The following is a 144,179-nucleotide window of genomic DNA, read 5'->3' on the forward strand; positions in this document are numbered from 1 at the left end:
GCTTAGGTCGAAATCCCAAGGTCCTGGGATCCAGGCCCTGGTTGGGCTCCCTCTTTATCGGGGAGTCGGCTTCTCCTTCTCCCTCTGTCTCTCCCCCTGCTCATGTTTGCTCTCTCTCTCAAATAAATAAATAAAATCCTTAAAAAAAAATACCACCAGCATTTTTCACAGAGCTGGAACAAACAATCCTAAAATGTGTATGGAACCACAAAAGACCCCAAAAAGCCAAAGCAGTTCTGAAAAAGAAAAGCAAAGCAGGAGGCATCACGATTCCAGACTTCAGGCTATATTACAAAGCTGTAGTCATCAAGACAGTATGGTACCGGCACAAAAACAGACACATAGATCAATGGAACAGAATAGAAAACCCAGAATTGGACCCACAACTCTATGGTCAACTAATCTGACAAAGCAGGAAAAAATATTCAATGGAAAAAAGTCTCTTCAACAAACGGTGTGGAGAAAACTGGACAGTAACACGCAGAAGAATGAAACTGGACTACTTTCTTATACCATACACAAAAATAAATTCAAAATGGATGAAAGAACTACATGTGAGACAGGAAACCATCAAATACTAGAGGTGAACACAGGCAGCAACCTCTTCATCCTCGGCCACAGCAACTTCTTACTAGGCACCTTGCTGGAGGCAAGGGAAACCAAAGCAAAAATGAACTATTGGGACTTCATTAAGATAAAAAGCTTCTGCACGGCAAAGGAAGCAGTCAACAAAACTAAAAGGCAGCCTACAGAATGGGAGAAGATATTTGCAAATGACATATCAGATAAAGGGCTAGTATCCAAAAATCTATAAAGAACTTATCAAGCTCAACACCCAAAAAACAAATAATCCAGTTAAGAAATGGGCAGAAGACATGAATAGACATTTTTCCAAAGAAAACATCCAGATGGCTAACAGACACATGAAAAGATGCTCAACATTGCTCATCATCAAGGAAATGCAAATCAAAACCACAATGAGATACCACCTCACACCTGTCCAGATGACTAAAATGAACAACTCAGGAAACAACAGATATTGGCGAGGATGCAGAGAAAGGGGAACCCTCTTAAACTCTTGGTGGGAATGCAAATTGGTGCAGCCACTCTGGAGAACAGTATGGAGGTTCCTCAAAAAGTTAAAAATAGACCTACCTTACCACCCAGCAATTGCACTACTACGTATTTACACAAAGAATACAAAAATACAGATTCGAAGGGGCATATGCACCCTGATGTTTATAGCAGCCTTGTCAACAATAGCCAAACTATGGAAGGAGCCCAAATGTCCATCAACTGATGAATGGATAAAGAAGACATGGCATACATTTGCAACAACATGGATGGAACTGGAGGGTGTTATGCTGAGTGAAATAAGTCAATCAGAGAAAGACATGTATCATATGACCTCACTGATATGAGGAATTCTTAATCTCAGGAAACAAACTGAGGGTTCCTAGAGTGGGGGGGGGGGGGGGGATGGGGTGGCTGGGTGATAGACCTTGGGGAGGGTCTGTGCTATGGTGAGCTCTGTGAATTGTGCAAGACTGTTGAATCTTAGATCTGTACCTCTGAAACAAATAATGCAATATGTGTTAAGAAAAAAAAAAAAGAAGATAGCAGGAGGGGAAGAATGAAGGGGGGGAAATCGGAGGGGGAGACGAACCATGAGAGACTCTGAGAAACAAACTGAGGGTTCTAGAGGGGAGGGGGGTGGGAGGATGGGTTAGCCTGGTGATGGGTATTAAAGAGGGCATGCTCTGCATGGAGCACTGGGTGTTATGCAGAAACAATGAATCATGGAACACTACATCAAAAACTAATGATGTAATGTATGGTGATTAAAATAACAATAACAAATTAAAAAAAAAGACATGGCATATATATACAATGGAATATTACTCAGCCATCAAAAAGAATCAAATCTTGCATTTGCAATGACGTGGATGGAGCTAGAGTGCATTATGCTAAGTGAAATAAGTCAGAGAAAGACAAATACTGTATGATTTCATACATATGTGGAATTTAAGAAACAAAACAGATGAACATATGGGAAGGGGGGAAAAAGGAGAGGGAAGCAAGCCATAAGAGATTCTTGACGATGGAGAACAAACCAAGGGTTGATGGAGGGAGGTGGGTGGGGGATGGGGTAGATGAGTGATAGGGATTAAGGAGGGCACTTGTGATGAGCACTGGGTTGGGTGTTGTATATAAGTGAGGAATCACTGAATTCTACTCCTGAAACCAGTATTGCACTGTATGTTAACTACCCAGAATTTAAATAAAAATTTTGGGAAAAAAATAGAATAGCTGTCACTTGAAAAGTCTTTTTTTTTTTTTTTTTTTTTAAGATTTTATTTATTTATTTGACAGAGAGAGAGAGTACACAAGCAGGGGGAGCTACAGAGTAAGAGGGAAAAGCAGGTTCCCCGCTGAGCACCGAGCCAGATGCGGCCTGATGCAGCCCGATGCGGGGCTGGATCCCAGGACTCTGGGATCATGACCTGGGCTGAAGGCAGATGCTTAACTAACTGAGCCATCCACACATCCCAAAGAAGTCTTTTCTGATGTCCTAGGTGATGATCTTCCAGGTTCCCCACGCTTACCCTGGTAACGGTGCTTACTACACTGTTGACATTGGCTTTCTCAGTGTTATTCTTCTGAGTAGACTGTGAGCTCTTTTAGTAGGCACTCCAAAAATATTTACTAAGTGAATGAACTCTTTTCACCTCTTAGCTTCTTCTGAAAATAGGAACGTTGTGAAAAGGAAATGAGACTTGTGTAAAGTGGCTGGAACAAAGAAGTGAACAAATTCTGGTTCCCGAACCTGCTTTTACCAACAGTACTTAGTCCATAGTAAGATCAAGTAAGGGCACTGGAGGATGTTCTACAAAGTTCTAAAGGAAAATCATTTTGAATCTAAAACTCTAAAGAGCTAAACTATTACACAGACATAAAATGTAATATTGTGATATAATAAAGAAATATTTATTTGGGCTTCTTCCCCAGTTTCTGGCATAGAATTCCTAAAACCTTTGTTATTTCTTCAGTGATAGGGATGGTGGGAACATCTTTTGTTATAACATTTCATCTTTCTCCCTGGTTCCCAACACAGGAAGCTTCTAAAACCCTTTGAATCTCTGGGGGTAATAAGAGTGTCATTTTGTATGCTAATGAAGACTGGTGGCTGGGGGTCCTAAAGAGCTTCAGGAATAGGGAGGAGCTGGTCGCCAGAGGAACCAACCATGTGACTAGAACTTTCACCCCCATCCCCTGGAGTGGAGAGGGGCTGGAGATTGAGTTGATGACCAGTGGTCAATGATTCAATCAATTATGCCTACATAATGACCCTCCATTAAAAACACTAATGGGTGGGGTGCCTGGGTGGCTCCATCCTTGAGCGTCTGCCTTCAGCTCAGGTCATGATCCCAGGGTCCTGGGATCGAGCCCCGCATCGGGCTCCCTGCTTAGCTCTCCCACTCCCCCTGCTTGTGTTCCCTCTCTCTCTGTCAAATAAATAAATAAAATCTTAACTCCCCCCCAAAAAAAACCACTAATGGGTTGGGGAGTTCAGAGAGCTTCCAGGCTGGTGAACACATCAAGGTGCTGGGAAGGTGATGAGCTGGAGAGGGCATGTACACTCCTTGCCCTTTCCCTCACACCTTACCCTATGCACTTCTTCCATTTGGCTGCTCCTGAGTCGTATCCCTATAATAAGCTGCTAATAGTAAGTAAAGTGTTTTCCTGAGTTCTGCAAGCCATTCCTAAGTTATCAAACCTGAGGAAGGGGTCATGGGAACTCCGATGTATAGCTGGGTAGTCAGAAGTGCAGGAGGCCTGGGACTTGGCGTTCAGCATCTGAAGTGGGGCAGACCCCTTAAGCTGTGGGGTCCGACCCTAACTCTGGCAGTGCCAGAACTAAATTGATTTTGGGACACCTGGGTGGCTCAGTCAGTTAAGCGTCCAACTCTTGGTCTCAGCTCAGGTCTTGATCTCAGGATCGTGAGTTCAAGCCCCAAGCTGGGCTCCATGCTGGGCATAGAGCCTACTTAAAAAAAAAGAACTAAACTAATTTGTAGGACACCCAGCTGGTGTTCAGAGAGTTAGAAAATTGGCTGATTTGGGGAAAAAACCCGCATGTTTGCTATCAGAAATGTTGTAATAAAAAATATTTCATATATATAAAGGAAAATAAGAATATTTTCAGACAAGCAAGTATTCAGAAAGTTCATCACTCATGAATGCTAACTCAAAGAAATACTGGAGGATGCAGTCTATGAAAATAAAAAAAAATAAATGCATGAATCTAAGAGGAAGAGGTGGGACAGAAGCAGCGGTGGTAAACCAAGCAATTAGTAAAGGATATTAAACCAAATACGTGTTGCCTATTTATTTATTTATTTAATTTATTTATTTATGTATTTAAGTAGGCTCCACGCCCAGCACGGAGTCCCATGTGGGGCTTGAACTCACAACCCTGAGATCAAGAGCTGAGCCGAGTTCAAGAATCAGCTGCTTAACCAACTGAGCCACCCAGGTGCCCCATGTTGCCTCTTTAAATATTGTTCAGCGAGTGTGGGTAAAAGATACAGATATTGGTTTAATTCTGTGATGAACAGTAACAGAAATAGAAGGTATGCGACTTCCAAACCAATTCAAGAAACAAGGGGTTGAAATGTAGAGGAGGAGGGGTAACTCTATTGATAGACTTCAAACCAATTCAAGAAACAAGGGGTTGAAATGTAGGGGAGGAGGTTGGCAGGTGGAAAACAGAGATGACAGAAGTCCAATTATAGGGTGATGAAATGCAGTGCACATAAATGGCTTGCACTGATGTATGGAGAGACTCAGATTGGATTAAAAAACAGTTGTAATCGATTTACACGTGACACAGCAGAAACAAAATAAAAATGACACGGTGACACTGAAAATGAAAGGGTAGAAAAAGATCTATCAAATGATTGCTGACAAAATGAAAGCAGGTATTACAATATTAATGCCTGAAAAAAACAATTCGAGGAAGAAAGTATTAAAAGAGAGACACTTGTATTGGAAAAAAAGCTAATCCACATCAAGGTCTAATTACAACTGATCTTTATGTCTCTAACATCATCTTAATATATGTAAGGCAAAAACCTGATAGAAATATAATTAACACATCCATACTTATAAATGGAGTTTTAACACAACTCTCTCAAAATCAAATAGCCAAAAATATCCAATACGAAGAATTTAAGTAATTTAAATAACTATTTGAGTAACAATTAGTAAGATTGATATAACTATAATCAGGATTAACTATTACCAGAATTGATACAGACTTCTATTCCTTAGCTCACCACAATTACAGGATTTGTTTTATACAGAAGTACAGAATGAGGCTCATTCCAAAAATGGTCTTGAGGGCCTTGTAACACTCAGGTATCTGAGGTAAGACTTTGCGGTACTTGTCAGGGATGGTAATCTTCAAGACATCTATTTGAAGGACTGGCAAGAATATACCCTTGAAAGAAGTTGCAGTGTTTATCCATTAAAACATCTAAGGATCTATTTTCTGGGACTAACTTTACCTACTGAGGTAGAGTGCTATTTTATTATGAGAGAAGCTGTCTACATGATCATCTGCATAAATAATCCATTAGGGGCACCTGGCTGGCTAGGTCGGTAGAGCATGCAACTCTTGATCTCAGGGGTGTGAGTTTGAGTCCCACATTGGGCATAGAGATTACTTTTATTTTTATTTATTTATTTTTTCTTTTTCAAAGATTCTTTTTATTTGACAGAGAGAGAGAGACAGCTAGAGAGGGAACACAAGCAGGGGGAGTGGGAAAGGGAGAAGCAGGCTCCCCACTGAGCAGGGAGCCCCATGCAGGGCCCGATCCCAGGACCCCGGGATCATGACCTGAGCCGAAGGCAGACGCTTAACGACTGAGCCACCCAGGCGCCCCTAGAGATTACTTTTAAAAAAGTCAGTAAGAATCCAAGAAAACCAACTAAAAAAAAACTATTAGAACTAGTAAGAAGGTCAGCAGTGTGGACACATAAAAAATTCATAGCCCTTTTATATACATTAATGCCCAATTTAGAAAGGCTCTAGTTCAAAATTACGAGGAAAAACTGAGATATATACAAAGCATATAAGACCTGAGTAATTGGAGATATACCATGTTCTTGGATGGAAGTCAGTATTGCAAAGATGTGGCATGCCCCCACCCCCAACAGATCTATAAATGCAATGCAATCCTAAAATCCCAATAGGACTTAAGTAACTCGACAAGCAATTTATCTGAAAGTGAGGGGCATCTGGGTGGCTCAGTGGGTTGAGCTTCCAACTCTTGATTTTGGCTCAGGTCATGATCTCATGGGTCATGGGACCGAGCCCTGCAGTGGCTCTGTGCTCAACAGGGAGTCTGCTTGAAATTCTTTCCCTCTGCCCCTCACCCCACTCGCACGCACGCACGCTCTCCCTCTCTCTCTAAAATGAATGGATAAATCTTTTTAAAAAAGATAAATTTTATCTGAAACTGAAAATGTGTAAGTTTACCAAAGGAAAATAAAAAAATTTTTTTTAAGATTTTATTTATTTATTTGAGAGAGAGAGAATGAGAGAAAGAGAAAGCACATGGGGGGGAGGGTCAGAGGGAGAAGCAGACTCCCTGCCGAGCAGGGAGCCCGATGCGGGACTCGATCCAGGGACTCCAGGATCATGACCTGAGCCAAAGGCAGTCGCTTAACCAACTGAGCCACCCAGGCGCCCCCCAAAGGAAAAAAATTTAAGATAACTCTAAGGACCTGCCTTAATGGCTAAACAGAATGTAAAGCTAGGATAATCAGTGTTATATTGGACCAGGAAAGTGCAAATTAAAGTAACATACTACTTTTCTCACATTGGATTGGCAGAAATGTAAGATAAAAGGAGTTCATGATTGTGAGGCAGGAATGTCCTCATTCAGTGCTGATAGAAGTAAATTGATAGAGCAAGGTTACTAGATTTGTAGAACCTACCAAAGGAGTGATTAAAAACACACGCAATCTTCAACCCAGCAAGTGCACTGACTGGTAATGTGCCTCAAATAAACAATGACTCGTACAGAAGGAGGAATGTGCAAGGATATTCGGAGAAGTACTGTTTATGACAGAAGAAAATTGGCACTATCCTTGAAGTCTATCAATAGAGTTCAAACAAACCTCCACAATGAACTTCAACAGGTCACTCGAACATTCACACTAGGGATTATTATGCATAAGATAATTAGGTAGATTGATGGGGGCTGACTAGATAAGATCTCCAGATGTATTAAAAGAAATAAGTTGCAGAATACGCACAATGTAAGATTTGTGTTTAAAACAAGCAAACTCTATAATGTCTATTGTAAATGCATGAAAAATGTCTGCAAGGACATACACAGTGGTTTCCTTTGCAAGATACCATAATTGTAGTAGAGATAATCAAGGGGCCCTTTAATCTCAATTCCAATATTTTATTACAATGTAGATGTATTCATGATTTATTCTGGATAAAAAAAAATCAGCTAGCTGACAGACCTAGAGGTAACTTTAATAACTTAGGTACTAAAAGATACCAACAGATGAGGGGTAAAGAAACATGTGAAGTAGAGAAAATGGAATTCAAGACAAATTCTTGTGGGGTGTCACAATTGGGAGATACTGATTACCTGGAAATTGGAGGCTGCTGAAGGGACAGAGGCTCTCTGAAAAGCACACTACTACCCAACAGCCTAATTTTGCCTAGAGGACAAGTTTACCTCAACATAATTCAACCCAGAGTATCTAATGTGTGAAAAGAACTGTTAGGTGTTGGGGATTTGGACTTTGTCCTCACTCCATCCAATTTGATCCTTGCCACAAGGTAAGGCAGATCAGGGTCCCTCTTCTTTAGATGAGGCTTATGTTAAGTACAAGAATGAGCTAGGGCTGCATGACAGGATTGAAGCTTGGCTCTGACTCTGAAATCAGTATTCTCTCCTAATGCCATCCTCCCCACACTGGACAAGTGTGCAGTCCTCTATAATCAGAGTGGACTATTACGTGCCTTTGCATCTTATTTTTTTGTACCTGTGTATTTTAACAACTTCCTGATCTCTTCTACCCCCAGTCCAATCTAGACTATGCTGCCAGATGGATTTTCCTGAGGACTACAACCTAGCTCAAAAATCTTTATTCTCTGGCCCCACCTATTGTATTTCCTCCTCCTTTTGGGTCACTTTCCTGTAGGTCCCCTAGACTGGAATTTCCAATTTCTGCTGTTCCATATTGCAGTACTGACTAGGTGCAGCGTAAACGCAGCTTCCACCCTGAAGCTTTCTCATCCTCTGAGCACAGACTGCACACGAATTGGTTAAGGGCCTTCCAGATCAATGGCAATCTGACAGCAGCACTCTCCCCTCCTCCATGAGCAATTTCAAACCTGCATTCTCTGCAAATCTACATTCCCTCATCCCCCTTTCTCAGCATGTGGCCTTGTTTTCTAACTGGAGAAATTCAGAGATCAGAGATCTCTGATATAAGAAGGCTGGTATGAAGGTTGGGAATGTGGACTGGCTTAGAGACACCAGAACAAGGTGGCAGGTTGGTGTTAGATTCATGAGTGTAACAAGCCATTGAGTGATTTTCTGACAGCCCAACTACAAATTAAGCTTCTAAACCCTTCTTTTTCCTCCTCATGCAAACGTTATCAATCCCTCCTTTTCTCTAGGCTCCATTCTGTCCTCTTTCCTCAAAAACGGAATTCCTTTCCTCCAATTAGTTGCTTTTCCAGAAGCATCCAAACATGCCCATCACTCCTTTACAAAATTAAAACCTCCAAACTCCATGGAACACTTCTTCCCTCACTGCCCTCTATCCCTCACACCTTGACAATAACCAACATACTTTCCGTGGCTTCCATGTCCTCCTCCTGGTTTCCCACCTCTGATCACTCCTTCCCAATCTCTGTCTCTGTCCCTGGGCAATCTTGAGTGACTGCTTACATACCCATGAACCCCAAATCTGTCTTTTAAGAGCTGTCACAACTATCCCGGATACTGCTATGAACCAGTCACTGGGCTGTCCAATCATGATTTACTTCCCTACTCCACAAAAGTACACCGCATAGGAGGCAACCAGGCTTGAAGATACGAACATGCTTAAACCACACAGCATTTCAGCAGCAGAGCCAGGACCTGAACGCAGGTTGTCAGCACCCATTATCTACCAGACTGGGAAGTCTGTGTGGTGCCTTAAAACTCATATTCCCGGAGTAACCTTGCTCCAGCTCTCTTCTTCCACAATGAGCCAAAAGTACAAACCAGAAACTGTTAGCACATTTGGCTTTCTTACTTTCCTTCTAGCCCAAACCATGAAGGCCTACTAAATGGTGGCACTACTGCCTCTTGGTTTGGACCACCGTCAAGGTGAGGAACACTGCCAAACCTGGTACCACCTTTGACCTTCCCAGTACCCTTCCCTTAAGATTCAGTCCCAACAGCATGACCTAAATCTGAGGGATCACCATTTGGAAATGCTCAATGGCTCATTACACTCATATATCTAACACTAACCCGACACCTTGTTCTGGGGTCTCTCTAGCCAGCCCACATTCCCAACCTACATACCAGCCTTCTTGTAGCTTAAAATCCCCATTTACCTAGACAACTCCCCACCCTTCAGGAAAGGCTGGGTAACCCCAAACTGCCTGCATTACCCCTATCTACACCGCATCACTTGCCTATTAGTATCACCAAGCAAAATGAGTTTTGTCCCCATGAATCCCAGTGAGGCTCAGAAACCAGCTTTTGGTTAGAAATAAAAGGAAATAATGACAGAAAAACTTTATCATACCAACGTTATTTTGTTTACTTGTCTTGGTTTCCTACAGTTTATTTTTTTAAAGAAAATTTACTAACCTCTTAAGCATCAAAATCTGCTGGGACTTTATAGGAAATATATTTGTACAAGGGGAAAAACTCACCCAGTGCTATAAACGATCCATTTCCCATGAGCACACTAGTTATGACTTTGTGATGGCTTTATACTGGACAGACCGGGGCTAAAAAAACAATACTCTAACGGTAACATCAACAATCCTATCAATCTGCTCCATAGTCCTGACCCTAGCAATAGACTTTATGCCACAGATCAAGTACACTTGCCAGCGTGTCAAAAAGAACCTTTATTACTTGTTTTTAATAGCCTCGTATGCTCTTTATGCTTTCTTGCCAGATGCCTTTGGAGCAGGTGCTTTCTGAGCTGGAGCTTTCTGACCCTTCTGAGCCTTTGGAGGTGCTGCCTTCTGGCCTGCAGCTTTCGGGGCAGGAACCTTCTGGGCTGGAGCCTTCTTGCCCACAGCGGCCATCTTTTTGGCTGGAACCTTTGCAGCAGCTGCTGCAGCTGCACCCTTAGCAGCAGGTGCTTTTTTAGGAGACGCTTTCATGAGAGCTGCTTTTTGTAGCTTCCTAACTTCAAGCTTGATTATTCTGTTCCTCTGAAAAATTTCAATGTAAGTTATTTATCATGTATGCACACAAAAAACTCTTTTGTTGTTCATCCTATATATAGAGAATACATATGCAAGAAAACAAACCTTATGTCTAAAACCCCTATGAATTCAACTTTGATCTACCAAGCTTGGGCAAGCAGAATTCCAGACAAGTTTAGGGTTAGAATATAAAAATCCTGTATTAATTTAAAAACTTACCATTTTCTTTGCCTTCATGACTTTATAACGATCAAAATCTGTCATCTTGGCTTTCTGTTAAAAATAAATAATCACTCATGCCACCTATCACCCCTCCAAAAAAGAAAAGGTCACAATTCAAATGACCCTAAGCCATTACCCTTTCTCTGGCTTCAATCTTCTTGGCCCATCTTGTGGCTGCCCATTTTGTATTGATATCTGCCTTCTGCCAGGCTTGTCGGACATACTTCTGGCGGGCACTAGGAAAGAGCCAAGATCAGATTAAGAAATCAGCTTTGAAGCCACACAGATCCAAGGACAGCTTTGAGCCCTCTGAAAGCACAATTTATACTCCCTTAAGTTAAAAAGCATAAGCAAAATTATGTCAAAAGCACCTTTCTCATTCATTATACCTCCAGCCCTAGGTGACACCATATGCCACATACCACTTGGCACACTATGTCTTACTTGAATGTTGTTCACTAAACCAGGATGTCTTACAATCCCAAACACATGATTTTATTTATTTTTAAAGTAAGCTCTAGGTCCAACGTGGGGCTTAAACTCACAACCCCAAGATTAAGAGTCACATGGTCTACGGACTAAGTCAGCCAGGAGCCCCTCAAACACACCATTTTAATAAAAAATGCAAATCAGCTCATTTTCTGTATTTAAAAATTACCTCTGATCTTGCATATAACATCACTCTACTGTAGTGGATGTATACAAAGCAATCTCCTTTTCATAAAGAATGAGGTAAAGCTAATCCTCAGGCCTTCTGTACAATAATGCTTAAGGAGATGTGGCCAAACACCACAAAATCTAATTATAACCATTTTGAAGTTTCTTTCAAATATTTCAAGTATCAAAACCCTGCATGCTTAAGAAATAAACCAGCAGGACATGTTACAACACATGTTCCACTGCGGCTGTCTGCGACGGTACCGAGAGTAACCACCACAGTGTTTTAACTTCCATAATCTACATCACATCAAAAAAGAATCACTACTGATTCCCTCAATTCCCTATAAGGAGTCGGGAATAGAACCTCCTTAGTAGCTATCAAAACAAGATGACATACGTCAAATACTTAATAACTGACAAACACTAAAAGCTCAACTAATGACAACCAGTATTGTGAGAGAAAAGAATTAGTATTTTTGTTTTGAAGCTAAAGGTGACTAAAACATGTTTGGGAGACCAGAATTCCTTAGGAAGGTCTTTGTTGTGAAAATCCTGAAAGGGGACAAGAAAAAGGACGGCAAATCTGGATAAAGACAAAGCCAGAGAACTGGCAGGGTGGAAAGATAATCACAGGGCATTTAAAAAGTAAACAATGGCCACCTACTTCTATTCTGAAAATCCCTCTTCTGAATTGCTTACTCTTCAACACTGTATACTACATTCTCAAGAAACAAACAAGATAGCAAAACTTTTTTGAATTAATCTAAGCAAACTTTTACCAGTATATAAGCAAAGCTAAGGGAGGGGTATTGGGTGGTGGATAGTTACCTGTGAGGGAATTTGAGGATGAAGTCAGTGAGCTGCATGCACTTGAAAGGCATAGCCTGTCTCCTTACCTGAGTGCAAGGTCCATCAACCAAAGCCTAGAACAAGTAAGATAAAAAAATCTCAGTGCAGAACATAATAGCAACCCAAGCAGATCGTCTATATATAGGTCTTTTCAGAATCACCAAATCTCTACTACTTAAATGCTTTTAAGAAAGATAAAACTATTAGTAGTGTAGCCTATAACCTAACTCCATGTAACTTACTGGACAAAAATTTTTAAGTCTTTAATCCTTATGTTTCCAACAATCAACGTTATGTTCATTCACAATCTTTGGTCAATCCCTTAGTTTGTGGTCCTCAAATACCAACAGTAGCATACAAGGGCATAGAAGGCTATATGCCTGGCTTTGTTCTAAACTCGCTTTACACAGACGAACTCATTTAAACCTCACCAATGTTTCAACCCATAATTTGTTAAAAGGTATGCCTTAAGTGGCAGAGGTAATACTCAAACTCAGTAATATTGGCCAACTCAAGTCTGTGCTTGAAATCCCCATTTCGCACTGCCTGTCTCCTCAATGGTAAAATAAACCCACCACCCGCAATATTCCTACCTTAGAGGGCCGTTGGGAAAATTACCATCTATACTGCATATCAGACATAACATGTGAAACTGACACTTTTCCTTACACTTACCCTGTTCTGATCAATAACATCTACAATTGCGACCAGCTTCCCAGCATGAGGCCCAAAGGAGACGTAGGCCACCCGGCCAACCTCCACGAAACGCCTGAACACCTAAAATCGAGGGGAAGGGAGAGAATGAGACTTATTAAAAATACTCATTTGTTTATAAGGTTTTGCTGTTCAAAGGCAGTGTAACTAAGTATAGCGAAAAAGAACCTTGGGGGAACACGCCCAAGTGCCATGGGACGACCTGATGGATGGACGAAATACGCAGAGCCGGCAGCGGCAAAAGCCGGGTTCCCGCTGGCCTCCAGGCGTATGGGGCCTCCAAAGCCCCAGTCCGGCTGGGCCCCGGTGGGCCCCGGTACGTCCCGGGCCGCTCCAGCTTTCTAGCTCTGGCGGCCACGGCGCGCACGCGAGGCCCACGGCGTGCCGGGCCTGCACAGCCCTCCACGCGCTCGTCGGCCGCGCGCCCGGGAAGCTCCTAAATTCCGTGGTCCCCCCGCCCAGGGACCCTCACCGCACGCTACCTAAGATCCGATGGGGGTCGTCCCAAGCTTTCGTTTCCCCTACCAGGCGGAAGTGGAGCGGCATGGCCGCCAGACCAGGAGCCCCGAACGGCAATACTCACCATGTTGGTGGCACTCGGCGAGAAGGAAGGCGGCCCGCCGGACCGTGCGCATGTGTAGAAGGCCGCCCCGCCCCTGCGATTAACGAGTCGTCGACGTGAGCACCGATTGGTTGGGGTAGTACGTGCATACGTGCACGCATGCTCACTGGGAAAACATGGCGGGAGCCTGTCGGAGGTTTGCTACCTTTTCACAGCAGCAAGCAGTGAGATTAGCGTTGGTGGTACGTCTTGTCTAGCGGGAGGCAGGTCATCTCTTAGGACTTTAGGGTGAAGAAGAGCACAGAAGCTATGCCTTTCATTATAACTGTGTCCACATTTCATTTTACTTCTTTTAACGTTCTTCCGTTTTTCCTTCTGTTACTCATAAGTATTTCAGATTTTGGTCTAAATGTTGTTACTCATGGCTTAGTACTAGATTTTTTTCTCTAAGTGATCCCAGCAATTCTGTTAACATTTTATTTTAAAGTAGTTAAGACTTAAAAGAAAAGTTGCAAAACTAGTACAAATAATTCCCATAAATGCTTAGATTCCCCAAATATATACATACTTATGTATGTGTGTATGTATGTATTTATTGAGAGAGAGAGAGACGCAGAGGGAATTTATTTATTGAAAGAGAGAGACAGACGCAGAGGGAGAAAGAGAATCCTAAGCAGGCTCCACACCCAATGCAGAGCCCGACGTGGGGCTTGATCTCACAGCCCTGAAGTCATGAACTGAGCAGAAACCAAGGGTCTGATGCTTAAGGACTAAATCACCCAGGCACTTCTCCCCAAATGTTAACATTTTATGTTTGCTTTATTGTTCTGTCATTTTTTTTTTAAGATTTTTATTTATTTATTGAGAGAAAGAGAATGATAGCATGAGAGGGAGGAGGATCAGAGGGAGAAGCAGACTCCCTGCTGAGCAGGGAGCCCTATGCAGGACTCCATCCTGGGACTCCCGGATCAGGACCTGAGCAGAAGGCAGTCGCTTAACCAACTGAGCCACCCAGGTGCCCCTGTTCTATCATTTTTTTTCTGAATCATTTGAAAGGATGTTAGACAAAATGTTCCTTTATCTCTTAACAGCCATTTCCTAAAAAATGAGGACATTATCTTACATAATCACTACAATGATCAAAATCAGGAAAATTATACTAACATAATCTATCATTTATTCTGTAGTTTTATTCACATGTTATCAGTTGTCCCACTTATGTCCTTTAGTGCAAATAAAGGAAAATTTTGTTTCCTGCTTCATGATCTAATGGAGGGTTACAAGTTGGAAGCTGTGATGTCTAGTCTTAATATCTATAATAGTTCCTACATCTTTGTCTTTCATAATACTGACATTTTAAAATACAGGCAAATTGGTTTATAGACTTTTTTTTTTTAAAGATTTTTAAATTTATTTATTTGACAGAGAGAGACAGCGAGAGCAGGAACACAAGCAGGGGCAGTGGGAGAGGGAGAAGCAGGCCTCCCGCTGAGCAGGAAGCCCGATGCGGGGCTTGATCCCAGGACCCTGGGATCACAACCCGAGCTGAAGGCAGACGCTTAACGACTGAGCCACCCAGGTGCCCCTATAGACTGTCTTTCAATATGGCCTTGTAGTTTGCCCCATGATCAGATTCAGATTATGCATTTTTGGTAGAAATGCTGTGCCCTTGATGCAAAACATAAGAATACACGCATAGGATATCTCTTTGCCTAAATATACAGTGTTAACCTTTCATCGCTGGATTAAGGAGATCGTTGTACTGGCAATTCCCAAATGTCTTTCAGTCCTTTCTTCTAAACTCTATGCCAGTATTTTCCAGGACTGTTCTACCAGCCTCCTAAATGACCTGCTTTCTCCACTGCTTCCCTTAATCTATTCTCTGCTCATCAGACATAGGGATCTTAAAAAAAAATAAATCAGATAACATCACTTTATTGTTAAAACACTTCAGTGGTTTTCTACAGTATTTTCAAATAAAATCTAGGGGTGCTCAGGTCATGATCCTGCGGTCGTGGGACAGAGCCCCACATTGGGCTCCCTGCTAGGCAGGGGAGTCTGTTTCTCCCTCTGCCCCTCCTCCCGCTTGTGCTCTCTCTCTCTCAAATAAATAAAATCTTAAAAAAAAAATAAAAAAAATAAAATCTAAACTTCTTACTCTAGCCTATAAAGCCCTGCATCATATGCTCCTATATTCAAACACACCTGTGTCATCCCTCCTTTCCCATCCTTATTGTGCCTCAGCTACACTGGTCTTGAACAGGCTAAGTTCTCTCCTTGTCTGTGAGTTTTTCACATGGTGACTCGTCCTGCCAGGAATGCTCTCACCTCTGTTCATACTCAATGCATGGCAGTGCCAGCCATCTCTTGTATTTTTTCCCAGATATCTCTTCTAAGAGACTTAACCTATCACATAAAAAAATAGGTTAGTCCCCTTCCTCCTGTCTTAGCTCAATTTCTTTATTTCCTCAGAGCTATCATCACAATTGCAATTGTTTGACTTATTTCTCTGTCCACAGATAATAGTTTTGTACCAGTTGGAATAAATTCCATGAGGGCAGGACTTTGGCCATTTTTTTCTTTGTACAGTAGCCTCAATAAATAGGTAGTGAATGAATTAGTATTTAGACCTTGGGATCTTGCTTTATAATTTCCTTTTTTTTTTTTTTAAGATTTTATTTATTTTTTTTGACAGAGACACAGTGAGAGAGGGAACACAAGCAGGGGGAGAGGGAGAGAGACAAGCAGGCTTCCCGCTGAGCAGGGAGCCCGATGTGGGGCTCGATCCCAGGACCCTGGGATCATGACCTGAGCCGAAGGCAGATGCTTAACGACTGAGCCACCCAGGTGCCCTCTTGCTTTATAATTTTCAAAGCAAAAGGCATGAATAAGAAAGTTCATAGCAGCACTTTTTTTCTGCTAATAAGCCCCAAACTGGAAACTACTCAAAAGCCATAAGTAAGAGAATGGATAAAAGTTGTTAGGAATGGAGTCAACAGCAACTATAAGGAACGATACTGATGAATTTACACATAACACCGAAATAAGCCAGATACAAAGAGTATATGCTGTATGATTTAATTTATATAAAATTCAAAACAAGCAATCTATGATTGTTAGAAGTAATGATCATGTTTAACCTTGGTGCAGGCAGCAGTGGCTGGGGAGTAAGAGGCTTCTGAGCTGTTGGTGATGTCTCTTAATCTAGGTGTTGGTTACACCAGTGTGTTCAGCTTGTGGCAATTCAAATCTTTACTCTCAGATTTGCGCGTAATCTGATTTGCAGGTCTAGGGAGGGGCAAGAATCTGCATTTAAAAACAAGCTCCCCAACTGGTTCACTGAAACACACTTGAAGAAATACCTTGGGATCCTCCAGTTACAGAATTATTTTTCTAAATTTCACTATCTGGGGGTGCCTGGGTGGCTCAGTCGTTGAGCGTCTGCCTTCAGTTCAGGTCATGGTCCCAGGGTCCTGGGATTGAGTCCCGCATTGGGCTCCCTGCTTGGTGGGAGGCCTGCTTCTCCGTCTCCCACTCCCCCTGCTTGTGTTCCCTCTCTCACTGTGTCTCTCTCTGTCAAATAAATAAAATCTTAAAAAAATAAAAATAAAAATAAAAATAAATTTCACTATCTGATCATGTCACCCCTGTTTAAAGTTCTCCAAATGTTCATTTTTATCCCCTATTCTACGGGATAAAGTCCAAACTCCCTAGCCTGGCATTCAAGGACCCCCAAAATCTCACCCCAACACCTTCCTAGGTTTTTCCCCCAGCAATTCTGCATCCCTCACTCCTAATCCCGTTGTAGCTATAAGTCTCGCGGCTACTCATGCAGTTGTGTCCCCTCTTCCAAGGATATGATCCCCACTCTCCCTGAAGAATGACACCACGTCCATGAAGAAGCTTCTAAAGACCCCTCCCCAAGCAACTCCCAAGGAGGTTTTCAGATTTCGTCGAAGCTCCATTAGAATGGGAAGGTAAGTCCAACTAAGACTTATGTACCTCGCGAGGTGGCGGGTGTCCAGGAATGAGCAAGAAAATCAACAGCTACAGACCTCAGAAACCAGACGACCAGACCAAGCGCACAGCTCAAGTTGGCTGGGTACGCCCCTTCCAGGACCCCCAACGGGCTCGTCCAATCACCGGGAGGAAGGGCAACTTCAGCACCACGCCAGGACCCAATATGGCGTCATGGACACGCCCAGTAGTTTATCCGGCTCCTCCCTGCGGAGCCACGCTTCCCGCCCTACGCCGTCTCTGCTCGTCCAATCACCGAGAGGAAGGGCTAGCTGAGGGCCGTGCCTGTTAACAAACGTGGCAACCTGCAGGCACTCTTAGGCTTGGATCCTTCGGGGGTCATTCGCGTGGGCTATTTTGGAAGTTATGTCCGGCTGAAGTTGCGCCCCCCTGCGCTTGCTTGTGGCCAGAGATGGATGTGAGGGGCAAAGACGGGCGCCCCGCTTTGGTTTTCTGCCAGGGAGCACCGAACAGAGAGGTAGAGCTGGTCCCAGGTCCCGGCTGGGGGACGCGGAGGACGGCAGCAACACGCCCAGTTCCCCTTAGAGTCCCTGCGGGTGTCAGCGTGTCCAGAGCTGTACTCCTGTAATCAGCTGGATCCCAGAGTACCTGTCAGCTTCAGCTGAGTAGGTGTGTCTCCTTTGTTTCTTTCAGTCACGGGGGATGGAAGCGTCAGTTTAGCAGACAAAATGTTTGTCGAGTTCCCAAAAGAGAAATCTAAGCCTGTTCAAGAAGTGAACCGAAAGCTACCTAGAACCCTGACTTCTTTCTTGTTCCTGTAACCTTTCCGAGATGTGAACACATCCCAGTTATGACCAAACTGGCATGGTAGTCATAAGCCTACCTGGCACGACATATTTAGAGTGAAAAAAAAGTGCATGTTACATCTACTTTCAAAATTTTCATCTTAGGAGCCCCAAAGCCGAGCAAGACAGTGTCTCAGCCCAAGCAACCCAAAGCCATCAGGAATAAACCTGTAGTCCTGCAAAATCAGGTGCGTTGATTCATTGTAATGAGGGAGACTGCACACCAGAGACACCATGGGTCATTTAACCAAACGAAGGAAAAGACTGAGCTACAGAATTGTGGGCAGATGTAAAGTTTAGATGAAATTTAAGTGAAACACTGTTTTGATAGGCTCGATGCAAAGCAGGACTGTGTAAAGGGGTCAACATCAGTCCTAGATAGCAAAATGGACCCATGGTCCTGTGTCTGAGAATTTTGTGTAGAAACCCCTTTTCTGAAGCTTTGCATCTGAGTGGTTAATTGAAACTGTTTCATTCTCGGGGCGCCTGGTGGCTCATTCGGTTAAGCGTCTGCCTTAGGCTCAGGTCATGATCATCTGGCTCACTGCTCAGCGGGGAGTCTGTTTCTCCCTCTCCCTCTGCCCCTCCTCCCCCTCGTGCTCTCTCTCTCAAATAAAATCTTACAAAAAGAAACTGTTTCATTCTGAGAGTCCTTGATTTTAGAGAACAAAGTTTCTACATGAGTAAGAAAGCGGTAGTGCTCAAAGAAGGTTATTATGACACTATACAGGTGTAGTATTGGTTGGCAGACATAATGTTTCTTTTTAACTTTATAATGGTCTTTATTTGTATCTTTTTTTTTCTGCCTGAAGGAAGAGCCATGCAGATTTTACTTTTCTCAGTCAGAGCTAATGTTTAGGTCACAGAAATGCTGATGAGACATATAGAAGGAAAGAACTCTGAAGGTTTTATCAATGGCGAAGTTTTAGATCTTTTATGTTGTAGAGCAGAAGGTAAGGTCACAAACCACAGGTGATGGCATATTCTGTGATGAGAAAGATGCCCATGAGGAAGACATTGGCCTATTAAATCATGGGGACCTTAGTAAGAGCAAATGAAGGGTTTGTTGTTGTTGTTGTTGTTTTAGCAACCCATTAGTTGCCTCACTTCCAGCTACCAGTTCCCAAAGAGGTGATGGACTCTGACATGGGTCAGGACTACTGGGATGTAGCACCCAGCTCTTCAGCAGTACAAGTTTGTCCAGTACTCCAAATGCCTGGATGGGGTATTTTGTGGTCTGTTTTTTTGTGTTTAGCAACCAAAGAGGTAGTGTTGGGTTCTGTGCTTTCAAAAGATTGGTCCAGTGTCAAGAAAATACTTGGGAAATATAGCAGATCTAAGGAACGTGGTAAGGCCACAGCAAATGTGAAGGCTTCTGTTGCCTTTAAGTATAAGGAGTTGACAGAAAAAAATCATCATGCCCTAAAATAAATAATTAAACTCCTTATTCTCCGTGGAAGACAGAATATTCCTTTGCATGGAAAGCTCACTAACACTAAGATTATATATACATTCTCACATTATATTACAGAACTGGACCCACTGTTAAAAGAAAATGTTAGCTATGTACTCTGGAAACAGCTGAACAATTGTAAAATGAGCTGGTCAAGCTAATGGGCCCCTCAATCCAGAACAAGCTCCAGGAACGGGTAAAAGCAGATACATTTTTTGGTGTAATCATAGATAGCACTGGTATCTCTCCCAAAGGAAGTCTCCCCCTCTTTGTGTGCTGTTTTCACCAGAGTGCAGAAGGTAGGGTGGAACTTTGTTAAGATCTGATTGATTTTGTAGAGGCTGTTGACATGACTGAGAATCTCTTCCAGAGAATAGCAGTCTGGGGTTTACCAGAGGAGCTCCTGCGGGGTTTCATTTTTCCATCAATGACCAGCTGGCAAGGATTTCTGACAGCTTTCCCGAGGTCTTGTTCTTGACCTCTAAGATGTGGGAGATGGCTTCAGCTCTTATATGGTCCTATGCAGTGGAGCCAGTTACCAAGCTTCTAGATAGTGTAGGCAAAGTCATGGACTTCCAAAGGCACTCTCAGAACACTTCACCACTTGGCTGGGATTGCTGCAGGCATTCCTGAATGAGGAGGGGGAATGAGGAGGAAGAGGAGTGGGAGAAAAGCATCAGAGAAAAATGCCAGGTGGGGCAGACTCTCAGAGTCTGAGCCTTTTCACAGTGAAGTATACAATCACCATCAAAGTTTTCCAGGAAATAGGCACCTACAGGGGTGCTGAGAGGCCATTTTTATTCTATCAGCAAGTTTGACTTTACGGTGATGACGCTGTGTGTTGAGTACATCTTCATATACTAAATCTTTGCCTCAGGCTGGATTGGCTGAGGCAGGCTGATACTGACCCCATTCACTTGTCTAACGAAGCCAACATTGTCATCCAGAGGTTCCTGAAGATGAGGGGCAGTGTACCCAGGCTTTGTGCCCAGGTACAATGAAGTAAAGCACGAGAATTGAAGAATATCCTCACACTTTCACTTTCCCCCATGATGTGTGGCCAGCAAGTTCCCCATAATGTCTTCATAGCCACAGGCCTCCAAGAGAACCACAGAAAGTCCTTGTTCATTCCCCCTTCTGAACCATGTCGTTTCTGAGGTGCAGGAGCAGCTGTTGAAATGCTTGCTGGGATTCATTGCTCAGTACCTCATCCCACACCATCTGCATCTGCTGGAGAATGATGAGCCTGAGGTGGCACTGTATGAGGCATTCAAGGGAGATAGTCCCTACCTGGACCGGTTGTAGAGCAGAGCTGTAGAGGTGGATGGCTGAATGGATGGATGTTCCTAGGCAGGGGCAGCCATATAATATCCTTGCTGCCATACACTTGAACTTCATTTCCTACCCCAGCATCAGTACATCCACTATGCTGGCCACTATGCGTATTCATGTCCAATCTGCAGCAGGAGAGAATCTGAATCTGATGAGGCACTCTGGAAGGGAGGAAAGGCTTGTCTGGCCTGGCCCTGACATGAATTCCTCAGGACATCTGATAGGCATCAGGTCTTGGGTGAACTTGACCCAGAGTGGCCGGCAGGCTCTTGGGATTGCTGAGCTTATAACTGGTACTTGGAACTTGCCCCAGGGCACAGGTGTCTACTGAACATATTTTTGAGTTTCGCTGCTTGATTTATGTGATTGTTTTAAAAAGGCTTTCCAGTGTAAATGGAGCTTGCTCTTTTACTAGGGGAGGTAAATCTTGTGAACTTTTAATGTGGTCAGGTTGAAGGACAATTGCATAAAAAGCAATCAGGCGTGCTCAATATATTTAAAATTTAATCACCGTGGTTCAGTAAAGAAAATAGAATTACGTGTGGAGTTCTTAAATGCAAGTGGCCTTGTATGTTTTCTTTACCTACTGTTATTAGATTAAAATTTTGCAGAGAAACCCTGGGTAGAAATGCAAGCACACTTTTTCTTTTTTTTAAAGCAACAATATTTAATCATTAGTACAGTCAAGGAATCCTTTTATGGGACCTGAGACAAGGAAGAGGGAGGAAAAAGGGGACCTTAGAGAGAAGGGAAGAGATAGAGAAAGATAGCAAAAAAAGACATGTACATAGTGAGGAGGCCATCTGTGTTCTGGCAGAGAGAAGCAGTGTGGTTTTGCTGGAAGAAACACAGGCTGTTGAATCAGCCCTGGGTTCACATCTCCCCTCTGTCCCTCTCTGGTTGTGTGATGTTGGTTGAGTTACTTAACCTTTTAATGGCCTTTCCTCTCTGAAATTGAGGTTTGAGAGCTCTCTGTATTTCCCTAAACATTGCTGGAAGTGTGCACTGGGGTAGAAGATGTGAAAGATACTTTGTAGATTATAAGTTTGTAGATGTGGTTAACTACCCGGTGCTAAGAGATTTGTTGTGAGACCATCATTCATTGATTCATTTATTTAGCAAACTCATATGCACACATAATGATTACAGCTCTCATTTGTTGCTTACAAGTGCCAAGCCCTGCCCTAAGTAAGGCCCTGTGGTCAATAAGACAGCCTCCGCCCTCAAAGAGCTCTAGTTGTGGAATCGGTCTTCTCTGAGGAGACTGCTCTGTAGCTCAGCACTGCAGCCTGGGATGAATTCACCTGATAGGACTGGGCTCCATAGCCTGGGGCAGCCTCTCCCTCAGAAGCGTTGGATTTGGTTTATTCTCACCTCTGTGCTCATTTGAGCTGGGAACAGGGGAGGGCTTTTCCTCCAGCCTTGAGGGCTGGCAGAGCTCTGGAAGAGTGGGACAGGAGCACCCTCTGTGATGGCTGTGTTGGAACTCACTGATATTCCCTATTCAACTGTAGAATGAGTTTATCTCGGAAAGGTCAGGCTGTCTGCTTGGGGAAAGGGTGGCAGAGATGTAGGAGGTTTGCGGGAGAGCTGGAGGGTTGGTTGGGATCCTACGGTGAGGTTGGTGCTCTTGCACCAGTGGACAGAGTCACTTCCGAAAAAGTAAAGAGACAGAGACACATAGAATGGCCGTTAGCTCCAGGAAAAGTACTTATGATGTCTTAGCTGGCTTGACACTTCAATACTTTGGATTTCTTTGACCTATGGTATCTCCTCATTGAGGGTCCTGGGAGGTGGGGAAATGACTGTGATGGGAGACCATATGCTATTGTCAACAGACACTTTGATGATGTTACCAATATTTCTATGACTCTGAGCAAGTTACGTGCTTTCTGTCAACCTCAGCTTCCTTCGTGATAAAACAAGGATGACAGATGTCAACCTCAAGGGCTGTTAGGACTGAATGGGACCATCTGTATCAGGGCTCTGCAAACTCTTCTTACAGAGGGCCTAATAGTGAATATTTTAGACATTGCTGGCCATACAGTCTCAGCCACAGCTATTCAACTCTGCCGTTGTAGTGCAAAAGCAGCCATAGATACTATGATAGTGTGATGGAGCCCATTTCACACCAGAGTGTATTTTTATCCCTGACCATGGTTCTGAAATGCAGAGAAAGGCAATGAGACTCCCTCTACTGAGAGGTCAAGTTCTAAGATGATTCAGAAGTGAGTTTTAGATAGACAAGAGCAAAGCAACAAAATCAGAGGCCTCTTGGAACACCACTACTTTTTAGGAAGGAAGAGGGCAGGTGGCAAAAGGTATGGGAGGTAAGCAAACAACATACAGACAGACTCTTGGTAAAGATGGCTGATAGAATACAAATATCTAGTTGCATTCCTTCTTTACACTCCACTGTAAAACTGTGATGAGACTCCTTAGACACTGGGCAATCCTTGTTTATCTTCTCATATTTAAGGTAGGGGGTGAAGTGAAAATGGAGGTTGTCAGTAGTTGACTCAAGCTTCACTATAGGATAATTTTACTGGGGAACTCCAAATGCCAACAACACATTTTTTTAAGAGAGTGGGGGAGGGGGGCGCCTGGGTGGCTCAGTTGGTTAAGCGACTGCCTTCGGCTCAGGTCATGATCCTGGAGTCCCTGGATCGAGTCCCTGGATCGAGTCCCGCATCGGGCTCCCTGCTCGGCAGGGAGCCTGCTTCTCCCTCTGACCCCTCCCCCTCATGTGCTCTCTCTCTCTCTCTCATTCTCTCTGTCTCAAATAAATAAATAAAATCTTAAAAAAAAAAAAAAAAAGAGAGTGGGGGAAGGACAGAGGGAGGGAGAGAGAGAGAGAGAGAATCTTAAGCAGGTTTCATGCCCAGTGTGAGCCCGACATGGGGCTCAATCTCAGAACCTTGAGATCATGACCTGAGCTGAAATCAAGAGTCGGACGCTTAACCTTCTGAGCCACCCAGACACCCCACCAACAACACATTTTTCCTTCATGGGCTGCTTGGATTCCCCATAAAAGAAGGCTCTTCAAAGTTCTGCCTGGAGGGCAGGGGTAGCCCAGAGCCCCCAGGGTTAATGGGGGTAGAGGGCTTGAAGTCTAAACACTGAATACACCCCACTTCCCTTAATCCTGCTGTTTGGGGGTATGATGCCTCCACCCTCAACTGATTTGTGCCTTTCAGTTCCTCTGCCTGCACTAGGGAGAGGTAGTCTCTCATCAGCAAAGAGCAGGAGAAGGGATCCAGGGAGCTCCTACTTCTCAAACAGCTTTAAACTAATCTTATTTATTTTATGCCCACCAACCCAACTTCCAGCTGTACCTAATCCACAAATTCCTGAGCTTTTTGAGGATGCTACTATTTAATTGGTTGATTCTTAATTTCCTCATTGATTTAGGTTAGGATTTCTTGGGTCTGCTAAGTCAATTACCCCTGGCTGGTCAGCATTTCAGGTGCAAAATGTTGTTGCTGCCTTCTTTTCTCCTGTTCTCCCCATGCATGTGGATTTGTGCTGGTATGGACAGCCTTCTTCAAAAGCAGTCTGGATCCTAACCTTCTCCCTACTAAACGCTTTTCCTCCGCTGTTTTCACATCTCAGTTAATGGCCACCCTGTACTTCCAGTTGCTGAGGCAAAATTTCAGAATAATTCTTGAATCCTCCTGTCTCTCACTCCACATACACCAGCAATCTTGTGGGCTCTATTTTCAAATATATGCAGGATCTGCATATTCAAATATATGCTTACAGCCTCCAATGCTACCACTCAATCTAAGCTACCAGCACCTCTCATCTGGATGATTCTAATTGCCTACCAATTGGTTTTCCTGTTTTTGCCCTTGTACCCTTCACTTTATTTTTCTCACTGCAGCTAGACAGTAGACCCTTTAAAACAGAAGCCAGCTGTCCTTCCTTTGTCCAGACCCTCCAGTGGTTTCCTCTTGTCCTGTCTACTTCCTGTTAACTCTCTGACTTTATTTCCTACATCTTCTAGTTCCTTCTGCTCCAACCACACTGGCCTCCTCTCTGTATCTTGAACATGTTCCTACCCCAGGGCCTTTGCACATACTGTGTCCTTTGCTTAGAATGCTCTTCCACCAGATATTCAAACAGCTGATTCCTTCACTTTCTTCAAGTGTCATCTCATCAGAAAAGACTTTCCTGACCTATTTACATGAAGTAGCAATCCCCATATCCTGCTTCTCGCACTCTCTATACCCCATACCCCGCTTTATTTTTCTCTGGATTAGTTACAAACCCCTGTGCATTATGTATTTAGTTTCTTAGTATCTGTTTCCCCCACCAGAATGTCAGCTCCATAAAGGCAAGGATTTTGTCTGCTTTGTTCATTGGTATAGCCACAGTGCCTAGAACAGGATCTGACTCAGAGGACACACTCCATTAATATGAATGAATGAATTAAATAATTCTATTAAAAGAAACTGAGTCACAGGGAGCCTAGGAAGTTTAGGTCAAGGTCACTCAGCAATGAACAGCAGAACTGGGATTTGAACCAGGTTTGTGTGGTGCCAGAGCTTGAGTTCCTAATAATTTTGATATTTGGGAAGAATTTTGTTTTAAAGATTTTATTTATTTATTTAATTGACAGAGAGAGAGAGACAGCATGAGGGGGAACACAAGTAGGGGGAGTGGGAGAGGGAGAAGCAGGCTTCCAGTCGAGTAGGGAGTCTGATGCGGGGCTCGATCCCAGGACCCTGGGATCATGACCTGAGCCGAAGGCAGTCTCTGAACCAACTGAGCCACCCAGGTGCCCCTTTGGGAAGAATTTTTAATGAGGTGTGAAGGTGCTGATGATATAACACTGTGAAAGAGGTAAGATATAGTAACTCCAGCATGATCTCAGCTATGTAAGAATGTGTGGAGAAAAGGATCCAGAAAGAAAAATATCAAATATAAAGCAGTGAGTTTCTGAGTGTTTTTAAAAGTATATTTAAAACTTTTTTATTGTAGACAATTGTGAAGTACAGGCAGACAGAAGTACAAAGCAGACAGAATAGTATAACGAACCTCCCCTGTACCTATCACCCCAGCCTCAAGGACTATCAAACCATGTGCCAGCCCTATGCCATTTACTCACAGATGCGATGGTCAATTTTATGTGTGAGCTTGGCTAGACTACAGACCCTAGTTATTCATTAATTTAGGTGTTGCCGTGAAGGTTTGTAGATGTGATTAGAGCCCATCATCTGACGTTTTTAAGTAAAGGAGATTATTCTAGATAATCTTGGTGAACCTGACTAAATCAGTTGGAATACCCTAAGAGCAGAGCCAAGGCTTCCCTGAGCAAGCAGAAATTCCACATGTAGTCTTTGCACATACTGTGTCGGTTGCTTAGAAGGCTCTCCCAGCAGGTGTTTAAATGGCTGACTTCTTCACTTGTGGACGGAAGTGTTAGCTCAAGCCCTTCCTGACAGCCTGCCCTGTGGATTTCAGACTTGCCTTCAGCCCCCACGATCACATGAACCAATTTCTTGCAAAACCAGTACCTTCACATATATCTCCTACTAGTTCTCTTTCTCTGGCTAAACCCTGACTGATACACCAGATATATCATTTCATCTGGAAATAGTTTAGCAAGTATCTAAATGGTAAGGATTCTTGAAAAACAAACAAAAAACAACCCACAATTCCATCATCCCCCCTAAACAAAAATTAAAAGCAGTTCCTTGACATCATCAAATGTTCAGACCTCCAGTTGTCACATTATTTTATAATACTAAAAATATTTTTCAGCTACTGATTTTTTTTCAGCATCTTTAGTGAGGGGGAGAAAAAGAAAACGCGGTGTGGGAAGAAATTTCTCCTTGGCGCCAGCAGAGGGCCTCACGTCTCCTGTGTTTTCAGAGGAAAGACGTTTGTCTGGTTTCTCCTATAACCTCAGTCACTCAGCCCAGCGCTCAGCACATAGTAGTCTTCTGGAAAATGTATGGTGAGTGAATGAATGAATAAATATATGGGTGAAAGAAATACTTTTTAAACCTGTATTCATTGGCTATACTCTGTGCCAGACACTGGCTATGTGCTATATTTTCTCTTTTCTTATAACCATCCCATGAGGTAGGTATTATCCTTATTTTATTTATGAGGAAATCAGGGCTCAAAGAAATTGAAAGGCTTTCTGAAGATCATAGAGGTAGAAAATCTTTGAGTTAACCTAGATCTATGATTTTATTTTTTATTTTATTTTATTATTTATTATTATTATTTTTAAAGATTTTATTAATTTATTTGACAGAGAGAGACACAGCGAGAAAGGGAACACAAGCAGGGGGAGTGGGAGAGGGAGAAGCAGGCTTCCCGCTGAGCAGGGAGCCCGATGAGGGGCTCGATCCTAGGACCCTGGGATCATGACCTGAGCCGAAGGCAGACGCTTAACGACTGAGCCACCCAGGCGCCCCTATTTTTTATTTTATTAAAAAATGTTTTTTAAAGATTTTATTTATTTATTTATTTGAGAGAGTGAGTGAGAGAGCATGAGCAGGATCAGAGGGAGAGGGAGAAGAGGAGTCCCCACTGAGCAGGGAGCCCGACGTGGGGCTCAGTCCTAGGACTCCGGGATCATGCTCTGAACTGAAGGCAGATGCTTAACTGACAGAGCCACCCAGGCGCCCCTATAATTTTATTTTTTAAATGTCATATAAGACATATACAAAGTGTATACATGGTTGGAAAAAGGGGACACCTGCAACTGCTGGCTAGTTATAGAACATTCCTGTCACCCCAGAAGCCTTGTTGTTGTGGACCAAATGTTTGTATCCCCCAATATTCATATATTGAAGCCCTAACCCTCACTGTGATGTTATTTGGAAATGGGTCTTTAGGAGGTAATTAGGGTGAGATGAGGCCATGAGGGTCAGACCCTCGTGATGGGATTGGTGTCCTTAAAAGAGGAGATACCAGAGAGCTCACTGTCTTTCTCCCCACACAAGCACAGAAGAAAGGCCAAGGGGAGCCTCAGTAAGAAGGCGGGCTGTCTACAAGCCAGAAAGAAGCCTCTCACCAGGCACTGAATTGGCTGGCACCTTGGTCTCAGGCTTCCTGGCTTCTAGAACTGTGAGAAAATGAATGTGTGTTGTTGAAGCCAGCTGGTCTATGGTACTTTGTCATGGCAGCCCTATTACACTGAGACACTCATGTATCTGTTTCCAAACACTACCTCCATCTTCCCTCAAATTTAAGAGTAATAATTTCCTTGCTTTCTTTGAGAGTTGACTTTCTGTGTTTAGTTTTACCTGTTTTTGAACTTCATATAAATGGAATTTTATATATATATATATATATATATATATGGCTTTTTGTGTGTGTGTGACTTGCTTTTTATCCTCGGTGTCACCTTGGTAAGATCTACCCATTTGAGCATAGATTTGCAGTTCTTTTGTTTTCATGCTGTATGGTGCTTTCTAGTACAGATATATCACTATATATGCTTCCATTTTATGGGATAGGCATCTTGGCTGCTGGTAAAAACATTCTTAGGCATGTAGCCTCTTGTACATTCTAACATGTCTGTCTAAGGTATATACCTTGGACTGGAATTTTTGAGTCATTTGGTATCCATACCTCCAACTTTATTAGATAATATCAGTTTCCCAGAATGGTTACATTAAATTACATCCCCACCACAGTGCATGAGAGTTCCAGTTGTTCCACACTCACCAACATTTAGTGTTGTCAGAGTTTTTAATTTTGTCAAACAATGGGTGTATTATGTTAACTCATCGTAGTTTTAATATGCATTGCCCCGATCCATGAATGAGGTTGAGCACCTTTTCATATTTATTGGACAGTTAGATTTCTCCTTTTTGTAAAATGGCTTTTCACAGCTTTTGCCCATTTAGGAAAATTAGATCATTTGCCTTTTTTTCTCACTGATTTGTAGGAAATCTCTGTATAATCTGGAAACCAGTCCTTTATCACTTATATATGTTGCAAATACCTCCTTCCACTCTGTGGCTTGTCTTTTCACTCTTATAATCGTGTTTTTTGAGGAACAGACGTTCTTAATTTTAATGTAATAGAATGTATCACATATTTTCTTATTGTTAATGCATTTTGTGTAATGCTTAAGAAACCCTTCCCTTACTCAAGATCTTAAAAATTTTCTCCTCTTTTCTGTTCTAAAATCTTTGTACATTTATCTTTCACACTTAGGTCTTTGACCTGCAAGTAATTTTTGAAAATGGTGTGAGGAAGGGGTCGAATTTCCTTTTTTCTCCATATGGAAATTCGGTTGTCCCACATCTTTTTTGCTGCTCTGACATGACACCTCTGTCATAAATCAAGTGTCTGTATGTGAATGAGTATGGTGGACTACCACATTCTAAAGCCAAACTCCTATCTGCCATGTGATACTGCCTTTTTCTGTGAAGGAAATGTGACAGACATAATGGGCTTTAGATTCAACCAGAGCAGAATCTCAACTCACAGTCTCCACCTCCAAAAATGCTTACTAGCTGGGTGATGTTGGCAAGTTATTATATCTCTGAGCCCATGCCTTTCCTGCATGGTCATTGTAAGGAATAGACACAACTTGTGATACCTACTCACCTTTATCTTTACTCATATTTCAAATGTAAGCGCTTCTTTTGGTTGGAGTCTTGGGGCTTGGGTTCTGTAGTATTAATTTTCTATTGCTGTATAACAAATTGCCATAAACTTAGTGGCCTCAAGCAACACCCACGTATTACGTTCCAGTTGTATAGGTCAGAAGTCTGGGTGGGCTCAACTGGGTTCTCTGCTCAGGGTCTCAAAAGGCTGAAGTCGATGTTCTAAATCTGGTGGAGCTCTTAACTGGAAGTTTATGCAAGTTTATTTCAAGTTTATGCAAGCTTCTGTAAGTTGCTGGCAGAACATAGTTGCTTGCAGTTGTAGGACTGAGGCCCCTGCTTTCTTGCAGGCTGTCAGCCAAGGGTTGCTCTTAGTTCCTAGAGGTTGTTCTTGGGTTCTCTCATGCCTGGCCTCCTCCATCTTCTAGTTAGCAACAGCACGTCAAACCCTGCTCATGCTTTAAATCTCTCTGACTTCTTGAGCAAACACTCTGCCTTTAAAGAGTTCATGTGAGGAGAAAAAGCCTACCTGGATAATCTCTCCCTTTTAAGGTCAACTGATTGGTGATTACATCTGCAAATCCCTTTTGCCATCTAACAACATAATCTCCCAAGTAACAGTAGGGGGCAAGGCGGTGGGGACCATGTTAGACTCCTGCTTACCATAGTCTTACGAGATATGTTACTTGGACTGCAGATTTCATGATGGTCCATTTGGTAAGAATTTTTTGATATATGTTAGAAAACCCAAAATACTTCATCAGCTTATTCCAAGTTCCTGAATCAGCTAGAAACATTGACTATGACTTGCCTTCATGGAATGTTGGCCCTCTTCCCTGCACAGACATATCTGTTTTTTCATGCAAACTCTTGGTGATTTGGATGCTATTTTTGTCTGATATCTCCATACTTTATTGCCCACCCTTCTGTCCTTTATGGAAATAACATCAGTCAACAAATATGTTGAGTATATTACTCAACATAGCATTTATCCAAATCCAAGATCACACCTGACACGGTGTTAGGCCTGTAGTAGGTATTTCTTAGAATTTTGTTGAATGAATGCGTGATGAATGGGATTCAAAAGGGATTTGCCCTTAAGTAGACTACTGTCTATTTTAGAAATAAGCCATATGTACACACAAGATAAATAATATAAGAATTTGCCTAACTAGTATGTATGTCTGTATGTATGTATTCCTAACTAGTTTTTAAAAAGTGGTCCAGTAGATCATTTTGTGTGTGTGTGTGTGTGTGTGTGTGTGTCTGTCTGTCTGTCTATCTGTGTGTAAGGAAAGCTTTGTGGAGGAAGCAGAGCTAAATTAGGCCTTGAAAAATATGCATTGTTTGGCTGTTTGGGAGGATGACCCACAGGTGGGGCAGGGAGAATTGTGTGAGCAAAGGTGCATTTTGGGAAGGGAGCAACCATTCTGGGTGGGAATCAAGATCTGAGTGGCAGGTTGTAGCCTCACAGAAGTTTTGAATGTCAAATAAGATACAGAAATGTTTGACTCGGTTATCTCAAGGAGCCAAAGGTTTATCAAAGTGAAGTACTTCTACTTCTCTGGAATAAAGGTGATATTAATGCATAATTTTCTTAGTTCACTAGGAAAGATTTCCTAAGAAATTTTTCCTCATTTTAAGAACTTCCTCTCATAAATACCACCTTGGGTCCTTAGGAGAAAAAGTACTGTTTGCAAGGTAACAAACACACACATTTCAAGTCAAAACAAAATAAGAGTCCTTTATTCCATATTCAGCTAACCAACAACAATCTGAAATAACGTTGATTTTTAGTTTGTCACCATTGGACTTGCTGGAGTTCTTTCTCTTCCTTTGTAGGAAAGTGGTAAGCAAGGCTATCTGAGGACAGCATCGAGTACACTTGTGGGAACAGTGGGCGAAACACACACCACACTGTCAATGGAGAAACAGCCCTAAGCAAACACCTAGCAAAGGCAAAAAGATCTGTTACATGATAGCCTCACTAGGAGTCAATGTTTTATGAGAAGACCCAACCATGTGAAGGGCAGGTGAGAATGAAGACATACACACAGGCTGCACTCGACCGACCAGTGCCCTGAGTGGGAATCCCACTCTGGAAATGGACTGCAGTTTCCGGGGAGATTTTCTATGTGTCTCTGTCCTTCAGGTTCTGCCCATATGACAGAGCCTGGCCATAGCCACTGTCCTTGGGGTAAAGGAGCTTTCTCCCCCAGATACTCTCTTCTACTAGTCTGAGGGAGCTCAATGTTTATGGGATTGCCAAATCTTAGTTAAGAATCAATGGGCCATAATGCAACATATCTAACTATGTTAAATGCTTCATGGGTGCCTGCCAGCTTCCAAACTTTCCAGGAGGCATATGGTGTTTCTGAGGAAGGAAAAATGCAAACTGAGCCCTGAGGTCAATTCTTCAACATCAAACTGTCATATTCTCAACTTACTGTTCCTCTAGGGCACTTGGAATAAAGAGCCTGACCTTGATGGCCTGTCTCTCCTCAGTTCCCCAATAGGTCAGCGAGTGGGCGGTAGGGTTTTTGGAGGAGCAACGTACCCAGAACAGTTGGGGGACTCCCCAAGAGGTGCTTTGGCGTAAATCAGTCTTGGAGAGGCACATGATCTAGGTATTTGACTTTAGGTGCATTTCCTGATGATGGACATTTTGCTTGCATTGTCTGGTGCTACCCAGGCTGGTTCCGGGCAGGCCTCAGGCTCCAGGAGCTGCTTCACAAGGCTCACTCAGAATCCACTGTGTGGTCGAAGGCATGCTGGGAGCGCCTCTGCTTCCTGGACGAAGCATACAGGCACGCCAGAAACACCAGACACAGCAAGGCCACTGCTGTGAAGAAGGCAAGGATGCCCATAAAGGCAGGTGGGTCCATGGGCAGGTGGATCAGGGGGCTTTCGGCTGGGATCTGGTTGGTCAGGCTGAGCATGTAGCCCAAAGACCAGGCTATGCTGCTGTTCCCCACCTGTATGGTAGAAAGATGGCTTAGTTCTCAGGGCAGGGCTCGAGGTGGGAATTACACACATACACCACTGTCATCCTCATGACACACCCACCAGAAACTGTGGCCTAATGTCAAAGGACTTGCCCAAGTTCAGACACTGCAGAGACTGGGCTAGAATCCAGGTCACTGAGACCCTACCCTCAGCACTGTGGAGAAATCGTCAGAGTCCTCACAACCTCGTCACAGCCAAGTGGGATGATGGCACAGTTAGTAACAGTGGGAGTTTCTCCACTGTCCGGTACAGAAGTGTCTGTGGCTAAACAAAGAGGATAATGAGCAGTTTACTGAACCCAGGACCAGTTTCTAAGCACAGGGGGTCAGTCTAAATAGGAAACAGACTTTGTCGATATCTTATGTTAGTTCCATCAGTTTTTGTTTCCATGTTTTTAGGCTGTTTTATTAGATACAAAAAAGTTTCAAATTTGCAATCTTCAGAAGGAACTCTATATCATTATGTTGTACTCCTTTGTATCTTGAATGATCCTCCTTATTTTAAAGACTATTTGGTCAGATATTAAATAACTATACTGAAATTTTTAGAAATTAGCTATACCGTTTTCTTTTGGGTAGTGTTTGCCTGATAGCTAAATTTTTTTATTTTTTATTTTTTAATTTTAATTTTATTTTATTTTTAGATTTTATTTATTTATTTGACAGAGAGAGACACAGCGAGAGAGGGAACACAAGTGGGGGGAGTGGGAGAGGGAGAAGTAGGGGCTTCCCACTGAACAGGGAGCCCAATGCGGAGCTCGATCCCAGGACCCTGGGATCATGACCTGAGCCAAAGGCAGATGCTTAACGACTGAGCCACCCAGATGCGCCTAAATTTTTTTTTTAATTTTCAAACTTTCCATGTCCTTTTGCTTAACACCTAAGGATTTCTCTTACAAACAATATACGCTTGATTTTTAACAATCTAATCTGACAATATCTGTCTTCTAACTGGTAGGTTTAGTCCATTTATGATTATTGTGATTATTGATATATTTGGACTACTTCTTTCTAATATCTTAGTTTTAAATTTTCAATTAGTGCTATTTTCCTTTTTCTATATTTTTTTCCTTTCTTGCCTTAAAAATGATATATAAATAAAGTCCGCCTTTACAAGATGAGCATTTTAGGCCACTGTTGTGACCCTTTACCCTGCTCCCTTCACACTGGATATTAGCTATATTTGAATGTTGGGTTGTTATGAATGGACTCTTTTCCTTTTCTTTGGTGTAAGTTTTCTTTTTTCTTTTTTTAAATATACAGTTTAAGCCACCACATCATTTATTCTCCCTGCCTATATTTTTATAACATTTCCTGGATTTATTTCTCTTCTTATTTGTTTTTTTTTCCTCCAAAAATATTTTTGACGTCTGTGTGTGGCAAATCTTCTAAATCTTTTTATGCCTTCACGTTTGAATACTAATTTGGCTGTATATAAACTTCTTTACAAATAAAAGAAAGGGATTTGAAGGCTGGAATTCTGTATCCATCCAAACTAGTATCCGAGGGGACATCACTTTCGGTTCTCAGAATGTTTTTTCCTGCTAATTAGATTCATTAGAAGCAAAGTGTAGAGAGTGCATGCCACCAAGAGTCTTTATATGTCTCCAGACAGCCTTATCTTTTTGTAGATGACTCAATTTTGTTTATGTAAAAGTAGACAGTCACAGGCCTAATGCTGGCTATTGATTGGTTTAATCTAATTATTGCTAAAGCTAATATCAAACAGACTGACTCCAGGCTTTATATCAGCTATTCCTGAAATGAGAAAATTCTCCCCGAATCCCGGGAACATAGGCTGGGTGAACATATCAGCAAGGTTGAGTCCTGCCTGGAAACAAGGCCTGGAGGGTGACAGGCCAGTCACCAGTAAATACAGTGACCTCAGGCACATTCCAAGAGAAGTTCTTCTTCGTGCTGCTGTAAATCCCTAATACTCTCTGTTACCCTGACATCTGTGTAAAATGGAGAGCAGTTAGTTACTAGCCTCTTAAGAATCACTGCCCTATTTAAAACTTCTTATCCAGCTGAAAAGTCTGATCCTTAAGATATTTATATATACACTCAACAAACATTTAGTAAACACCTTCTAGGTTCTCGCTCCTGTGCTGAAGATAATGAAACAGGTCCTGCGCTCGCGGAGCTCAGGGTCTGTGAGCTCTTGGCCTCTGATCCCTCACCCATGTGGAAGGGTCTCCAGTGACACCTCCTCTGGATTCTCCACCATCTCTTCTGGAAAGCTCACAAGGGATTGAAGTCTCTTCAGCTTCCCCTCAGCAAACTGAAATCACCCTCTTAACTTCTACATTTCTTCCGCACCTATATACACAAGTCTTTTGAGAGGAAGAGGAGAAAACAACCTGTGCCTTGACTTACTTCTTTTTTAAAATGTATTTGGGGCCAGGTCTCCTCGGTGAATCTGTATCCATTCACGAGCAAGTGGTAGATATAGTGGGCTGAGAAGCAGTAGGAGCGGGCGTATACCTCGTCAAACCTGGGGAGCAGCAGCGGGAGCTGAAGAGGAGGTCCCAAACACATGAGGCAGGCACGTTTGAAAATGCAAGTTTCAGAACACAGTTTAAAGACTCTCAGCCCCTAGAATTTCATAATACCATCACCATAAAATCATCCAATTGTATCAGATCATAATGAAAATACCGCTATGCAGTATGGGGTACACCACATGCTGTTGTAACCATTGTGCCTGTGGTCAGAACATTCATCCACAATGCGGGTATGAGGTAGGTTCCCTTATTACCCCATTTTGTGGATGTGGTGAAAGCAGAACGGCATGAAGTCCCAACTCGGAACAAGCGCACACATGCACACAAATGGAATATACTCAGCTCCGCTCACTGTGTTGTACGGATGCTGCCCCTTTCCCTTTAAATACTGACCTGACTCCAGCTCTCTGAGCAGAAATCCCAGGTGCTTGAGTTGAAGGCTTTCAGGGAAAAGCTCCCCGAAAGATTGAAAGCACTGGCTGTGTAGTAGAATCCTGCAAAAGCCTGGAAGGGGGTCGCACAGAAGGAAGTCAGTTCTCAGAACGTGGTATGTTATGGAGCTTTCAGCGTGGGGAATAAAGAAGTGGGAAAACAGGGCAGCCGAAGAGAAACAGAAAGGGGAGAGCTAAATCTTCAATGGGGGAAAAAGGGAATCTTTTGGTGGTTTTTGCTCTTACCACGAATGCCCCTTTAACTTTTGGCTGATAAACCCCATCAAAGGAACAGGCTTCTTGGTCATGGCAAGCTTTGAAGTCAAACAGGAAAGCCACCTTTTCCCTACACAGCGATGGGTCTCCGCTTCCTTCAAAAGTGATGATGTCATCAGGGTCATAATTTACAGGCCTCAAGTCTGCTGTGCACAGGCTGTCAAATATGTAGCCCCCAGTGAGGGTGGTGACATAATTCCGAGGGTAACAGGGGTTGATGATATTGGCTTTGGTGGGAGAATCCTGTAGGTACAAGAGGGAGGTGTCAGAAACCACTCTTTTGTGGAGGGCCAAAGTGTTTCCTTCTTGCAAATCCTCAGTATTGCACCCTCCCATGCCAAGAGAGAAATGGATGGAAAACATGCCATTTTGTGTCAGTGTGCACTTGAAGGCAACTCCCAGGTTGTCTTGAGAGCTCCAGTGGGGGTGGGTAAACCTGCACCAAGCACGATGCCAGGCTCTCGCTCATATTATCTGACCCACTCCTCAAGATAGTCCTGGCAAGCAGGTTTTATGAAATCCATTTGGATGGGAAAACAAGATATGTTTAGATTAATTGATCATTTTGAATAGAATATCACCTATCCCCCTAACAAAATAATCCAAAAGGTTACAAATAAGTATATTATGAAAATTAAGGTTCCCTCCCAACCACTTCTAGCCACTAGATCCCCTCCCTAGAAGTAACCACTATTGCCAATTTTTGTGATTTCCTGCCAGGGATACTTCTTGTATGCATATGCAAATATCTTTTCTTCTCCTCCCTCTTCCTTTTTCTAAAAACGATAAATCGCAGTACTCTATACACAGTTATGCCCCTTGCTTTTCTTACTTAAAAATATACCTTTCACATCTTTCCCATCGTACATGTAGAATGGCCTCTTCTTTTTAGTAACTGCATAGCACTCCACTGCACAAATAAACTATAGAGGAGATTCCTTAGATAAGGAATATGAATATGAATATTTAGATGGTTTCCAATCATTCTGCATTATAAACAAGGCTGCAACAAATATCCTTGTTACATATAAATCTTTGATCCATTTGTAATTTATTCGGTATAAAGATTGTAATAGGGAACCTGACTTTACTTTTTTCAAATGACTATCCAATATTTTATCTACTGGTGAAAAATATTCTTCTTATCTTATGCTAAATTCCAAAGTGTGTTTGGTTCTATTTATGGACTCCCTTTTCTAAGGAATTAGATTTGAACTCTGTCCAATTTCAAAGCCACTAAAGCATCTCCTGCCGTAAAGTCTTGACTCAGACAATATTTATTCCAACTCTTTCAATTTACTGATGTAGGAAATTGAGATACACAACAAAGTAATGCAATCATTTAACAAAGGCCAGTGACAGGACTCCACACATAAGCGTCCAGAAGACAAGCACTCATCCAATGTAACTCTAATGAGCGTCCTCCAGAAGATCTTAATATGACTGAGTCTGTGGAGTCAGCAAGCAGGCTCCTTTCTGCTTCAATGGTATGAAAAAAATTCACAATTTTCAAAAATTGTGTTTTTGACATTTCAAAAAAATGTCTAATTTGTAACATGTCACACCAGGGTCACCCTATGGCTGAAATATTGGTTTAAAGGGGAAAAAAAAAAAGAAATCAATCAACTGGTTATTTAATTTCCCCCTCCAAATCTGACATACTTTTTAAGTAGTTAAAATGAAATAAATTATTTCTGGCTTGGCCTGGAGAGAAGCAAGATAATATCAATTATTTCTAGCTTGCAACACAGAAGAAGCTCAGGAAAGATTATTTCTTTTTTTTTTTTTTTTAAGATTTTATTTATTTATTTGAGAGAGAGTGAGCTTGTGGGTGAGCATGAAGGGGGGAGGGGCAGAGGGAGAAGCAAACTCCCCGCTGAGCAGAGAGCCAGACGCGGGGCTCCGATCCCAGGAGCCTGGGATCATGACCTGAGCTGAAGGCAGACGCCTAACTGACTGAGCCACCCAGGCGCCCCTAAAGATTATTTCTATGCTCTTTTTGGAGTTTGAATGATTTGTGATGGTGTTCTTTAAATATAACTTGCCAATGGTCCAAGTTGCTCAGGCCCTCAACATTCAACAAATCTCCCCTGAACTTAGTATTTGCACGGCACTGACACTAAAGGGTCAACCATTAGGCTTGAGAGCAAAGAAGTCCACTGGAAAACTGCAGCATAACTTAGTCTTGGAGTAAATCCCATCAAAAGTGGAAAAGTGGAGATAGGAACTATCTTCAATAGTGATGGAAACTATTAAAGGAACACACCAGGAAACTAATTTAAAAGGAAGGCACAGGACCAATAATGAAAAGTATGTTTTATTGAAGGATACAAACCAAGAACTAAATAATTGGAAGGATATTTTATAATTCTATATGGGAATTCATAATATCATCGATTAGCCAATTTTTTACCAAATTAATTTTCAGTCAATGCAACTGCAATCATAATTTCAATGAAAAAAAGTTTTCCTTTCTGTTACTGCTTAAAATGATTTTGAAGTTCAGAATAAATGTCTGAGACTAGAAAAACAAACTACTGCAACTAGAATAATTGGCTCAAGAATGGAAAAATGGATGAATAGAACAGGAAATCCAGAAACAGATCCTCCTTATCCAAGGACTTATTACTGGAATGTCCCAGAATCCCTGAAATTATCAGATTGCAAAAAGTCATCACAACTTTGTTGGTGGGACTTTGGATGGTTTTTAATTTTGTTGGAAGATTGCCTATTTATCTACTTATATAAAAAATATACCTACCCTTCAATTCTATCCTACAGAAGCAAAATCACTATTTCATAAGGTTATATGCACAAGAAGCTTTACTGGATTATTATTGCTGCAGCAAAACAGGACGTAGCCTGGTGTCCGTCAGGATAGGAATGATTGACAAATTGTGAAATACTAGAGGGTAAAGAAAATAAGTTAGATATCGATCTGGAAAGTCTAGAACAACGTATCAAGCTGTGAACAGTGAAGACATTTGGTGAATAGGGTTGGAAAGAGATTTCTTTCATTGTTACTTTAATATGTTTTTTGCATAGTTTGACTTTTTACAATAAAAATGTACTTTCTTTTATAACAAAGTGACCAATACAATTTTTCTTTTTAAATAATGGTACTTGGAATATTATGTGTCTATAAAATAATAATTTCAAAGGATATTGAACAACACAGGAAACTGCTCATGGTATATTGTTAGGTAAAAGAAAAAGCTGGATATAGGGGCGCCTGGGTGGCTCAGTCCTTAAGCATCTGCCTTCAGCTCAGGTCATGATCCCAGGGTCCTGGGATCGAGCCCCACATCAGGCTCCCTGCTCAGTGGGAAGCCTGCTTCTCCCTCTCCCACTCCCCCTGCTTGTGTTCCCTCTCTCGCTGTCTCTCTCTCTCTGTCAAAAATAAATAAATAAAATCTTTAAAAAAAAAAGCTGGATATAGAGCTATATATACCATATGAAGCCAAATTTGTAAATACACATATTCGTGCATGAAAAAAAAAATAACTGGAAGAAAATGCAACAGTATGTTTAAAGTGGTTAATTCTAGGGTTTTTTGTTTTGTTTTATTATTTATATTTTTTGTGTCTGCTTTTCTAAATTTTTTCATTCAACGTGTCTTACTTTAAAAACAAAAGAAAGAACTTTCTTAAATAGAGGGGAAGAAGGACTGTGAATGCATGTCCCTAGCGTCTAACAGGCTGTCAGAGACTCCAGCCCTGGGGCAACTGGAGGCTTGTTCATACAAAAACAGTTTGCAAGGCTTATATTCAGGTATCGTTCTCACCACACTGTGACAGATGAGGAAACCAGACCCAGACTGGTGGAATTTACTCAGTCAGTGTTCATGATGTAGTCATCTTGGTGAACCTTCTAAGTCGGGGCTTGGCAATATGTATTTGGCACATGAAAGTACTGGTCAGGCAGGTCTGGACATGCATTTGTGGGTGATCCTCAGGACACCTGGATCCTTCCCCTCACCTGAGTCAGAAGGCTTTGAGGGCAGAGCCATCCTCTCAGGCATGCAGAGGTTACCAGGCAAGTTGGAGGGCTGCCCCCGTCCCTGTGAGCTGACGGGCCACAGTAGAGCCTGGGGTCTCCCACACTCTGTCCCTAAGCCTGGGCTCACACCTTGAGACCTACGTTCTCAAGCCCAAATGAAACCTCAGACAGGTGGAGTATTTGCTTCTCCACCGTAGATTCTTGGATAGTCATTCTTTAATAAACATTATAAAAATAAAAACCACACACACAAACATTCCTCAGGGCCAGCCAAATTCAAGAGGTTAACTTCTCTGACCTTCACTCACCCTGGAAAAAGGATGATTTCACCTGCTCCCTTTCTCCTGTTTCAAGTTCAGAGGAGACCCTGCCCCCCACCCTTGTCAGGACTAGAGCTGGAGGGAGGGGCTTTAAGCATTGCTAGAAATGAAAGGAGATGGGGAAAAGAGGTGTTTCCAGAACTTCTGTCTTGGGAAGAAGCATCTTGGCTGACGTATGTTAGTGAGCAAGTGGGGAGGAGTGGTGGTTATGGAGACCTTGCTAGGGAGGATTGATAGGGTTCCCTGTGGGAACCTTGGCCACCCACTAGGGCTTGGCCAAGTGGGTGTGATGAGAGTCTGGGGTGGGCACTGGGTCTCTTGAGCCCCAAGGACTGCCTGCAGGATCCCCCACTCTGCCCTTCCCAGGCAGTGCTCAGCCTCTCCCAACAATGCCTGCCACATGCATGCGTACTGAGGCTCCAACCTTTCCTGTGAGGCTCAAAGAGAAGCTCTGGGGAGCAGGCCAGATCTGGAGGGTGAATTCTCACACACACCCCTGCATGACTACTCGGTAAATGCAGGGGTCTGAAGATGTCAGTTTTGCTGATGGCACTTTGGTCAGCCAGACCATGTTTCCCTGTAGGCTAGTGGCTGGGGGAATACTGCTTCCTTCCTTAATTGCCAAAGTAGGTGGGAGGGGTGGGGGTTAACCTATGGTGCTGTGTCCACTATGTTCACAGGCCGACCCAGCCCTTGTCCCCTGTCCCTGGGTCTCACCAGAAGCCAGGATCTGTGGCCTCTGGTTGGCCTCATGCCCCTCTAGGTGGTCAAAGTCCCTTTCCTTCATCTTCATCTTCCCTTCTCAGCTATGCATGGCTGAGATGGATGTCCCCCGAGCACTGGAGTTTGGGGTCTAGGGTCTCATCACGGAGCTTGTGCTTGCTGACACACACCACACTAACACTGAGTTTACCTTAGGGACAGCCTTCCAGCTGATGCCTGAAGTAGCCATCTGTGCCATGGAACAGTTACTGTGTGAATTACTGACCATGGTGATGGAATTCTGTTACTCCCAAATCCCACCATATAAAGGGCATCAAACCTGCCTAATATAGGCCCATCTAAAAGGAGGCTGAGCCCAGGGAAGGCTCAGTCCTGTCCTCTCCCCTGTCAGCAAGTATATTTCTCTTGGTACCACTTTTATTATTTTGTCTGCACTCAGGGGAGTCGCAAAATTCTCAGGCTTATTTAGCTATTGGTTTAAAACAGTTTGTGTCCATAAAGGGATCCCAGGTCTTGAATCATATACAAAACATTTGGTGCCCTGGAATTTCCCTAGACTTCTGACTCAAATTCACTGGAAGTGGTCAATACAACAGAGAGAGAGAGAGCTTGGACCCCCATGAGTAAACTGGAACATGCTCTCATTTCTATCCACATTCTAATTGGAGTGGAAAGGACAGACCCCAGAAGCCAAGGCCCCCTCCCCTCAAGACCCCCAGGGAACACCTGCTGTCCCCCCTACCCCCCCCACCCCGGCTCAGGTACCTGAACGAGTATCGCCAGAAACCTCTTCTCAGCCTCGTTCCGGCCATAGCACTGGAAGCTATGTGTGTAGAGCGTGTACACATAGCCATACAGGGACACTTTCATGATGTTGCTGGTGTTCAGCCCTACCTTCTCTCCAGCCGCAAAGGATATTTGGGTGGAGGCACCACCTAAATCCAGGGCACCTGTGGTCTCCACTCCATTTGGACGCACCCACATATGCCACAGGTTCTTCTGCACAGTGGGAAAAGGAAGCAAGAGAAAAGTCGAGAGGCACCATCTGTTTGCCCAGGGCTCTCCACCAAGACCCATATCTTATTGCTAAGAAGTATGACATGGGGAACATTCGGGGGCCAAATCTCTCCCTTATTTCAAGGGTGGTGAACTCAAATGCTTTCTGAGTCTGGGCAGACAACATAAGTGAGTGAAGCAGATTAGGTGTCGACAATAGGGAATGGTGGGGACTGTGGCAAACTGGGGACTACATGAGCTACACTCTATTCCAGTTAGTTGTTGTCATGTGGAATGTGAGTTCACTGTGACCAGTGCTTCCAATTTTGAGGGGTTGTGGGGGTCAGGACAAGCTATAAATGTGGATTTTTATGTGAAATTTCCAAAATATTAATTGTTGGCAATTAATTAAAATATAAGAATATATTTGAGGGGGAACAACATAGGTGTTGGGCTGGATATGGTTTGTGCCCTCTGTAACATGGTGATTATCTCTTGGAGTTGGCTTTCCTTTGAACAAGGGGCAGGGCATGTGGGGACTGCAGTGTAAGGGACCCGGGGACACAGGATGGGTTGGGAAGCCTGAGGGCTCCAGAAATTTCAGAGGGCTGTGGAGCTTTGGGAAGGGTCATTCTCCAGCTACCCTTCAAAAGACCCATAGGCTTTAGATTTAGGTCCCCCCCACCTCCAATTTCTTATTAGTTAGTAAAGTGATGATATTCCCTCTCCTCTGTGCATGTGGTCCTGCTTATGATACAATGTTTTTGCCCCAGCTATATGTGTCTTTTCTTGGCTATTGTTTCATAGGTGTTTCCTTAATGCATTATATGATAAGGATGACACAGGACAGATGCCCCTGTCAACATACACCTCTGCTTTAAGTGGCCACCCACAGGGGACGGGATAAATAGCAAGATTAAAAACCATGCACTTGTTTTCACACACCTCCAGGAAATTTCCCATTAAATAGTTGGCTGTAATCCATCCATATATCCCTTCCTCTTGCCCAGAAATGATTTGAGCACCCCTAAAATCAAAGGGCTGGGACTTGAAGTAGTTTTGGATCCTTGCAAGGACTTCATTAGCTGCTGTTTCATTTTGTAACCTATGCAAGGCACAGAACACAAAAGGCTGAGTGCCTGGACAAGAGAGTCTTAAAATAATCTCACTCAGGTTAAAAGGTAAACCTCCCCACCCCTCTGCTGGCAGGGACGATTTTCCAGATGTGTGCAAAAATGGCAACCCTTTTTGCAAGTTGAAGCCTCCTAGGCAACCGTGAAGGCAGATGCACTTGTTACCTGTCAAACTGCCAATCAAAAAAATAGCTTCAAGTAAAAATACCCCTCATCCTCTCCTCCCTTACCTATTCCCATCCCATTCTCTAGCAACTAGTTAACCAAAAGATCTTCCTGCTTAATCACCATTGCTCTGTCTCAGATCAGATCAGCACAGGAAAAGGGATTGGTGAAGCCATAGGGGTGGCATAAGTAATCTCCTGGGGGCACCACATAAAGGAGCCCTCATCAGGCCAGAAGGAAGGGGGATCTGAGGAGGAGGGGGGAAAGGAAGAAGGTTGAGTTTTCAACAGTCCCTGCTTTGCTCTTGGGGAGGGCTTTATCATGAGGGGATATGATGGCTATCATGGCCGTCATTGGATTGAATTCCATCAGTGTGCTGACCCACGGAAGAGTGGCAACACAGCATTCTTATATCACCCAATGATATAGCATTATAATATTCATTTGCTGCCATTTTACCTTATGGAAGAAGATTCACTTGGGAGATTATTTTCCCTTTCATCAGTGGGTTAACAAAGCCAGGGGCACCAGCTCATTCTTGGCTCAAGAAGAAAGAGCCATGTTACCAGCTGAAGGTCATGCTAATTCAGCAGCAAATTGTCACTGCTCAGAAAATAATTCAAGAGTTTTCCTAGTTTTATCAGTTCCCATCCCAGAGGATTCTCATTATTGCTTTTTTTTATATTTGACTTTTCTAGCAATTAAAATGTCAGCTAGTTCCTTAGAAGGAATGGATCACCATCAGAAAGTTTTACAAGGAGGAGTTAATATTTAATTTATTCAAATGGGACATTCACTGTGTTCCCAAGTGGTGCACTTCCTATTCCATGATTTTTGTCATGGGCTATAAATCACAGAGTCTATTAATTATTCCTTACCGGGAGGACTGTGAGAAAAAGTAATTGAGAAAAAGTTGGGTGCTTTTTTTCTGTAAGAAAGAAAAGTCAGAAGGAAGGAATTTCTATATCATTTCTATTTCAAGGAAACACAATAATTTTGAAACACACTTCAGATTCCAAGAGGGAGCAAAGAAATCCAATTTTCTCCCACGTTTTACTTGGTCAACCAGGACTTAGGAATAGAAACAAGGAGAGAAAACCCACAAGGAAAAGGCCCAATCCAACTGAGGGTGCTTCCTGATTTCTTTTAATGATCATGTTGAAGTGGCTCTGTTTGTTTGTTCCTGTGTATCTTCTTCATGCCCACACATATAATTTTATGTTACTGGCACCACAGACAAAGTGGCTTTGAAGCAGGATAAATGTCATCTTTGGGGCTAAAACCTTATTTTCAAGTTTGGAGCAACCTCTACCCTGAGTAGATTTAAGTTTGATGTTTTAAAAACTACTTTTCTTTTATTTCAAGGTCAAGGAAATAAAATAATGGAAAAAAAAAAAAGAGAGAGAGAGAAAGGGCTCTCAAAGACAGTGCAACTGGGCTCAAAGTCATGGCTACAAATTTAGAAGGATCTGCTTAATTGAGTGAAATGAGCTGTTTGTTTCTTAATAGCTCCAAAGACTTTGGGGTGAAGTGCAGAAATTCCACTAATTTCCAGCAGATTCCTGTGGCATTGTGTACATGGGTAGAAGCCACATAAATATGAGCTGCACTCAGTGGAACTGGTTGCGCACAGGTGTCAAAAGACCAGGCATCAAAAACAATTTTTACTTTTCTAAAGAATTGGAGGTACACCTCATGAGATTTCATGTTACCTTCCTTTCTTCCAGAGTTCTCAGGAAAATCACCAACGGGGAGGGAATCCATTTTAGAACGATTTCTTTCTGGGTATTAAAATAAAGCTTGAAATTTTTCCAGCTTTTGGAGCCTCGATTTATGGCAGAATATGGGCTTTCTTTCTTTCAGATTTGTTCCCAGAAATAGAGTTACATTCTTGGCAGGGTTCAACACATTCTTGGCTATTTTGATCATATGGGCTCCTTGGGGCCATTCCAGCCCTTACCTCAGCAAGCGCATCCCAGCCGTGGCCCCCAGGTAAATGTGGGTGGATCTATGGAGGTGGGCTGGAATCTGCCCCTTGACTTTTTCCATGCAATCCTCAAAGGCTTTGGGGACATCTTGGGGGTTTTTCCCATAGCTGGAGATCCCAGAGCCTGAAGAGCAAGCAGTCAGCATTTCTTAGCATTCCCAGGAACCAACAAGAGCAGTACAACTTCTGAATAAAAAACAAATCAGCTTTGGAAGTTAATGGGTTTGAGTAGGGGGTTGAAAACAGGTGGATGTGGTCACACTGATGAGTCAACTCCCAAAATATGGAAGGGAGGAATTACAAAAGTGAAAAAAATGAGCCAGGATCTGCTTAAGAAAAAGTCTCATTTTGGAAATTTCAAATATAAATAAAAGTAGGGAGAGTAGTATAATGAACCCCAATGCACCCATCTCCCAGCTTCCACAATGATCAACTCTTACTTCATCTGCTCTCTCTCCCCACAGAGCAAACTGCAGATATGGTATCATTTCATTCTCTAAATACTTCAGTATGTTTCACTAAAAGACAAAAATTCTTCTTCTTCTTTTTTTTTGTTCAGAAATAATCAATCTTATTGGCCTTTTGCTTCTCTAGTCTCCTTTCATACTACTTGCCTTTGGTAAGTTCACTTGTTTTTTGTTTTATTTTTTAAAGATTTTATTTTTAAGGAATCTCTACTCACAATGTGGGGCTTGAACCTACAAGCCTCAGATCAAGAGTCACACACTCCACCAACTGAGCCAGCCAGGTGCTCTGGGAAGTTCATTTCTTGACAGAACTTCTACCAAATAGGTTTAGAGACATAGTGAAAGGTGGAACAGGAAAAATGAAACAAAAATTCAAATCTATGTCCCATGTGTTCAAACACAGAGGGAAAAAAGGAATCTTGCCATGGTTTATCTTCAGGAGACATTTTGGTATAACTATATATAATTTAACAAGATATCATCCTAAACATTAAATATAAAATAATACCCAAAAGTCCACATTTATAAATTTCAAGAAGAAGTAACATACTCAGAGAGACATATAACCCAAACAAACCCATGACAGAGTTCCTCAGTTTGGTCAGAAATCTCCATGAAGCTGAAATGAACCGTCACAGACAGAACTAAAAGTAGAGTTAGGCAAGAATTCTTTTAAATAAGCATAACCACTGCCCTATTATTATGCCCATAAAAATTAAAAATAATCTCTTAATAGAATCAAATTCTAGCCAAGGTGCACATTTCCTCCATATTCATATATTTTCCTCCCCCCCCCATCATTGCCCCTACCTCCTCTTTCTCTCTATCCAGTTTGTTTGAATTAGAGTCCAAATAAATTCCATCCATTGCAGTTGGCTGGTATGTCTCTTAAGTCTCTTTTACCCATAAGTTCTGTCCTCCCTTTCTATTTTTCCCTTGAGATTAAAAAAAAATTTCTTTGCAATTTCATTTGTCTTATAGAGTTTCCTACAGCCTAGAATTTGCTGACTGCATCCCATGATTCATGTAACATGCTGTTGAGCCCCGGCTTTTTCTATAAATTGGTAACTGAATGCAGAGCCTCAGTCAAATTCAGGTTTGGACTTTTTCAGAAGAAATAATTTATAGGGTTTAATGTGCACTTCCAGTGCAAATCACGCATATCTGGCTATTTCTCTTTGTGCTTGAGCAAGCATCAGAGATCATTGCTTAGACCCATTAGCGCAGTAGGATTTATGAAATGGTGATGTTTCATTTCCATCTTTCTTGCTTCAGTTATAACCTAAATGCTTTCATAAGAGGAAAACTTCTCTCTCATTAACTATTTGGTTACCCTACAATACAGTTTGTACAGGGAAAGCAGGATAAGTGCTTGAATTTTTCCCCTTCATCAGCTTAAAAAATAGAGATTGCATGTCTTGTATCCTCCTAATTTATCCAGTGAGGGATTTTATTTGTTTGTTGTGTATCTTTAAGAACATGTGAATTTGAAGATATATTTGATGTGTTTCGATTCATTGCAGTTATTATTCTTATTGATGGTCCCGGGGTTGGCCAGTGGAGTTCTCTTCAACATGACCCCTGAGTCCTTTAGATGTGATCTCAGAACCTTTGAGAGCTTCTTTGCTCTCTGATATTAGATGTGTGATTCTATGCACTTCTTGCCCCCGCTCTGGAATCAGCCACTTCTCCAAGGAGTCCTGGCTTCTTTTTTTTGAGTATGGTATTTAGTGTCTGAAATTTAGAAGCCTTTGCAAGGCTTTTCAGAGGACAGACTTAGGAAAACTTTGTTTCAAGAGAAAATGCACCGTGAATTCTTTTTTTTTTTTTAAAGATTTTATTTATTTATTTGACAGAGAGAGAGACAGCGAGAGAGGGAACACAAGCAGGGGGAGCGGGAGAGGGAGAAGCAGGCTTCCTGCCAAGCAGGGAGCCCGATGTGGGGCTTGATCCCAGGACCCGGGGATCATGACCTGAGCCGAAGGCAGATGCTTAACCGACTGAGCCATGCAGGTGCCCCTGCATTGTGAATTCTTATTGGTACTTCTACTTCAAAACTACAGGTTTTTACTTAAGTTGATCTTGACCTTCTTTTTCCTATGCTAAAAATCCTGCTTCCCAGCAACTCCAACTGAATAGCTCGCTTGCTTTATTTCACAATCCATCCACAAAGGTCTTAGGATGACAATACCAGCACTATCACCAACTGTGTGGTTATTGAAAACAGTTTAAGATTTTTTTTTTTAAAGTTCTTTTTGTCCTAGGGTATATCCCATTAGGCATTATGGACCCTATGTACAGCATCCATGAGTAAAATTTTCTTGAAACACATATATGTACATGCTCATTTGTCTGCACATTGTCTGTGGCTGCTTTTGTGCTAAAGTGACAGAGTTGAATGGTTACAACAGAGACCATATGGCCAACAAGTAACAAATATTTATCACTTAGCTCTTTACAGAAAAAGTTTGTGGGTGCCTGGGTGGCTCAGTTGGTTAAGCGACTGCCTTCAGCTCAGGTCATGATCCTGGAGTTTCGGGATCGAGTCCCGCATCGGGCTCCCTGCTCAGCAGGGAGTCTGTTCTCCCTCTGACCCTCCCCCCTCTCATGCTCTCTCTCTCTCTCATTCTCTCTCCCACATAAGTAAATAAAATCTTAAAAAAAAAAAGAAAAAGAAAAAGTTTGCTGTTCCTGGAGTTAGATGATTTATGGGCATCTCCAGCTTAATCTGTCTAAAGCCAAATTCCTTAATCCCTGCCATGCTCCCAACTGACTCACCCCCAGGGCTCCCCTCTCAAGAAGTGGTACCATCACACACGCAGTTGCTCAGGTCAGAACTGGTGCTCAGGCACCACCAACTTAGACATCTCACATTGAATCTTTCATAAAATCTTGTTGGCTCTACTTTCAAAATGCCTCTCAAATCTGAGCACTCTTTCTCCCCTTCCCCCAGAACCACTCTAGATCAGAGTTTTTCTATCTTGGTACCACTGACATTTGGGGCCGGATAATTCTTTGTTGTGGGGCCATCCTGTGCATTGTACAATGTTTAGCAGCATCCTTGGTCTCTATCACTAGATGCCATCAGAACCACCAACCCCAATGGTGACAATCAAAAATGTCCCCAGACATTGTTAAATGTTCCCGGGGGAGCCAAGTTGCCCCACACTGACAAGCACAGTCTCAGCCAGACCACCACAACATCATAACTTTATGACATCATTACGTGCACTGTTCTAATAGCCCTGGTTTCCCTGCTTCTGATCTCAGCCTCTGACTAGATGTTCTACACCCAGAGTGCTCTGTTAAAAGTGTAAGTCATATCCATGTTAGTTCCTTGACCAGAATCTCCTAATGGCTTCCCAGTATACTCTGAAGAAAATGCATCTGAGTTCAAGTCAAACCTCTCACTGCTCTTAAGGCCCTCTGAGCTGGCCCTGACCACGGCTCTGGCGTCACTACTCACCTTTCTTCCTCTTACTCATTCTGCTCCAGCCACATTGGTCCCTTTGCTTTTCCTAGAAAATGCTAAGAAGCTTCCACCCCCAGGCTCTCCGCTTGCCAGGCTTTCTGCTCAGCATGTTCTTCCCTCAAAAATGTGTATGGCTCACACTCTCCTTTCACTTCTGCCTCTGCTTAACTATCCCCTCCAAACAGAGCATGATCATTCTCTGTCCACCTACCTCACTTGATTTTTCTTCACAGCACTTCTCCCTGACATATTATATACCCTTTTATGATCTATCTCCTTGATTCGAATGTAAGTTCCACAATAGCAGAGACTTTGCATATTTCACTTTAGAATCCCCAGTGTCAAGAACAGTTACTGGCAAACAGTTGATACCCAATACGTATTTATTAAATAAATGAATAAATGAATTGGTCAATGAGATTTTCAAACCAGTGTGCAACTCTATACTAAGGGGATCATGTAGTCCAACCTGATCAGCTAGAGCTGGTCTCTGGAAAGGGACCGGTTAGGAGCCTTGTTGGAATGTCAAAACTTGGGGTATCTGAGCATGTCACCCAAGACCTATTTGCATAAGGTCCTATAAGCTTCCTAAAGGAAAGACAAGATTGGGCTCACAGGCTTATGGGATCCTGGGATTCACAACTCCAAGAAAGGAGGGTTGAAATCGCTATTCCAATCTGGAGAAAGATGGTTGGACAGATGACACAAAACTTACTCGAGGTGGGACAGAAGCAGAAGATATGTACCCAAGCAAAGGATGCTTTCAACACCGTAATGGCCTGGTCCCCAACACAACTTTTTAAGGTATTTCAATGGAGAAGATGGTTACACTTAAGCTCCAGTGGAGTTTAAAGAACTTTAACTGCTGGTTTAAAGGGAACACATGAATGTCCTTTGTGGGAGGAGGCAGCCGCAGCCATGAGCACCACACACCATGAAAGAGATGAGGGTCATGTAGGGGCCCAGTGCCCTCCAGGGAATGGCTTTATAACATGCAGCCCAGAGCTTTGGACACCAGCATGGGGACCAGCAGCTAAGGCAGCACCCACTGAACTCAGGAAAATAGCAGTAACCGAGGACTGATGATACTCACCAAGGCCCCTCCACCCCCACCAAGAAAGAAATTTCCAAGAGCCTGGGTATCTGGGAAACCCGGCTGGGCAAGCAAGCATTCGTCACCCCCTCAGACTGGCCAAGGCAGGGGAGTCCTGGGAAATTTGCAACTGGGAAACAAGAAACCCAAATTATCCCTGGAGAAGCCACATGTCTTCAAGGGGACAGCACTCGCCAAACTTTAACTCTGTATTTTGAGCTTTAGTTTGTGGTCTTCTGGTCATTTGGAGTATATATATGGATCCCTGAGGCTACTGCGATCAAAGGGAAGACCCATTTATGGATATGGTGTGGGCTCCATGACCCTGCCCCTCCCCTAAATCACATCCAGGGTGGCCGAGGGCCCCCACCCCTAGGAGACTGCCTGTGTCCCTCCATGAAGGTCACATCTCCCCCTACAGTCAGAAGACCATCAGGACTGACTTGGCTGAACTGTTCTCTGGGTCTAAAGACAGATCTGGGACAGGCTAACTTCTTGGCAAGAATATCCACCAGGAGCTCTAAAGTGTGCTGTCCCATGAATAATAATAGCTAACACTTAACTGAGTGCTTACTGTATGCCACGCATTTGCCACCTGCTTTACATATATCATTGAATCTTCAAAGGATTCCTATGGGATGGGTGTTACTATTATTATGCTTATTTTATAGATGAAGAGGTCAAGACACAGAGAGGTTAGAAACTTCCCAGAGCTCACACAGGAGGGATGAGGTGAAGTCTTAATCATTATCCTACACTATCCTCTCTTTTCTTGAAGTGGCTAGTCTCACCTTTCTAAATAAGCATCCTGCTTGAAGGTAAGCAAATGACTCAGAAGTTAGGACGAGATGGGATCTCTGGCTGAGCTTTGAGCAAGGTTGCAGCCACCTATGTCTTGTGGATACCAATGCAAGCAGTACTCAATAAACATCTAAGTCCCCTGTTAGGTGGAGCCTGGAGAGATGCCAAGCAGATACAGCTTCAAATAAAGACTTAGTGTCTCAGCTGTCAGCTCCTGCATAGTTTGCTTCAGCGGCAGAGAGCTGCCTTGCTCAGTGTCTTGCTCTTCCCAGAATGGCAACATCCAACAATTGATGGCAACAGGGGTATCGCAGTCTAGCCAATTCAGGCCATGCAGGATAACTCTGATTGGCTGAAGCTTGGTCAGGCTCATGTGGCTGTTTGACTTCTCTTTCTGAACAACCCTCCTTCTTCCTTTCTTCTACAGGTGCGGATCTCTAAGAATTATCTTGCATCCTAAACTCTAGCTCAAAATCAGCTTCTTGACAACCTAACCTGGCACACTTATGTACTAGGTGAGCTCCTAGCTGCCCTCCATGGAAGGGCAGATGATCAGAACACTCTGTTATTCAAAGAAGTGTGTTAGTCTCCCTACGGGAAAGGCTAATTCTGCCTCCCCTCATCTTTTTCAATGCCATGACCCTCCCAAAAGTTATTATATTTGGGAAGCTCATTGAGGTAAATGAAGGAAGCTGCTTGGGGCTGGGGGGGCGAGTCCAGAGTCTCTAACCTATAGTCCTGTGGGCCAAGGGTATACCTGTTAACACATTCAGGATGCACTGGTCAGGAAGCTCCAGGCCAAGTCAAAGATCATGATGCTCTAAAGAGGCTCGTTTTAAAAAGGAGCACACATACACACACTCACTAACTGGGGTTTGTTATGAGTACTAAAGTCTTAATTGTAAAAGGCAAAATTACAAAACTTTGATTGAAGAATATCTTTACGACCTCAGGCTAAGAAAGATTTCTTGAATACAAAAGAGCAAATCATAAAGGAGAAGACTGATAACTGTTCCTACATGAAAAATAAGAACTGTTCATCAAAAGACACAATGAAGAGACTTAGAACGGCGAACCACAAGCTGTAAGGAGATAGGAGAACAACGTAATAATACTAACAAAGCACTCATATTTACAATATATATATAAAGAACTCTAATGAATCAATGAGAAAAAGTCAAGCATTCAGTTGAAAAGTGAGCAAAAGACATGAACAGGCACTTCACAAAAACAGAAATGACCGTAAGTATATGAAATATACATATAAAATATGAAAATATATGTATATAATTTGTAATTTTGTAAATAAATAAAAATATAAATATACTCAACCTTATTCATATCCATCCTTTCCATAACCATGGACATACAAATGTCCAACAGGGAAAAATGAATGAGCTTCTGCTACTCCTGTCAATGTAGATGAATCTTAAACACCCAATGTTAGTGAACAAAGCAAATTACAGAAGAATAAATGTTTGATTCCATTTATATAAATACATGTTTGATTCCATTTTCAAGAACAGAAAAAACTAAATGCATAAGGACAAAACTAGAAAGGAGAACAAGGAAACAGTGAATATAAAATTCAGGCTATGTTGCGGAGATGCCGAGAATGTTCTGTTTCAGGGGTTGGCATCTCACAGGCCAAATCCGGTTCATCATCTTTTTTTTTGTATAGCCTGTGAGCTAAGATAGTTTTTACATTTTTTAAATAACAAGGAAAAATTAAAACAATATGTTGTGACACTTGAGAATTATATGAATTTCAAAATTTCAGGGTCCATAAATCAAGCTTTATTGGAATAGAGCAATGCCCATTTGTTCATGTATTGTTCATCCTTGTCCATCTCTTTCTACCGCCCTCCCCCCCTACATACACAGCCAATTAGAATACAATTCCCCTACTGGAATACAATTTTCCATGATTTGCTCATGTTTCTGCATGTCTTATGAGCAGAGGCCCTGACTGCCTTTGTTCTGGATTGTATTTTCAAGGATGTTTGTGTAACAAGCAGGCTTAGAAGATAGAGACAGTGTTCTCCCCCAGATCAAAAGGCAGGCATTATAAGTGTTTCAGATTCCCTAATCTTGGGGTTTGTCTTCTGTAAGACAACCCACTGTGTGAGCAGATACTGTCTGGCCCTCTTTACATCATCTTGTGCAAAGTGAGGCTCAGAGAACCAGCTCAAGAAAATGCTGACACTCTGCCTACTGCTATTATGGTGAGCAATAAACCATCCTTGGTTCTGACCCGGGAGACTTGTGTCTTCCACCAGCCTTCATTCATGCAAGCATGGCAGGGTAAAATCTCACACCATGCACCTCCATGTTTCAGACATGAGAAAACTGAAGCCCAGAGAAGGGAAGTGAGTGGCCCAAGATCACTGTATGGATGAGGATCAGCACTAGCACAGGATTGCAAATGTTCCTGATGCCCAGTCCAGTATTCATATCCTGCCTCCAGGCAGCTTCTTGGGATCCCTCCAGGCCTCCAAAGGCCCTTAGGACTCTCCCTTGCTTCCCTATGGGCCTCCTGCACACACTCTGGGCCTTACCTTTCACACTACACTTGAAGGTTTGACTGACCACTCCAGTATTATTCTCCTTCTCCGCTGGCCACTGATATACGTAGATGGTGGTTCTGGAAGACCCGGCATCAAGCACGATCCCATACTGAACAAAAGGGGAAAGGGAGAGTCAGAAATGGGCTGGGCTTCTCTGAGGACTCCTTTCCAATGGGCCACTGAGAACCCGGAATACTCTCAAGAGCTTAATCCACCCTGCATCATTTAGGTAGGGGCTGACCAAGGGAAAAAAAAAATGATTTGCTCCAAACCAACTTTGTCTCCTTGGACTGTGGGGAAAGGGGATGGGGTGAGGTGGGTCAGGTATTCTGGGGTATGGCTCTCAGCTTTGGCCACACATTAGAATCACTTGGGGAGTCTCCTAGTTCCAAGGCCACATCCCAGACCCATTAAATCAGAATCTCTGGGAGTGGACGCAGGCATCGGCAGTTTCTAAAGCTCTCCTGGTGACCCCAGTATGCAGCCAAGGTTGAAAATTAGCACTCCAAGGATCTTGCCCATCCCCGATTTCTTCCTCATCCAGACCTCTGAGGTGGGGGACAGAAGCCACCTGGGTCTCAGGAGGGAAATGAATAGTCAGTCACCTGCTGCCCTCTATTCTCTAAACTTCCAGGCCCATCAGCCTGGAAATAAACATAGGAAGTTCTCACAAGGGAGAAACACATTAGTACCTGCATTAGCCTTCAGAAGGAAAGTATTCATAAATACTGTCCCACTTTGGTAACATGGTACATGAACACACAGACAAGAGGGTGTTGCCAGGGCAGTGCCAGGACTAGCTGTGCCCAGGATTGCCGGCTAGGAGTCCTGGACCATCTCCCCAGCTAGAGGCAGGCACCAGGGAGCTTCCCCTGAGGGTCTTGCCAGCCCAGGCCCTGGACCAAGCCTGAGCAGCAAAGAGCATGCGTTAGCAGCCTATGGGGATTGGAATGAGTAAAGCTGACCGAAGTCAGTATATGCTTGGACCTGGAGTCAGCCCAGGGCAGCAGAGGCTTCTGGGTCACAGCTCTTCCCCTATTCCACTGCTGTTGGATTAGGCTGCTCATCTCAGTGAGGAAGATGAATTTCGGTTCTGGAGGCAGGGCGACTCAGGTGGATGCTTACTTTATGACTCCGGGTATAAGGCCTAAGCTCTCTGGGTTTCCCTATCTTCAGACAACTTAACCTTGAGAAGTAAATAGGAGACCATATGCCTGATACTCAATGGCTGCTCAATAAATACAGGCTATATAGGAAGATCAGTAAAGCAAAATAAACAAAATCACAAAGCAAGGAAAAGAGTACAGAAAAGTAAATAACACCCCTCAAATCCCACTATTTTTTTAACACCTTGCTATATATATTTTCTAATGGACTTCTGTGTATACAGCTACATATATGAATATGTGATTAGACATATGTTTTCAATTCAGTACAGGATTACACTGTACATATTCTTTTCCAATGCTCTTTTCTTATTCAATAAGCGTATCATGCACATCTCTCCCTGCCAGTAAAAATACTGATATCATCATTTTCAATACATTCCCCACATCTTCTGTGAGATGTACCATAATTTATTTAGCCAATTCCCCGATTCTAGACATTTGGGAGGGTTCCAACTTTCCACTATTAACAAGTGATTGTTTCATTTGAAATGGGACCAAATAAAAACATGTTGCTCCAGCTCCTCAATCACAGCTTCCCCATTATATCGAGATGGAACATCCTGTGTCCATTGGTATTCGAACTCGGACAGCCTCTTAATCTCAGCCTTCAATGTGATGAATACTGACGGGGATCCTGACGTGACACCCCCTGCAAACAAGGGAGGCATTGTTCACAGCCTGCTCTGGGCAGAGGCTCACCAAGGAGATTAGCACACAGGTGGAGCAGAAGGAAACGAGGCACTCAAGAGATCTGAGCCTCCCTACCAGTCCGCTTTCTCCCCTCCCACCTGCTGCTGACCCCTCAGCACCCCTCCCCCAACCCCTCCACGCCTGGTGCTGACTAGAGGAGGGAACACACACACGAGAGCAACCACTCCACGGGGTCCCCACCCTTCCCACATCTTCTGGATCCCAGCTCTTCACAAACAGTGCATTTTCCCTTTGAAGGAAACTTGGGGCTGCCGGGCCAAGATCAGAAAGGAGGAAGAAGAGCCGTTCTCATTCTCATCCTCATCCCAGCTGGGATCCAGTTTTCATCAGGGTGGGAGCAGGCAGAGACGTTCCACAGTGAGCCCGGAGAAGTGGCTGCCCCTCAGGCACCTGCTGATGTGCTGACAGGGACCAGCCTAGAGCCCAATGCTACTTCTGAGTAACCACCGTCGTTCCCTGACATTTTCAAAAATGGAAAAACTGGTCTTTAGCCAATTTTCAGAGCTCATTTGCCTAGATCAATGGCACTCAATGTGGTTTGATGGAGGACATCGGGTGGGGACTGAATTTCATTCAGTTCAGCTAGGTGGAAAGCAATAAGTAACCCTTCTGTCTAATGCAGTGTCAGGAAAAAAACATGGCTAGAATGTGGAACTGAAGACACACTCAGTGGGTTAACCAAAGGGAAACAGCCTCCCATATGAACCGCATGATCCAAAACTTAAGGACTGTGTGAGCTTCTAACAAAGCAAAAGCAAAGATCATAAGATCAGCTTTCTTAGATTTATTTATTAGTATCATCACCACCACCATCATCATCATCATCACTATTAGCATAATAATAGGAATAGTAGTAATAAACATTTGCTGAGTACTTATAATATGCCAGGCACTACACAAAGTGCTTTAGTGTTGCATTCAGAAGGCAGGTGTTGTCATCATTCCCACCTGACAGATGGGGAAACTGAGGCTCACAGAGGTAAATAATTGCCCACAGTCCCAGACTTGGGCTCAAGCCTGGGTTTAACTGACCATCAACACTATACACAGAGCCCCCATGCTTCCACTGAGTTCCAAGGAAACCAGGTCTCCCAGGGTTGACTCCTTCATAATAAGGTGTGCTATCACAGACTTTCTTTGTTCAGACAAAAAGTCCCTCAAAAGCAAACTCGTAGTTAAGTAGTGTGCAGATCTGGCTGGAGAGGAGGTGGACCAAAGTGATGAAGGAGTTGTGTCTTTCTGGAAAGGAGGAAACCAATTATCTAACTCTCACTCTCCAAGGGGTAAACCAGGAAGGGCCACAAGGCACCAGAGCTCCAGGCCGATGACTGAGAACCAAAGAGGGTTAAAAGTGAATGGTTTTAGCACAGCCTGGTCTTGTGGTTGTGCTTTGGAGAGTTAATGGTCAAGCTTGGGAGTGTGACCCAACATGGGGATCTAATGTGACTTGGGAGTGTGACCCAACATGGGGATCTAATGAGAGGGACTACGTAGACCTCTCTTCAACAGTGACATCATGAGTCTGTAAGGGACAGTGGCAATGGGATACTGATCATATCGGACTGGGAAGCCACAGGGCTTCTAAACAGTTGTGAGTGGGGGTGGGGAGGGCAAGGTCTCAAAAGGAAGATACTAGACTTAATGATAATAAAGCAAGTGGGGGCCTGAGTGAAAAAGAAAAGTGATGCCATCATGTTTACTCTTCAGGCTGGTAGAGCAGGTCAGACCAGTAACAATGAAAATGGAACTGGGGACACTTTAACCCTTGACTAAGTTTTAATAGTTCTGCTGTTCAACTCAGATAAACCAAGGTTAGGTAAGCCAAGGCTGGATTTAAGAGCCAGCTATCCTGATTGGGGTCTTAAGGAACATTCCAGGTCCCCCCAGATAGGCCATTGTGGAGTTGGCCCCTCATAACCAAATATCAGCTGCACACAAAGGCAAAACAAACTTCAAGGTATGAAAACATAAACAGAACAACTTAAAAGCCCTTGAATGATCAGCTTCACTTTCACAACTGCCTTTCCCACCCTTAGCACACACTGCAAAACAAAAGAAAAGAGGCTTGTCCTCACTCTGAAAAGAGCTGCATGTGGAATGTTCTTTCAAGTGGCCATTCTGCTCTTGGTTCCACTGGCTCAGAACATCTGTCTTTTCTCACATTTAATCCACCCAATTAAGCAGAACTGGTCTCCTGAGCCAGTATTCCAACATTCTACAACTTCCTGTCCCCTACAACTGTGACGCAGGCCTGACGGCAAGATTTGAGGACATTAAAAAAATCCCCTTTGAACTGTGTGCTAATGGGTGAGGGCGTGTCCTGGTCCTTCTAAACCCTTGTTTAAGGCCAACATTCTCTGTTCTCTTTTGTTTCTTCTGCACCACATCTGCTATTTCCAGTCTGTGTAACTCTGAGAACTATCTGCCCTTTCTGTTCCTCTACTTTTTCATCTGCAAAATGAGGATAACAATAATCATATCTACACGGAATAGTCGCTGAGGGTTCCCTGCCCACATCCCTCAGGCCTTACCATGGTGATGCCCAGCCATGCACTTTCCACCTGCCTAAAGGCTTTCTGCAGTGGCCTGAGCCCACCTGAGCATACATTGTGCCAGAAACGCTAGGGAGTGAATGTCTTCTAAGGAGCAGCTGCTCAACCAATGACTAGCAGAAGTTGGTGTGTAAGTATGTCCTTGAGTGGGATACCTGTGAGACAGGTGTTCGAGATGCCCTTTGGTAGAGGACAACCCTGGGATGGGTTCTATACTGGCTCCCAGAGCTCCTCTGCAGGACCCTGGCTTCTAGAGTCCCAGGCACCACAGCTTGTTCTAGAAGGGGAAGCATGGCTCTGGGTTAGCACATTCCCTTGTGCAGTGGAGAGAGATAACCCTGGAATACAACTAGAGCTGGTTCCTCTGAAATATGGGGTGTGGAAGTGGTTCCTGGGGTCTAAGAGGGTTATTATCTTTCCCCCCATTTGGGGGATACTTCCATTTCCCAGTTCAGCAAAAACTTCCTGCATCTGCACGCATCCTCCCCACCTTCCCTCCTGTGCAAAGGAGGGTAAGTTCTCCTATCAGAGGCAGTACCTTCTCCTGGGTCCCCCATTCTGAACATAGGATCAGGGAGAAGAGGGAGGTGAGTGAAGACAACCCTGGCCTTGGGAACAGGAGGGACAAGGTTTCAGTTCTAGTCTGCCATTCACTAGCCAAACCTATGATTTCTCACTTGCAAGGTGGTGGTAACAATGCTTGCTTTGTCTCCCTGCTATAGCTGCCACAAGGGAAAAGAGAAAATTCAGGGAAAAGTGTTCACTAAACTGAAGAGCAGTTTACAAAGTTTAAGGAGATGGTATTACTCCCAGTTGCAATTCTAATTTTCTATAGTCAATAGAAGAAGGCAGTGCCTGGAGCTTGGAAAAATGTCTTCTCTAGGCCTTGGCTAATGTCTTTGGACAACCAGATAATTTGTTTTCCCTCATCACTGGACAGTTGTAATAAGGTTTCTTTTTCTTTTTTCTTTTTTCTTCATGTTATTCATGGGGGGGTGTCGAGATTCTTAAGTAAAATGTCCTATAAAAGAGCCAAATGCCATTATCTAAAGGAGATTTTACTTTAATCTTTCAGAAGAGCAGCCTCAGAATGGTAGGTCAAACTCATACACAAAGCTGAGGCAATATTCATTTCTTTTTCATCTTTTAAAAACTCCAAGAACTTCTATTTCAGATATAGCCTTTGAACAGTCACTAAGAGCAGGAAGATGTAGAAAGGACTCATGAGGTCAAGGGTAAAGGCTAAATGAGATTCAGATAACAGTTGAATTTCTTGGCTCCTATGGCCCGCTAGCTAAGAGGTGTTTTTACATTTTTAAAGAATCATAAGAAGACAAAAAAAAAAAAAAAACCAAAAAACAGATATGTGACCGAGACTATAAATGACCTTCAAAGCCTAAAATATGTACTATTTAGTTCTTTACAGAAGAACTTTGCCAAACTCTACCCAAATGACTGAAGGACTCCTTTCCCTTTCATTTGACAAGTCCCTCATGGGATCACCTCCCCTCACCCTTACAGCCAAGGCTGGTGTGATACATATGGTTCTCACACTCTCAGACATCATCTGAGAGGCCATATGGGTACAGACTTATCAAGGGCTAAGAGTAGCTTCTGAAAGTGAGCATAAGATCCTGAGTAATTTTTCAAGGGGAAGAGTTAGAGACATCATGGCACACTTCTAGACTCAAGAGTGGTAGCACAAATACAGCTCAAGGAGACCTTTTCAAGTCCTTGATGTTTTGTTTACCAGGTTAGGCCAGAAGAGGAGGCTGGGTCTCCTGGTCTTCACTCATGATCAGGGTTGTGTGGTCTTGGGGGAATGTATAAGCTGGTAGACCTTTGGTAGCCATCTGCAATTCTTGGCTACAAAGTCTAGCTTTGGTTCCAAGAGTCAGGAGTGAAAGCAAGGCCACACAGTCCTTAGAGAAGGTGTCACCATTAACATTCTCTAGTGTCAAACGTCACAAAACCAGTATGTCCAGAGCTCCTCCCTTGGGTCTTACACCAAAGACCCTTGGGTTCTCCCTTGGGTCTTCCCCCACTGGAGGTGGGGAAAAGGGTTTTCTTCTAACTCATGGCATTACAATAATTGATGTCATAGCCCATCCCTTCAGTGCCAATCCCTTTGCACTTACCTTCAGTCCTGGAAGGAGGACCTCTTTGTGGTGAAACTGGATGAGTGTGATGGCCACAAGCACCACAACACTCAAAAGCAAGACCACCAAGGCGATGATGGCTGGGGTTCGGGAGAGGGCCTTGAGGCCTAAAATGGGAAGACCCAGAAGACACATGAGTGGAAAGTAGGAACAAGGCACTGGTTTTCTTTGTAGAATCCACAGACTGGATGCATAACTGTGTGCATACATCACTTCCTCTGGCTTTGGTGAGACCCACACTTTTAAGGTGGAGCAGTGATTGGGCTCCAATACCCATTTATCTTTCCTCCAAAGAGTGAACTGAGACAACATTTGCAGAGAGGGTGTGCATAGTTTAGTTTCTTGGCACCTCCCCAAATGTGTTATGCATATTACCGGTTGTGCCTGAGATGTTTTACAGTAACATTTATTTCAATGTAGATTAAAAAATATGGGTTTTCTATTAAAGCAGGCGATACAATATTTCATTTAAAAGTAATATCAGAAAAAGAAATTAATTCTATACTTCAGATATAATCAATGATGATAAAGTTCGGTACACAGTGACATACTGTCATGCAAATAGTAACATGTATGAGTTTCTAAAATATTTGAGTTGCCAGTAAGAAGTCAACCTCAGGCAATTTTCCTGTGTCTACATTGAAGGCATAGGGTCTCACCTACATCTTCACAAAGAACAGCTAGACCTCAAGCTACATGTTCCTCCCAAAGGGGTCATATCTCTGGCCTTTGTATTTTAATCAGAACATGTAAACTATACCCATTTAAAAGCAAAATAATAATAATAACGAAGCCTATGAATAATCTTCAACTAAATACACAGCCTCTGAATAAAGATAATTATATCTGTATTGTATAGAAGTATATAATTACCATAATGGACTATGTCTATGTATTAAAGTTAAACTAAAATTGCTTAACTAGATGATTTTGAACAGATATTTACTTGGGTCTTACCAAACCAGTGTGGGCTAATGGAAATTTTATAAAGTAGCAAATACATTTTTTAAAAAAAGAAACAAACAAATACTGTTCTATACTGAAATGACTTCATTCATGTGAAGTTCTAAAACAGGCAGGTGACAGAAATCAGAACAGTGACTGCCCAGGGGGTTGGGAGCAGGGACTCACCGGGAAGGAACACAGGGGCACTTTCTGGGGTCACAGAAATGCTCTATATCTTCCTAGAATTATGGGGTGTATGGATGTGTGCATTTGTCAAAATTCATCAAACCTTTCAAAGTCCTTTGAGGAAAACCTGAAAATCCAAGTAAACTAGCTCCTTAGGTACAATTGCCTCTTACAAAAAAAGATATGTAGAAATTGCCCCTACCATCCTAAAATTATATCTTCTTAAAAGACAAGAATGCCCAGTTTGGGGGCAGGACTAAAGATCATCTGTCCAGGGTCACGAGGGGAGTGATATGTAAGCACTCTCCTGACCACAGTTGTGTGGCCGCCCGCCCCGCCCCCATCCTCTGCGCTTCAGCACTTTTCAGGTAAATAGCTATGATTACCTTCAGCAAATCCTGGCCCCAGCAGAAAAGCCTCTCGCAAAGCAAAATGGACTAGACCAGGTCTCATTCATTTAGGGAATGCAGCCCAGAGCTGTGCTGTCATTAGGAGTGAACAAACACTGTAATTACAAGGTGTCTACCTGAGAGTGGAGAGGCCAGACCATTCGGGGCTTCCACATGAGCAACTGCAAAACGTGCTGCAGAGGCAGGCAGGGCAAGCTTGGCAGTGTGTGTGTGTGTGTGTGTGTGTGTGTGTGTGTGTGTGTGAATTCTGCACATGTGCCTCCACTAGCAAGGGTAAGAACGCTGACCTAGGGTGGGGGTGGGGAGTGCGGGACACTGTAGGTTCTGTGCTAGCAACAACACTGGGATGCAAGTAGAGGACAGATCTAAGTACTTTATAATTCATTACAAAATCCACAATATTCTCGAGCAAACCTCACGCGCAGCTTGGTAAGGGAAACCACAAACGGCCAAATTAATGGATTATGCAAACCGGAAAAACCATTTAAGCGAAACATGCATGTTAGTCCTTGTTTTGTGTAGCTTTGATCAAAAGCATTACTTCTACCTGAGGAATGCTGGTGGTGAAAGCCTGGTAAGCAACTGAGTCTCAAACCACAGACGTTAAAACCATTCGCAGGGGCCACGCATGAAGAACTGTGGGCTGAAGCCGGGACTATGATTTGAGAATATCACAGGGGCTGCCGGCTGCGGGATACTAACCTGCTTGCTCACAAGGTTGGCGGGTCAGCACCGTGAACATCTTTCCTCCCAAACTGTAGGCAAGAGAACACAGAATGACAGTGTGTCGCTGGCCCCTGACTTCAGTTCCAGAAACTTGCGGTGTTAAGCCTAATTTGGGGGCACGACTAAAGAACATCTGTCCGGGGTGCGAGGGGGGTGATACGTAGGCAGTCCACGCGGCTGCCTCCTGGTCCTCAGTTTTCAGGTAAAAAGCTAATGACTACCGTAAGCAAACTCTTGTCCCAGCAGAAAAGCCTATCACGAAGCAAAACCCGCTTTCAAACCCACTTCACTTCTTCCAAATCGAAACCTCTTGGGCGACAGATAAACCGAGCCCTTTGGATATAAACCCAAAGCTGGGCTTAAATTCTGGTGTCACCTCCGCAGATGTAAGGAAAAGAAGAACAGGTTTGCTGAGATTTTAAACTGAAAATTTTCAAAAAATAAGTCAATCATTTCTTGCAGATTTTTCCACCTGTACACACCGACCGGGGCAGAAGAAATCTTCCACCTCTTAGTAACAACATTCACAGGGCTGAGGCAGGGCTCTTCTTCAAATCACAGCAGCAAGGGAGGTTTCTGTGGGTGTTGGCGACCTGCGAGCCCAGAGTCGCCCCTGAAAGACCTAGGAGGGGTATTTTTAGCTGCTGGATGGAAAGGGATGTCGGGCCCCCGGGATGCAGCGCCCCAGGTTCTGGGAGGCCCCGCTCTGGAACTGCGTCTCCACACAGCCAGGATAGCTAAGCCCCAGCGCATCTCCGGAGGCGCAGATGCGCTCGGTGAAGACGCGTCCACCTCTCCGGGCTTGGCAGGGACCACCTCCCCGCCGACCAGGATTGGGGCGCGCGCCTCTCGGTCCCCTCCCTCCGGCCATCTACGGAATCCGATTTCGTTTCCTTCCCTCCCAGCTCCCAGCCCCACGAAGCTTCCCGCTCGTTCCTCGGCGGCTCGGGCGCAGGGGTCCCCGGTCCTCACCTGCGCGCGGACGGTCGGAGGAGGGCGAGCGGCTCTGCCGCAGTGGCAGCCGGCGGCCAGCTCGCGGGAGGCTCTGCGGAGGCAGGGGAGGCGGGGCGGCTCCGGGGCGGGGCGGGGCGGGGGCGGGGCAGCCGTTGCCTGGGACCGCCCCCTCGGCCGGGTCAAGGCCCCGCACCTACGCTTCACCTTCACTGTTCCAGTCCTTTCCACCCCCATCCCTCCTGGGGCCTACCTGGGCAAGGCCAGGAGGGTGTCCACTGCCTGACTCCCTCTTCCATCGATGCCAAGGCCAAGGACCCTTTGATCTCTCTTTTGGTTTCCTCCATCCTCCCCAGAAGCCTACATGGAGGGGGAGTGGGGGCAGGGCAGTGTAGAAACTGGGTACTTCGTGGGTGTGCACAGGTGGGCCCTGTGCCCCATCTTTCCGTGGAGTGGAGGCCGATAAACACCTGTAATGTTGGGCATGAGGCTAGCAGGCGCACTGGTCCCTGAATCACCTGAGCCAGGAGAGCAAAGTAATACAGAGATGTTCCCTGTTGTATAGTTTAGACCAACTGCTTTAGCCATGCCCCAGGACTGCTCACTGGTTACTCAGCCGTGTCCTCCCCTACCCCATTTTATATGAGTATCATTAGGCTAAGATTCAGGACAAGCTTTTCCTGGAAGAGGTCAAATAGGACAAAAATGCAGCGACTCAAATGCCCCAGGAGTCTTGTTTTTAATGAATCAGCAGGTGGCTCTTTTGGCTCCTTTGAGTGACCTCAAGGACTCTTGGAATGATCCACCAAGAGGCCTAAGTAGGGTTCTGTTGGACCACCCCTCCTTGTGGCTCCTGAATAGCTGGAAGGAAGAGCTAAAGTCTGGGCTATGTCCTGGGCCTTCCCGTTCTCCTGGAGCTAGACCCTATATGCCACTTGTCTTCTGTCCTGTGCAGATAGGGCCAAACCCACTAAGAGTTTGGGGGGCCTTCAGAGAAGAATGCCCCTGATTTGAGACCTCTGAGCCCAGAGACAAGGGCTCCAAGCTAGGTGTGTGTGTGTGTGTGTGTGTGTGTGTGTGTGTGTGTAGGAGCACCAGTCACTCACCCTGAGTTATTTGAAATGGACCCTTGCTGGGAAATTTGTACAGGGTCTGCGATGGGAATGTGGGACAGTCAGTGAATGCTTGCTCAATTACAAGACTTACTTTCTTTGAAAGCTTTGGGCCAATGAAAGGCAAGGCAACTGACCAGAAGCTGAGGGGCCTCTGCACCCAGGGGGCCATAAGCCCACAAGCAGCTGCTGATGCTCTACCTACACTGGAGGTCAGTGACTTCGGTTCTAATAAGTGAATGGCTGACCTTAACATCCTCAGTGATTCCCCAGGAGCTGAGAGAAGGTTCCTGGGCTTAAGATGCCTTGAAATGCAGTTGGTGCTAGTTCTAAAGTAACAGAGATCAGTCCATGTTACCAGCTTTCTTCTTTACTTCCCTCAATTTAGAGGCTTCATAAATGTGAGCACCAGCCTCCTTTGAGAGACCTATGGTCTCCTTTATTTTTCCAAACTTCCCTGGGGACTCTTTGCTCCAGGCACTGTCTCAAACTCCTTTGCAGGTCCCAAACTACTCCTAGTCTTTCAAAGGCACTTCTCCATCAACTCTCCATGTGTGAGAACACACACACACACACACACACACACACGCACACACGCACACTTCCCCATCAATCCTCCACACCTAGGAGCAAACACATACACATATATATGTATGCAAACCTTTATGGCTTTTATTGATTATAAAATGATACAGATATGTCTTACCAGATATCAAACTATACTATAAAGTTACAGTAATTAAAACAGCTTGGTTTGGGCACAGGAATATACCAAGAGATCTAAAGAGATAGAAAAGAGATAGGCCAATATTAGATTAATGGATATGGGATTTAGTTCAACATAAAGAGGAGATTGAAAGAAGACATTTTTCAACTGAATTGAGAAAAAAATCCCAATCACTCATCAGTCACAGAAATAGATTTTAGATAGATGAAAAGTTTAAATGTAAAAAAAGGATTTAATATCCTAAGAAAATATAAGAGAACATTTTTATGATCTTTGGGAAGAAACAGCCTCTTCCAGCATGAAATCAAAGCAGGAAGATAAAGTCAACAACAATCTTGCAGGAAAAAAAAATGCATGGAAAAAGACATCTTCAAAAAAAAAAAAGATAAATTGTGGGGAAATATGTAAGAATGTGATAGCAAAGAGTGAAAAATCATAATATATAGTGAGGTCATACCAATCTAGAAAAATAGGAATATCTAGAATAGGAAAATGGGCAAATAACACAAGAAATATAAAAGGCCAGGAAACATAGCAAAGATGCTTAATCTCATTACTTACCCCCAAATTGCCAATTAAAACTTTGACATCTTTAAACAAGATTTTTCTTGACTGATCAGTTTAGCAAAGCTTTAAAGATCTGTGGTGCTCTGTGTTGGAGAAGGTGTGGGGGAAACAGTCCCCACTCGAAGCTTCTGGGAGGTGACATGCCATGGTTTTCTTCCCACCTCTCCGGATGCCCCCTACATGCTTTTTGCTGGTTTGTGCTCCTCTCCCAAGAGTTTCTCAAGATTCTGTCCTGGGCCCTCTTTCTTCCTCACTCTGTACCCCCTTTCTCGGTAATCTCATTCCTGTCCCTGGCTTCCGTTCTACTCACGGAAGCCTCTTGAATGCATGTGTCCTGCTCAGGCTTTTCCTCTTGAGCTGTAGACCTAGCGAATGGCCTGATTTCTTTTGGATGTCTTAGAGGCATCTCAGTTTCATAGGTCTCCAGCTGAGCTCCTCATCCTCCTCCAGCAAACCATCAACTTCTCCAGCGTTTCTTGTCTCAGTGGATGGCACCCCCACTCATTCAAGTGAGCAAGCCAGAAAGCCAAGGGTTCTCTTTGCTAATTGTTCCCTTGTCCCTCATCATCAATCAGTCACTATGGACTGCTGGCTTTACCCTCCTAATTATCTCTCCAGTGTGTCCTGCATCTTTGCCACCACCACAGCCTGAGCCAGGGTTTGTGGATCTAGGCACTATTTCTATTTCAGGCCAGGGGGTTCTTTGTGTGTCTTGTAGGATGTTTATTTAGTGGCATTCCTGACCTTAATCTGCTAAATGCCAGTAACATCCCCACACAACGTGTGACTCTCAAAAATGTTCCCAAAGATTGCCAAGGGTCTTCCGAGGGGTGAAATTTCCCTGGTTGAGAACCACTGGCCTAAGCTACCACTCTCTTTCTCCTGGATGTTGGCAATGGTCTCACTTAGCTTTTGGTATCTACTTTCTCCCTTTCACATCCATTTTTTCCACTGCCACCAGCCTCATCTCTTTAAAACACAACTCCCACCCTGTCATCCTCTCCTTAACAAACTTCTGGGCTGTCCATTCCTCAGTGGATGCAGATTCAAATCCTCAAGGTGACCTAGAAAACCCTGCACTGTCTGGTCCCTGCTTCCCTCTTGGGGTTTATTTGAGCACATCCTGCACCTCACTTTATGCCCTGAGGGCCCACCAGCCTTCTTTCAGTTTTTCAAATATGCCACAGGGCCTTTGCACAGAACTTCCTTGGCCCGTGGTGCCTGCCCCTTCTTCCATCCTTCCCTAATTAGCTCGTGTTTATACTTTCATTCTCAGCTCAGAACTTCATGGATAGCTCCCAACAGTCCTCAGTCCGGGTCACACATCCAACCTAAGTCAGGCCCTCAGTGGTGTGCTTCCTCTGCAGGCATTCCTTTCCTTCAGCTGGTGTTTTATTGCGAGTGGCACCTGTTGCCTCCCACCAGGAGCAGCAGTCCCAGCATGTCAAGTCCCTGCATAGTTTGCAGGTGTCGGGGTTGCTGGGAGAGACATGACTCACACAGGCTCTGGGGGAACAGCACTTTACTCACATAGAGAAGAGACAGAGCAAGATCTGCTTCAATAGCCAGTGTCCGTCTCCTACGCTCAGCAGGTCTTCCCGCCCGGCTAACACAGGGAGATGGTCTGCACACACATCCCCTCTACACTTCAGGCCAAGGACCCCATGTCCTCCCCAACGGTGTCTGAAAAACAGAAAGCTGAGGTCACGCCCGAGGGCCTTTGACCCACACTGAAGCAGAACAAAGAACGACACCTGTTCAAACGTGGGACAGGAAAACATACTCCAGAGCAGAGAGCGATACCAGCACAGGTCCGAAGGGCTCTTGATCTCTTTGTAAGGGAACACTGCCCTCCTATGAGGGAAGCTAGGAGCTGCCTTTCCCAATGGTAATTTCAGATTTAGTTTGTTTGTGCCCACTAGACGGTAAACTCCGTGCAAGGAGAAACCGTGCTATTCTTATTTGCCATTGTATTCTCACTGTCTAGCACACTGCACCTGGTGAGCACTCAATGAACATGTGTTGAATGAACAGTCTTTTACAAATTAAGAATATCAACCCCTTGACTCTCTTTTCATCCACTTAAGACTCAACAAATACTTTCCCCTAGTCATCCACTTAAGACTCAACATTTTTACAAGTGTATGTTGAGGCTTGTTGTGTCTGAGTTGAACAGAGGATATCTAATTGAAGATAGTTCATAGCTCACTAGGATATAGACCAGACAGAAAACCAGGTTATCCAAGTGAGTGCGAGAGTGATGTTTAGGAAACCTGGCTTCTAGTCTCAATTCTGCTAATTACCAGCACATACATGACTCTGCACACATCTCTAGGTTTCTAAAATGCTCAGTTTTATAATGTGTGATGTGCAGGCACTGGGTGAAATCAGACAGACTGCCTGTGATGTTTCCATTATTTTGGAAAGCTCAAGGCTAGGGATGTACATCATTAGCACAGTGGGAATGGCTGGAATTTAGAGACTAGAGGTGACCAAGGGTACAGCTCTAAGAGTGGGGTGTCAGGGTGGAAGTCAAATTGCTAGAGGTCATGAAGAGTGCACAAGAAGGACGTGGAGCAGGTGTGTGTGTGTGTGTGTGTGTGTACACGTGCCCCAGACAACCCTAATTCCTGCTCTCCTCCAAAACAGTCCTCACCTCTACCATTTCAGCCAAACTTAAGTTCTATTGAAATTCATTACCTCATTTTTCCTGATGTTCTTTTGTTGATTTAGCAAATTTAATAAGGCACAAGGAGCAATTTATCTCTGAATTTATGATGTTTGTAACAGTTGTTTTGTAACATTTTCATTGGCGAAGGGTTATAGGCAAAGGTCATTTCCATTGGTCTGGGTTCACCAGAGAAACAGAATTAAGACAGGATAGATAGATTGATAGATCGATCAATCGATCGATTGTGGTTATGAAGGCTGAGAAGTCCCCAGATCTGCAGCTGACAAGATGGAAACCCAGGAGAGCCAGTGGTGTGATTCTAGTCTGAGTCGAAGTTCTGAGAACCAGGAGAGCTGATGGTGTAGGTTTCAGTCTGAGTCCAAGTCTGAAGACAGGAAAAGACTGATGTCCTGGCTTGAAGACAATCAGGTGGAGAGAGTTCGCCTTACTCTGCCACTATCTGTTTAACCAGATATCTGGGCATGCGATGAGACCGTCAAGCTGATGCATAAAATTAACTCGTATGAAATCCAATTGTCTTTTCTTTAGTTCTGATGCTGGCCCCAGACCCAGGGTTTGCCTGGGCGGTGTCATATAGGCAAGTCATCCTTTGCAAAAGAAGTTCTGGGCTGGGAAAAGCCTTGTCCCAACCTGCTTCTGTGGAGACAGGCAGGAAGACTGACAAATGTGCTTTGTGGCAATGGCTCAAGCGTCCCATGTAAAAAGGAGAAAAGGCAAATTTGGAACAAGATCAGTGAAATTAAAAACTAAGACCGTTGTGTGCTTATGGGCTATCCTTTCCCATCGGTGGGCTCACTGCGAGTCTCCATCCTTCCTACCTGCTCCAGTGGACATCCAGACCCCACTGGAATGCAGCTGGGTTAGATGCAACAGCTTCTATCCCCCTTGATCCTTCCTTCTTTCTAATCTCATAAACCCACTCGCGGGACCAGCCCATTATATCCTCCTTCACAACGGCTTCCCACGCCAGTTACATTTTCCATTCATGTAACAAATTTGACTTGGTGGCCTCTATGTTCCAGGCACTGTGCTAGGTGCCGGGGCAGGGCAGGAAATGAGTCCGTCTGAGCTGTAGGACTGAGCATGCCCCGTGTCCTTCACACCCTCCCCCCGGCCCTGCAATCCCCAGAGCAGACTGCTGTAGCAGCCTTCACGCATCTGCTCTCCCCTTCCCACTCTTGGCCATCTGACTTTCCACACTTGTTTGGTGCCATGGACCCTTTTGCCAGTCTGGTGAAGTTTATGAACTGTCCCAGAATTGTTTTTTAAAATGTACAAAGTGAAACACAGAATTACAAAGGAAATCTTTATGTTGAAATGCATTTCGAAATGTTTTAAAAATCAAATTTAGGAGGATGCCTGGGTGGCACAGTCAGTTAAGCGACTGACTCTTGATTTTGGCTCAGGTCATGATCTCAGGGTTGTGAGATGGAGACCCACGTTGTTCTCTACACTGGGCATGGAGCCTGCTTGAGATTCTCTCTCCCCTTCTGCCTCTGTCCCCATCCCCTGCTCGTGCTCTCTCTGTCTCAAAAAAAAAAAAATCAAATTTGGGATGTAATATATATGTGTTTCTTTATTGACTTATTAAGCAATGAGATCCAGCAGTAGATCTAAAGCCTACTCTAATTTCTTTCTTTCTTTTATTTTTTTTTTAAGATTTTATATATTTATTTGACAGAGAGAGAGCACAAGCAGGGGGAGCAGCAGAGGGAGAGGGAGAAGCAGGCCTCGTGCTGAGTGGGGAGCCTGATGAGGGGCTCAATCCCAGGACCCTGAAATCATGACCTGAGCTGAAGTTAGACGCTTAACCGACTGAGCCACCCAGGCACCCCAAAGTCTACTCTAATTTCAAAGTGTGATGAGCTAAAGGATATTTAAAGACATCCACTACAACTACACTGTGATATGAAAATATCTATGATTTTTGTTGGTGACAAAGTCACAGGTCCTGCCAATAACATTGTGCTTTGTCTACTACACTTAAATGTTCCATTTCCTAAAAATAAAGATTTTTTTTTTCCCCTGCAAGGACACAAACACCCTGCATTCTGTCTGTGCACCCCAGGTTAAGAAACTGCCAGACTGATCTTATAGCAGAGGTGTGGGTTTCCTGCTCAAAATCTTTTGATGATTCTCTCATTCAACAATGAGCTCTCACTGCTTGCTGAAGTAAGTCTAAAGTTAGCCCGGCCTTCAAAGATTTGCTTCTACCAATTAATTCTTTTTCTACCTTAAAAAAATTACATAAATGAAAAAAAAATTACATAAATGGTATTGTATCTTCTGTTCTTTTGCCACTTGCCTTTTCCGTTCAAGTTTTTTTTCCCCAAGATTTATCTATATTGTTAACTATAGTTAGTTAGAAATAAGACGTATAGTATTTCATTGAACAAATGAAGCTCGGTTTACTCATGATTTTCCATATTTGTGGATATTTGGGTTGTTCTCATTTTACGTTGTTTGTAAACGATGTTGTATTGAATTTATTATTGTTATTTTTAAGTGAATAAAGTATTTTTAAATTCAAATACATTAAATATTGATAGGTAAAACCCATGAAAATAAAAGCCCCTTGGTGTCCTGAGAACTGTCCTAGGCCAATTCTACCTGAGCCACAGATCAGCACATACCGAGCCCTTTCTCAGGATGGGGCCCTGTCTATGCCAGGATCCGTGGGCATGGCAGGCCCGACCAAGCCGTTCAGGTGGGTTGAGATTTATAAACAAGTGCTTCCCCTGAGCACCAATTTTCATTGTAATCTCTCATTTTTTAATCACTTGATTTCAGGGGATGAACTTCTGCACTCCTCGCTGGAATATGCCTAATTTCCTTTTCCACGTGACCAGCTTCAATTTATCTTTTTTTCTGCCTGATTGGATTCTGCATTCTTTTCATAGTTTTCTTGTCTGGCTGGCAGCCACAATCCTATTGTCATTTTATTACCAGTCCTCTCTGCAGTGTGCCTTGTTTGCAATTACAGCGAGTTTTGTTCTCATGTGTATTATTTCCTTCTTTCCACTTTTTAAATTGTCATTGTCCATTTTCTAACTTCTTGAACAAAATGGTTACCTTATTATTAAAACAACAACAACAACAACAACAACTCTTGTCTTCTCTGACTCAGCTCTTTACTTCAAGTGTCACTTTGGCTATGTGCCACACATTTTCATATTTAACATTTCTGTCATTATTCAGCTTGAAATAGTTTGTGATTTCCATCATGATATTCTTTGACCCATTGATTTTTTTTAAATGCATTTTCTTAGTTTCCACAAGTGTGACATTTGGGAGCTAAATTTTTACAACTGACTTAGACTTTTATTGCACTATAGTTAGAAGATCTGGTGTGTATAATACTGATCTTTCATGGTTCTTAAGATTCCTTCTGTGACCATGCACGTGGTCAATTATGTCGCTCTTTGATTGAGCTTGAATAGACTATGTTTTTAAAATTTAATTTAAAAGTGTCTTTGTATGCAATAACATTCCTGGCTTGGGTGGACAGTTCTGTGAGTTTTGCTCGAGCCATATCGGTTCTATCACCCTCCAGAGCAGTCCACCCCTCCCCCACCCTCAGCTCCTGGCCATCATTAATCTGTTTTCTGTACCTTTAATTTTGCCTCTTCTAGTCATATAAATGGAACCACGTAGGTACGTGACTTTTTTAGTCTGGCTTCTTTTATTCAGAGTAATGTGTTTGAAATTCGTCCATGTTGTTACACGTATCAGTAATCATTTCTTTTTATTGCTGAATAGTCTTCCATTATATGGATATACTGCAGTTTGTTTATCCATCCACCAACTGAAAGACATTTGTGTGGTTTTCAGGAACACTGTTTGTTTTAAATTTTTGGGAGTAGAATGCTCTACATATCCCTTATATGAAGCTTATTGTGTTGTTTAAATTTTCTGTAGACTTAGAAAATTCTTGTGCTTTGGATCCACCACTTTCTGGGAGAGATATGTTAACCTTCCACTATGATAGTATATTTGTTGTTGTCTCCGTATAACCTCTGTGGTATTTTCTTTATATACTGTGAAGCCGATGTTGTTAGATTCATATAGCTACAGGTTTGTTATATCTTCTAGACAAATTGTTTTATCATTATGCAAACCCCCTTTCCCTGCCTAACAGTGTCTTGTGTCTTAAAGTTTTTTTTATCAGGCATGAATACTTTGCCCACCTTCTCTCTTCTCTCCTCTGCTGGCCCACAAACTGTACCATGCAGGCTCTCTTGCTGACCGCCCGTGGTTAGGCTGCCAAGGGGAGGCAGGAGACGTAAGAATGGAGAAGAGAGGTCAAGTATCTCTTGCTTCTTCCCCCTCACGCTAAACTGCATTATCTGGCAGGTGCTATGTTTTGCCATGACTGTAGGGCTATGGAGACCCCTCCTCCCAGGCTCTGGCATCCTTTGAGGTCTGGCAAAACTGTCTTCCCCTTGTCATGTCTAGGCTGAGAGTATCAACAGCTTCTTCTTCTTTTTTTTTTTTTAATTTTATTTATTTATTTGAGAGAGAGAGAACAAATGGGAGGGGCAGGAGAGGGAGAAGCAGACTTCCTGCTGAGCAGGGAGCCCAATCCGCGACTCAATCCCAGGACCCAGGGATCATGACCTGAGCCAAAGGCAGACACTTAACCAACTGAGCCATCCAGGCACCCTGAGTACCAACAGCTTCTCCCTGCTTCTCATCCCTGTTTTATTTCCTGAATCTACCTCTACCTCCCTCTGTGGGTTGTCCCTAAAGTCTTTTGAACCATTTGATTTGGATTCTACTGCGACCCAGATTGATCTGCATGGTAGATTTTTTCCATCCTTTTATTTCAACCTTGCTGTATCACTAGATTTTACATGCCTCTTAAAACCTTTCATTTTTAAGGTGAATTTGTGATTACTGATATATTTTCATTCATTTTTCTACCATCTTATTTGGTGATCTTCATTTACTGTGCTTTTTTTCTCTGTCTTTGCTTCCCCCGCTTCCTTCCTGCCTTCCATTGGATATATGGAGCTTTCTTTATTTCCTAGTTTTCCATCCACCAGTTTTGACCGTATACATCCTATTTTATTCTTTCATTGGTTACTGTGACATAATAAGTATATATTTGGTTTCTACCCCTGGTTTGTGACAGAGCTCCCAAAAGACTTGGAATTTCTTAGGTGATGGAAACATATTTTGTTCTAATGAGACAACTCTTGGCAGGCTCCTGGATGGGGCCTGGTCACCAGAAAGACCAAGCATTACTAGAAGCTTGAAACTTTTAGCCACAACCCACATCCTTCTAAGAGGGGAGAGGGGCTGGAGATTGAGTTAATAATCAGTCATGCTTATGTGATGAAACCTCTATAAAAATCCCTAAACTATGGGGTTCAGAGAGCTTCTGGGTGAACATAGCCATGTGCCAGGAGAGTGACTTATCCCAAGTTCACTACACATGGAACACTTCTGGACCTCGCCCTATGTATCTCTGCATCTGTATCCTTTATTATCTCCTTTATAATGAATCAATAAATGTGTTTCCCTGAGTTCTATGAGCAGTTATAGCAAATTATTGAACTTGAGGAGGGGGTTGTGGGAACCTCCAATTTGTAGCCAAGTTGTCAGAAGTACGGGAGACGTCCTGAGACCTGTCACTGGCATCTGAAGTGGGGGCAGACTTGTAGGACCAAGCCCTTAACCTGCGGGGTCTGCACTCACTCCAGGTAGATAATGTCATAGTTGGATTCTAGGACACCCAACTGGTGTCTGGAGAGTTGGAAAGTTAGTGTGGGGAAAACTCTCACACGTTTGGTGTCAGAAGTGTGGAGAGTAGAGGAAAATAGCTGTTATTTTTCCGTTTTAGTTACTCTTTAACATGTACGAAGATATAAATTGTATGCCTGATGAAGGTAATCAGTAACTTTATTTCAGTCCCAAACAATGCACAGTCTATAGAGTGCAATCACTGTGTTCCTGTCTCCCGTCTGCCACTCATGGTGTATTAAAGCAGCTTGGACCGCCATGAGAAAACTCCACAGACTGGGTGGCTTAAACACCAGGAGTTTATTTTCTCACAATTCTGGAGGCCAGAGGTCCCAGGTCAAGGGGCTGTCAGGGTGGGTTTCTGGTGAAATCTCTCTCTTCCTGGCTTGTAGACAGTCACCTTTTCACTGTGTCCTCACATGGCCTTTCCTCTGTGCGCATGGGGAGGGAGGGACGGAGAGAGACAGAGACAGAGAGAGAGAGATCTGTTCTCTTCTTCTTATAAGGACATCACTCCCATTGGATTAGGGCCTCACCCTTAGGACCTCATTTAACCTTAATTACCTCCTTAAAGCCCTATCTCCAAATATAGTCACAGTTAGGGATAGAGCCTCAACATACAAATTTGGAGGGGCACAATTCAGTCCATAACATCTACATATGCATCTCTCTTTTTCTCTGTCCTTCTGTGGCTCTGTCTCTTTCTCGGGCACTATAGAAACTAAGTATGCTTGACATTCACCCCCAGTGATTTTGATTTAAGTGACCTGGAGTCAGTTTTGCTATTACATTATCTTTACATTTGTATCTTTCACTTCCTCAGAACTAGTCATTTTTTTAAAATGAGGTTTTTTATTTTAGAATGGTTTTAGTTTTACAGAAAAGTTGCCAGAATATCACAGAGTTTCTGTATTCCCTGTACCCAGTTTTCCCTACTGTTAATACAGTGCTATACTGATCATGACTAATACATTGATTTTGATCCATTATTATGAATTCAAGCCCATACTTATTCAGATTTACAGTTTTTACCTAACATCCTTTTTTTGTCCAGGATCCCATCCAGGATGCCACATTACATGTAGTCATCATGTCTCTTTAGACTCTTCTAGACTGTGATCATTTCTCAGATTTTCCTTATTTTTGATGACCTTGATAAGTTTGAGAAACACTATGCAAGTGTTTTGTAGAATGTCCTTCAGTTTGGGTTTGTCTGATGTTCTCATGGTTGGACAGGAATTATGGGTTTGGGAGAGGAAGCCCACAGATGTGAAGTGCCCTTCTCATCACATCATATCAGGGGTACCTGCTGTCAGCACGACTTGTCACTGATGATGTTGACCTTGAGCACCTGGCCGGAGCGTGTTCATTAGTTCTATCCGAAGTTACTCTTCTTTTCTTCTTTTCCACTGTGTACTTCTTAGAAGGAAGTCACCATGAGCATCCCATATTTAAGGGGTGGGAAGCTATGTTCCACCTCCTTGAGGGCAGAGCATCTACATAAATTATTTAGGATTCTTCTGTACAAGAGATTAGTTACTTATTTTTTCATTCAATTGTTATGTTCACCAGTTTCTTTGTTCTCCATTGCTTCTTCTTCTTCTTTTTTTTTTTTCTGATAGAGAGAGAGAGATGGGGGCAGGGGCAGAGGGGGAGAAAGAGAGAAAGAATCTTAAGCAGGCTCCATGCCCAGCGTGGAGCCTGATGCAGGGCTCAATCTCACGACCCTGAGATCATGACCTGAACTGAAATCAAGAGTCAGTTGCTTAATAGAGGGAGCTACCCAGATGCCCCTCCATTGCTTCTTTTTAAACATTTTTTATTATGGAAATTTTAACCATACACAAAAATGAAGAAAATAGTGCTATGAACTCCTAAAATCTAGTTTCAATAATTAACACTTTGTTGCTTCCATATGCCCTTGGCCAACACTTTTTTCTGCAAATATTTTAAACCAAGTATCAGACATTATCATTTCACTGGTATACTGATAAGGACATTAAAAGCTCCTGTTCCCTTCCCCATAATAGAATAATCGTAAAAGTATCATATAATAGGTGTCTTTTATAGTTGGTTTATTTGAGTCAGAATCTAAACCACATCCTTATATTGCATTTGGTTGTTATATTTCTTAAGTACTTTTTATTCTGTTATAGCCCACACTCATCCTTTTTCCTCCCCGATGTCATTGATAGACTGGTTCACCTGCTCTCATCATGACGCCAATTATAATAACCGTTTTTATCTGAGGCTTTCACAACAGGTGACTCTGGACATTTAGGCAGGGATTCAATTTGGTCAAAATCAATAAACAAGATATCCACTATGCTCTGAGCTATGGACTGGGGCTAAGAGGCCCCCTTATTTCATGAACTATTCCCCAATAATAGTAACAATAAAATATATACTACATACACGCATCTACTCTAACACTCGCACTTTGAGAAATACAAAAGTAGAACTTGCCAAGCAAGAATTTTCAACGTTTGCCCCACTTCCCTCAATCTGTATATTCTCAAAAAGCTGTAAGTCTCGTTTTCCCAGGGTGGGTGTAGGACCCATGTGGATGTTCATGAAAATCTGAACAATCTCTTGAGCAATTTTTTAAAAAATTGCCTTAATAATCAACTTCAGTAGCAAATCCACTAAGAGTTTTATAAAAGAATAAAAAGAAAAAGGAAAAATAAGAGAGTGAGAAAAATGGATGAGCTGTCCCACTGGATTCATTTCTGTGGTGAGGCAATCCTTATTTTCTGTTTTCTAAAATTAACATGTTTCTATAAGGGAGAAAGCAGATTATAATGGAAGAAGAAAGCATCCCCCCTCTTAGCCCTGGAAAGCCTTGGGCCCCCACCTTGCACCACCCAAAGATCTGTGTCCCCCCAGGAGGGCTGTAAGCCCTGAATGTGTCCCCCCCCTCCCCGCTCCCCACTGTAACATTGGAGTGGACAATAAAATTCAGGATTGTATTTCCAAGAGAAAACAGTTTTGTTTTGTTTTTTTATTTTGGTTCACCATTTTTAAACTTCACCTGGTAGTCAAAGGATGGGGAAATTTGCAAAAAAGTTTGCATAAAGGATTTGGTTTTTTTGAGGTTTTACAAATTTAAAAAATACAGATATTGACGCATTCTGATATGATAAGACTCCAGTCCTATGTCCTGGACCTTTCTGGGCACCCTAATAGCTGCAGTTACAGTTTTTATCAGTTTTACTACTGCTACCACTATAGACACAGTGGGGGTGTGTGTGACTCACAAGACTCAGCTCAGGGATCCCCAACCCCCCCCCAAGTATAGTTGCAGAGTTTCACACCTCCACCCCTGTGGCTGTCCAGGGGCTCCACTGGGTTTAGGTGTTCCCAGATCATTACTGGGTGGAGTTGAACAGAGCTGGGCACTCTGATAGGGATGGAACAAAGTCCACTGCAGTGACGGGTTTTGCTCACTTGAGAAATCACCAGGTGAAGGCAGCCATGGTGAGATCCTACCTGAGAGGTTCTCCTGGAGAAGGTGTGACCTTCAGCGGGTGAGACAGTGCTTCTCGCAGTGATTCCCTCCAACACAACTGCAAGGGACACCATTTACATGGACTACAACCCTGGCATTGTGCAGTGTGTAACCTACATAACCGAGCACAGTGGCCTGGACCTGGCTAGGTGCACAGGCTTCCAGAGCAGCAGGGCTCCCTTTACTCCCCATTTCTTGCCTTTTTGTATCCATAACTTGTACAAGGTCAACTCTCAAGGTTGGAGTTACAGGTGCTCCTTAAGCACCGCCCCCCCACCCCCAACTCATCCCTGGGGTTGTTTAAAGATTAAGTTTTTCCTGCCTTTAGGAAATATGAACCAGCTGTTGGATGCTAATGATTCTGTCTCTTGTATTGATGGACCATGAAGTTCATAACATTGAAATATAGATTTAGATATATACACACAAATATATGAAATAATGAATATAACATAGAGTTTTTTGTGTCTAGGGCTAAGGGGGTATAGGTAGGAACACCTGAAGGTAAGCACAGTGACTAGCCCTTTTTACAGATGTGGAAACTGGAATGTATAGAGATTAAGTGATTTGGCCAAGATCACCCAGCTAAAAGTGTGGTAAAGGTGACTCCTGGCTTGTGACCCTGTTATGGTGGAATCATATACTACCTGACTAGTGATTTCCAGTGAGGTAAGTCTACTGAGGTATGCTTTATATACATCTGCACAAATCTTAAGGGCTTAGATGAATTTTTAATGTGTAAACCACTTAGTTCAAGATTTAGAACAATTTCCTTTGCTTCAGAACGTTCCCTCGTGCCTCCTCCCAGGGGTAGTCACTATTCTGTTGTCTGTCACTATAAATAAGTTCTGCCACTGCTGGAACTTTGTACAAGTGGAATGGCAGAGCACAGGCCCTCACGCATGGTTTCTCGCTCTAGGTCATGGGCGTGTGTGTGCTAGCACATGCTTGTGTACTCTATAAGTCTTGTTTGCCCACCTTGGTGACACACTGAGTACAAACCCAGAAATAAACAACACGCGTGGTGAATGGGTGTGCTGACTCATGGATGTGCTGCAGATCTCTGATTGCTACATTTGGGGTAAAGCAACATCTCGGGTGAATAGGCTACATTTATGTTTGTTTCAAGCACAATGATGAAAATCATTGCCTCAGTGAACTTCATCTGTTTGTTTAATAACTTCTGTTCTCTAATCACATTAGATGTTCATTTGAAAACAAAATTAACTCCATTCGGGCTGCACAGGTTGAGTAAGTGCTTTATGCCATTTTACAAGAATGTAGACTGGAGTCGGTTACAAAGGATGGGCCACCTCCTATTTCTCCCATTTCTTTATAGCACTGTGCTGGGTAGAAAGGCACCCACAGGAAAATGAGTTACTCACTACTGGGCTTGACTTGAGCAGGAAGGATCTTGCTTATCCCCTTCCTCTTCTCTCTTCTTTCATTATTGTTACCATAAGCGCTGGTACAGGCAGAAAAGATAAATACTGCATGTCCCACAGGCTGTTTTTGCCTTCATGTCTTAAAGGGAGTGAAACTAGGTGGTACACACTCAGGCATTGCCATGTTCTAGCTGTGTGCCTTTGGGCAGGTGACTCATCCTTTCTGTGCCTCCATCCCCTCAGCCGTAGAATGTGGACAGGATTAGTACCTATGTCACAGGGTTGTTGTGAAGAATAGATGAGCTGCACATTTATGCATGCCTACAAAACACCAAAAACACTGCCTACATATAACAAACTTTCAGTAAATATAAACCATTGTAACAACAGTGGTTAGGGTCTATGGGCGTTTCGTGCAAATTATCTAAGGCTTGGAAAAATATTGACTGGCTCTATACTATAAGAGGAAAACTGACAAATAAAATCAATAAATATTAGATAAGCTTTGTGGCAGGGACATTTACTGCTCATGAATAACCCTGAGCTCCCCTGCATTTCCTAGTTTCCCTGCAGTTAGACAGGACTTTGTGGCTGGTTCTGCCATGGGCTGTGACTGCAAGTGGCTCTTGTCCCTTCCGGTATGAAACACTTAAGAGCCAGTGCATGATTCTCTAATTTACTCCTTTTCAGTTATAGAGACTGAAGAGGTCTTTTGTTCTCACTGGTGCAGCTACAAGATGATGATGCCTTCTGAAGTCTGGGTTCCCGAGAAAAGAGAGCTCCTCCAACCTACACTGGACATGTAGTGAGTCAGAAACACACTTGTGTTCTGTTAAGCCACTGAGATTTGGGGGATTGTGTGTTGCCTCAGCAGAGTCTAGCCTAACCTGTGTACAAGCGTCTACCTAATATGACATGCCAACCATTCAAGTATACTTAATTCAACCTGACTCCTCTAGAGTTGTATATAAATTATGTAGAATACAGGCTCTACGAAGGTAGGGATCTTAGTTTTGTTCACTACTATATGCCAAGTTTCTGGAACAATGCTTAGGACAATGCTCAATAAATATTTATGACATGGGTACATTTTAAAGGATTTGATAAGAATATAGGTGGGGCTTTCAAAGAATGCTCAGGACCTACAAAGGTCTTAAAGGTATGGATATCCTGGGGCGCCTGGTTGGCTCAGTCGTTAAGCGTCTGCCTTCGGCTCAGGTCATGATCCCAGGGTCCTTAGATGGAGCCCCGCATCAGGCTCCCTGCTCAGCGGGAAGCCTGCTTCTCCCTCCCCCACTTCCCCTGCTTGTATTCCCTCTCTCGCTGTCTCTCTCTCTGTCAAATAAATAAATAAAATCTTCAAAAAAAAAAAAAAAAAAGGTATGGATATCCTATTACCAGAGATGCTGGTTACATTAAATGTCTATGAGATGGAACTCTGATTCTTTGGGGTCCCACCCTAAAGTCCTGCTGAAGACATGAAGGAGATAAACTTCAGAGGTGCATGAACTACACGTCATCCTCAATGCTTCTCTTGTGTTCTTCTATTTTTTTTTTTTCTAAGTAGGCTTCACGCCCAGTGTGGAGCCCAACACAGGGCTTGAACTCAGACCCTGAGATTAAGACTTGAGCTAAGATCAAGAGTCGGTCACTTAGCTGACTGAGCCACCCAGGTGTCCATGGTGTTCTATTTTAAAATTCTTCTGCCTCCTATTGTTCTTTATAGAGGACAGAGCTGAATGCATCTCTTTCTACAACATGATTTAAGAATTATATCAGAGCAAAGTCAGAAAATGTGATGGGTAGCCTGCTAGCCTATACTTTAAAATAATTTTAGTTTTAACTGTGAGGTGTGATGTTGTTTTTAAATACAGAAATCTCCAGCTTTAAGAGCATCATAGTGAGATGACATCAGTAATCATACTGACAGCTTCAGATATTAGCATGAACTCAATACCAAAATAAATCAGACTGTGGATAGTAGGAATCCAAGAAGATAGGTAGCGTGACTAAAGAAGTGAATATATTTTGGCTCTTCTTTCTTTGAGTTAGTTTTCATTTTGAAATTGTGAGCCTACCTTGCTCTTCTGATATAAGAAAAAAATAAGATGGACCAAGGGAAAGTCTTTTATAAGCTTTCGAAAAACCAATGAAAATATGAGATCTGGAGAAAATTTTAATTTCCACCCTTTATTCTTATAACAAAGACAGAATGATGTAATCATGTTCAAACATTGACAAAAATTTTTAGTATCTTTTCCTATTTTATTGGTCATTTGTTTTTTTGTTTGTTTTGATGAACTGGGAGCACATACTTTTAATTTTTTTTAATTAAGTTGTTCATCTTTGAAATAAATTTTTTTGAAAAGGTAAAGGATTAAGCATAAGGTTTGTGTCCAGAGAGACTGGACTTGCTGCAATCTTTGGAGGATTTGACAATCCGAGTCTGTTTGTTTCAGGATTCAGGGTAGACATGGCCTGATCAATGACAGCACGGTTGCTACTCTTTCTGGTCTTGGCAGTTGTGATGTGGGGCACCCAGCCTTGGACTTTGCAGGCAAGAACTGAACTTCTCATGTCTAGAGTGATGCCAAGTACTACAAGGAAAAGCCAGACTCGGGGACAAGGTGCATGAGCGGTGCAGTCCCTGGAAGAATGCTGGCTGTTCCAGGAAGCCCACACGGACATGTCTCGCCGGTACAGGCTCACTGGAACCACACAGAGATGGCAGCCTCCTGCAAATGCCTCTTCATCTGCGACACCTGCCTCAATGCCATTCCCTTAACCTGGGGACTAGATCCAGCGGGTGGACCAGAGCGAGCACTAAGAGTAGGTGTGGACATGTCTCTGTGCCAAGAGGACTGTCAGTATTCATGGGAAAACTGCCACACCTACTTCACCTGCATGAGCCATGGCTAAGGGCAGCGAGTGAATTGCAGGATGCACTAGTGCCCTGTGGGGACTGCCTGCCTCCTTTTTGATTTCTACTTCCCCACACCTGCCACTCTGTGCAATGAAGGGGAGTGGTTGCCACATCCAGATGTGATCTGAGCTGGCCCAGGGAAAGGGGGAGGTTCTATGCTGTGACATTGCACTAAGACTGTGCCTTGTGGGGCTGGCCTCTCTTGCTCATTCTGCCCCGAGGCTGCTCAGCTGAGTGATTTCCCCCTTCTGATACGGGGACATACCAGATCATGCACCTCCACAGCTCCCAGACCTTCTGTTCCTGCTTGGTTGGTGGGGTCTCTGGCAGCCAATTTAAACAGCACAGAAGTCTGGCAAAAGGGTATGTGATGGAAAGTAAATCTCCCTCCAACAACATGCTGTATTTTATTTTATTTATTTTTAAAAAGGTTTTATTTATTTATTTGTCAGAGAGAGAGAGAGCACAAGCAGGGGGAGCGGCAGGCAGAGGAAGAAACAGGCTCCTTGCTGAGCAAGGACCCCGATGCAGGACTCGATCCCAGGACCCTGGAATCATGACCTGAGCCGAAGGCAGACGCTTAACTGACCAAGCCACCCAGGCGTCCCAACATGCTGTATTTTAATGTTTCTTGTTAAAAATGGGAATGTTGCTCCTAATTTTCTTCTGAAAGGAATTTAATATTTCTACCACCTTTTTGACTCTTAATATTTAAAGTTTCTTTCTTAGTATATTTATTTCTTCCACAGAACTACTCAACATTCAGTTACTGATGCCCATTTCCCACCAAAATGATGCTTTGTACCTTTTCTTTTCAGGGCCCCTTGAGCTAGGATATCTGAGCATCAATCAGGTCAAGACCCTGTCTACTAAATGTCACCTTCCTATGAGTTTCAGTTCTCATCTTCCTGCCCTGTGCCCTGATCCATGCTCATTAAATTCTTCTGATTTGGTGTCATTGTTTTTTTGGTTTTGTTTTTTAAAGATTTATTTATTTATTTTAGAGAAAGAGAGTGTGCATGAGTGAAGGGAGGGGAGGGGCAGAGAGAGAGAGAGAGGGGAAGCAGACTCCCTGCTGAGCTCAAAGCCTGAAGCCTGAAGCCTTCTCATTCTCAAGACCCTGAGATAATGACCTGAGCTGAAACCAAGAGTCCCATGCTTAACCAGCTGAGCCACCAATGCACCCCTATTTTTGTCGTTGTTGTTGTTTTGTTTTTTTCCCAGAAAACATGCCCTTGTTTGTTTTACTGTTTATGTTTGGGTTTGGAGAAAAATTATTTTTTTAAATAAAAAATTTGGAATAAATTGTGATGTCTGTTTAGGAAGGAAAACTGCCTGAGAATGCTGAGAAATTCAAGGGAAGCTGGCTAATAGGGATAACATTTCTTCCCAAAGGTATGACATGGGCTTGACTAGGGGTCATAAAGGAGTGCTTGGGGATGTCTTGCAGAGAGTCTTGTCTGAAGGAGAAGGGAGGCCCTATGCCTAAAAAGGATCAGACTGGTTCACTTAGTTTCTTCTGACCAAACCCGTCAAGGCTTCACCACAGGAGATTATAGATGGGTGTTCTGAGGCTCTCCTACAGTGTAGACTCTGGGAATCTGGTTTGGATGATTCATTAGATGCCTGGTGATGACTGAAGACCTCAGCTCCAGGCTGAATGATAAATCTGAGCTGATAACTAAGACCAAGTAGAGAAAAGCCACCAACATGCATGATAGAGTGGGAGAAAACAAGAAACAACAGCCATAACAAAACAAACCAGAAAAAAAGGAACTCGGAGAAAATGAAGGCAATGAAAATAACAGAAGAAAATATAAAAGAACAACCATCAGCTTCTCAGACAGACTTGGACGTACTGGATCTATTAAGCAAGAAAGAAGGCTATGGAATGGGAATCATCAGAGTATATGAAACCCTCCGATGGGCGTTTACAACATGATAGATGAAATGAAGAATTCAATCGATTATTTGGAAGATAAAGAAGGAAAATATATTAGGATGTATTATAAAAAGATAAAGATATGGGAAGTGGGAGAGAAATGACAAGAAAATTAGAGGGCCAATCCTAGAAGTATAGCACCCAGTAAGAAGTTCCAGAAATAGGGCAGAGAAGATGAAAGGGAAGAGATGATCAGAGAAGTAGTACAAAAAAAATCCTCAGAACTGGAAAAAAAATAATGTCCAGATTGAAAGTGCTAAATTGAGTGCCTAGCACCACGGGTGAGAGAAGAAGCAAGCAAGGCATGTGTGTCATTGTGAATTTTCCAAACATCAGTGACAGAGACAAGACTGGGGAGAAAGAGAACAGCTTACTTACATAGGAATGGAAATTAGATTGTCACTAGACTTCTCACTGAGGGATAGCTGACATATAGCACTATATTAGTTTCAGCTCTACAACATTCGATATTTGCACATATTGCAAAATGGTCACTACAATAAGCCTAGTTAACATCCATCACCACGCATAGTTAGAAAATTTTTTTTTTGTGATGAGACCTTTTAAGATTTACTCTTAGTAGCTTTCAAATAAGCAATATTAACTATAGTTTATTAGCTATAGTATCACACCAGAGTTCTTAATAATCATGTTGCGTATTAGAAGATGGTGAAGTTATGCATTAAGATTCCCTTCTATGACCAAATAAAATGAGGATGATGGTAATAAATGATAATTCCAACCTAAAGATTATAGCTAATATTTGACTACTTACTAAGTGTCAGGTACTAGACTAAACTCTTCACATTGATCTTCCCATTAAATACAACAAATGTTTAAGATACCATTCATTATTATTCCCATTTTAGATATGAAGAAATTGAGGTCAATGAGATTAAGTAGTTTGTTAGTGGTCATGCAGACAGCAAGCTTTGGAGGCAAAATAAGTTTCCAAAAAATTACAAAAATACCTGGATTATGCAGGAAGATGTTAATGTTGTATCCAGCATACAGGGTTAGAGGGTAAAAACACAGAAGGAAAGAACTTTACAAAGACTACTACATTTTTAAAAAAATTTTTTTATTGTTATGTTAATCGCCATACATTACATCATCAGTTTTAGATGTAGTGTTCCATGATTCATTGTTTGTGCATAGCACCCAGTGCTCCATGCAGAACGTGCCCTCTTTAATATCCATCACCAGGTTAACCCATCCTCCCACCCCCTCCCCTCTAGAACCCTCAGTTTGTTTTTCAGAGTCCATCGTCTCTCATGGTTCGTCTCCCCCTCTGATTTCCCCCCCTTCATTCTTCCCCTCCTGCTATCTTCTTCTTTTTTTTTTCTTAACATATATTGCATTATTTGTTTCAGAGGTACAGATCTGAGATTCAACAGTCTTGCACAATTCACAGCGCTTACCAGAGCACATACCCTCCCCAGTGTCCATCACCCAGTCACCCCATCCCTCCCACCCCACCCCCCACTCCAGCAACCCTCAGTTTGTTTCCTGAGATTAAGAATTCCTCATATCAGTGAGGTCATATGATACATGTCTTTCTCTGACTTATTTCGCTCAGCATAATACCCTCCAGTTCCATCCATGTTGTTGCAAATGGCAAAATCTCATTCCTTTTGATGGCTGCATAATATTCCATTGTATATATATACCACACAAAGACTACTACATCTAAGAGGTGACAAAAATATCAGTCAGAGGTGGGAAGGGAAAAAAGTCAGCTTTTTTATAGCACTTCTTGTTGGTTCTGTCTTACCCCTATGTTACTGGATAAGCCTGATTGCCCGGTGTCTTTGACTTTAGGGAACATATCGGGCACTCTACATCCACTGTAATCCTGGGCACATAAACAAATCCTTGTCCACTGTTGAAGCCAGCTTTTTATGTTATAATGTGTTCTGATGTGAGCAGGCGAATTTACACCTTGAGCCCCGCTTACCTCGTGAAGCAAGAGAGGGAGTTCAGGGAAGAATATTCAGGATGTTCTGGCAGCCCCAGGAGAGACAGGCATATCCCTGGAGGAAACAGAACTCAATTTACCGTTTTCCAAGTAGGACTGTGCTGGTAACACAATCTCCGTGAAAAGTGAGTGGGAACAAAGGAGGCTCTTAGCAAAGGAGTGAGTCACCTTGGTGCTGCTGTTGATAACCAGCGGTGATAATCACAGGATGGGGAGAATGAAAAAAATTCTGGGGGGGGGAGGTCACTTGAAAAAATACCCAGAAAATTAAGCAAATAAAAACTAGGGAAAAACAGAACACTGTAAGAGAAGGAAGCAAATCGTAGAATTATTTGGTTCACCTGTAAACAATACTGACATTGGCTATTTGTTCAACCAAAAAAATGTGATAAAACCATATCAAGAAGATGAAGAAAAGACAGCAGAGGCCATGCTTTGTAAGAGAACTAAATTCACAAATACCATAAATGGAAATCAAGAGCATCCTATTTACAAGTCTGAGACTAAGTCCAAGAAGAAGCACTACAAGGCTTGAAAGAAGATGCTTCTGAAGAAGGGCGGGGGAGGGGGAGGTTGGGGGGGAGGGGGAGGTTGGGGAAAGAACTAGCTTTTATAATACTAATTGTTAAATTATGTGCCTGCATTATCTTATCAGCATTTTTTATAATAGAATTTTCACACATTTCAAAATTCAAATGGTACAATAAAATGTCTGCCTCTTTCCCTGCCCTTTCCTACCTGTGCAAAAGCAAACCAACACGTTTTTCCTTATGTGTTGTTCCGAGGATAATTTGCTTATACTGTTGTTATTAAAATAGATATTAATTTAAAAGGAGTTAAGACAAAAAGAAAATCTGATGAGGTGTGCAACCATAAAATAAATTTAACCTCGATGAACTGACTCTTGCTGCAAATTCATAGAACGTCATCATTCCTTGACACCATCCATAGTAGTCTATACTGTTGCTTAAATAACAGTTTTTTTCTGGAAAAAATAATCGTGCCATTAAATTAAAAATCAACACATTTACAACAACTACAACTTCCCTTTTCTTTCTCAGAGGCATGGGCCTTGCTTTTAATTTTCTTGTGTTTGCTGCCACTTTTAGAATGGAAGGATGCTGACTTCAAGCCAAATGTTCTGTCCTTGAGCTTGACAATAGATCCTTCTCCCAGAGCTAGTGGTGAGTTTAGCTGCTGGTTTACTTAGAAGTCAATTACAGATATTGCTAAAGACAAGATGCGATTTTGGGGCAGCCTAACTTGTTATTAAGCGTACTGTGTTCTGTCCAGTGCTTGCTAAACACTTTTCCCCTGGGCCCTGAGGATTCATTCCCAAGCAGAATATCCAGTGGGAAGACAAGACTGAGGAGAGGGCAGGGTGGGGAGGAGGAACACCATCCCCAAGGCTGCCTTGTTTAATTGTAGAGGAGGTGAGAGCAGCCCAGTCCTTAAAAGTCCTTATAACTCCATGATCTTCGTGTCATTTACCACGTCCCTGACCAAGCAGGCTCCAGAGTGTCTGTTGAAATCTGTCATGTATTCATTCAAACATCAAATTTTATTCACTGCCTACCACGTGTCAACGCTGGGCTATGTTCAGGAATTACAGAGAGGAGGAGTCAGGCTGACTGGGGCTCATTAGCAAGACGCTGTATTTTTCTGTGATGCCAACTAACCAACTAACTTGATAGAATCACAAATTTTGTCCCTTAGAAGTTATCTTTCCAGATGGGGTCCAGTGACTTTGAGAAACTGGCCCAGAATCTCACCGGTATTTGCAGAACTGAGATGAAAACCAGCTTCCAGCCTGGTTGGGGTCCATGCAGTAGATTATTTTTTTAAAAAATTTTATTTACTTATTTGAGAGAGAGAGAGAGAGCAAGCACAAGCACGGGGAGCAGGAGAGGGAGAAGCAGGCTTCCCCTGAGCAGGGAGCCCAAGGCGGGACTCGATCCGAGGACCCTGGGATTATCACCTGAGCTGAAGGCAGATGCTCACCCGACTGAGCCACCCAGGTGCCCCCATGCAGTAGATTATTAAAGGTGTGAAAGAGGTGTAGACAATGACATTCTGCACCCATTTTCACAGTAAGCTTCTGGAAATATCATGACTAAAGGGGCACTTTGACTTTTCACAGAAGGAACTAGTCATTGAGCAGCCCTGCCAAGGAGAAGGAAACTGTCCCCAAGGGTGGGGAACCTCCCAGATCCTCCAGGCCACCAATGTAAGCCCGCCTGCTGGGGAGGCCATGGCACTAAAAACCTCAGGAAGTGATGGGTGGACAGAAGAAACCCTGAGGGCAGAAATCAGGGAGTGCAACCAACCAGAAATAAAGCAAAAAGTCCCTCATGAGCCCCACAGTCAAGGTGGGAAAAAGAAGGGCCGGTCTGTGGAGAGAAGGGACAGGAGGCCTGACATTTGCTCTTGGAAGGACAGTCACAGGAACTGCCGTGTTACGGGTTTCTAAGAGAATGGAAAGCATTGTCCTGGAGGGAAAGTGTGTAGTGTGATATACTCCAGACAAGCTCTTTCCTAGCTTGTCAAGGGCTTCTGAGCCACAGAGAACAAAGCAAGCAGACATCTTTCACAAGGAAATGGTAGCTGAATTACACTTTTTGCAAGAAAGAGAAATAAAATACGTCTCGCACCATTTCCAGAAGAATTAGGAGCCTGAAGTACGAAAACATGAATTAACAGTAGAGCATGTTTTTGAGTTCAGGATTGATGCTGATTCAGTCACGGGAGGAAGGGGGAGGAAACAACACAACAGAAAGAGGAGGAAATAGGAAGGTGGGAAGGGGGAGGGGTGGGGAGGAAGAGGATTTCAACAGAAATAAACAGAAGGGTGGAGGGCAGAGACACAGCAAGAAAGGAAAGGTGGAAAGCAGAGTGAGATTTCAAAAGAATAGCATGAAGATTCTTCATGTCGGCCACTCACCCTCCCTCCCCCATCCCCACAGCTGCGAAGCGCAGGGTTTCTGGATCTGCCAGGACCCAAGCAAGTGAAATGAGCCCTTCCTCCAGCGTCCTTCCCCATCCGCAAGGGATGGTGAAAGATCTCCATTTTCTTTAGCCAGTGCCCACCTCCCCGGACTTCAATTGCACTTTTCTTCAAGCTCTTGGACCTAACGAACATATCATAACTATGTACCCTTCACACACTTTTAAGTTAACATCTACTTCTTTTCGTTTTAAGATTAAATAAAGCATAGAATCCTGCAAAGGGCAGAATCTCCAGTGTATACATTTAATATATGAATCTTAAATATATTTTTGTCAAAACACTGGAGTCTCAGATTCAGCCTATTCAATTTATGGAAATGCCTGGGTACAGTCTCATCAGCAATGCCAGTCCTGAGGATCAAACCCAACCACCAGACCAGGCTTACTTTTTCTCAGAAGTCACTGCATTTAAAATTCAAATAAATATGTTATACCTGCTCCTTTACAACCATATCACTATATAGAAAAGGTAGGGCCCGAGTCTCCCCCAGGAGCGACGTGTTCTTTACTTGTCCAGTTTTTGGGTGCCCTGGAAGTATTTGTGCCCCAGCACAATTCTCTTTGGAAGCTTTGGGATGTGTGAGAGGTGAGGTGATCTTTGTCTACAGTAGAAGGAGGAATGGCAGATGGCAAGCTTCTTCTCAGGGAGATTTGTGTTAGGAAGGAGTTCATAAGGAAGGCGAGGATCTGGAATCCTGTCTGCTCTCAGAAATCCCTTGGTACCACCTAGAAGCCCCAGTACCGGGTTTTGATCATGGCGGCCCTACTGCCTCATCTGTCACTCTGCCATGTTGTGCTCCTCTTTGTCCTTGACGGGGTCACAACCGTGGGAGCAGTGGGAGAGGGAGAAGCAGGCTTCCAGCGGAGCAGGGAGCCCGATGTGGGACTCGATCCCAGGACCCTGAGATCATGACCTGAGCTGAAGGCAGACGCTTTATTCATATAAAGTTTCACATAATTGATTTATTCATATAATTGATTCACGTAATTGATTGAAATAAACTTTTCAAACTCTTCCATATTTGCAGTCGTTTCTCCTTTGCTGATTCTAGGAGTGTGTGTTCTCTTTTTTCTTGATGAGTCTTGCCAAAATACTTTAATATTTTAATTAATTTGTAATTAAAAAATTTGGGGGGTGTTGCTATAGCCAGGAAATAGTTGGCACTCTCAAATTGGATAATTTGAGAAGAGTTTAACAGAGAACTCTTTACAAAGGTGTGGTCAGGGTACAGGGAAATGCCAGGGGTTAGCAGTGGGGTGGTATCATCACTCCTAGACAGGGATGGGTGAGGGGAGGAAGCAGTGACCAAAACCTGGAAGAAGAGAGCCCTGGGGAAGCCGCCTTGGGAGGAGCTCTGATTTGACAATGAGACACAGGCAGACACAGTCCACAGAAAGGGAGATAAATGGAATAAAGGAATAAATGTTCTAATCTGATTCTCTTTTCTCTCCCACCTCCAGCTGGTGCTCCCTAGTGGCCAAGTCCAGTTGGGACGCCAGGATATAGTACATAGAGATCAGTATCTCAGAACACAGAATCTGGTAGAGAAGGTGAAGGCTCTTGAGGGACAAAGGAAAGACATCCAGTGCAGAGTGTCTTCTTAAAGAACAAGCATTTAGTTTGATGGTCTATGTTAATTTTTGTTTCCTATTTCATCTCTCTCTCTTTTTTTTGTCTTTATGTTTATTAATTCTTTCCTCCTAATTTCTTTGCTTTGATTCACTTGCTCTCTCTCTTTTTTAGATTTTATTTATTTATTTGACAGAGAGAGAGAGGGAGAGAGCACAAACAGGGGAAGTGACAGGCAGAGGGAGAGGGAGAAGCAGACTCCTGTCCTGGGATCATGACCTGAGCCAAAGGCAGGTGCCCAGCTGACTGAGCCACCCAGGTGCCCCATTCACTTGCTTTTTTTACAGATTATTGGGTTTATTTATTTTCAATCTTTTTTTTATTTTAATAAGTTCGTGTAATGTTAAAATTTTTCCTTTAAGGGTAACTAGATTGTATCACAGGTTTTTAGAGACCATGCTCTTATTTTTAATGTAATAGTTTTTTTTTTTTGGCCTAGGAATTATTTAGAAAATGGTTTTCTTACCCTGTATAATTCTGTTTATTTAAGTCCAAAAAAATAACCAAAACTGAACTATGGTTAGTAGAAGTTAGTATATTGGCTAACTTTGAGGAAGAGAGGGATTGGGAAAGGGGAAATGATGAGGACTTCTGGAATGCTGATAATTTTCTATCTTGACCCCCTTGGTGATTACATTGGTGTGTGTTCACTTTGTGAAAATGCATTGAGCTTGTGTTAGTAAGCTTATGTTGCCATAACAAAGTATCATAGACTTAGTGGCTTCAACAATGAAACTTATTTTCTCATAGTTCTGGAGGCTAGGACATCCAAGGTCAAGGTGCCAGCCAATTTGCAGACCCTCCTCCGGGTGTGCAGATGGCCACTTTCTTCCTGTGTCCTCACATGGCAGAGGAGCAGAGGGGAAAGCACTCTGGTGTCTCTTCCTCCTCTTATAAGAGCACCAGCCTCGTGGGATTAAGGTCCCACGCTTATGACCTCATTTCACCTTTATCATCTTCTTACAGTTCGTATCTCCAAACACAGTCACATTGGGGGTTAGGGCTTCAACATATGAATTTGGGGGAGGAGGGAGGAGAAACAGTTCAGTCCACAGCAGAGCTCTTCACTTATGATCTGTATGTTTTTTTGAATGTATGGTACACTTCAATTTTAAAAAGTGTATTCAGTGAAACAAAATGAAAGAGAACATGATGAACACTAGATATCCAAGTCTCATGGTCCCAACTGCTCTTGGAGACGCATGGATCACATAATCAACTTACACAGAGATGGACCAGTGCTCATAACCGGTGTGAGAAACTCAGTCAGGTCTCCAGGCCTGGGCTCTTTGCCATATCTCAGATCAGTAACCAAGTACTCACAGTCATTGTGTAGAATGCTGTACGTCATTGCCCCCCATGGTTTTCTCCTCCATTGAGCTGATGATCTCATAGACAGACCATGACCTGTACTTAACATGTAAGTGGTTGTTGATCTGGTAATGGCAGCTCTACACCAGGGGCTCCTCTTTTACCACAGTCTTGCAGCTCAGAACTGAGCTGCAAGGTAGCACAAAGCATGGAGTATCACTGGGAAATCACAGGCTTGTTGGCGGGCTCCAGGGCAGGGGAGGGGAGGGAGAAAGAAGGGAGGAAGAAAGGAAAGAAGCTGAAAAGTATTTTAAAATATCAAAGTGCAAAGATTTTTAAAAGTATTATTTGGTTATTAATTTATCATTATATTGCACTTTTATCATTAAATGTGACCTAAAAATTTCTGCTTTTTGAAATTTGTCAGCATTCCCTTTGTGACCGAATACATAGTCAAAATTTGCTAATGTTCCATCTTAGCATGAAAAAATGCATATTCATTCAACAAATATTTATTGAGGGTCTACTACATGCCAGGCACTGTTCCAGATTCTTAGGATCCATCAGTGAACACAACAAAGATCCTGCTGAGAGGAAACAGACGATAAGCAATACTCACAGTGAATAAGCAAATTATAAAATAATGATATATGTGCTATGGAAAGTGACAAATGTTTTCTAAAATAATAGAATAAAGTAAGCGGGATTGGGACTGCAATTTAATTGGGTGGTCAGGATAGGCCTCATTGAAAAGATGACGTGGAATATGAGGGTAGAGGAGGTAGGTAACTGTGTGTGCATGCATATGTTTGCACTTCCTGCAGGGCTTTGTAGGGCTATGTAGAACCTTGACTCCTCGTGAAAAGGGTTAGTTTTTAAGTGTTCACACTGATAACTTTGTGAGAATTGACTGTAGAGAGCCAAGAGTGGAGGCAGGGAGGGGGCTGGGAGGTTATTGCCATTGTTCAGGTAAGACATGATGGCGATTTGGATCACCAGCAGTAGAGGTGGGGAGAAGTGACTGGATTTGGGTTATATTTTGAAGGCAGAGCCAGCTGGATTTCCTGACAGATTAGCAAAGGGGAATCAAAGCTTGGAGTCCAGGATCATGTCAAGGTTTTGGCTTGTGTGACTTTCTACAGTTGCCATCCACTGAGGTGGGGAAGACTGTTGATGAATCAGATTGGGAGGTAAAGATCTGGAATTCAATTTCCAAAATGCTAAATTTGAGTTATGTTGAGTACATAATTGGATCCATGAATATAGGGCTCAGAAGAGAGGCTGGAATGGAGATATAAATTTAGGAGCTGCAATAGGAAGTTGCTATCTATAGCCAAGAGACCAAATGAGTTCTTCAAGGGATTGGGTATAAATAGAGAGGAGAAGAGCCTCAGCACGAGATGTGGGACACACACATTAAGTCTGAGAGAATGAGAGGAACAAACAAAGATCTGAGAAAGAGGCATCAATGAAATGGGAGGAAAACTGAGAAGATGGGTCATGGAGGCTCGACATAGAAAGTGAATCAGGGTGTCTGGGTGGCTCGGTCGTTAAGCGTCTGCCTTTGGCTCAGGTCATGATCCCAGGGTCCTGGGATCGAGCCCCACATGGGGCTCCCTGCTCAGTGGGAGGCCTGCTTCTCCCTCTCCCACTCCCCCTGTTTGTGTTCCCTCCCTCACTGTGTCTCTCTCTGTCAAATAAATAAATAAAATCTTAAAAAAAAAAAAAAGAAAGTGAATCAAGGAGAGGGAATGTATTATTTGTTTTGAGGCTATAACATTTAATGGACATTGTTAATTGTTATTCAAATATTCTATATTCTTATTTGTTTGTGTCTGTCAATTTCTGATATTTTTAATTTTGTCATAAAGATTGTGGATTTGTCCATTTTTGCTTGTATACTTATCATTTTTGTTTTCACAGATTTCAAAGCTTTAATGCTAGGTGAATAAAGGTTCACTTATATAATTTTTCTACCTACCCTTAAAATTTATTTCTATCCCTGTTGTTTTCATTGAGGGGGTTTAGAGTCAGATGGAAAACATCACAATATTAAGAGCAGGGATTCCAGAAGTGGCCCTGGAGTGAGAGTTTGAGGATGGGAGAGAAGCAAGCTCTAAGTTTTATGTCTGAGAAAAGCTACAGCTATTAAACTCTGTCAAATACAAGCTCCCCAAATATTACCAACACAGCCTATTGATAAGACAATGCTGAGTTGATTGCTCACTGTGATAAGGAAGAACACCACCGCAACAGAACTTTGTGTCTTCAAGGGGCAAAGACAAAGCTGGATCTTATTTGGAAATAGAAGTCTTATTTAAAGCAAAACTTTCAGTGAGATGCTTGATTAGGTTTTGATAAAGATCACAAAATAATGGTTTAGAATTGCTGGAAACAGCAAGGAGGGGATTTTGAGGTGAGGGATTCAAAGAGTTTTAGAAAGTAAGCTGTCTGTTGATGCTTCCTGTAGAAGCATTGATGTGTCTTTCGGGAGGTTCATATAATGAACTTTCAAGTTACTTTCCTGGGCAGGAGTCTCCTGGTATGGCACAGTTATGCTAATGAATATAATGGAAATAGTAAAGTCATGTTAACGTTGACAGGAAGTTCTGTCTGTGTAATTGGGAGCCAGGTGTGTTCATTTCCGTTCTTCAACACAAAACCCTCACTGGGCCATTTCTCACAGTGGGTGCAGGTCCCCAGTCCTCAGCCCTGACTGCAGTACACCTGCTGACTCTGGGACCCTGGGGCTTCCAGTTCCCTTTCTAGGACATAGTTGACCCTTTGATATCTTCCTAATGCCTTGTAAAGTTTTTCCAGTTAGTAAAGATGCAGCTCCTAATGAACAGAATCATTTTAAATTGAAGAAAGAATAAAATTTTTACCAACACTGCTCATTGTTCATCTGCAACGGATGTTCCAGTAGACATAATCTTTTGTCCATTAGTGAGAAATTAGATTTTGAGGTTTCAACTCCCACTTTGTTCTGTTACAAGCTTTCAGTTACAAATGATTAAAGGCTATAATTGTCCTGACCTTATCAGTGCTTCCATTTTTAGGAAGCATAGGTTTCCTGGTAGACATGCACTCTCCAGCTGCCAAACACAATTTACAGTATTCAACCTCATTCCCTTAAATTCCCTCACTACCCTGGGCATTGTTGAGAAAGACTTAGCTTACCATTTGGCCTTAATTTTTTATTATTATTTTCCCTAAAAGAACCACCAAGGTCCTAGGAAAGATGTAGAGAAAGTTTAATTCATCTCCCATGATTGTTATTATTACTACAAACTATTATTTTGCTCTTTGGTCAGATCATTTAACTAATTGATAGTTAATTAACTAATCAAATAAAAGCTGCTATGCAATACATAGATAGGCATTGTATATTACATGATGAGAAAAGTAGTCAACATCATCCTTCCTGTGTGAGCACCGTTGATATCATGCAGATGTCTTCACCAGGTCAGTAGGTCCACTCCCAGCAGCTGGGAGTGTCGGTGGTTAATGGCTCACAGCTATCCCCTTCAGAGGGTTGTTCTGCCAGACCAGAAGCCACCTGGCCTGGAATATTACACCCCCAGCCCACCCAGGGAAGCCCACAGCCAATGAGTGTACCAATGGAGGTACACAAGGCCAGCTCTCTTGCCTCAAGCTGAGACCAACTCTATGGTACAATTCATGCACCAGAGCTTCCCATGGGATCAAGGCCGAAGCTGACTCCAGCTGAAACCACTTTCTTGCTTAGCTTCTCCCCATGCTCCACCCTGTTTCCCTCCCTCCCCTCTCTCCTAAGAACACTCCCTCTGTAAATCATATGTACCCAGTACTTGTCTCAGGCTCTGGCCTTTGATACTCCTCCCATAAGCTATTGTGTGGTGATTAATGAAGACAGGGGTGGAGTCATAATAAAGTATACTGACCTTAAAGTGCGAATTCCATGAAGGCAGAGGGAGTATCTGTTTTGCTCACCAGTGTGTTTCTAGCACTTATGCTGAAAAGGCACCATGAGATCAGGCATTGTGGTCTCTCAGGGCAAGATTCATGGAGGTCACTTTTATGGTCTCTTGTGGTAGGATTTCTTGCCCTTGCCTACCCTGAAGTTCTGGCTTTTATTATGGGGGACTAACCCTCTCCATCTTTTGGTTCAGATGGAGCTGACCTCATTCCAGCCTAACAAGTGAAGACAATACTGAAGAAGGCAGAATGGATGATTTAGTTTGAGCTCCTAGAGTCAACCATGGCTGAACATTAGTTAATCAATGAATTGCTTTTTTATGCTTAAGTTAATCTGTGCTATGTTTCTGGTACAGGTGACCCAAACAGTCTGGACTAATAATATATGCTTCTACTTGTATTGCAAAATATCTTCCCTTTCAACCTATCTCAATTCCCATTAGCAGCCTACATCCGAAGTAGCAGAGAAGATAGCTTACCAGTGAAACCTTCCGACCTTAATTGCCGCTTGAGAGATGCTCATCCAGGGGAGGTATATATCCTCAGGCATCTCATCTGCTGGTCACTGTATCCTTGATCACACCTGAAAATGCTCACCCAGATCAAAATATAGGTTTCCCTTGCTATCTGAAAGTTTGCTTTATGACAATTTGCTTTTACAAAAGACCTACATCAGTACCCATTCTTTTGCTAACTGAAAGATATTTGAAGAGGATTTTTGCTTCTACAAAATGGTAATGCTTTTCCATGCACACTGTTTCAATTTATGCAAGGTGTCATAGGAACGCTCTGTTTTCAGATAGTGGGGGAAAACTTGTATTCTACTTGACCCCTGAGACCGGAAAATACCAAACAGAATCTTGGAGTAATTTTCAAGTGTTTACTTTGGAGAAAAAGTAAGAATCATACTGTTTAGATAGATTTGTTTTGAATTGTTCAATAGATCAAGATGTTGATGGTTGATGCTGATGTTCAGTCTTTAACGACAACACGTAGAACTGGTCAGTAAGATTTGGCCAAACAAATGTTTTCATTCTTAAGCTTCAGTGAACTTTTTTTTCTCTAAGTAAGATAAATCAGTGGAGCCCAGTTATACTTAGCCCCCATTTCTGTATGTCTTCAGATGGAATAAGTGAATGAGACAAAAGCCCTTGACTCTAATGTGTCAGCCATGCCCCCTTGAGTTCCCATGTGGATCCAACAACTGGATGTGAAGAATGGGGCAGATGCACTGTAGTTCTGGCCTAAGAGGGGTAATCAAATTCACACCCACTGTGCACCATGCCCATCACACATCACAATGGGAGGCCTGTGTTGAGGTCAGTGGTGGGAAAACAGACTGGGTAAAGACAGGGAGTGCTACTGATTCCTTCTTTGGCATCTTTGCTCTAACACCCAAACAACTGGCTTCTTTTCTCTTTGTAATCAAGTACTTAATTTATCAAACCATGTGGAAGCACAAAGGAGAGTTTTTATAACCATTTATTTGGCCCAAATTTCTCCAGCTAAATCAGAAATGCCTGCTAGGACACCATAGCTTGCCTCAACCCCATTTGAGTATCTTCTTTCAAAGCCTATTCTATCAAAAAATTTTTTTGAGTTACCTGATAGACTGTGGAAAGATTTTTGTTTTGCTTTGAAAGTAAATGGAAGAGGGCACCTGAGTGGCTCAGTCAGTTAAGTGTCCAACTCTTGATTTTGGTTCAGGTCATGATCTCAGGGTCATGAGATTGAGCCCCACATTGGGCTCTATGCTCAGGGAGAAGTCTGCTTCAGATTCTCTCTCTCCATCTCCCTCTGCCCCTCTCCCCACTCACACTCTCTAAATTAATTAATTAATTAATTAAATATTTTTTAAAAAGAAAGTAAGTGGGAGAAATTGAATCCAAGTCAGCTTAAAGGAGGGCTTCGGTAAGGAACCAATTGGTTTTTAGGGGTGAAAAATAGAGTGATGGATATTCCTCAATAATTGAGTGGAAGAACCTGGGAAGAATTCAGACAAAGAAGTGACAAGAAATGACTCTATCTGTGGGACAAGTTTCAGTACAGGTATCTTGGTAAAAAGGAACAAAAAAGAAACAATCCAAGTGTCCATCCATGGATAACCAAACTGTAGGATAGCCATACTCTGGAATATTATTCAGCTATTAAAAGGAATGAAGTACTGATTCATGCTTCATTGTGGATGAACCTCGGAAACATCATGCTGAGTGAAAGAAGCCAGACACAAAAGGCCAAATACTGCATGATCCTTCTTATATGAAATACTCTGAATAGACAAATCCATAGAGATAGGAAATAGATTGGTGATTACCAGAGGCTGGGGGGACAGCATGAGGAAAATTGCTTAATGGGAATAGAGTTTCCTTTAGGGGCAATGAAAATGTTTTGAAACTAGATAGAGGTGGCCAATCGTTGCACAGCATTGGAATTTGCTAAGCACCATTTAATTTATCACTTTAAAATGGGTAATTTTATGTTATGTGAATTTCATCTCAACAACAGGATAACAGGAAAGGATATTCTCCCACTATTATCATCTACATTTAGGAGCAGGGCAAAAGCAGGCATAGTTTCTGAGGTTAGCACTGTGGCTCCATCTAAGCAGGACAGGAAGAGTCTCTGGTCTCTGGGGTGATCAAGGTTGGCAGCCCTCTGAGGACCCCTGTGCTGAGCAGAATTTTTGGGCCGCATAGCCCTACCACCCGGTCCTTGCCTTGAGCAACCCCCACCATGGTATCTACTGATTTTTGGGGGGACCTCAGAATCATATACCTCAAAAAGTACCAACAGAGGAGGGGATGACAGTTTGAGGAAAAGAAATGTGAAATTGCCAGAGGACAGTGACTAAGAATAACTCACTAGATGCTTTCACATGCTCTCACCCACTACTGATGGGAATGCAGATTGATGCAATCATTCTAGGAAGCAATTTAGTGATGGGTTCCCAAAGCTCGTCCAAAAATGACCATAGTTTTTGACCTAGTTTTTGCAGCTCCATCAATTTATTCTTAGGAAATAGATGATTAATTAGTCAAAGAATCAGCTATGTGGAAGCTCATCTCACTGTTATTTATTATAACAAAAAATTGGAGACAACCTAAGGTCCAAGAAGGGAGAATTATTATAGATTCATGCAATGCAATACTGCTTTAGTTATTGAACAATACTCATTTATTATATCATTATTATCTTTGTTATTTTTAATCATGGGGTTTTTGTGGTCAGAAATTTGGACAGGACAAAGTAGAGACGGCTTATCTCTGCTCTGTGATGTTTGGGGCCTCAGCTGGAGAACTTAAAGGCTGGAATCCTGTGATGGTGTGGTTGTTCACATATTAGCAGATGCTGATAACCAGCTAGGGGCTCAGCTGGAACATTCACATGGAGCTATTCCATGTAGCTTGGACTTCATCATGATATGGTGGTTTGGTTCCAAGGTGGAAAAGAAAGAAAGAGAGCCAGGCAGAGGACATATCGCCTTTTATGATATGTTAAGAAGTAAAAATCAGATTACAAAACTGCATGTACAGTATAATTCCACTTTGAAGGAAAAGGTATAGATGCAAAATATGGACAGTGGTTATCTCTAGGTTGTGGGATAACAGGAAATTTTTATTTTCTTCTTTATGCTTTTCTGCATTTTCCAACATCTCCACAACAAGCATGTTACCAATTTTGTAATTAGATAATTAAAATGAAGTAAAAACTAAAAGTACCTAATACATGTTATTTTCAAAGGAACCAGATACTCTGCCCTGGTGTGCTTCAGAACATTTTTACCTTAGGCTGTCAGGGATCCCACACCCCACTGCCCCCATATGCCCCGGGCCCATCTCAGAGAGTGCTGGGCTTTCCTCACCATGGAGGCCAAGCTCCCACCTGGCACTACTGAGTCCATTCTTACCCTCATTTGACGGACTTTTCTCAATTGCCTACCCCATCTTTCTCCTCTGTCTTCAGTCTCTGTTATTGGATCTTTCCTCTCTGCTTACAAATATTCTCAAGCAACCAAAGTTTAAAAACTAAGGTGCTTCTATGACCTCAAGAACTACTCTCTATGTTCTGGAATGAACCATCTACATTGGCTTTCTCTATCCTCACCTCTAATTCTTCTCAGCTCTCCACAATATGCCTTCTGGCCTCACCACTCAAATTACTCTAGAAAGAGTCGCCAGTGGATGCATGATTGACAGATCCAGTGGAAGTAGACATTACAAGCTGGGGGACTGTGGGTGGGCTCTGGTGCATGAGTAGGTTTCTCTTACCTTCATAGTCTTTTAACATTTTTTAATTGATTCCGAAGTTTAAAAATTAAGAAAGCCCATATAAAAGGTAGAATTTCAGACTCTTTAAAAGTGGAGAGATCTAGCAATAGTGCCACCCCCTTGCATGGCAATGGTCTCTTAAGTAGAGTAGTAGCTACCCCTGAGAGAGGATATTGGGCCCCCAGGACCCCTCATGCACCACTTGGCTTCTTCACTCATGGCTTTGGCCCATAGATATTTGGGTTTGAGATGCTCACTTTTAGTACAGGTAACTTGGAAATGTCATTACTGAGATTAAGAGTAAAACTGAGTCTGAGTTCCTCCAAAAGCAGATGCTAAGACTAGGATTTGGATGCAAGTGGTGTATTTGAAAAGTGATTCTATAAAGTTAGTCAGAAAAGGATGAATGCCAAGACAGGGGAAATTAATGAGCAGGAGGCCAGGGTGGGCATCCGGGGCTCCCTCCCATTGAGGGGTCTCTGAGAGGCTGAGAGGAACAAGAGGTGAGGAAGCTGTGGTATTTATTCACCCGCTCCTCCCTCCTTGGATCCCCTCCCGGGGGCATTAAGTCTGTGGCACTTTGGGACAGTCCTGTTCACATGCACTCTGTTCCCACAGCCAGAGATGGCCCCAGTCAGAGAGATGCAAGGGTTTAGGGTAGGAAGCTGAGGGACTGTAAGGGATCTCCAGGTGCACAATGGGTGGGGCGCTGGCCCTATTTGCTGAAAGGTGATCTAATCTCATTTCCCCACAGTGTCTGGCACCAAGTTAGCACTTCTTTCGTGAGAATGGTTAGAAGCTCTTGCTTTTCTCATCCTCATCCTGCTGACTTCCCACCAGAAACATGATGAATGGGTAATTGTGTAATAACTATGTGTGTGTGTGTGTGCGCGCGCACGCGTGCGTGTATGTTTGGGTGGGGACCTTTACTGGAAGCATCTGTTCTCTGCCCAGAGGCAGCTCTTGGCTACCTTTTTGAGTGCTCTTGTCGGCTCTCCCAGTGGAGCACTGGATTTAATAGTCAGGAAAATCTATTTTTACTCAGTGATGGCTCTTGGTGTTCTTCTGAGAGGCCCTGGCTTCGGTCCAGGTTACTATGGGCACAGATTCCCAGCAGCACGTGGCCACAGGGACAAGGCAGGAGTGAATTAACATTTAATTAAAGGTGAAATTCCACTGTAGACGGAGTGGACTGTTTCCTCATGGGTAGTTCCTGTAGGCAAGGTTTGAAAGGGCAGCACAAGGACTCCCTGCCATGTGAGACCACTCTCCCAGGCTTGTGTGGAGTCAGTCCCCCCTCTCCTGGGGCAGATTTGTGGGACACTTTTCTTTCTCTTTTGCAAAGGGAAAGAAAGACGTTGAGGAATATGGTAGTAAAAACACAGACTGCTAGTGTGGGGGGGGGGGCAGTCTGGGGGAGCAAATGTAGAGTGGTTTCTTGGGTTTGTAATCCAACTGGCACCCTGAATTCCAGGCTCCTTAGCCCCCGGACCCCTCAAGTAAGCTTCAGTACTTTTTACTGGGATGGATAAGCCAGCTTCTCTGTCCACTGCCAAGCTGACTTAACTGCTCAGAGAAGTCACTGGAAGATTGGAAAAGCCACAATCTGGGCTCAGGTGTGGGCCTTGTCTCACACCGACTCTCGGACTTTGGGTGAGGCCCAGAAGCAACTCGAGCTGCAGTCCCCTCACTTGTGAAGATAAGTGGAGATAACCCAAGAGATATCCCGAGAGATAATGCCTGCCAGGGGTAGGCCTGCTGCACAGTCACCCGGGAATTTAGTGCAAGAATATGACAGTAATGAAGAAGACAGACTTCATGGAAACTTGCAAAGCAAACCTTAGTGGTGCCAGGCTTTGGAGTGACTGAAACCGGCCCCATGGCAGCTCCAGGGGCTTCAGCAAACACAGTTGGCAGATCTACCCGGTAACACCAACAACGCTAGTAATAATAGCGATATTGATACTAATAATAAAGTCTATAGTAAGCACTAACTCTGCACAGGGCACATGCTCAGACCTTTCTACACATCATGTCACTCATTCATTTGCTCCTCAGCAGAACCTGGGAGGCATTTTCACCCCGTTAGCCCCCTCCACCAGTGACACTGCCTAACCCCAGTTTAGGCAAATGTTCTGGTTGCCCGTGCTCCTGCTCTGCTGGGACCTCTCCTGGGCCTCTTTTCAGAAAGCTGTGGGGCCTGCTAGCCACTTGATTATTTCCCTCTTTTCCAGCTCAAGTTTCTGACCATGGGATCATCCCCAATCTGCAGGGACCTGAGGCTCATGCAACTTCAGAGACACTCTTCGGAAAGGGAGAAAATTGTATGCATGTGTATCTAGGTTTGAGGTCCTGGAGGAGGCCTGGACAGGAGGGTCCTGAATCTGAAAGTGTGTTTGTTTCAGGGTGAGCCTGTCGAGGCTAGAGTTTAATAATAAGCTGCTTTTGGTGGTTGGGTTGGAGGGTGACATTCCATGGCATCAAACCCAATTGTTAGAAGCTGGTGCCTTTGAGCATGAGCCCTGTGTCTGATGTTCTTTTCCCAACCATGCAGGGAAACTGGTCTTCCCAGGGAGAACTTGGCCATCTCCCCATCTCATGGGTCCCTCTCTTCTTCATCCAGAAGCTGGCCGTGGGAGAGAGCAACTTCCCTGGGGCAGCAGACTAAGTGCGGGGGTTCGGTGGAGACCTGCAGGGGAGGTGCAGACACAGGGTGGATAATGATCAGGTGGTAATTCCTGTCCAGAGTGTTGCTTATTTCCCCAGTACCCAGCGCCCTGGAGGATCTGATGGGGATAAGGGATGGCTGGATCTAGCAGAGTCTAGGGCATTTATAGTGTTCCTGGGCCTATGGCCAAATCGCCATCTTAAAACTATGAAAAATTTTCCATGTTTCGTAACAACCATCTCTGATGGTTTCCCCAGCAAAAGTACCAGGAAGTGGAAAGGTCTAAACTTTTTAAGGCTCTTGACATGTAATTTTGTTCAAAGGAAATCCAAATTTCTTTCTAGAAAGTTGTGCCCATTTATACTTTCTCCAAAGAGGACACATATGCCCACATCACAGCATTCTCACCAACACTGGGTGCTATCATTTAAAGAAATTCTATTTACTGTCTTTCTCTCAGTTTTACAAAGGTAATAACCATGCTCTTTATAAAAATTCAAATGTGACAGAGACATACAATGGAGAAATGAAAGCCCTCCCTACCAACCATCCAGAGGTAACCACCACAAACAGTTCGGTGACTATTCATGCAGATCTTTTCTATGTATATACTAAGATGTCATTTTAATTATTAAATTTTAAACAAAACAATGTCACACCCAATATACTTCTTCTTCTTCTTCTTCTTTTTTAAAGTAGGCATGGAGCAGAGTGCTGGGCTTGAACTCACAATGCTGAGATCAAGACCTGAGCTGAGATCAAGAGTGGGATGCTGAACCGACTGAGCCCCTCAGGCGTCCCCCGGATATACTTCTTTGAAACTAGTATTTCTGATGTTTCACATGTTCCTTCTGGGACCTCTCTTCTATGTAATCTTTCCCTTAAAGAATTCACACATTCTGTGGCTTTTAATATTCTATGAGTTAATACCTCCTGAATTTATGTCTTCTATGACCTCCAGTCTCATAAATCTAACTACCTGCTTGACATCTCCAAACGGACGTGTGTCTGAAGTATCCAAAACATAACATATCCAAATGTTTCCACTCCTCAATCCTGTCCCTCAACCCCAGACTTCCTCATTTTGGTCATGTCACTTCCAGCCACTCAGTTTCTAAAGGTTGGATCTGGGAGTCATCTTTTCCTCATCACTGATGTTCAAGACAACAGTGAATCCTGTTAGCTCTGTCCCTAGAGCAAGTGTCTAACCCACCGTGCTGTCTCTTCACCACTTTCTCCCACCTGGACAAAAGCCTTGATTTGGTCTCCACACTTCCATTCTTTTCCCTCGTTCCACTCCCCTCCCACCTCCCTCTGCAGAGCAGCCCCAACTAGTTTCTTTCTTCCAAGATTTTATTTATTTATTTGAGAGAGAGAGAGAGAGAGACAGCATGAGTGGGGAGGAGACAGAGAAGCAGACTCCCCGCTGAGCAGGGAGCCTGATGTGGGACTCGATCCCAGGACCCAGGGATCATGACCTGAGCCAAAGGCAGATGCTTAACCCACTGAGCCACCCAGGCGCTCTGACCACCTGCCTTTCTAAAGGCCTCCTCGCTTGCCAACCTGCCCTCTTGCTCAGTGCTCTCATCATGCTGGTCATCTGCTCTCTCACGGGGCACTTTGTGTCTGTTGAGTCTGCTTCCTGAAGCTTGCCACCTCCCTCCCTGGGCCTCCCTGGATCCTCCTCAGTTCAAATGTATTTAACCATTCAGTCTCTGGTTGGTTGTTTCAAACTTCTTGGTGTTACAAACAATGGTGCATGAATTATCTGAATGCATTCAACTTTGTCCTCTTTTCTGATTCTCTCCTTGGCATAAATTCCCAGAGTGGAATTGCTAGAGGGGAAGGGAATTCTTATATTACCTTTTGATATGAAAATTATAAAATGTCCCGGACAAAAAGTGGCAGACCCCAGGGGCGCCTGGGTGGCTCAGTGGGTTAAGCGTCTGCCTTTGGCTCAGGTCATGATCCCTGGGTCTTGGGATCGAGTCCCACATCAGGCTCCCTGCTCAGTGGGGAGTCTGCTTCTCCGTCTCCTCCCCACTCATGCTCTCTCTCTCTCTCTCTCTCTCTTCCTTTGACCCCATCTTTATGAAAGCTGAGGAACAATGCTGCTACTTCAGGCAGATGGATGGTGTATTTCCCTAGTTTCCAATATGGAGGCAGGTTTCCCTGTATCTTTTACTCTGTACACCAGTGTTTCAAACTTGTCTCATCTCAAGAATGTTTCTGAGCACTTGTTAAAAGGTAAGTCCCTTCCCTCCACAGAGATTCTGAGGATGTGGAAGAGGATGGTGTTCCCTCACTATGTCCCAGGCAGATTTAGAAAATGATTCCATAGATCGTTTCCATGACAAACGAGAAGTGGTCCAGGGTGTTCTATATCGGTATTCACATGCCATCCTATGTGTAAGTCTCACGTTTCCCGAAAATATGACCAAGCTCCTTCCTTGGTAAGGCATTGAGTTTGGAGCCATGCTCGAGTCACTTCATTTCACCCCATGTGTTACTAAGCGTAATATGTCTGAGTTCCTGCTAAGGAAGCTGAGGCCCTTGAGAGATTCTCTGGCTTGCCCTGGAAAGTGCTGGAGCCTGGATTTAAAGGCAAGGCTTCTGATTCCAAATCCTGGAGCTTCTCTGAAGCCACCACACTGACTCCCACCATAAGACCACTGCCATGAGCCCTTGCTACACAAAGTGTGGCTGTCAGACCCGCATCCCCAGCCTCACCTGGGAGCTTGTTAAAAATGCAGAATCTCATTCATGCGCTACATCTCCTGAGTCAAAATCTGCATTTTCACAAAATCACCAGGTGATTCTCCCCCCCAAGCTTTGTTGAGATATAATTCATATATAACAATGAGTCAGTTTAAGGCGTATAGTGTGATGATTTGATACGCATATGTATCATGAAATGTTTACCACGATAAGGTTAGTTAACACATCCTTCACTTCACACAATTACTATGTTGTTGTTGTTATGGTGGAAGGTTAAAGCTCGACTCTCACAGCAACTTTTGAGTATAGGATACAGTATTGTCAACTATAGTCACCATGCTGTAGATGAACATATTCATCTTATGACTGAAGTTTTGCATCCTTTGATCAACAATGCCCCATTTCTCCCACCACCAGCCCCAGTCCTATGAATTCCACCTTTTTAGATTCCACATATAAGTGAGATTGTACAGTCTTTGTCTTTCTCTGTCTGAATTGTTTTGCTTAGCATAATGTCCTCAAGGTCCATCCATGTTGTCCCAAATGCAGGATTTCCCCCTCTTTTTTTAATGGCTGAACCCCACATCTTCTTTATCCATTTGTCCATCAATGGACACTTAGGTTGTTTCCACATTTTGGCTATTGTAAATAATGCTGCAATGAACAGGAGAGTGCAGATACCTCCTTGAAAATAGTGATTTCATTTCCTTCAGATAGATACCCAGAAGTGGGACACCAGGTGGTTCTTAATCACATTAAATCTCAAGGAGTGCTCAGGAGGCTGTTGTTTGAGTAGAGGTCATTTGAGAGAGAGAGAGACAGGATGCACACGTGAAGGTATGTGTACCTTGGAAAGGTCTAATCATTCAAAGGCTGATGCCCCCCTCACCACCTCTTCCACCTCCTATTTCACTCTGGTGGAAAATTGTTCCCCAATAAAGATTCTAACCTTTTTTTTTTAACACTCGAAGGTGATTTTGGGGAGGACCGCTCATTTGTAATCCGAAACAAGTGAGCCAGATGACTGTGACAGGGACTGGACAGATCACTGCGATCAGGACGCAGGGAAGCAAATGCTTCTTCCTTCTGTAGGTCGCCGGACCTCTGGAATGAGTTCTCAGAGGGACATTTCTCTGCATCTTTTAAACCAAAGTGTTTATTTATTATGTTTTTATCTTGAGTGCCTGGAGCATCTAAGTGTTTAGCCAGTATCATATAACCTCTCTACCTCTTCTAATTTGGGGATCTTTTCTCTAAAACAAACTCAAATGCAAACCGACAAACCGATGACAGCCACCTGTAGGAAATGTACGAGTTGGCCTTGAATGGGTCAATAGCGTCATCTATTGGCCATATGTGGGTACTGCATCTCCTTTTTTTTTTTTTTTTTTTCCAGCTAGTAAAATTACAAGCTACAGCTGGGGATTTGTGGTTAAATAAAGCAAATTTATCCTCCTCACCCACGCTGTAACAAAGAGAAACCACAAAGTGAAAAAGAAGTGCTATCTTCAAGGAAATTAGTTGACACCTGATATCTCCAAATACAATATTTGAAGAAAGTTTGACACCAGCTCTAAAAAAAAAACCAGGTTGAGGATGCTGAGAGCAGGTGCCTATTTCTGCAACATTGAGCAGGAAGGGTAGACTATAGAGCTGTCCAAGGAGTGGGAAGACTATATTTAATGGACACTAGAAAATATTTCTCAGTGAATGATAATGGAAAGACTAGGTGTCAAAACCTGTGGGCTGCACAAGGGAAATTTACATCCTTAAATGCTTACAATTGCAAAGAAGAAAAGTTAAAAGCGAATGAGCTAAGCATCTAACCTTAGAAGTGACAAGAAGGACAGAACAAAGAAAGTGGAAGGAAGAAAATAATACAGGGCAGAAATGAAAGAAACAGAAAATAAACCTATAACAGGTAGGGTCAAGAAAACCAAAGAAATGTTGTGTGTTTTTGTGTTTTGTGCAGTTGTTTGTTGTTTGTTTTAACAAAAACTGGTAAGTTTCTGGCAATACTGATCAAGAGAAATAGAGAGAAGGTACAAACAAGAATAAAAGAGGAACCATAACTACAGTGCTACTGAGATTAAGCAACTTAAGTTCAAAGCTCGCTCTTTGTTCTTTAAGGACGACTAGTAAACAGGGGCTGCTGTCCCTGCCCCAAACCTAGTGAGAGCATTGACTTAGTCCCCAGGATTCTGCAGCCCCTGCTTCTAATGGGATGGCTGAAACGCCACCTTAGATCTCACTTTCTCACATTTTCACTTCATGCACCTCATTGATTTCTGTAAAGTGGACATGACTAATGTTTTCTCCTTTATAATAATACAAGGGAACATTTGTTAAATGCTTATTATGTGCCAAGTACCATGTGGTTATCCCCACAATGAGTCCCTGAAGCTATCATCATCAACCATCATCATCATCATCATCATCATCATCTCCATTTTAGATATAAGGAAACCGAGGTTTGGGACATAGAGAACTATGCCTAGTATCGTATAGCCAGAATGAGGTGGTGCCAGGATTGTGGCTCAACAGTTGGGGTTTGGAGTCTGTCAGTCACAGAGAGAGCAGACAGAAGAATCCAGGTCTTTTCGACCAAAGTCCTAGTGACACCAACACTGCGTGGGCCCCAAAGACAACTCTAAATGTTGTATTTTTCCCTCTCCCTCTCCAAATTGAGCAGGGATGTGCTTTGTGACTCAGGATGAATCCATAGATGCACCTCTGGTCTTAGATGTAGGCTTTAACATGGCCCTGACTACCTGGCGGGGGTGTCCAAGGCTTTGGGGGCCAAGTGGCCTCCGCCTCAACTCTCACTCTCCTGCCTGTTTTGGAAATAGCTCTTTAAGCAGGCTTTCGTCCATTGTTCCTGGGCTATGAATTTTACTTGTAAGGCCTACTTTGAGGAGCTTCAGATAAGAACCTGCTTTACATCAGGGAGAAGTGTGGTTTTGCAAAATGCTGTTGTAATCAGAACGAGCCACTAACAGAAATTTCTTGGTTCTATGTGTGATCTCTTTACGTGCCACGTTTCCTGTGTCATGTTAAGTTAGGGTCCACAAACTATGAACCCTGGGCCACTTCCAGCCTGTTGCTTGTTTCTCTGTGGCCAGTAAGTTCAGAAATGAGGATGTTTCCATTTTTAAATGGTGGAGGACAAAATCAAAAGAAGAGTAGCGGCTTGTGATATGTGAAACATCCATGAAATTGAAATTTCAGGGTCCATAAATAAAGTTTTACTGGAACACAGCCACATCAACTCTTTGACTACAGTCTGTGGTAGCTTTCTTGCTTCCAAGACGAGTCAGGTTGTTGAAACAAAGACCATCTGGCCATTGTGAGAATCTCTGCAACACACAGAAAGCTCACTTGGGATTTAACCTGGAGCTGCTCTGCCCTCGCCGTTTAGAGCCTTCTGTCTCCCACTGAGACTTCAGGAGCCAGGGTGGGTGACACTGTTGGTTACAGAGTCTAAGGTACTGGTATTGCAGGGGAGGAGAAACTTAGCTTTCTTCCTTATCCTTCTAGATCCTCTGCTGGCGCCTCATAGATTGGGCAACAAGATTAATAAGAGAACAACAAATAGAAGTTTGTTAACAGGTGCACCACATATACACACAGGAGTCCTCAGTGATGAGTAGTTCAAAGGGATGCTTAGCACTTGGGCCCATGTAGCATCTTAGCAAAGAACAGTAATTTTGTGGAGAAGTGGTAAGAGGAAGGGAGAAGACTTTGAGCTTCTAGGGGTAGCAAATTGTGGGAAGGCAAATGTCAGCAGAAACCACGGTGCAAAGAGTCTCGTTAGGTTTGTTGAGTAGATTTCTCTGGTCCTGTCTCCAGGCTGATAATGGTCTAGAGTTGTCTCCCGTCCTTTCTGGTAGAGAGACGAGGGCTGACACCTTTACAAATTTATGTCCTGCTTTTAGGCAAATGGTGGGCGGGGCTGGGGGGCGGGCAGAGGAGAGCTTTTCTTGTGTCTGTCTTCAGCTCAAAATAATCCTTATGCCAAAGTGGCATATTTTAGGGTAGCATATTCTCCTTCCTTTCATTATAAAGATAAGATAGGGATGCTATGAGCTGGGAAGATAATTATGGCATTTAGTCGCCCAGGAATCAAGCTCGCCCCATAAGGTCCCTGAGAGAGAGACCTGTGCACAGAACAGAGCCTCGCACATGGAAGGCAAAGTGACGCTTTAACACTAGATGAAGTCTAGGGGACCCTGAATGCCAAAACCATCTTGAAGAAGAACAAATTTGGAGAACTCACGTTTCCTGATTTCAAGGCTCATTACAAAGCTCCAGTAATTAAGAAAGTTTGGTTTTGGTGTAAGGATAGGCATGGATCAATGGAATAGAATTGAGAAACCACAAATAAGCTCTTGTTGATAGCCATTTGATTTTTTAAAAAGATTTTATTTATTTGACAGATAGAGACAGCGGGAGAGGGAACACAAGCAGGGGGAGTGGGAGAGGGAGAAGCAGGCTTCCCGCAGAGCAGGGAGCCCGATGTGGGGCTCAATCCCAGGATCCTGGGATCATGACCTGAGCCGAAGGCAGATGCCTAATGAATGAGCGACGCAGGTGCCCCTATAGCCAGTTGATTTTTAACAAGGGTGTCACAGTCACTGAATGAGGGAAAGAATAATCTTTCCAACAAACAGTGTTGGGACAACTGGATATCCACATGCTAAAGAGTGAATTTAGATCCCTGCCTTACACCAAATACACAGATGTTAAGTAAAAACTGACCAGTGGGGACGCCTGGGTGGCTCAGTCCATTAAGCATCTGTCTTTGGCTCAGGTCATGATCCCAGGGTCCTGGGATCAAGTCCTATGTCGGGCTCTCTGCTCAGCAGGGAGCCTGCTTCTCTCTCTGCCTCTGCCTGCCACTCCCCCTGCTTGTGCTCTCTCTCTCTCTCTCTGACAAATAAATAAAATCTTTTAAAAAAGTGGACAAATGAAGAGTGACTGCTAAGGAGGATGAGGTATCTTTTGTGGGGGAAGTGAAAATGTTCTGAGAATAGTGGTGATGGTTACACAATGTTGTGAAGGCACTAAAGCCCATGGGATTCTCTACTTTAAATGGCTGGATGGATGGTATGTGAGTTATAGCTCAACAAAGAGGACAGCGTGGCAGGGACCTGGAGGACATGGGTCTGAAGGACCATGGCCAGCCTGGCACTTCTCTGTGAGGCTTGGTGGTTTGGAGAGTGAAAGAAGCTTCTATAGGGTGGGAATCCTACACCTTGCCACGATGTTCCTTTGCCATCCAGCGTGTTTCTCCCTCTTTTCTAAGCCTGTTCCCCATTGAGTCCTTTCCTGAACAGTTCTCCAAACCACTCAAATCCAACACCTGTGTGTTCAAGGATAAGGCTGGGAAGCCTTTAATTTGCACAGAAGGGTTCCTGGAGCCCAAGCTGCCAGGCCCGGCCTAAGGTTTCAGACGATGGCCAAATCTACACTCATTAGTGTGATAGTTAAAAGTTTTTCCAAGAAAATAAAAGAAAGAAAAAGACAAGAAAAGGAAAGAAAAGGAAAGAAAAGAAAAAGGAAAAGAAAAGAAAAAAACCTTCTTTGGAAGCTCACCTCTCACAGTCTTCCACCTCGGCCAGACTGTGTGTTTTGGATGCAGAGCAAGGGCCGTCACATTGACCACATGACCTTCGAGCTTGCTGCTGACTCCTGTTTGCTTGTGCTCACGGGGCTGGGAAAATCCAAACTCCAGCCTGGCACACTCCAGGCTCACCCTCTCTCCTGAAGTGATCCCTCCCTCTCCCCCTTCCTGACAGTCCTGAGGGGCTCACAGGACAGACTTTCTGGCTTCTTTTGAGCTCTATCTGTTCTGAATTCCCTGCCCCCTCGCTGCCCCCTCAATAGTGAGGGCCCCTATCAGGCATGCCCTGGCCAAGATGATGCCCACTTTGACCCTTCCTGACCACTGTTTCCTAATCTGCTCTATCAGCCTCAACAGATGACGCTCAAGAGGAAGGCAGGGGAGAGGGTGGGGTGCCTGGCTGACTGTGCACCTTACATAAATGAGATCCTTTAGATTCTCACAACCACCCTGGAGACAGGGATCGTTATACCCATTGAGCCTCTGAGAGGTTCAGTGACTTATACAAGGTCTCATAGTTCTGAGTGACACCTGGGATTCAAACCCAAGTCTGCCTGGTTCCAAAGCTTGGCTTTCACAAACTGCAATGGAAACACCCAAAATTACCACACCTGAGTCTGGAGGCAAGATCCTAGGGCGTAGGGTCTATCAACCACTGCAGGCAGAATAATTAATGACATAAAAAATTGTTAATGGGAGAGAAAAAATCAACAAAATGGGTTGTAAAATATAATAGGTTAATTCCACTTTCATTATAAAAATAACTATACCAAAAAAAAAAAAAAAACAACCCAAAAAGCTCTAAGGTTATACACTAACATGGTAACAGTGGAACCCCTGCATGGTGGAATTATGGGTAACTCTTATTCTTCATTGAGCTTTTCTGGATTTTCTGTGTTTTCCAAAAGACCTGAAAAACCCACACATTACAGAGATAACAATAAAAAAGTTTAAGGTTTCATGAAAAACAAAAGGTTTACTCTTTCATTTAATGATTTCCAGTTCTAATGGCCAAAATATGAAACTGTCTTCCCTCGAGTGTAGCTAAAAAATATTTTCTTTTTTTTTTGAAAGGGATGATATGTACATATTTTTCAAAAATTGATTTGAAAGAAACTATAATAACCCTTTGATATATGTTAAAATTTTTTTTCCACTTTTTTTTTAAATAGGCTCCATGACCAGCATGGAGCCCAATGCAGGGCTCAAACTCACAGCCCTGAGATCAAGACCTGAACTGAAATCAAGAGTCAGATACTAACCGACTGAGCCACCCAGGCGCCCCCCCTCCACTTTGATTTTGTTTTTAAATTTTTGTTTAGATTTTATTTTGTTTGGTTTTCACAAAACAGAAATTTAAAAATTTTGCCAAATCAATTAATTTTTAAAGGTGCTGGCTTTTGAACATTTCCGAAAAGGGCAGAGAATACCCTCCAATAAACATTATGGAAATAAAAATCATTCTCAAGTACAGAAGGCTGTTCTTGCTGATTTGCAAGAGTTCCTTATATATTCTAAAAACTAGCTCTAAACATTTCATAGATTTAGGGCTTATAGTATCTTCTCTCATCGTCTGTTAACTTGTCCCAGTGTGTTTTTGAAAAAACAGTCTTTAATTTTAACAGAGACTAAACCATCAATTTGTCTCCTTATACTTTGTTTTGAGGTTCAGTTAAAAAATTCCTTTCCCTCATATTTATAGCAGTCTTATTCACAATAGCCAGAAGGTGAAAGCAATCCAAGTGTCCATCAGTGGATGAATGGATGATCCAAATGTGACACATACATACCACGGAGTATTTACTATTCAGCCTTAAAAAGGGACGAAATTCTGACACATGCTACAACATGGATGAACCTTGATGACATTGTGCCAAATAAAAAGTCAATCACAAAATGAAAAATACTGCCTGCTTCTGCTTGTATGGGGTATCTAGAATAGTCAAATTCATGGAGATTGAAAGTACAAGGGTGGTTGCCAGGAGTGGGGGGAGGGCAGAACTGGGAGTTAGTGTTTAATGGGTACAGAGTTTCAGTTTTGCAAGACGAAAAGAGTTCTATGGATGGATGGTGGTTGACGGTTGCACAATAGATGAATATACTTAATGCCACTGAGTACACTTAAAAATGGTTAAGATGATAAATTGTAGCTTATGTATATTTTACAATTGAAAAACCTCCTTTTAACTAAAGGGTATCATGCTAAGTGAAATAAGTCAATCAGAGAAAGACAATTATATGATCTCACTGATATGTGAAATTTGAGAAACAAGAGAGAGGATCATAGGGGAAGAGAGGAACAAATGAAACAAGATGAAACCAGAGAGGGAGACAAACCATAAGAGACTCTTAATCTCAGGAAACAAACTGAGGGTTGCTGGAGTGGTGGGGGGTAGGAGGGATGGGGTGGCTGGGTGATGGACACTGGGGAGGGTATGTGTTGTGGTGAGCACTGTGTGTTGTATAAGAGTGATGAATCACAGACCTGTACCCCTGAAACAAATAATACATTATATGTTAGTAATAAGAAAATAATAAAATGAAATAAATTAAAAAAAGAAAAACCTCCTTTTGCATCTCAAAGTCACAACACACCCTACTAATTTTTTTGATTACCTTTATAGTTTTGTCTTTCACAATTACATTTTTTTTTAATTTTTTTAAAGATTTTATTTATTTATTTGACAGAGAGAGAGACAGCTAGAGAGGGAACACAAGCAGGGGGAGTGGGAGAGGGAGAAGCAGGCTTCCCGCTGAGCAGGGAGCCCGATGCGGGGCTCGATCCCAGGACCCTGGGATCACGACCTGAGCCGAAGGCAGACGCTTAACGACTGAGCCACCCAGGCGCCCCCACAATTACATTTTTAATCCATCTGGAATCCACCATTACTTATGGTGTGAAGTAGGGACCCAACTTTTTCTTCATTTAGCCAAATTTCCCAATACCTTCAACTACACAATCCATTCTTTCCCCCAGTGGACATCCACTGTGATAAAGAAGGCTTGTGGTAAGAATATAACTAAGTCTCCTACAGCATCTTAGCAGGCTGGGGCACTAGGGTAATGTTGGTGAATGGTAAAGGGGCCTGGCACCCAGGTCTTTCCAAGGCCCTGGTAGAATATGCCTCTGCCACTCATTCTGCCAGTTTTCTTTCTCCTAGACCTGAATTCCACTCCTCTGCACTCTAGAGAGACAGCAAGGGAGACAGGCAGGGTGAGGAGACTGCTTGCCAGGAATAACCGTTTTCAAACAATCCATTGACAAAAATCATAGCCCTTTGCCATTTCAGGGATGCACGTGCTTCTTCACAATTGGGAATGATCCACAGCTAAGTGATATAATTGGACTGGAATTTCCCAAACGGTGAGTGGAGGTCAGAGGAAAGGAGATTTAGTCATTTGTTCAATAAATATTTACTGAACACCCATTTTTTTCCAGACCCGGTTCTAAGCACTGGGAGTGGGAGATACAGAGGTATCTTAGGTTGGGTTCCCAAAGAAGGCTGTGAGAAAGATTTAAGTGCAAGTAGTTTATTTGGGAGGTGTGCTCATAAAGCCCTGGTCGAAGAATGGGGAAACGAGGCAAGAAAAGAAAGGAAGCCAATAAAGGGTGCCATATTGACAGGTTATCATTATGGACAACTGAGGTCCCATCCTGCTGGGGAATTCTGGGAGCCAGTATAGAACATGCTTCCAGGTTTTCCCACCTGAGGGTGAGGGATCTGGGATACTATGTACCAACTACCATCCGTCATTGGTTGAGGGCTATTGAGGCAGGGGGCAAGGAACAGGTGTTAAATCCCTAGTACTTCTATCCTGCCCTGTGTAGTCCCAGCATGCTCCCTTGGCCAGAGAAAGCCCTCAAGGAAAGGTCACAGATGCTTGTATTTGGAGCACCCAGGGAACATGCACAGGAATGGTGAGTGCCAAGGGGATATGGGTGAGGCATGACAGCATCTCCTATAAGATGTACCTTACATGTTAGTGGTGGGAAGATGGAAAGTAAACCAGCAAACAATTAATGAACAAGATACCTTTGAATAAAGATAAGTAGTACAAAAAAAGCAAAACAGGATGTTTTGTTAGCAATGGATGGTGGGGGGCTTGTTTAGACTGGGTAGTCGGGTTGGCCTCCTTGAGGTTTGAACTAAAATTGAGTGACAAGGGTGCCTGGGTGGCTCAGTTGGTGGAGCGATGGACTCTTGGTTTTGGCTCAGGTTGTGATCTCATGGGTCGTGGGATCTGGACTCCAGCTTTGGGCTCCGTGCTCAGTGGGGCATCTGCTTGAGATTCTCTCCCTCTGCCTCTGCCCCCACTCTCTACTCTCTAAAATGAATAAAATTTTAAAAAGATAAAACGGCGTGACAAGAAGAGAGATGGAGGGGGGCAGAGCATTCCAGGCAAAGTGAACACAAGTGCAAATGCACTAAGGCAGGGACCAGTATGTCTGGAAGCAGAATAGAAAGTTAGAGGGGTGGATGGCAAGAACAGGAGGTAGGCAGGGACAGGTCATTGGGATGCCATGAGCCCCTGTAATATGTTCAGCATTAATATTAAGCACAGTGTTCCCAGAAGATTTTGTGCAGAGAATGGGCATAAAATCTCATTTGAATTTTATAAAGAATCTTCAGGGTTCTGTGGTCAATGGATATAAGCAGATCAGTTGGGGGGCTACTAACTGAAATCAGTGAAAGACAATGGTGGCTCAAACTTGGAGTAGGTCAGATGTGGGAGGGAAGATGAACATAGATATATTTTGCAAGTAAGAACTAGAAGACTTGATCAGATTTGGATGGGAATGTAGACAGTAAAGGAAGGGAAGATTCAAAGGTGATTAAGTTTTAGGCTTGAGTTATTTCGTGGATGGTGGTACAATCTGCTTAGATGAGGCAGACTGGGAAAGGGACTGGGAGGGAGGGGAGGATGGAGTCAATATTTCTGCTTCAGTCATGTTGGTCATGAGATACCTGTTTCACATCCAAATGGATGTCAAGCAGGCTGGTTGGCAGCTGAAGGGGATATAGGATCAAGAGAGGTTTTCTTTTCTTCTGTCTGAAAGATGGAAGATATTACAAGTATTTCTACCTGTTGGAAAGGATCCAGCAGAGAAGGAAGAAATGGATGATACAGAAAAAAGAGAATAATTACAGCGGTAATTCATGGAGAAGAGGGAACAGTGCCCTGGACACAAATGGAAGGGTGGGTTTTGAGGGGAGCAAGTACACTTCATTCATTATAAACAGAAGAGAGGACAGAGTATGAACAACTACGTGAGTTGGGAAGACTTGGAGCTGGAAAAATGAGGGAGTTTCAATTATCTCAGTGATGGGTGATGCAAAGCCTTCGGCTGTGCACGATGGAGGGTGGGTGCCAAGGGAAAGGGAGAAACCCCTGTTTCTCTCCAGCTACCTTCCTGCTGCTCTGTGCGGGCATGGAGTCAGTGGTTGAGTGTGACAAGGGTTGACCTCTTGACAAATGAGTACAGAGAGGACCAAAGGAGGCGAGGGTATTTGCAAGGAGGGAATTGTGATAGTAGGCCAGGGAATCCATGCTGGGTCACGAAGTCTGTGAGTATTACCTGAACAGATACATGAAGAACACTCAGAGCTGTAGACTGCAAGCATTGGAAAGAGGTTAGCCATTTTTACTTTTATTATAAGGGAAGTGAGGGAATGAGGGGCAATGCTTGGTAAAAATGTGGAAATTTCAAAGGATCTATTGGAGAGATAGTACATTTTCTGGTAATACCTCCCCTGAGCAGGGATTCCCTGGTCAGGGGCCCATCTCATGAGGCTGACGCTGATCCTATAGAGTCAATTCCCTTCAGTACAATTTTGAGGTTGCCCTGAGCTCTCATTAGGCCTCCCCTACTTGTGAAGGTGAGGCTCTGCAAGTGGGTCCTGTTCTGGGTCTAACGGAGCATCATGTATTGTTGGCCTGATGAGCTTCTGCGGAATCCAGTCATTACTTTTCCCAGATAAAAATCGACAATCTTCAGGTGATACTCAACATGGGGGTGCCCCAAGTAGCCAAAAAAGGCACACTAACCTGTGACAGAGGTTTAGATCGAAAGCCCTATATATTTAGGTTCTCTGTGTGTGTATGCGTAAAGCTCCAGATTGTGTTCCTCAACAGGTGACAATTGAGGAGGAGACTTAATTCTTTCTAGTTTAATCACCCATCCTCTGGAGACCATAAACAGATGTCTCTGTTTACATTTGAGTTAAATTCCTCCTAATAACACTGTGGTAGATAGTGGGGGAGGCAGCTTTATATATCCCCTGGGCAAGACTGCAGAAGCATTTTCGCAAAAAAAAAAGCAAATCGCAGTAGATGGCTTGTAATGATAAAGGATTGGCTGGATCAATTTCTACCATTTGAGGGATGGCAAAATTAAACTTGTCAGCTGGTGCTTTAATGATGCCCCCAACAACCGAAACCTCAGTAATCTACATTGAACTGCCAGGATTGAGCAAGGTTTTTAAGCGGCCACAAGGGGGTGTTAAAGGACTACACACTTGCTTTAATCACTTCCCTCCCCCACCCCCCACCCCCTCCTTTAATTCCCTACGTTTTTATTTGTTTTGTTTTGTTTTTGGAACCATCTATTTCTTTCTTTTTTTAAATTTATTATGTTATGTTAATCACCATACATTACATCAGTAGTTTTTGATGTAGTGTTCCATGATTCGTTGTTTGGGTAGAACACCCAGTGCAATTCCCTACTTTTTAATAGCACAATTCCCTGGGCACACTATGTTGTTTTATTTCAACAATCCTGGTCTACCAAGTAGGTCACCAGTGGTTCCTGTAGTCCAGTCTGAATATCGGGCTAATGTTTCCTGTGTTTTTAACACGTCAGTGGCAATAAAGTGCTCAGAGTGCACTCAGTTCTTGACCAGGAAGCAGGTGGGCCCTTTTCCCACTTCAAAAAAATATACTACTCTCCAAATCCTTGACGATGTCTTCTCTGCAGAATTTGTCATGGTTTACATGGATTAAAGTACTTTCTGATTCTGTATCCATTGCCATATTGTATGCTGTCCCTTGCCCGAAGGACTCAGGAGGTGGGCCTGGGGTCCTGGCAAGAATGGGTGAAGGACACATGGAGACAAACCTGCAGGTTATAGCTAGCCTCCTTTTAGACCGTTCTGTAGGCTCAGAGGCCCTTCAAAACCCTCCAGGCTGGAGCAGAGAGCTTCAGCCTGAAGCCCAGTTTGGGGGCTGAGATCACTTAGATTCCCTGTGGGGTATTTTGGCTTTGAACTTTAGTCCCCTTTTGTGCCTTCAACGAATGGTACCTATCTAATTGCTTTTTGCATGAAAAAAGTCTGTAGGTTGTTCTTTCTTTTGAGATGAAGGCGCCAACCATAATTCTAATCACGCCCTCGATTCATTGGGAACAGAGCTACAGACCCTTGGCAGATCTACTGCTCCCCCTGCTAGGTTCAAAATCAGACAGATGAGCTAAGAGGTGAGCTACCTGACCCACATGCGTGTCCTCACAGCCCAGGCTGAGTCTAAATGGCCATTTCAGTTCTCTGTATAGGCCAGAGACTCCCCACAGGCCACACGTCATTGAACACAAAAGTGCCCAGATTAGGATTGTCCGAGGACAGTTTGAAATTCCCTCCTCTTTCTGGCACCAATTCCACTCTGAATGATTCTCCAGGAATGAAGTAATACAGCCGTTCCTCTGATTAGCTTTTCTTTTTCCAAGTTTCCATTATCAAGAAAAAAAATGGAGTTAAATGCCAGCATAGCCATGCGAAAGGAGCTGTCAATGCTGAGGGTCCCTTACATGGTTTTGCTCCTGCTTAATTCTAGCTGATTCACTTGGCCCCTTGATCCCAGACAAGCACCATGTGGCCTGGCTGTCGCCTGTCAAGTAAGGGCAGCTGGTAGCAATCCACAGCAAATGACGATTCCCTTGGTTTTAGTTACAGCAGGGCCACGCCTCCCTTGTTTCCTTCCCACAAGGAATTCTGGCTTAGTAAGGGGAATCCTCAAGAGGCCCAGTGGAACAATCTGATGAGGTTGTGCGCAATCTGATGAGGTTCGTTTTTCGTGAGCTGTAACTACCCATTCCTTTAGCTGGAGCCCCACTGGTGACAGGTGGCACATGGAAGTCTGTTTGCATTCTCTATTTAGGTTATTTTTGTTAACTGCCATCTGATTGGGACTAGAACTGTTCCTTCCATATTCGAGCTGCCCTCTTTCTAGGATGGTTGAGAACAGCTACTATTACTTGAATTCCTAAGTATGTAGAGCAGGCTGCTTCCCCAGGCTACTCTCTGCCTCAGGGGGTTGGAGACTGAAGGGCAGAGGACGTCCCTGCTAGTAGCACTTTACTCCAGGCTGTGCCTCAACCAAAGGTTCATTTCCTAATGGCTTCGCCGAGACCTCTGCCAAGTCTAGAAGGTTAGGGACAGATTTACTTGTCCTCTATTCACTATTTTTCACTTTGCGTCCTGCAAGTACAGACCATTAAAGAAACTGCAGATCTAAATATTCCCACATGGGGAGCACCAGGAGGGACGCCCCTCAGCTAGTTATTTTTGCTGCATTTGTTAAGACGTAATCTATTCCCTCCTCAGTTATACAATGCTGCCTAGTCCCTTTTGCCCCTGAAGCAGACAAGAGCAGTTAGCCCTGCTCCCGTGCTCTTAGGTACCTCCAAGGCTCCAGTCAGAGAACTTTTCCACATGAGAGTGGTATTTATTCTAAGCTCATCCTTTGATGAAGCTTCAGTAAAATTGCGGAAATCCATAGATCTTAATTACATCCTTTATTTCAATTGCGTTGCAAACACAAGAAAGAAGGAAAGGATCCTTGATCTGTTCTTGTTCTAAGGATAGGGACTGCCCTACAGGTGAGAAGTCCAATCAGGTGTCTGGGGCTCACGGGCTGAAGGGAGATCAAGAGAGGTGCTCCTCAAAGAAATCGTTTTGCTCAAGGCTTTTGATTCAGCCAGTGGGAGTGGCCTGACACTGAGGATGGAGAGCTTATCTATGGGTGCCAAGATGGGGGGGCCTTTCTTATAAGGTTTCTCTCTTCCCTCCACCTTCTTTGTTCAGTTTTAAATGATCAATTCTTTCCTGGGCACTAGCTTGGCTCTCGTATCTATTTTAAAACATTACAATGAAGAGGCAACTCTTGAACATACATGTTAACTTAGATCTCTGCTTTATCATTTTCATAAACTATTTCCATGGCACCTCTCAACTAGAGGTGGAATCGTTACAAAACGTCACAGGTAGAAAAATGAGGATTTCTCAAGTTGGAAAATGTTCCTAAACTGCTTGATCTTCTTGGTCAAATTTTTTCAGAAATGAGCCTCCCAAATTTAGCACTATATTCTGGTATACTCACTTAACAGTGCCAGTCTTTCTTGGAGCAGCAGGGGGTGAGAAAGTAACAAAACCTATTACTTTAGTGTCTTTAAGAGGTAAACGATGGAGGCCGATTTTGCTTTACCAAAAGCAGTATCATCAAAATAGAGGCAAGGGTTCAGCTGGTATAGAATGTAGTGGCCCAAGTGAGACATTTTTCACATTATTATTCCACCTCATTAAGCTGGAGTATGCACTTATGGATGCATTTCTTCATCTTGGTGAAATGGATTTAATGACAGCTTGTATAATGGAGCAAATTATTCCTACTCAATAAAAAGCAGGAGCGTGGAACTCAAGATGAGTTGCAGAAATCTTGTAAGAGCTGCCCCAACCCCCACACACTGTCACCCATGGTTCTCATTTCCTTTGGTGAAACACATACTAGAACCATGATGTGGTGAAAGAACATGGGTTTTCTGGCCTGGAAGTCCTGAGCTGGCACCCTGAGTCAGTCACTTCCTGGCACTCTAGGTAAATTGATCTCTGCACCTCCGTCTTCCATCTGTTAGACAGTGATCCCAGTCACCAACACTTGCAGAACAGTGCCTGTGACTGAATTTATCGTCTGTCAGGAGCCTACTGTATTACCTGGCACTTAGGGACAGATTTATGTTGGCAGCCCAGGAACGTCATCAATAAAAACACATAAAAGCATTCTATGTGCTAACACTTCTGAATTTAAACTATACTTCATATTCTCTTTGAAAGTTTAACACTACATTCTGATAAATCTTGGCTCTTGGCGAGCTTATACTCCTGGTTCCTATTCTAACCTTTAAGTCAGTAAATGAAGAACACAAGTTATATAACAAACATTCCCCTCCAGCTTTGGGTTTAACAGTAGATGAAAACTAATTAGAAAGAATACTTGCCATGACCTGAGCTGAAATCCAGAGTTGGACGCTTAACCAACTGAGCCACCCAGGCGCCCCTTAATAAAATAAAAAATATATATATATAAACACTTGCAGAACGAGAACTCCAACTATGAAAGACAAAATATGTGTATTTACTTGCTTAGATTTGGGAGCCTAATTGCTCACAAAAGGATTCATAGATGTTTCTTTATTGTTAAGCTGCAACATACATGGTTTAATACAACAAAAAAACATTTAATCAAGTGAAAAATAATAAACTGAATAAACAAACACTCAAAACAAAATATTTTCCATTGGAAACATGTTAAGATGAATACGGGGTTTCATTACCATCTTACTGCAATTTTCTTATGTGTTACTAGCCTACATACCCCATGTTTTCTGTAATCATGCAGGTGTGAATGGGAGTTTGAATGATTAAATACATGAAAAGTCCGTTTACTGCAGAGAATCATTTCACAAGGCAGCCAAACTGGGTTTAGAGAACAAAATTATTCAAGAAACTCTCCACGTATTTAGGTTCATTTTAGAATCCATGAACCTTAAGCTGTTCCTCCTTGACAATGCCAACCTGCAAAACAAAATTTAACAGAATCACTCTGAGAAATGTATGTTTCACCAAGAAAACATGGAGCGCTGATTATAAAACGAATCATTGTTAATAGTCTATGGCAACACTGTTACTTGTCCTGTTAACTGTTAACACTAAACAATTCCACACACACTTAAGTACCTTGACATGCCCCAAAACTCAACTGGCCACGTAGATACAAGAATGATCAGGTCATTCGAATGACAACATAAATGAATAAAGGTTCTACTGACTTCAAAATAAGTACCAACTTTGTATTTCTCTCGCAATTTACCAATTTACCTCATTCATATGATTTTTCTTTTTCTTTTTTTTCCACTAAGGAGAAAATAATTCATGCTGCCCTTGAACACAATTTTGGAAGCAATCTCAAGGTTGTACATAAAGCACCCAAGCACTCACCTCCAAGAGAAACTGGCAAATGTTTTTTCTTTGGTCACCTTGAAGCTGAATAACCTCTCCGTATTCAGGATGTTCAATCACAGTACCATTACAGGCGAATTTCTGGAGAAGTATATGTTTAGTTATAACATAACTAAAGTCAGATACAATGAGGTTTTATTTTCACTAGAAGACTAATATTGACTATTTCAGTAGACCTGATCATGTTTAAGAAACAGGTTTTGTCTCCTGTAATACCCAATGCTACCAAATTAATTTGCAAATGAATCAGCAGGAAACATAATGGAAATGATTTTACTTGGAACATCAAGAACTGAGTATTTCACATTTTGTTTGAAAGCCATGAAAATATTATTTTAAAATGGGAGACAACACAAGTATCTGGGTGTTAAGAGAATGAACACAGCTTTCTTGGGTCCAACAATTTTCACCCACGCTAATTAAGCGTCAAGTAAAGCTGTCCTATTCAGGAGTGCATCAAATAACTATAGTTTAATCTTTTCTTCCCAACACCTTTACCTTTTTGAAAGCTTTCACAAGTTTCTTTTTGTCATAATCATCTGCAATGCCCTGGACAGTAGTCAGTGTCTTTCTGCCGTTCCGTTGCTGGATTCTTATATGAATGTAATCCTCAGTCCCTGCCGGGAGTAAGTCGTCACCCTTAGTTGCATCAGCAAAGGGGTCTGCAAAGGGATACAAAAAATATTCCAAAGCAGAAAAACACCTTTTAGTAAGTAATTTCTAGATGTAGGGCACACTACAATCTAGACAGTGAAGAAGGTTCTAGTGCCTCTGCTATTTTTGCGGGTGGGGATGGGAGGGGGTGATGGGGGTGGGGTGTTAACAAAACCACCACGGTACTCTCACAAAAAGAGGAAAAATATAAACAGCTACGTCCACGGACACTGAATAGAAAACGTTGTCACAGGTAGATTGGTATCATTGAACGTAGTCCTCTAAGGAGCAAAGCGGTTTTAAAAACCGTAATTTTATAGCTACTATAAAAATGTGCGTCATCTCGATTACATGCTGATGACAACAGAAACATTCAAACGTGTCCACCCCAATCATTTAACCGTAACGGTGCCCTTAACAAGTAAAAAAGAAGAAGATACCTACATATACACATACGCACATACACGTATCTGTCAAGAGGCGTAATTTTACAAATTACTACGCAAACAGAGAAGCTGGACCGCAGCCCCGTGACAGATCAGAGGCCCGGATCCGCTTCTTCAACCAAATGCCCGCAAGAGCTGCTCGGAATCCGCTCCGACCACCAATGGACGCCGATCCCCAGCCCCCGGCCCGGCACCCCCTCGCGAGGGGAAGGGCAGGTCCAGGAGCGGCGGGCCGGGCTCGCAAAGGCGGCGGCGGCTGGGGCGAGGCGGGAGCCGGGGCAGGGACCGGGCAGGGGGTTCCGCGGGGAGGGAGCGGGGGCCAAGGCCGTCCTCGGGGAGGGGGTCGCCAGGGGCCCAGTCGCCATTTTCTGGGCGCCGAGACAAAGCCCCACTCGGGGTGCGGGGAGGGCAGCAGGGGGGGCCCTCGGGGCTGCGGGCCGGCCAGCGGCCCGGGCGAGAGCGGGTGGGGGCGGCCGGCCGGCCGGGAGGCGCGCGGGGGCAGGGGGCGGCGGCGGCGGCGGCCGGATCTTACCGAAAGATTGGAGGTTCTGGATAGTGGACATGCGATACTAGTGTGAGGCCGGTGAGGGGATAAAATTCCTGCGGGGCCCGCCCGGATCACCGTGTCTGGAGGCTGCAGTGGCGAGAAAACGTAAATAAATAAGGAGACGCTTCGCCCCTGGGTTGGGATTCGGCTGGAGCGGCGGCGGCGGCGGCGGAAGCCGGGAGGAGGCAGGAAGAGGCGAAGGAGGAGGCGGAGGAAGAGGCGGCGGCCACGGAGGCGAAGACGCGAAAGAAGAGGCGGCGCTGTGGCTTCTCCCACAAAATGGCCGATGGAGGCTATTTAGCCGCGCCCGCCGCCCCTCCCTCGTGACCCACCCGCGCCGGGCATCCTGGGACTTGTAGTTTTCTGGAGGCGGCAGAGGCCATCCAACCTGGGGCCGGCGGGCTTCTGGGACCGCAATTCCCGGCAGGGAGCACGCCCTCCGGCGCCGGTGGCCGGGCGGGGAAGGATTCAGGGGGCTGCGGAGACCTCCGGGCAGAGTCCGGGGGTTTTGGGGGCTGTGCACTCCCCGCGCTCAGGCGCTCTCCTTGACTCCCTTTCTCTCGCTAAACAGCGGCGGCGCCAAGGGGTCAGTATGGGGGGACATTCTTCGTTAGTCACCGTCGAGGCTTGGGGTAATATAAGTAAAACCAGGGTGCAGAAGCAAAACAAGTACCCTAGCCCTGGCTTTCGACTCGTCAGCTGCCGCTCATCACCTCCTGCATCGCAATACCGTCCCCCCCACTCTGACCCCGGCCCCTGGCCCCAGTGGCGCGAGCCGCGTTAGTCCCCACGGAGGCTGGAGGTGAGAGAGCCCCTTGACCACCCCCAACCCCCGCCCCGGGTTGGTCTGCCCTCCGATTCCCTAGCGCGGTGGTTCTCAAACTCCAGCGTGCCTCTCCCGGAGGGCTTGATAAAACACGGATTGATGGACCTCAGAGCTTCTGTTTCAGGTCTGCGGTGTGACCCGACAATTGGCAAATCTAACAAGCTGCCAGGAGATGCAGATGCTACTGGCCTGGGAACACACCGCAGAATCACTGCCCAGCTTCACCAGGGGCCCGACATCCAGCGGGGGCCAGTATGTGTCGTCCGAACATACCAAAAAACCAGCCTGTCAACTTGGACACGGAACCTTGAATAGGGTAGGTGCCAGACGTAAATTGAAAGTGAGCTCAGCAAATAGGTTAACTGATACAGAGTCAGGTACCAGGGCTGTAACATCTTATCGAGAGAGCTACACACAGAAAACAAACCTGAGACTTTGGGAGTGGGCTCACCCAGGCAGGTGCTCAATTATCAAACTTGGTTGGCTTTCTGGAAGGAAAGAGAGAGACTAAAATTTAGGGATTCTTAACTTTTTTTTTGTGCCATGGCCGTCTTGTGAAACCTATGGACCCCTTCTCAGAATAATGCTTTAAGTGCATAACAAAACATGGAGGATTACAAAGCAAACCACTCATACTGAAATTAAAAACAATACGTTGATAACACAGTATTGTTTCTTTGCTAATGCATTAATTAACAAGATCTAGTAGCAGGTCTAACAAGTACTAGAATTTCAAAAAGGTGATGAAAGATATTTTGAGAGACTTGTGACATCAGAAATGTAATATGAAAATACCTGTTCTATTAGTGCAAAGTGGCAGGTTCTTCTAATACCACTGTGGTGTTGCCAGTATTCCTAATGGGGAAATGCTAAATTTTGCTTAGAGGCTAGTGAAAATATTGATGTAATCTTTTTCACTATCCAATTTTTGGGATTCCCCCAACCCTGCAGTTTTATCTATGGACCCAGGGTCTGTAGACCCCAAATTAAGAATACCTGGATTTAATAATCTTTTGTGATTAACAATAATGTTCTTACTGAATGCTTACTATTTGCCTGTTGGACTTACACACAGTATTATTGATCTTCCTAGCCATTCTGTGATATAGTTATAACTCTGTTGAAAATATGTAGAAATGGAGGTTCTCATAGGTTAAATAAATTGCCTTAAAAATTCCAATTCATGGGCAGCTGGGTGACTCAGTTGGTTAAGCATCTGCCTTGGGCTCGGGTCATGATCTCAGGGTCCTGGGATCGAGTCCCTCATCAGGCTCCCTGCTCAGCGGGGAGTCTGCTTCTCCCTCTGCCTGCCCCTTCCCCCAGCTCATGTGCACGCTCTCTCTCAAAAATAAATAAATAAAATCTTTTTAAAAAATCCAATTCATAACTCTCAGGAATTTTACTACATTTTTAATCTTCCAGTCTTGATGTAAATGAATAATACTTTTTTAAAATCCAAACTTAGGTGTAAGGTGTTAGAGCTGGTTCCAAAACAAGGAGAATCAAGCATTTTTTGCGGTCCATTTGTTGATCACAGCTGCGGTGGTTTCTGTTCTTTGGTCTTACAGCTCTATAAGCATGCGTTAAAGTAATTTTTAACACTACTATAGGTGAAGTATAGGATAAACAAAATGCATAGCTGTTTCTTACTAGATGTCCATAACCATTTTATATTACATTGTTTTTCAGAAGTAGACAAGGGTGGTCCAGTGAAGAATCAGATAACAAAGATACATACAGAAGTTAAAAAAAAAAAAATCCAGTATCTTAGGGATTTCATGGTCATTACCCCCGGGAGGAGAATTCCTTTTTACTTCCTAGTGTTGAATCAGAAACCCCTAGAACCTCAGAAATCTTCAGTAAAAGCCAACTATATAGGTTAGATACAATTGTGATTGTTATCTTAAAATTTTTTTGGACTCTCTGGTCATTGGTAGCTTTGTTTTTAGACTGACACTGTCCAATACAGGAGCCACTTGCTCCATGTGGCCACTGAGCACTTGCAGTGTGGCTGGTCCAAATTAATACAGGTTCTGCGTATAAAGTACACACTGGCCTTTCAAAGATTTAAATTGTTTCCATTTTATCTGTTTCTTTTTACTTTTTAACATGTGGCCACTAGAAAATTTAAAATTACATGTGGGCGGCTCACTTTTTCTATTAGACAGGGCTGGTTGAGAGTAAAGGGATTGACCTTATACGCAAAGTTATCAAAAAAGGAATAAACTGAAGCATTTAAAATCTAGTCTTTTTAGTTCTAGTAGTACTAGCCTAGTAGAAGGTGATTATTTCCTGCCTTATTTCAGAAAGGAGCATAGATCACTTGCAGAGAAGAGTAGTATTGACTAAAAGAAGCAGGAAAGAATAGAAAAAAGGTAGAAGAGTTGAAAAATGAAAGCCCCAAAGCTAGAGATAGACCCCAGGTCTGGATCTTAATTTCCTAATGGTTAAGACAAAGAGAAAACCAGCGAGAAAATTCGTATAGCTACAGGACAAAAACATACCGGTTGCGCAGGAGGAATGACTTTGCCTGGCCCTGAGCCACAGGAGCTGTTTTTCTTGGGCCCTCATAAAGGGGACACTGTGATGTAGTGGACAGCATCCCCAGCAGTTTGCCTACCGCGAAGACAATGGTGGGTTTTACGCAGCTGTTTGTTATATCTGCTAGATATGAAAACGTGCTCTCTGGTTAGAGCCTTGGGTCCTCATCCATCCGGCTGTGGCGGGCGGGTGAGAATGCGCCCCTCAGATTTCCTGCTTCAGCGAGCATAATTGATCAACAGCCCAGCCCCTGCAGCGCAGGCCCGTTCTCCAGATGATGGACTCAATTGATGGGTGACTTTCATCATGGACTCTCCATGCGCCTGGCTGAACTTTCCTAGCCTTGGGCTGAGATCCAAGATTCTTCTTATTCACCCCTTCTTTCCTCTCTCCTTCACAGGGTCACCTCCTCTGACTCCTTCCTCTTTCCCCCACAGGTGTTCCACCAATAAATCTCCTGCACATCTAAACCCATCTTGATGTCTGCCTCTCAAAGGACCCAAACTGATACACCTAACCCCCTGCTGGGTGGGACACGAGGTTCCGCCTCTGCTGTAAACTGTTGCACAGAGGTCATGAGAAAGAGCATGAGTTTCAGTCCATCCTTGAGTTTCCAGCTTATGCGTGTAGGGTTCCAGTTTGCTTGGATCTTCTCTTCTTTCCCTTACCTTCCCACTGGACTCTGCATCAGGTGTGGAGGTACGGTCTTACAGAAGCTGTTTAACGATCCCTCACAATTACATAAGCCAATTCCCTATAACGGAGTCCTTTCCATGTATTTGCATGTGTTCAACAGCGAAGCAGAACCAATAAGAGACATATACAGGCACTATCCCCAGCCCTGTGTGGGTATCGTGTACTGTTCCTCTAACCTTTTGGGTGGTTTCCTTACATTCATCAGTATTGTCCTAAATACTGGAGGAGGGCCCAAGAACTCTTTAGAGATCCCCCTCTCTCTGAAGCTCTTTCCAGTACTCTGTCTGTGAACTCTAACTGCCTTGGGCTCTTAACTTTTTCTGCTTAACTTAGGGAGTCTGCTGAGCTCTGCCTGTGTTTTCCTTGAAACTCTTTCAAGGCAGTGAGCTAGGGCAATCGCAGGGCTCACTGCATTTCTTTTCCATTTTCCATCTTTGAGGGATTGCTATCCTTTGATACAGAGTTTCTTGAAAAACTGTTGTTTATACTGTGTCCTGTGTTATTTTAGGTGGAGAGTAAATTCAGTAGATTCATTTTGGTTGACAGCAAAAGTCCAGTACATGTATTTTGAATGAATGAATGAGCTTGTCCTTGGCATCCATCCTGAGATTGAACCCTTTGCTATAAATGTATCTGACACTTGGATGGTGCAGTGACCTTGCCATATGGAGGTGCTACAGTGGTGTAAATGTATGTGTGTACAAATTTTTTATCCACCAATGGTGTAAATTTCTTATAGTACTAAAAACCTGTGCTTCAGAAGACTTTCAGAAATGTGCATTTCTATTTATTTTTTATAAGATTTTATTTATTTGAGGGAGAGAGCACAAGCAGGGGGCAGGGGTAGAGAGAGAGAAGCCGACTCTCCGCTGAGCAGGGAACCCGATGCAGGGCTCGATCCCAGGACCCTGAGATCATGACCTGAGCCGAAGGCAGAAGCTTAACCAACTGAGCCCCCCAGGTGCCCCTGGCTTTTAGAAATGTGTATTTCTAAAAGTGTCATTTTATAGCAGGGAAACTTTGGGTGGGGAAATGAATCAACCTATAAATTATGTTAACTGAATTTCTGTTACATTAGTTTGCCCATCTACCCACTTTTATATTTGAGAACTTGCAAATTTTCTTAGTATATCCAAGTACTGTGTAGGGCATTAAATATACTATGAATATTTGGTAAATATGAGTTGACCCACTTTATGGCTAAAAAGAGGAAACACATTCTGAACTGAGGCGCACAATACGTGAGCGAAGGGAATTGCTAGTGGTATTTTGTAATCTTCAGCTGTGGGCCAGGAAATGTGCTAAGCACTTTATATTATTTTATGCTCTTCATAATAAAGTGAAATGGGTTTTATTATCCTATGTTACAGGTGAGGAAACTGAGACTCAAGAAGTTTAAACACACAAAAATGTTTATTACTTCTTCAAGAACGCATAGCCAGTAAGTGGCATAGTCAGAATTTGAACCCAGGTTTGTCTGCCTCCAAATCCCATGCTCTTTCTCCTATATTCTGACTCCTTTATGGAGGTGAGGCATACAGTTCGAGCCATACCATGTTTATTAGTATTTTTACAGGGAAAGAATAAGCAAATCTGGCCAATTGAAAACATGCAGAACATGGACCGGTGAAGTACAGTTTCAGTGGTTGCTGATAAGTGGCCTAAAATCACTCATGAATATAGAAGTCACTAACGCTGGCTTAAAGTGTAATTTTTCATGATGCCAGGGTTTTCATTGATAACAAATTAGTTATAAAAACCACAGTGTTCTAACTGATTGGAGATAAAAGAATGATTGGATCTTCCCTTCATCATAACCAAGGTAGTATTTCTCAGTTCCTTAACCTTATCCGGCTTCTGAGACAGTCCTGAGCCTCCTTCCTCCGTGAAGAGTCCAAGTGAGTCCATTGACCAGGCGATAGCATCGATCATTCAGCCTTTGTTGAGTGTCTGCAATGTGCTTCGTGCCCCTGCCAAGTGCTGTGACAAGAGACCTATGTTTGAATCAATTAGGGAGGAATTCAGTATGTGCTGGAGGTCAAGGGTGGCAAATATAAGCCCACTGATTGTTTTTTAAAAAGTGAATTCGTGTCATATTTTGTATAAAATTTATTCTCTTCGGGAAAGTATATGAATTTCTAGCTTATCTTTACCAAACTTGGAAACACTGGTAGCAATTGCTCTACCTTAGCTGAGGGACAGTTCTTGAATTTGTCACAATACCTTTTATTTCTTATCGTCCCTTTAACATGGAGGCGGAGTGCCTATTGTCTTTGCCATTATCAGTGGCCCAGAAGACCGCCTGACTCGCTAAATGCTGGTGGCCTTGGTTGGCAGCCTCTTGCTAGAGGCTTAGAGAAGGCATTATAGACTTTTAACGCATTTTCTTTAGTTCGAGCTTCCTGAGAATCAAGGGGTGGTGGGGAAGAAATGGGATGTATTTTAAGATATAGGACTGATTTTGGAAGAGAGTCTATAGTTGCATATCAAAACTAGATGTTGAGAGGGAAGTATCAGACAGAGGAGTATTTCAGGAAAGAAATCTGTAGAAGGTCAGTAGGAAGAAAATCAGTTACTTCAGTTACAAACAGATACATGGAAGTGGGGCGGCGGGGGGGGGGAAGAGGGAGGGAAGGAGGCAGGACAGGGAGGAAAAGGCAGGCAGGATGCTCTGTGGAAAGAATTGCATCCATATGACAACAAAAGTGAAAAAAGCCAAGACACAGTGGACACTTAGCCCAAGTAGAGTTTAGGACCTGGTCAAATAGAGGCCCACCTATTGTTCTAAAAAAGGTAAATTAGCTGTCATATTTCACATGAAAATTCAGATTTCTGTCTGCACTTAAAAAGATCTACACTGACTGCTTATCTTTTTTTTTAAATTTTTTATTGTTATGTTAATCACCATACATTACATCATTAGTTTTAGATGTAGTGTTCCATGATTCATTGTTTATGCATAACACCCAATGCTCCATGCAGAACGTGCCCTCTTTAATACCCATCACCAGACTAACCCATCCTCCCACCCCCCTCCCCTCTAGAACCCTCAGTTTGTTTTTCAGAGTCCATCGTCTCTCATGGTTCGTCTCCCCCTCCAACTTCCCTCCCTTCATTCTTCCCCTCCTGCTAGCTTCTTCTTTTTTTTTTTTTTCTTAACATATATTGCATTATTTGTTTCAGAGGTACAGATCTGAGATTCAACAGTCTTGCACAATTCACAGCGCTTACCAGAGCACATACCCTCCCCAGTGTCTATCACCCAGTCACCCCATCCCTCCCACCCCACCCCCCACTCCAGCAACCCTCAGTTTGTTTCCTGAGATTAAGAATTCCTCATATCAGTGAGGTCATATGATACATGCATTGACCGCTTATCTTAAAAGAAAAATCAGTCAAGGCTGATCTGTAGATACTTCACTTCCGATTGCCCAGGCAGTGGGACGATGATGTGAATGGAATTATGATGGAAAAAAAAAACAAAACCAATGAGTTAAGAAAATATTAAAAAAAAAAAAAAGAGGTAGAGCCATATGTGACCTGGATTGTTTCACCTTAGGGGACATTTTTGGGAAGAGTTAGTGCCAAGTGAAAGGGCAGAGTCATGAAGGAAGGAATTCGTGTCTCGTATTAAAAAGTTAAATTGAACCGTTTTGGCTGGAGAGAGCATCTGGTGGTACTGAATTTTTGGCTCCTCTTCTGAGTTGGGTTAGTCCAGCATACCTAATACATCAGCAGTTGCCATTCTCTGTGTTGATCTTCTGTGCCCTGGGATTTGTGGCAGAGATTGCGGGTTGCCACTTGATATCCATCCTCTCCTTCTTTCTTAGTAAAACAGAGCTCCAGTTTTATTCTGGGCTGCAATGTGCCTGGCTGGAAGAATGTACTGCGTTTCAGTCTTCCTTGCTGGATGTGGCCAATGCAACATAGGCAGAAATGTTGAGGGGGCTTTCCAAAAGATCACTTAAAGGAAGCCGACTCGGTTCCGAAGTGTCCATTTGCTCCCCTTTCCGCTTCCTCCCTGCTGCCTAGGAAGGAGACGGGCTGCTGGAAGTGCTCCAGCCATCTTGCGTGGTGAGCTGACCTTGCCATATGGACGGACTGCAGCTGGTGGCGCAGAATGATAGAGGGAACCTGGGGCCACGGACTGCCCCTCTCTGGTCTTGTTACCTGACGCAAGGAACTCCATGTGCTTAAGCCTCTGCTATTTTGGGTTTTCAGTTAAATGAAGTGGAACCCAGCCTGAAGAGTGTTCGCATGAATGGGAACCCCAGGACTCAGGGAAGCTGGGCGCGCACTTTCCTCGTGCCCCGTCAGTGCTGTCTGTGGCCTGGATTATGCCTTCGGTGCTGTGATCCAGGAGAGTTGGGCCTGCTACAACGTGGGTGCTAGGAGGATGTGCTAGAAACAAACTGATGGTACCTTGTGTCCCCTCTCCCTTCAGAGGCCACGTGGCAGGGCAGATGTCCATCAACTGCTTTGGGCTGATCACATATTCACAATAAACAACGGGGACCGACGGTGGCCTATGGAAGTTTTAAAGGGAAGACTTGATCACATTTCGCCTTGTTTACTGTCTGCCTTGTAAACAACACACCTGGACTCTCACCCTGAAACTGGAAGCGGAGTTCCTAAAGTTCAAGTTTAAAAAGTCTGAAATCCAATCAACATTCTTTGGCTTTTTATAATTTGGTTATATATGTTAGAGGGTTGACATCCAGCTGATGTCCACAACTGCATGCATACGTGTTAAATTATTAAACTACTTTCATGCCGGTTGGCAAATAGGTACTGCCCAGCCTTCTCAGCACCTGCTTCTAATTTGGACCTCTTAGACCACTGCCTGAACAAGCAGCTGAAAGGCAGATGTCCGGCAGCAGGGCCTTCCTGGATCTGGTCACGATCCACTTTTAAAATTAGGCGTTTGAGCTCACAGTGTTCATTTTCCCAGCAGTGTGTTCATTGCTGCCCAATTTTTGTCAGTGGTTTGATGGAAACGCGGTGGAGGGTGATGTTCTAGATTTTCCAGAGTCCAACCCTGGATCAAATCAGGTCAGCAGAGGAACTGAGAATGTGTATTTCATTTCAGTTTGTTCCTGCCACCTGCCACCCTCTCGAGAACTGGTCTTGCTGAGTTGTGTGTGGGGGTGATGTCATCAGCCTGTGCTGAGAGCCAGAGGAGGAAATGGCAGAAATGACACTCACTGTCGTCTGTCTTACAGAATGTTGTCAACCTGTGTTGCTTTGTATCACAGCGTCTATTTAGAAGAATCCTCAGAGACTTGCCTAACTGGTCTTAGAAGCAAAAACAGTTATATTACTCCTGGAAAGCTGTTCTTTTTCATCTGAGAAGCCTGTCAGTGTCCAGTTTTCTCTTCTCCCTGTCTTTGTAAGTGTACTTACAATCATTCTGGAATGAAGCAAACAAACAAAGGAAGGAAGGAAGGGAGCAAATACTTCAAGTTATGAAAAATCAAAGCAGATAGATGATCAAAGGAACCCAAATACACAGGCATTTTGTGTTTTTTTCCTCAGCGGAATTTCAACATTAACTTATCACAGATTAATACCGAGTAATAATTATGTACTTTGCTTTTCAAAGCTCTGAAGTACAAATAGTAAGTACTTGAAGAGGATATTCTCTTTAAGTGCCAAGTCTACAGACTTCTAAGCTCTTTTTTTTTTTTTTTAAGATTTTATTTATTTATTTGACAGAGAGAGAGAGACAGGGAGAGAGGGAACACAAGCAGGGGGAGTGGGAGAGGGAAAAGCAGGCTTCCCACTGAGCAGGGAGCCCAATGCAGGCTCAGTTCCAGGACCCTGGGATCATGACCTGAGCCGAAGGCAGATACTCAACAACTGAGCCACCCAGGCGCCCCCTAACCTTTTCTTACCACCATGTTTTTAGAAATACCCAGCACAGTTAGGGCTTTGTAGAATGATATTTGGACACTTTGCTTTCATTCGAAGGTAGGCACGATAAAAATGTCTTTGTAGGCTTTGTCCCGATTTGCCTTTTGCCAAACAGGGAAAGTCTGTTGTTCATAAGTTCCATAAACATGTAATCTAGGCATACCCAAGCACTGTGTCTTCTGAGATTACGGTTTCTTTTTTTCCTTTTGTTAATAAACTGATTCAAGTCTCATCCCACGTAATTGTGGGCCGTCCTGTACCCTACCTATGATTTCCAAGGATTCTCCAGAGGACTGCATTCTTTTGATCCTCTCCTACTTTCAATTCTTACTCTGGTTGAATTCTTTGCCCCAAAGAATTCTTTGCTTCTCCTCCCTTACTTCCCTAAACATTGCTAACACAGGGTTATAGTGTGTAGCACTTTTATGGAAAAATTGGAGAGAACCCAAGAGGCACACAGGCTGGGGATCAACTTCCAAGTTCAGGGTTAGGTATGGTTGCCTCCCCCTGAGACTCCTCCCGCTGTCATGTCACTCTTCCTCTCCCTGTGTTCTGGGCAAGGAAACCACTCACCAGGGGAAGACGAACATTTTCTAGTACCTTATCCTGCAGAGCGTTTTAACTGCCTCCCTCAGACCCCTGCCTATTTCAGCAGAGAGGCCTTTCTATGCTGGAGTCTCCTATTACATAGTGGCAACAATAGCAAAGAACGGCAATGTTGTATATTATATTTTGCATTAAGTTCTGGAAAAGCAAATTCTTGGGCAGCATTCTCCCTTCACCAAGCAGGACCCATGTGTTCTGGGGACCTTATGGTTTGTGGGGAGAAATCTGGAATCTGTAGTATATTAGACACTCTTTCCAGGTATTTTTGGGCTGTTAGTAGGGTAGCTAATCAAAAAAGTCTGGTAAAGATCTATAGCAGTGATAGACATACTATGTTTTGTATTTTACTAAAATACAGAATTTGATAATCTTGCAAATTGGGCTAAGGCCTTTTTTTGATTATTGGCTTACTAATTGGAGTTCCCTGGTATCACATTCTATCTATAATACATTGGTTACAGTGTCCTGTTTTTGTGTATTTATTTATTAAGATCTATTATTTATTTATTTTAGAAAGAGAGATACCGTTGTGGGGGAGGGGCAGAGGGAGAAGTAGTGAGAGTTTTAAGTAGACTCACTGCTGAGCAGGGAGCCAGGCGAGGTGAGGCTTAACCTCACGACCCTGACAAGGTCATGAGCCAAAACCAAGAGTCAGACACTTAACTGACTGTGCCACCAAGGCACCCTTGGTTTTGTGTATTTAAAATAAGAGTTTTTTTCAAGCTGTCAATGCAAAATATATCTAGATTTTTATGGCTACTTCCTGCCAATATTTGTTGGCCTTATTTGCACTTTTCTTGACCAGAATTCTCTTAGCAGTTCGCTTTTATCTAATTTTTCCAAAGTAGTCAATGTATTTCTCCTAGAAGTGACAACCGTCTTTCTTTTTGCGCTCATTTAATCAGTTTCATTTTACTGGAATTAAATAATTACAGTAACGTAAAATTGCACGCACAGATTTGGGAGCAAACATAACTGACTCCTGGTAAGCATGTGTTTCACGTGGTGGAGGCAAGGTGTGTCAGGGCCAGACTAGGCAGCAGCATCGGGGCAGGGGGACATTCTACAGAAGGAAGGTGGCGATTGGCTTGGAGCGTTAGTTAGTGAGGGTCCATTATGGGAGCTTCTCTCTGAGTAGATTAATATTAATAGCCAAAGGCCCAAGGGCTACCTCTGTCTACCAGGTATATGACTTCATGGATGTAACATCATCTCTCTAAATCTCAATTTCATTTGTAAATTATGGAAGAAAAAAAAGAATGCCAAACCTACCTGCTAGGAAGATCAAATGAAATAATGTATGTAAAGCTCTTTTGAAATAGTAAAATGCTGTAAAAAACAAAAATGTTTTCGTTACTATAGGTTTTTGTTTTTGTTTTTTCATTCACAGTATTTGATAGCTATGGGGAAATATCTGTTTGGACTCTCTCCCACCTTTTCTTTGTTTATGATGATTGATATTCTTGATTTTTAGCTTAACTGGAGCCATATGTGATGTGGAGAGGCTAAGTCCCCTGTAAATTGTTGTCCTGATAATGAGTTGAATTTTCCCAAATATAAATAACAGCCTTTCCAGATTTCCATTTAAGAAATAAGTTTGGTTCCAGTTAGAAACCAAGACACGTGATGCTTCATCTGGCAATGTTAAGGCCCCCAGACAGAAGCAAGACTTGTTCCCTATACTATACATATATTTCAATGTTTGAAACTTAAGACTCTGATGGTATTATCTAAGCAAACAACCATTCTGGCTAAAAATGTCCAAACCAGAGAGTTTTTATATATATATTATTTCATTAAATGAAGGTAAATAAAGTAGGTGTTATTATCTTATGTTTACATAGCAGGAAGTTAAGGCTACGAGGGGTTAAGAATCTTGCTCACACTCACATAGCATGTAGTAAGTGTTTGGGCTGAGCCTTGAATCCAGGGCTTCCAGTCCAAATCTCATGATGTCTTGTATGCAAACTCTCTCATACAGAAATTGGATAAATATACCTAAATGATTCACAGACTGGAGCAAACAGAAATAATTACAGAGTGTCTGAAAAGTCAAAAAACATAAGGATGAATTCATTTTTAGAAGCACATTTTTAGAAGTATTAATTACATTTTCAAATAATATACTCTTAGGATATTTTTTTCAACTCCCAGAAAACATTTCAGGTGAAATACCTCTAAGCCTAAAGCAATAGGTCCAATCTATTTTTTATTCTGAAAAAGTACAATGAATATACTGTTTATGTTTCTAGACCTTTTGGACACCCTGTTGTGTCCAGGTCAGTTAGAAAAATTAGTAAAAAATCTCAACTTATTATTATGAGTGTCTGTTGTATTAGCAACAAGTGATATAAATGAAATACTTGAAACATTATTAAGTGAGAACGATTTAATTCTTTTATTTATCACTGAAAATAGTAGAATTCTATTACAGCAGAACTCATTATTATGAATATTTACATAGGCCAAAAATAAAAGCATGTCTCTAGAAACCTACTTAACCTACAATAGGAACTTGAATGACAGGTCATTAAAAGTAATCATGATAAGACAAGGTTATACAATCTTTAAAAAGAAAGGGATAGTAATTGGCTCAGGGTGGCTAACTCAGCAACTTTACCATCAAAAAGTCCCTGATGATGTCAGACAAGATATATTTTGGGGCAGAATAAGTCTAGCACCGGACAAGAAGGTATACCATCTATGGATTAGACATTTCCTTCCTCTGAAGGGAAAACAGATGGAAATCAATTGATGGAATAAGCTGCATGTTTAAATACTGGCACTACTGGATTCTCAAAGATCATGGAATACTTTCAAAATTTGGAGATTTTGAACCCAAAGTCTTATATTTAAGTGAAAGAATATGCAAGAAAGAAGGCAAAATAAAGGCCTTTAAAGCATTTTTAAAGCATTCAAGACCTGAGAAAGTTTTCTTCCATAGGCAATATTGATGACACAGTCCAGAAAAATTAAAAGCCCAAAGAAAAGAAAGAAATGGGACAAAAGAAATATAAGTATATAAAGAAACCAATAAAAATTTTGGTTGTGTCTAAATAATATTGGTATGTAATGAGAGTGAAATATTTTATGGGTAATTTCTAGAAGAATAGGAATTTAATGCACTTTTTAATCCAATAAAAGGCAGGAAAAAGGATAAAAGCAAGAAGAAATCATGTAGCAAATTAAAAACATTAAATTGTAATGAAGTAGAAAGTACATAATTATCAGTAATCACAAAAAATATGAACGTTATATTTTTCAGTTATAATACCTTAATTGAAACCTCTGGTTTCAATTAAATTAAATTAAAAAGGGTTGCAAAGGGGCGCCTGGGTAGCTCAGTGGGTTAAGCTTCCTAATCCTGATTTTGGCTCAGGTCATGATCTCAGGGTCGTGAGACTGAGCCACAAGTTGGGCTCCCCTCTCAGCAGTGCAGAGTCTGCTTGAGATTCTCTCTCTTGTTCTCCTTCTGCCCCTCCTCCCTGCATTCTCTCTCTCCCCTTAAAATAAATTAATAATAATAATAATAAAAATAATAAAATAAATATTTTTAAAAATGTTTGCAAAACTTTAGCTTCTATTTATGACATATTTAAAGTCAAATGATAAAGAGAGATTGAAAAAGTTATTGCAAGCAACTGCTAATTGAAAAGTAGGGTGTAGGGCACCTGGGTGGCTCAGTTGGTTAAGCGACTGCCTTCGGCTCAGGTCATGATCCTGGAGTCCTGGGATTGAGTCCCACATGGGGCTCCCTGCTTAGCAGGGAGTCTGCTTCTCCCTCTGACCCTCCCCCCTCTTGTGCTCTCTCTCTCTCAAATAAATAAATAAAATGTTAAAAAAAAAAAAGAATTCCCTGATGTTAAAAAAAAAAAAGAAAAGTAGGGTGTAATAAAGTTATCAGGAAAAATGAATTCAAGAAGAATCATATTAAACAGAACAAAGAAGAATAGTTCATATGGATTCAAGTTATATCAAGCCACGAATGAGTCATAAACTTTTATATCCCTAATAACTTGGCAAAATGCACATAGAGCAAAAGGGGAGAAAAATATGGAGAAATTGATAAATTTGCAGTCTTAATGAGATATAGAAATGCATCTACTTCAAAAATGGACAGATAAACAAAAATTAAGTAAAGATATAACTGATTTTAGTCATATAATTAACACATTTGGCCCAAAAGGCATGTGTAAAACTTTGCACCTGATGTAAAGCGTACTAATTGTTTTCAAACACCCATGGCATGTTTATAAAAATCTATCATATGTATTTCATAAAAAGACTCTCCAGAAAATTTAAAATATAGAAATCATATAGGGTATATTATTTGACCAAAAATCAAAATTCAATAAATTAGTTATTAACAAAAGGTAGCCAAAACAAACTATTTACTTAGAATTTTTTTTTTATTATGGTATGTTAGTCACCACACAGTACTTCATTAGTTTTTGATGGAGTGTTCCATGATTCATTATTTGCATGTAACACCCAGTGCTCATTGTAATATGTGCCCTCCTTAATACCCATCACTGGGCTAACCCATCCCCCCACCCCCCTCCCCTCTGAATCCCTCAGTTTGTTTCCCGGAGTTCATAGTTTCTCATGGTTCATCTCCCCCTCTGATTCCCCCCCTTCATTTTTCCCTTCCTTCTCCTAATATCCTCCATGATATTCCTTATGTTCCACATATAAGTGAAACCATATGATAATTGTCTTTCTCTGCTTGACTTATTTCACTTAGCATAATCCCCTCCAGTTTCATCCATGTCAATGCAAATGGTGGATATTCATCCTTTCTGATGGCTGAGTAATATTCCATTGTATATATGGACCACATCTTTATCCATTCGTCTGTTGAAGGGCTTCTTGGCTCCTTCCACAGTTTGGCTATTGTGGACATTGCTGCTATGAACATTGGGGTGTTACTTGGAAATTTTAAAAAGCATATACTTCTAATTAATTCTTGGATGAAATAGGAAATCAAAATTGAATTTATAAATTATTAAAGAATTGATTTGTAAAGCAATATACATCCAAACTTAGGGAATATAGCTAAAGCAGCATTAGGGAAAATGTGTAGCATTACTCATACTTATGAGAGAACATGGAAAATAAATGGACTATATTTTCAACTCAAGTGCTAGAAAAAGAACAAAATAAGTCCAAAAATGTGGGGGGAACCCCAAAATAATAAAGAGAAAAGCAAAAGTTAATAAGTTAGGAAAAACAAGAGTAGTTGATTGGTATAACTTATTGATCAGTAAGAAGCCAAATTTTGGTTCTTTTAGAAAACTTTTAAAATAGACAAACACTTGGCAGTTGTAATCAAGGAAAAGAGAGGGAGCATCTGAGTGGCTTATTCGGTTAAGCAGTTAAACATCTGCCTTTAGCTCAGGTCATGATCTCAGGGTCCTGGGATGTAGCCCTGCATCAGGCTCCCTGCTCAGTGGGGAGTCTGCTTCTCCCTCTCCCTCTGCCGTTCCCCCTACTTGTGTTCCCTCCCTCTCTCTCTCAAAAATAAAATCTTAAAAAAAAAAAAAAAGAAAAAGAAGCTTTATAAAGATAACCTTGATAATAAGGAAGAGATGTAACTACAGATACAGATAACTTAAAAAATTATGAGAATTCTGTGCTTGTCCTTATAGGAATAAACGTAAAAGTCTAAATGTAAGGATGATTTCCCATAAATTCCTATAATTGGTTTATAAGAAGTTAGAAGGTAGAATATATCTTTTCCTAAAAAAGGAAGGTAGCCCAAATAGTTTTGAATAGTCAAGTTCATCACACATCAAAATTCCCATGTTACATAAAATGTCAAAAGCATAGAAAAAGATAGAAATCTTCGTAACTTATTTTAGAACTCCAAAAGCAAAGATGATGTAAAAGATATAGTTTATAATAGCATCAAAACTAATAAAATACTTAGCAATAAATTTAACAAAATAAGAGCAAAACTTGTACTTTTAGAACTATGTAACATTCTTGAAGGATGTTAAGTATTAAATGGAGAAACATCTTATGCTCATGGATCAAAAGACTTAATATTGTTAAGGTGGTAATCTACTCCCAAACTAATCTACAGATTCAACACAATACCCATTAAAGTTCCAGTGGGCTTCTTTGCAAAACTTGAAAAGCTGATCCTAAAATTCATATGGAAATTTAAAAATTCATATTTAAGAAATGTAAGTAGCTAAAACAATCTTGAAAAAGAACAGCAAAGTTGGAAGATTCATACTCCTGATTTTAAATTTACTCCAAAACTACAGTAGTCAGGACAATGTGGTACTGGCATAGGATAGACATCTAGGTCAGTGGACTGGAACTCAGAGCTCAGAAAAAAACCCCTTAAATTGGGGCACCTGGGTGGCTCAGTCAGTGGTTAAGCATCTGCCTTCCACTCAGGTCGTGACCCCAGGGTCCTGGGATCAAGCCCCACGTCGGGCTCCTTGCTCAGCGGGAAGCCTGCTTCTCCCTCTCCCGCTCCCCCTGCTTGTGCTTTCTCTCTCTCTCTCTCTGTCAAATAAATAAAATCTTAAAAAAAAAAAAACCCTTAAATTTATGGTCGATTGATTTTTTGACAATGGTGACAAGACAATTCAATGGAGGAAAGAATAGTTTTTTCAAACTATTGGTGTTGGGACAACTGGATATTCACATGCAAAAGAATGAAGTTAAACTCTTAACTCACATTATACACAAAAATCATTCAAAATGGACCATAAAGCTAAAGGTAAGAGCTAAAACTAGAACATTCCTAGAAGAAAGCGTAAGTGTATATGTTCATGGCATTGGATTAGGCAATGGTTTCTTTTTTTTAAGATTTTATTTATTTATTTGACACAGAGAGAGAGATAGCGAGAGCAGGAACACAAGCAGGGGGAGTGGGTGAGGGAGAAGCAGGCTTCCCGCCGAGCAAGGAGCCCAATGTGGGGCTCGATCCCAGGACCCTGGGATCATGACCTGAGCCGAAGGCAGATGCTTAATGACTGAGCCACCCAGGCGCCCCTAGGAAATGGTTTCTTGGGTATGACACAAAAGCACAAATAATGAAAGAAGAAACGATAAATTGGGCTTCATCAAAATTAAAAAAACTTTTGTGCTTGAAAGGACACCATCAAGAAAGTGAAATGGTAGGTAACCCACAAATTGGAAGAAACTATTTGCAAATGATATATATCTGATAAGAGAGTTGTATCCAGAATACATAAGGAACTCTTACAACCCAATAATAAAAATAATAAAAAATAATTCAATTAAAAATAGGCAAAGGATTTGAATAGACATTTCTCCGGAAAAGATACACATAGACGGCGAGTAAGCACATGAAAAAGGTGCTCAACATCGTTAACCATCAGGGAAATGCAAATCAAAACCACAGTGAGATACCATTTCACACCCACTAGGATGTTTACAATCAAAAGGAGAGATACTAGTGTTGATGAGAATGTGGAGAAATTGAACCTTTCATACATTGCTTGTAGGAATGAGGAATGTCTTTTAGAAAACAACCTGGGGGGTGCCTGGGCGGCTCAGTAGGTTAAGCGCCTGCCTCCGGCTCAGGTCATGATCTCAGGGTCCTGGGATTGAGCCCCATGTCGGGCTCTCTGCTCAGTGGGGAGTCTGTTTCTCTCTCTCTCTCAAATAAATAAATAAAATCTTAAAAGAAAAGAACCTGGTAGTTCCTCAAAAGGTTAAACACAGATTTGTAATATGACCCAGCTATTCTGCTCCAAGGTATATACCCAAGAGAAATGAAAACCTATATACTCACAAAAATGTGTATGTTCATAACAGCATATTCATAAGAGTCATAAAGCAGAAATCACCCAAATGTCCATCAACTAATGAATGAATAAGCAACATGTGGTATATCCATGGATATTCAGCCATAACAGGAAGGATACATGCTACAACATGGATGAACTTTGAAAAAATTATGCTCAATGAAAGACACCAATCACAAAAGACCACATATTATATGATCCCATTTATGTGAATTGTCCAGAATTGGCCAGTCTATAGAGATAGAAAGTAGTCTAGTGGTTGCCTAGGGTTAGGGGTACATGTGAGGGAAGATGGGTGGCTGCTGTTAATGGGTTTCTTTTTTGGGTGATGAGAATGTTCTAAAATTAATTGTGATGGTTACATGAAATCTGTAAATATAGTAAAAACCATTGAATTCTACACTTTAAATGGGTGAATTCTATGGTATATGAATCTGAACAAAACTGTTGAAAAAAAGTATTAAAAAAAAAGTGAAAACCAGTTTTTCCTATTCACTGTCAATATATTAAATAAAATACTAGTAAACCAAGTCAGCACTATATAAAAAGAATATTATTAACCCAGACATGCTAGGGTAATCAATCATAAGTAAATATATTATTATAATTGCAGTAGAAGATTCGGCATTTAACATATAAGGATTTAAATACAGTATTTTGCCATTTTGGAGGAGGAACAAAGAGAAGTGTTTACCAACCCTCCACACTGCAAATTTTTTTTTAAATAAAGATTTTATTTATTTGAGAGAGAGAGAGCGTGCACAAGCTGGGGGGAGAGGCAGAGGGAGAGGGAGAAGCAGGCTCCCCACTGAGCAGGGAGTCCGTTGCGGGGCTCAAACCGAGGACCCCAAGATCATGACCTAAGCTGAAGGCAGACACTTAACCAGCTGAGCCACCCAGGCATCCCCACACTGCAAGTTTTTAACACATTATAATGACAGGCTTTTAAACATAAACATAACCAAGACCACCAGTGGGAGTTGCCTTTTAGTTAGTAAGGTTGGAGGGGCTTTGGGATGCTCAGCAGGGGAATGGAGACTTGGTGATACTCAAGTGGAGGACATGGAGACCCGCATCTCTCAGATGGAGGAGATGAGACCCCTGACAGCACGGGAAGGAAAGGTCAACATCATAGGTACAAGTCAGCTAACTTCAAAAAGGCTCTTTGGAAAGTGATACTGATAATATACATTTGGAAAGTGGCATAGAGGCTTTAGCTTCTAGTTAAGGATAAGATGCACTATTATGTGAAAGGACTGATCCCTCTCTTCCCCAGCACACTGACAAATTAAGTGATCCAAACTCTGTGGTCCTCTCAATAAGGTGAAATAAAAAGTGATTTTAATCAATCACCTTGTTCTGCTCTCCGAGGACAGCATGTCCCCCAGCCCCGGCCTTTGTCCCCAGTGTGGGAAGGACCAAGGATCACAGTGTGGGGGTTAAGGCTGCATGTTATATCATCCCATATGTTTTCTGGAAGTGGGATATGCAGGAGGTTGTTGTGTCTAATTTCAAGGATAGACCAGTGACCTTTCCAAGTCTCAAATTTATGCTGATATTTTCATTGTAATAATAGCTTCCCTGAATTCTTTCCTTAGCTCACTTCAGTATAAGAGCTGCTTAATCGATTCTATTACTCTTTTAACCAAGTATATTACTTTTTTATGTACGATACACCCATATTGTAGTCTGC

General features: G+C 42.9%; 3 protein-coding genes and 1 long non-coding RNA gene across 5 annotated transcripts; 1 reads left to right on the forward strand and 3 right to left on the reverse strand.

Annotated features, from left to right (window-relative positions):
- Positions 1-10,144: 10,144 nt before the first annotated feature.
- Positions 10,145-13,752, reverse strand: RPL14 (ribosomal protein L14). Its single transcript, XM_032408941.1, has 6 exons — positions 13,506-13,752; positions 12,884-12,985; positions 12,188-12,282; positions 10,836-10,935; positions 10,697-10,750; positions 10,145-10,483 (listed from the first exon to the last, which is right to left on the reverse strand). Exons 1-6 carry the CDS (start codon positions 13,506-13,508, stop codon positions 10,205-10,207), a joined length of 633 nt encoding a protein of 210 aa, XP_032264832.1. The 5' UTR covers positions 13,509-13,752; the 3' UTR covers positions 10,145-10,204.
- A 17,648-nt stretch (positions 13,753-31,400) lies between these two features.
- ENTPD3 (ectonucleoside triphosphate diphosphohydrolase 3) lies at positions 31,401-63,516 on the reverse strand. 2 transcript variants are annotated; one of them, XM_032408943.1, is made up of 11 exons: positions 63,441-63,516; positions 62,445-62,497; positions 60,181-60,308; positions 53,602-53,719; positions 45,184-45,334; positions 42,871-43,030; positions 41,824-41,928; positions 35,858-36,130; positions 35,574-35,684; positions 35,053-35,190; positions 31,401-32,646 (listed from the first exon to the last, which is right to left on the reverse strand). In XM_032408943.1, the coding sequence occupies exons 2-11, from the start codon at positions 62,482-62,484 to the stop codon at positions 32,410-32,412; spliced, it is 1,461 nt and encodes a 486-aa protein (XP_032264834.1). In that variant the 5' UTR covers positions 62,485-62,497; positions 63,441-63,516; the 3' UTR covers positions 31,401-32,409. The 2 variants fall into 2 exon arrangements, with proteins under 2 accessions (XP_032264834.1, XP_032264833.1); XM_032408942.1 differs by having other exon boundaries at positions 41,695-41,928.
- A 58,066-nt stretch (positions 63,517-121,582) lies between these two features.
- EIF1B (eukaryotic translation initiation factor 1B) lies at positions 121,583-124,400 on the reverse strand. Its single transcript, XM_032408944.1, has 4 exons — positions 124,100-124,400; positions 122,966-123,129; positions 122,447-122,548; positions 121,583-122,023 (listed from the first exon to the last, which is right to left on the reverse strand). Exons 1-4 carry the CDS (start codon positions 124,128-124,130, stop codon positions 121,979-121,981), a joined length of 342 nt encoding a protein of 113 aa, XP_032264835.1. The 5' UTR covers positions 124,131-124,400; the 3' UTR covers positions 121,583-121,978.
- Positions 124,401-124,492: 92 nt separating this feature from the next.
- Positions 124,493-133,892, forward strand: LOC116635134. Its single transcript, XR_004300111.1, has 3 exons — positions 124,493-124,916; positions 125,065-125,256; positions 132,210-133,892. It is a non-coding gene; the product is annotated as an uncharacterized LOC116635134 (long non-coding RNA).
- Positions 133,893-144,179: the final 10,287 nt, after the last annotated feature.

The sequence above is a fragment of the Phoca vitulina genome, unplaced genomic scaffold (assembly GCF_004348235.1).
Source record: "Phoca vitulina isolate PV1807 unplaced genomic scaffold, GSC_HSeal_1.0 scaffold10, whole genome shotgun sequence".
Lineage (NCBI taxonomy): Eukaryota > Metazoa > Chordata > Mammalia > Carnivora > Phocidae > Phoca > Phoca vitulina.

Excerpts from the sequence above, each read along its gene's own strand:
- EIF1B (XM_032408944.1), bottom strand. The coding sequence starts at position 124,130 with ATGTCCACTATCCAGAACCTCCAATCTTTCG. Across the intron at positions 123,130-124,099 it reads CCAGAACCTCCAATCTTTCG|ACCCCTTTGCTGATGCAACT; the intron begins GTAAGATCCGGC and ends ATCCCTTTGCAG. Across the intron at positions 122,024-122,446 it reads TTTGCCAGTTTCTCTTGGAG|GTTGGCATTGTCAAGGAGGA; the intron begins GTGAGTGCTTGG and ends TTTGTTTTGCAG.
- RPL14 (XM_032408941.1), bottom strand. Across the intron at positions 10,936-12,187 it reads ATCCTCAAATTCCCTCACAG|TGCCCGCCAGAAGTATGTCC; the intron begins GTAACTATCCAC and ends GCTCTTTCCTAG. Across the intron at positions 10,484-10,696 it reads TCATGAAGGCAAAGAAAATG|AGGAACAGAATAATCAAGCT; the intron begins GTAAGTTTTTAA and ends GAAATTTTTCAG.
- ENTPD3 (XM_032408942.1), bottom strand. The coding sequence starts at position 62,484 with ATGTTCACGGTGCTGACCCGCCAACCTTGTGAGCAAGCAG. Across the intron at positions 43,031-45,183 it reads GCTGGGATGCGCTTGCTGAG|GTTACAAAATGAAACAGCAG; the intron begins GTAAGGGCTGGA and ends TGCCTTGCATAG. Across the intron at positions 35,685-35,857 it reads AAGTTAAAGGGGCATTCGTG|GCTTTTGCAGGATTCTACTA; the intron begins GTAAGAGCAAAA and ends ACCCCCTTCCAG.